Below are 130,277 nucleotides of genomic sequence, written 5' to 3' on the forward strand. Positions count from 1 at the left end.
ACTTTAAACAGTCTTTGAACTCTGTCGGATCATTGTCTCTTTGGCATTTTGACATTGTGAAGGATCAAAGCAGCCTGTATAAGAGAATAAGCGGAAATGATCCTCACAGAAAAAGCCAAGATCAGCACATTCATCCCAAAATTCCAACTTGCCAAAAGAAATAGAGCCCAAGAGTCAAAAGGTAAAGGTGAGGCTTTTTTTATAAGTAACATGTGGCCTAATCGTCCTATGTGGCTTATTCTCAAAGTCTCGCAGACTGAATGCAACAGCTGTGACGGTGCTGCTGGTGGCTGCTTGCTATTGGGGTCGGTATGGTCCGTTGGGACAGCGGCTCGGATTTGACATCAGTCCAAGACCACGCAGTTCAAGCAAACGCAGACTGAAGCAACGTTTGTCGCTCCCAAGCTGTGTGAAAACGGACCACAATAACATTGACACTTTATTAATACAATACGTAATCGCCGCCTGTCTAGACGGAGCAACAAATGGGCCAAGTTCTAACCCAACATTTCCACAATATCAGACCCGTAATATATATATTTTTTAACTCCTCGCACCAGATGGTTTTGTGCTGCACAAGTGATGTCAAGTATGTGAAATCGCATCCATTAATTGAGCATGCTTCACTCCAAACTGTTTATGCAATGCTCCCAAGTGAGCTTAGCCCATCTCTGGCTGATATTAGCACCAGTTCAAAAGCATGGTGTGAATATGTTGCTTCTACATCGGTGGGTCTCTGCGGGCACTGTTGTCAGCGGCCGTGGCCCACACCGACTGACCTGCTTTCAGGAAAGAACTCTCAAGGCAAAGGCAAACATGCATCTGCTTTCACAGCACTGAGTGTGAAATAACACGAACTGATGGGAACCCCCCCTTACCCTGTTGTTATCCGAACACTACACAATGAATAACCGTCCATCCTTTTTTTTTTTCTCTTATACTCATTAGTGTTGAGGGTGAGCTGGAAATCTATCCCAGCTGACATTTGGTGTCGATTTTACAATAGCAGACAACCCGAAAAAAACCATCAGAGCTGCAAACAAAGACAAGCGCCGACAATAACGTCATTGAAGAAGCAATAACTTTTTCGAAAAACACTTGCCCTAAAGTTAGCAGACCAAAACTATTTTTTTTAAATGTTTCAAACTTAAGCTGTATGTAAGAAGTACAGCACATTCATTGTTTGCTTGAATGTGATGGCAGTTGAGATGAAACATAAATGATGAAAATGAATATTGCATACTTGAATAACAGACGCATCAATACTGTAACGTAAAGTAAAGCATAATGGTGCACTGCAATATGGGGAGTTTATTTTTATTCAATAAAATACCTTGCCATTCATTGTTGAACAACAGCCTTGAAGTACACATTCAACTTCCTTTTGGATGACCGAATTCCTGAGATTCCCCCCGATATTTTATAACATGATGAATGGTTCATTCTAAGCTCTCTCAATGCAACGATACGGATAAACGCAAATGATACACCTGGAGGCTGCAAGATGTTTCCCGGAGGGGAATGAGTGAATGAATAGTGGGTGTCAACTGGAGGCTGGGACTCTTACTGCTGCAAAGGGGAGCGCGATCATATTTTACATGGATATCTCTCAGCAGGATTCTCAAGCAGTCAGCAGCACAATGCTCACGATTTACAGGACTGGGATTTGCTGTGGATTAATACATGATATTTAAACTTGTACGTTGTTACCACGTAGTCTGCGACGGATGTTAGGAGCTGGGTGACAATATTCATTTGCACCCTTCTTTTTCTCAGGCATATGTGTGAGATTGTATGTTTACTCTGTCGAACAGGTCGCGGCAAGAGTGCGTGGTGTGGCGTGGCACCTCAAGACGCACTCCCACTTTCCATTTGTTTGTTGCCTTTTGCGTGTCTGTGTGTGCGCATGTTGAGGCGGGTATCCAAACATGGCCTGTTTACCTGCAGAAAGCAGTCAGAAGTGTGTCTAAGTGTGTGTGTGTGTGTGTGTGTGTGTGTGTGTGTGTGTGTGTGTGTGTGTGTGTGTGTGTGTGTGTGTGTGTGTGCGTGTGCGTGTGCGTGAGTCAGTCGGGGAGGCCTGAGGCTAGACAGCAGCACAACAAAACAAGAGCTGCTGTCACTTTGACAAATAAGTACGAAAAAACAAAAACCCCATCAACAAATGTTTTTTTTTGTTTTTTATCATGTGAAACAAACCATAGGCACGAAGACAATATATGACCTCATTTGCAAAGAGTATATTTCTAGTTGGTTGCATTTTTTTATTCATTTTTTTGGTAGTGGAGCAGACAATGGAAAGGAAAAAAATGTCAGGAATTTCTTCGCTTTTCATGTTGTCACTTGGCAGGCGAGGCTTTTCCAGACAGTCCAAGATGTAAAGCAGGGCTTCGATTTGTTGCCAGCGAGTCTTTCCTCTCCACACACAAACATGGGCCCCCAAACGAGGTTTCAGGCTACATAGGAGCCAAAAAAGCGCAGACGGACAAGCGGAAGTCTCCTATTAAGCTTCCCCTTTGCCCCCTCGACACACACAGGTAGGAAGAGAGCATGCACAAGTGCAAGAAAGCATCGTCCAGTGGAAGAGGTCCATTTGAGTGGGGTGAAAGGTTGACACTTCACGGACAAGCTCATGCTTCACTGAGATAGGAAATAGGGGGGGTGTGGAGAGGAGACAAAAATGGAATCAACAAAGTTCTTAAGTGGAGGAAAAAAGAAATCACAGAATCAAATGAAAGCTGCGTTTCACCTCTTGTTTGCGTTCCTGCGCTCACCAAAACATTCAGCACTTTTTTGCTCATTTTGAATGATTGAGGACGAAAGCAAAAACGTTCAAATGAGATTTTATATATATTTACAGCCATATTTTCACCTTTAATGCACACTAATTTTGTTATCTTTATGTCTATTCTACATTATAAACATGTACAAATTATAAGTGGCGGTTGCCAGGGTGCCCCCTTAAATCTGTGCCTGCCTCCTGTCTACCACATTGGGTAGATAATACACATTGCCTTGATAAGGTTTGTGTTATATTGCATCACTGCCATGAGTGTAGCACATATCAACTTAAACGTTTTGTGAGGACGAAGAGGGGCACTAGGTTCAACCAGTAAAATAATTAGAATAAATAAGTCATTACAGTGAAGCAATGTAGATAACAGTGTGTGTGTGTGTGTGTGTGTGCGCGCACACACTTGTATGCTTGCGGGCGCATGTTTAAAACTGATCCCCTGCTGCCTTAATGGTAGCCTAAGACTTTTGTACAATGTTGTACTGCACTCTATACCGTACACTGCTATATGGTGTGTGTGTGTGTGTGCGTGTCTGTCCATGCACACGTGTGTGCATGCACTGGGTCATCGGTAATCTGTACATTTTTTGTCAATTCAGCATTTTTTTTTAATGTTCATTGAAAAGACTCGATTCAAATATTATTCCCAGATGCCACTATGACCTCTCATCACTAATTGAAACTGTCCAATTTAAAATTTGGCAACCTTAACCGGGATCAGTTCCCCCTTAATCTCTCATTCACAGTCACCGTGTGATGGACAATTTTATCAGTCCATGTTGTAGGTTGCCTTTGGCCCCAAGTCAGACTGGATGGGCTGCAGCGAAGATAAATGGTATAGGAGAGTGAACGGGTGGGTCTTTCGTTGAGGTCGGGATGCACTGTTGAGCCAGATCACCTCCATGAGAAGCTTCTATGCTGGGCTCTGGAGTCAACTCACCACAAACCCCGCCCCATCCTATATGGAGTATGTATGGTTCCCACAGTGACAGAATGAGGCCAGCAGTCGACACAAAAACACAGCATTGCCGCCCACATGCTCCGAGTCTGGTTCTGCTCCAAGTTCCTTCCAGTTAGGCCCGCCCCCGTTCACCTATAGGTCGAGACTGTCCTGGCTAGATTTGTGCCCCGGGCCAACTATACCTTGTCTTCACTTCAACCTCCAACACACAACCCCCCCTCCCCCACTCTTCACCGACAAAAAAAAAAAAAAAAAAGAAAACCCTGCCACTAACACTGCAGTATAGTATGATATATACTAGTTAATTTAATGCAATCTTGAATACAAAACCAAAACTAGAACAAAGAAAAAAAGGGATTAATCCAGTAAATAAATGACAATTGCTTCCATCTGACTCATTCCTGGGAAAAGCAAAGTCAGCAGGTACTTCATTTGGTCTTCTACAAAACAGCAGTGTCTAAATTCTGTCTGGCAGAACTGAAGTTAAGTTAGCACGATCAGCAGACAGACGCTCGTTCTCAGACTTGGTGGGATTTCTAACTGAGGCATTTCGAAAAGACAAAATGGCATAGGCATTAGTATGTGTATTCGCGGTATTTATGGTGTTTTAGGCAGGGATACAATACAATACAATACAATACATGCTGATTTATATAGCGCTTTCACAACAGCGGCAGCTGTAACAAAGCGCTTTACAAAACAGTTAACATAAGGTAAAATAATAAACACAACACATAACATAAAACATGGACAGTCGTCCAGTCCTAACCACTTTTCCGTCACACGCTTTGTTGTTTGAAGCGGTTTGAGATGAAAGAGGAGAGAATCAAAGTGTCCTTTAACCAGTGGATCAGAGACGTCATGCTCAAAATGTGCACACGTCGGCTACAAGCTAAGTTTCAAAGTCAACAAGAAGCTGTAGCATCCATTGACGAAAAAAGAGATTGGTTCACTTCTCCTGTCCCATGGAAATCCATTTCAATTCCAAGCGGCGACTCACGGTTCCAAATACACATCGGCGCTCTTCGTCAACGCTCCTCTCTCCTCATCCTCAACTTCAGCGGCCATCCATCCAGCCGCACCAACGCCAACTGTCCAACAGCGCTGACATAGCCACTGAACAAATCGGGGTTGTGAAAAATGCTGCCCATTACTGGCGCAAAAAACACAAGCGCCCCAGGTCTGTCCAGCACCGACAGTCAATGGCGCCGACATTCCTCCCAATCAAAATCTGTGCTGGTACAGGCGTGCTGCCGAGAAGGCGCAACCACCAAGCACAGATACTGCTCCTTTGACGAATGTCGTGGCCAAAAAGCGCTGAAAACAGTCCATATCAGGTCCACACAATGAAACAACAAACAACATGTGACAAAACAAAAGACAAAAACAGCAAAAAAGAACAAAAAAGCAAGGTGAGTCTTTAAATTACTTATGTGTTAGGGGTGTGTTCGGAAATAACCGAGCGTGCGCTGGTTCAGTGAGACCGTCTAGAAATTTAGAGTGCTGCTCATTTTGTCGTTTGGCTATTCAATGTGACAAAATGATTGACGGTGAACAATCGCTCTTTGCAGGGGTTGGGGACCAAATTCTGAAACTCAGACATAATTAGTAAAAACATGCAAGTACTTGATGTCCCCGTTTATATAACACCATCCTGTATACCATTTTAGATTTTTTTTCACAGTGGATTGTTCAATATGATCATAAATTTTGGACTGATTGATGACGAGAACAGTCGCTGATGGTGTTGGGGTACGCTGGCCTGGCTTGGGATCGGTTTGCACTCAGTGGCTGTGTGAACTGCGGTTTGTCTCTATATGTGCTCTGCGACTGACTGGCAACCAGTTCAGTGTGTAGTCTGCCTTCTGCCCAAAGTCAACTGGGATAGGCTCCAGCAACCCTCCATGACCCTGTTCAGGATGAGCGGTGTTGAAAATGGATGAATGGTTGGATGGACTACAAAAACTTTTTGGTTTTATTTCCTTATGAGCACTAACTTAAATGACAAATATGGTTAATTGCCCATGAAGTACTACTTTTTTTTTTTAGGATAAACAATCCCCCCCCCCCCCCCGCCCCAAAAAAAAAGAAATTATGGCAACACGACACCAATGGTCCCAATCACAAGATGAAGATATATATTAAAAAATCATTTTATGAATAAAGGCTTTTTTGGGGGTGTTTTATTCAGTGTATGCAAAATAAGCAAGTATCACGTTCCTCGCCAAATTTTTATAATAAAGGGAAAAGTTGATTTTTTATTTTATTTTCCTGTTGTACGCACATCGAGAAGCACAGGGAATTCCTTCAATGACATGCTTAGCAAAACAGACATGGGTGGTCCTTGCCTGCCATTACAATATCCCTGCAGGCAAGGAAGCAAACACAAAGAGCACCATGGGAAACCTTCCTTGATGGCAGAAATCACGAAGGTGCTGTCAGACTGGCAGAAGTCAAGTCATGGACTGGTGAACTTGCCATGACTTCCAGTAAATATTAGAGGAAAACACACAGTGCGATGTGCATCTTCCAGCTTGAAATCAAACTGACCGGGAACCATGTTACATGATGAAATTGAAAAGGAAATTAAAATGTCCCTGTAAACTCCCTGGAGCATGTGTGAACTGATGTTCAACTATCCATTCATTTTCTGGTCCATGGGGAGTGCTGGAGCCTATCCAAGCCGCCTGTGGGCAGTAGGCGCGGGACACCCTGAATTGGTTGACAGTCAATCACAGAGCACACAGAGATGAACAACAATCGACGCTCACATTCACACCCGTTTTTGGCCCATAGCACTTTTGTGACATTTGTGCTAATACCACTTCTCAAAGTGTCCCTCCCCCCCTTTGCAACTACAATCGATAAAATTTGCACAGAAAGTATATTCACAAAATGATCTTTGATGCCTCTTGGGAGAACACGCAGTTGGTGAGAATCTGAAGAAAGCAGTATTATCCTGGGGTACATTTTTGTAGTGCTTTCAGTCATCTTCAGTCAGATCACTGTGACTATTTTCCAAAATATTGTCATGTACTGTATGTACTTTTCAAACACATTGCCATTGTTACTACTAACCCCACAATAAAAGTACAGTCATTCATCGGCCAAGCTGCACTTAGGAGTGATGCTTGTTTAGCCGCTAAAAGCACTGCGATTGAGGCAAGCCGCCCTATTTCCTCCAATGTCAATACAAACGTGTTTGAAGTGAGATGAATGGGACAAGAACCATAAACAATTCTTATCTCTCCGTCCAATACCCCCACCGTGACCTCTTCCTGCATTCAGCTGCTTGCTCTTCTGCTCGGCCTCGCCCACACGGCAACCACTGTGCGCATTGTTCACTCGATAAGGAACACCAAGAATGGCCACACTTACACAAAGCACAAATTTTATCTGTCAAAAGCGCTGAAACCGCTGTAGCCCGTTTTTCTCCGAACCGCACTCTTCTCGTGAGAGTGCCATACTTTTATTTTCAACGTTCGTTGTGGAGTAATGTAGAGACGTACTGTATACCGTCATTACAGGTATTCAATCGGAAGTCAAATTGGACTATGGAATCTTTATCCTTTTCCAGGCTATGCTCATCTCAATCCTTTTTTTTCTTTAAGGAGATGTTGATGAATGTCATGAAAGAGTGAATTATTAGGTGTTTGAGCTTTTAAGCAATGCTTTTCAATAACAAGTGAAATGTGAAATTCATTTATTTCTTCCCTCACACCATCATTTTTAATAAACAGGCACCGGGTTGCAGAAAAGTAGCCCCTGAAACCATGAACCCCTCCCCCAGACAAATCCCCAAAGGTTTCTCTCTTTTTTTTATACACAGAAGACCACAAGATTGCCACTTCTAAAGGGACAGACTGGATACCAAACCTCATTCGGTTTTTGGAAGGCATTTTTTTATGGGCATGCAGAATGTTTAGTTGGGTTGTTTTTGCGACTGGTGGGCCATTTCTGGTCAGCCCGGATTCATATTATTATTTTGCCTCCCTTCTCACCCTGTTTTTACTTCATTGAATCTTTCATTTATTTTAGTCCACTCTGCAATACTTTTCTACTGGTTGACGCTCTTAGACAATTGACTCTTTTTACATTTCCCATTTGTTAATTGTGGTGTGAATGCCTGTCACTGAGCGTCTTGTTTAGGTGCAAATGCTGCTTGCTTTCTGATGTACTTTTTGTTTTGACAGCGATATTTTCACCTACTGACATAAACGTAATTCAAACTGGCCTTTTTTGCTCATTCGTCATTTTTCTTTTAATTTTTCCAAACTTCCAAACATTCTCATTCAATCTTTTGTGATGTCCCACCCTTTGGCAACCTCATCTGGGATCACTTGCCCTTCGATCTACCTCTTTATGTACCCATCCCATAAATGTGGAAAAAAACAACAACAACAAAAACCTCAAGAGTTTGGCCTAAAAAAAATTCAATGGACAAATCAGTGCAGCCAAGCATATCAGTAGATAAAAAGCCCGGCATACTGTATGTCTGGTGCTTACACATTAAACAAAATCAATTTTCATGTTTAACTATCGATTGTTCACATGAAGCTATGAGGAAGTGAAATGACACGTTGGGTGTAGTGGAGGAGCTGTTGACAACATGCACGGACGACAGCTGGGAGCACACCGGAGGTTGTACGAACTTCATTACTTTGTGCACATTCATTTTGGGAATTACACGTTTGAAATACAGCAATAAAGTTGATGTAAGTTAATGCCATTCAGAAGAATCTTTCTCCAAAGACTTATAACCATGAACAACATCAAAATATATGAATTATTTTATCACACTTTAGTGAGCATGGACCACAGTTTATAAACATGGGGGGAACACATTCCTGGACCTCGACTTCTATTGCGATCAGCAAGATTTAATAGTTGGTTGCTTGGTCTATACTCCACCCCCCAACAAAGTTTGTGGTTGGTAGTTTTTCTGTAATCCTGCTGACACAGTAGCGGTTAAGCCAAAGCGGAAACATTTTATCTGTCAATTCTGACGTGTTTGCAGCTTCTGTCTGTACAACTTGTTCACCAAAAAAAAAAAAAAAAAAAAAATAGGACGGGGTGTACAATAGCCAGCAACAAAATTCTGACCACTTTTACAATGTAATCCAATCCAATACAGGAGCTGCACCAAATATTCTGCCGCTGCAAAAGTAATGTTGGATTTTTTTTTAATTATTATTTTGAATGAGTCAGCGAGGTATTCATTAAACAATATGTTGAGAATTGTGGTTATACTATAATTTGCATTGATTTCGAACTGTACAACATCATAAAAGCGCTTCTTTATCCCTGCACTCTTTTTATAGTGCAGTAGCTTCATAGCACAGCGACAACCAGATGCTAATCATGCTGCCGTCAGTGTCAGGAGTAGGAGGTGATACATTTACTCATTTTCACCAACCTGAAAAAAGAATGAATGAAATACTGAGGTGAGTCAAAATTGTTGAAAAAAATTCTCATAAAGAGCTAAATTCATCATATTCGTTGCAAAAGGAAACATCAGCAATGATCTCTGCTGTAATGTCAAACAAAAAGTCAACCCTCTTCAAGTGGGGCTTGTGTATTTCTCTCCCGGTTTGCAGCGTGGAAGGTCTCTTCCATCCATTAAAACCAGCTGCAGAGAAACAATTTGAATTATGGATTCAACACTCAGGTCTGGACTCTCCCAGTGTGAGCCATCAAAAACAGTCTCATAATCCGAGAGCAGAGGCGTACAGCTGCATATGCATGCCGAGGCTGTCAGCTAACAAGTGTCCAGCGTTGACGTGTACATTGTGTGAAAAGCAAAGTGGAGAATGTTCACCTATCTGCGAGATGTTGAGAATGATTGCCTGGGAGTCTGATGAAGAGCGTTGGATGTGTGGAAACCACAGTTGATGTCGTTGCCGACTCAAAACAACCTTCCTGGCTGCCAGCCCCTGCCGTCCTCTCTGCGGTTTGTTTACATTGAGAGTCAGTACAGACAGCGCATGTGTGCCTCAAAAGTAATAATAGTAACAATCTGCTTGTCTCATTCACATTTCTGCTTGCAAATACATCTCTAACAACAAACGTGTCTGGAAAGGTGAGCACGATAGTCCAATATGAAGCACTGAAAATGAATTATCAGCAGCAACTTGGCTTTCTCCCTCAGCATGCGTCTTGTGGGGACCTCAAAGTGCTCAAGAACTTCCAATCCAGATTGCAGAACTCCTCAATCAACTCCTACATAACGGAGGTAGACTCGTGGCCAAGTGAAAAGTGTTCGTTCCGCAATATCTCATTCACAATCCATTATGGAAAAGGTCAAAGGTTTTAGTAACACTCTATTAACTAAAGGAACTGGGTGAAAACAGGAGGCCATTGGCAAGTCATGATAATACTCCTCCTGGTTTCTTTTAATGAAAAGCAGTGCTATATGAATGTAGATAAATCTGGATTTGAGTTTAAAAAAAAACAATACATAAATATACAGTACAATTTTTCATAGAATCAGAATCATCTTTATTGGCCAAGTATGTAGAACACACAAGGAATTTGTCTCCGGTAAAACACTTCCTGCAAAAGAAATGTCTTGGTTATTGTGTTTTGTTATATATTTTTTATAGTTGATTGTGTTGACGTTGTTTCTGTCTTTTGTTGTACAGAATGCGTCAATGTTGCTAATTAGAAAAAAAAAAACGGATTGGTTTCATGGTGAAAATAATTGACATGTGCAAGTAAGTACCTACAAAATATAACGTGTATTATATAGACATGTTGAATCATATATACGTATAATATTATGATTTTTTCATTGGATGAAACAAATATCTATATATATATTGCGCGTCGTCCCGCACGCGGTCTGTCCTTCCGTCTGTCCCTTTTCAAAACGTACCTACTTCACCGCGTCGCTGCGCGCCGCCACTGCGCCGCCACTGCGCCGCCACTGCGCCGCCACTGCGCCGCTCAGGCAGTGGCTCACTATGATCGCGCGGGCATCTTAGCGAAAAAATGTTGTCTACCCACAAGCATTGCAATAAAATTGTTAGTTATTTAGTAGAGCTAAACATCTCTTTATTTTCGCGATAAGCAATGAACAAAAAGTTGAACCAAGCAACAACACTTTTGTGGGCCGAAGGCCCACCTTACCAGCCTTCCGCAGGAACTAGCTGATGAGCCGCCCGGAGGGCGGCGAACCAGCTAGTATTTTATAAGAACTAATAGAAAAAGTTGAGGGGTTGACATGCCAAAAGTGTTTCAATTAATGAAAAATGAATAACGCTCAATTATGCTGCAGATTTCCATACACATCTTTACGGTCATTTTAGCCCTCCCTTTCATCGTTCGTTCACATTGAAACTGCAATTGGGCCACCCACAGACACGCCCACTACACCCACAAACACGCACCATGTGTATGCCAGCATCTTTTGGGTAATCTGTAGCAGATCTCCGCTTTAATTCCCTGAATGCCTCGGGATCAACATGCTGGTCACTTTCGGGTACACGTGATGGTCCCAAAATACATCTGACACCCTCTCAGTCACTTCCTGAAGCAAATAACAAACAATAACGCATGGGAGGGAATAGGAAGCCCGGTAAAAGGTTGGGTGCCATTCGGCACACATGTAATGAGAAGTGAACAAACATCACGCATGATTTCCTGGCAATCGCGTGTTCATCACCATGGAGAGCTGCTGGACCATCACACACACAATCAAACACAGCAAGCACACAGTCGCCTTCACACAGCCAGGCTCTTATTTTCCTTCTGATTTCCTTTTTGGCAGAGCTGCTGTTTGTAAGAGCACCAACAGAGAGGCCAAACATGATGTGGAGAGAAGCGGCAACAGGCATTCGATTCTTTCTAGGTGCGTGTGTGAAACATTTACTCATTCGGCAAGAAGTGAATGCACGGCCTTCCCACCCACCTCCACCCATTCCTGAAATACAAAGGCAGTTGGCTTACACACACACACACACACACACACACACACACACGAAAAGTATCTGAACTGATCCTTCCAGTACCCTATTAACAATTATTGCATGTTTTTGTTTCTCTGGAACACCGCACTCAGCTCCTGTATACTAACTAGCTTACTAGCTTTGTTATTGGCAGCTAAAAATGACAAATGTAAAACATGCAAACAGCTAATATTTTGAATCATGAAGAATATTTGCAAACGTGATCCAATAGAATGGTTCAGTGCGACTTATAATTGTCGATAACGCATGTTTTTTTCAAAGACAGCAATGTGAAAAGCACAAATCCATTGTATTGTTGAGTCGCATGTTTTTCTTTCCAAACAGTGTTTTGATTGTTGCAACTATGCATCTTTGTTGTTGTTACATCGTTATCTTGACTGCATGGTTCTTACTATTTTTTTATTCATTTTTATTAGAATTATATATATATATATATATATATATATATATATATATATATATATATATATATATATATATATATATATATATATATATATATATATATATATATATATATATATATATTCGTATATAATATCCTTTTGGTACATTAACAATTGCAACCAAATGAATATTTTAGACGTGGAGCTATAAAGAAATGGCAGACAATGAATTTGTACCAGACATATTATTGTAAAATGACTTTTTAGTTGCTGGTCAACAAGTCGTTGGATCTCAGGAGTGCCGGGCCACACATCAAGTCCAAAATTAAACAACCAGGTAAATCTTCAGTTAATTGCCTGGTTCTCAAAATGCACCTGTAAGCAACATGTAAGTGCCTACATAACCATTGCGCCACACCCACCACATCAGCACACTACTCCCATGATATGATCTAGACCAGGGGTGTCAAACTCATTTTTGTCGCGGGCCACATTGTACTTACGGTTTCCCTTGGAGGGCCGTTATGAATTTTGGGAAACCATCTAAATGTTTAATCCCCTCCACATAATACATACACAGCGCACAACAATTTGATGAATAACTAGTTTTAAAATCAAAAGTCAAGAATAATGACTGTTATTTTGGATGACATATGACAATTTGAAATTTTGGTTCAGACTTTAGCAAGCATCATGGAACTTGACATCCGTGATTTGCTTTCACGGGCCGCATAAATTGATGTGGTGGGCCAGATCTGGCCCCCGAGCCTTGACTTTGACACCTGTGTCCTAGACTCCGTGACAATCGGTCTTCTACTACAGTAGTCAGGTTATATTTTGTAATTGTATTTGGTGATGTAGCAGTGTATCAGGGGTCTAAGAATACTGCATCACTGATAAAGGTTTTCCCCTAGGTGTAGTTGGGTGCCCACCGATTAGCTCCGCCCCGCGCTTATCCTCAGTTAGGTTAGAATACAGAACATTGGTTGGAAATATCTTGTTTAGTGCATGTATTGCTGCCTTTGCAAGTAGAAATACTTTCGTTACCTTTTCAGGCGCTCAATTATTTCCTCACTGCGTGGGAAAACATTTATTTTATGCAAACAGACGGATGGGCAAACGGTGACGTTGCACTTGACTTGAACAGAGAAAGAACATGCTGCAACACGCTCACTCTGATGGCCACGCGTGGAAGTGATCATCGCACAGGACACACGCGCACATGCCCGTGCCGCGCGCGCCCGCACCCACGGTGACGCGCACTCCTCTAGCGGAGTGTGAGCGGTGACGAGCCGCACAGAGGAGCTTTCCTCCAGACCTGCGTCAGACGCACGTCTACTTTGTGATTTTGTGTCGAACGATACGTCTGACATTTCCTTAAATGTCGACGTAATTTTTGCACGGTTGAGCATTTTAGCGGACGGCTTTCTTGACTACTAAGCGCTGCAGGTAAGAGTTCATCTTCTTAACTTTTGAGAGAATAAGTAAACGTCTAATTTAACTTCTCATCTTCTTCCAGGAGTCCCCCTTGGAAGAAACTGGCCGCGGATTAGTACATTTCGACGAGACAAGGAGGGGAATAACTTTTTTCCCCCCTTAAGTGCGACTTTGCGTCTTTTCTCGCCTGCAATCGTCCCCAGAAATGGTGGGGCAGCTCCACTTGCAAGCGATGGATGAAAGTCTCAAAGGAAAGAACCGGGAAGGGCTGCTTGACAGCCCGGACTCGGGGCTGCCTCCCAGCCCCAGTCCGCCCTTCTGCTCCCTCTCTCCCACTCTCATCGAGCCGCGCTCCGGCAGCTGCACGACACCCGTGGAGAGCAAGCAGCAAGCGGCCTGGAAGAAGGACGCCAATCGGGAGGGCAAACTGGTAAGATACAGCAATCATCATCTGCTTATAGTAGCGCGGAGCCGTCGCGGCAAGCAAAGCATCGTCTGACCTACATTTCCAACTTAATTGTTCCATGAAATTCGCAATTCGTTGCTTTTTTCCCCTTTGGGTGCACTGTTTCCAGCAGCTACGTGCATGCTCTATGGAGAGAATTATACATACATACATACATACATACATACATACATACATACATACATACATACATACATACATACATACATACATACATACATACATACATACATACATATGGGTGAAAGTACGGTCCAGGTGTATGACTTGAGAGACCAAAAATAAACTTGTTCAAAAGCAGGTAAAAATTATATACTGTATGCTTTAAATCAAGCCTTCCTGCAGTGTGCTATGAATAAATAGACTTCACTTAGCCCTTTGTTTGCAAGAGATTGTTGTATGACGTGGTCAACTCCATTGTTTCATAGTGGAGCACTTGGTACCCGAGCACCAAGCACTGAGCACTCAAGTAACACAAATCTTTTTAATTCAATTATATTAACACTTGAAGAGATTCGGTACCTTCATACAAAGATATTCAGTTGAAAAACTGGTTCAAACCACTAATTGTATGTAGAAAATTAAGCGGTCATGTTCACCTTGTTAGTTTTGAGGTATGATAGGCACCATAGATCAGCATTCGTAACGGCATCAGCGGACATGCATGCTTTTTCAATTCTGCATACTCATGATGAGGGCTACAACAAGAAAATATGTGGTAGTAGCGTGAAATAGTGTATCGATTTATTGCATCACTAATAAAACTTGACACCACACTCTACACATCTTGATTTTAAGTCTTAAAAAAAACGTATTTAAAAAAAACTAACATGGGAATTTTTATGGAACAATTGAACTTTGGCTGCCGCTGCTCAACCCGTATTTTTTTGTGTTTTTTGTTATTGTAAAGTGTCCTTGGGTGTCTTGAAAGGCGCTTATAAATAAAATGTATTATTATTATTATTAATATATTTGTTCTGGTGTAAAGTATACATTGCATTATAGTAGTAAATCATGGGAGCCCCCTCATGGACACATAAGGAAACAAACAACTTTTTTTCTGGCAACCCATTATCTCACGATGGACAGCACTGGACTTGATTAAAGGGTACTTATTGCTTTGACGTTCTGTCATTTTATTGGTAACAACTGTTTTCGCAAGTGTTATATTTTAAGGGTACAAAGAGCACTTAATTAAATGTGTCTGTTGGCATGTCATGAAGAGGAAGCGGCCGTGATGGCTACTTTACAATACATTCACACACAAGCAACATTTGATGATTGATTTTATCTCTGCAGTGTGTTTGTAATATTGTCAACTGTGTAACCCGGCGATTGATTGGAAAGCGAAGAAAATATTGACTCTCAAAGTGGGACAGCGTTCGAGCATCCAGTCGGATCATACTTTCAAAGTACCTTCCAAATATGTATACATTTGTCCAATCAGATTTCAGGATCTATGTGCTGCCATGTTAATCCAGTGTGCCCAGGGCCTTCAGAATCAAGAGTGCTGGCCAATGAAACAAACTACCGGTATATAAGCGACAAGGAGCACTCGGATACATTTCCAATTTGCGCACGCCGGCCCTTGATTAAGTCAGCATTTTAGCATCATCTGGTTGGTCAGTCAGAGCAAAACGTATTGTATTGCATCCATCCATTATCCGAACCGCTTGTCCTCATGAGGGTTGCAGGTGTGCTGTAGCCAACCCAGCTGTCTTTGGGCAGTAGGCGGGGTGCACTGCGATTTATATAGTATTGATGGTTTGTATAATAGCGTGGATGAGATCCATAATGTGACCATCTTTGATTGTCCAGTCAGAAACAGATCTGAAAGCTCTCTCCCCCCTGACACGTCCCCCCTTCTCCTCATGTTGAAGATGCCAGTGGCTCAGGAATCCTTCGAAGTTAAATGCCTGCATGACTTACTGCATCTGACTTTACTGGCTTTATGGGGGATCCAAAGTGGGACTCAGTAACCCCCCACAGTTTCATAGGGTGCTGTATCAGTTACAGAAAGTGTAGCCATTGTTGCCTCCTGTCTTTTGGTGGCCACAAGCAAGACTTACTGGCAATTGGTCAGGCCTGGCTTTATTAGTTTGGCTCCCAGTCTTGGTGCATAAATAACTGTTGTTATATCAGAACATTTGCTTGCCCTACTGCAGAATGCCTGGGTTCAACTGTCACTCAAACATTTCATTTACTGTGAATGTTTGGTGGACTACACCCTGGACTGGTCACCAGTTATTCGCAGGACACACAATGGCCACCTGTTGCCTGAAGTCAGCTGGGTACACGTGATATAGAAAATGGATGGATGTAATTGTGGGCGGAACATGGTTGACTGGTTAGCACGTCAGCCTCACAAGATGGAGGTGCTGGGTTCGATTCCGGCTGTGGCCTCCCTGTGTGGAGTTTGCATGTTTTCCCCATGCTTGTGTGGGTTTTCTCCGGGTCCTCCGGTTTCCTCCCTCATTCCAAAAACATGCATTGCAGGCTGATTGAAGACTCCAAATTGTCCCTAGTTGTGAGTGCGGATGGTTGTTTGTTTCTGTATGCCCTGCGATTGGCTACCGGTTCAGGGTGTCCCCCGCCTACTGCCCGAGGACAGCTGGGATAGACTCCAGCACCCGCCGCGACCCTAGTGAGGATAAAGTGGTTCGGAAAATGAATGAATGAATGAAATACATAATGTTGGGCGTACAACTCATGTCAACCATATCAACAACACAATTTTCTCAAAAAGACCCAAGTGCCGACGGTCAAGTGTTAATCAGATTGATCTGATGGGGTTATATTTGCATTGTATCTCTGGCTTGATATGCTGTACTGTATTAACCAGTACCATCGTAAGTCCTCAATTATTTTTTATTAAAGGGGGGCGGACATTTCAGCACACACGCCAACAGTCAAGGTAACAAACAGCTAAGGATGATCTGCAAATTTGAAAATGTGGATCACATTTTCATAGACAGCAGCCCTGCTATGCGGTACAAGTGCTGACATACCCCAATTTTTAAATCAGTACTATTCTGCAGACTAGTCTCCACCATGCTGGGCATTCCAGCGCAGCAGGAGGGGTGTCCTTGGAGATGTGCCCGGCAGAGTGATAGTTTGGTGGCAGAACGTCAGTCTAAAATTCCGTCTGCTCACACCACATCTAAATACTTGCGCAGCTGGTCTAGTGTGAGTTTGGAGTATTTGTTTGGGTCACAGACAGACAGATTCTGAGCTGCGCCGACAAGTGAGGTGGATGGTAGATGTATTTCATTGATAAATACATGAACAGCAGTGGAATACAAATAAGTCACTTCGATAGGCCATGATTGAAGTTGGCTGTGACCACTCCCACAGCGCCGCAGCTCTCCCTCACAGATCCGCCGACCTGCGCTCATCTGCAAAAATACCACCGTTGAGTCTAACCTGTCTCTGCGCAGACATATTCCATGCGCTGTGCCAGATTTATGCTGGTCACGAAAATTGAGTCCGAGATGTTTTGCCTCGCGCAGCGCAGTGTTCTCCATTTATTACTTTGAACGTCTGTCATACAGCTGAGCAGTCTGGGTTCAAGTCTCGCGAGCCTTCTTTGCCATTGGGTTTCTTCCAAGTAATCTGTTTTACTAATTAAAATCTTATCCCAGCTGACTTTGTTCAAGAGGCGGTGTGGACCCTGCATTGGTCACCAGCCAATCACGGTACACAGAACAAGCAAGTGCATTTACATCTAAAAACAATCTACAGTCTTCTTAATTTAAGATGCATGTTTTTGCATGTGGAAGGAAGATGGAGCACCTGGGGAAAACCCACACAACAGAGATTATGCAAACTCCAGAAGAAAATCGAGATTATGAATGTTCAATTATTTCCGTTATTTCATAGCCCTCTGAATAGGGATACGTCACTCAGCATGGAAGGATTACTCGCCATGTACTCAATCATTTTTTTGAAGCACACAGCACAAAAACAATTTCACACATCTGACAAAAGCAAAGCGGACACAAACATCGCTTACCATTGAAGCCATGCTGACGACGAAGTGAAGTGAGTGACGTTCCTACTGAAACACTGCGATGGTGTTTTTTTACTATCAATTGAACGGTCACCTGTCAGTGGCAGCCCCGCCCCTCTTAAAGCCCCAGGTAAATGCAACAACGAATCCCCCCCCCCCCCCCCAACAATTTTTGAAATACATACGAATGTGACGTTACACAATATATTAGAATTCCTGTCATGGTTGATTGATATTGAAACTATGGCGTAACTCGAGTAGCCCGTGGGCCTCTTCACAATGTCAATCATATGAAAATGTAAACACATAGATTCATTAAAAAAAATAAGTGTGGCATTGATATTAATCTGCTGCCTAATTATTGAGTGAAAGTATTATCATGATTTTTTGTCTTACATAAATAAATATTATTCATGACATAAGGTCATGAAATGTAACTTGAGCAAATGTGTTATTTCAGAAATGTGTATTAAACTGGAAGCACTTCACATTAATCAGTAGCCAAGACGTAGCTCTCAGTTTCAAAAAGTGAGTGACCCTGCTGTGATGTATTCATTTCACAACCGACGCTGTGTGCCTTTCACAAAAGCAGCCTATGGCATGGTATATTTTAAGTAAAGCAGCATTGATAAAGCTAAAGCTTTGACACAGTGCATCCCATTACTACTTCACTGAAGTGGTTCAACTGGTCTGGGTGGAAATTGAAGCTTCTCCAGCTAACTTAGCTTGGCATAGCTTGCCGCCTGTTTCTCTTATCAACACATTGTTTAAAAGTGATGGAGTGTGTATGAAAAATAAACGTCCAGTGCCAGCGCCCCATCGGTGCAGCCACTAACGGCTGTGAGGAGGGGCACTTGTAGCAAAACAGAAATGTTATTTGCAGAAACTGCTTATCACTGTGGGACATTTTCCTCTAGTCCCCCCACCCCAAAACAACCCAGCATTCGTCAACTGGGGAATGTGCAGGTCCGGGAGTTTTCGATTAAGTAATCGATAGGATAATCGATTCAAAAAGATTAGAGCAGCCGACTTGATAAGACCTATAGCGTTATTGTGTATTGTTTTTGCAGCAAACCAGCCCAACATTCTAATCCCCCTTTTTTTTCTTGTGTGAGACACAGCCTGACATATTTGATCAAAAATCAATTCCAGGTCACTCCCAGTATCTGAAAGTCTGAAGAACATGTCTGTGCAGGTTGAAGTGGCCTTTGAAAGGTCTAATGGAGGCCTCAGAAATGATGTTCTACATCCTGGGAGTGTTTTGACATTAGCCTGAGATACGCCCCGCACACAGAGATCCACTAATCCGCTGGAGGTTCAAACTTGTTGAATGTCTCTGCTTTGTGGTTTCCATTTCTAAGCGGATTCCTGCTCATTTCTTGTATCCACTTTAAAAGTGTGAACAGAATGAAAGTTTTCTATCAGAAAATATTCCCTTCTATCAGGGCCCAAGTGCATGTCTTGCAGCACAATCAGGGGGAGCCTTATGTACACGAGTGCCCATGTCCCCCTAACCCCCTTTCCAAATCTATTTTGGAGTTGTTTTTGTATGCCACCTAAGAACAATTGCCAAGCTCTATTTTAAGGCGCGGGGGCTTGTTAGAGGCTGTTGCATAAGTGTTTGGTGACCCCTCATTTCTAAATGCAACACAGCTAAAATGCTCAGACAGCCTGTCTGTCTGTCTGCCTGCACACCACTGACAGGGATGCGACATGCTTGTGTCCCAGCTGTTGTCCACACAAATGTCTCGAGGCTCCAGGTGGGAAATGTTTGAGTTGGCTTTTCGACTCGGCAGCTCGCCGTTGTTCTTTGGACATTGCGGCTTTTGTCAGCGGCACGCTGTTTTCCTGGGCATGAATGTGCTTCTTCCAAGATGGCTTGATCCTTTGTGTGCATACTGCGGCTTCTTCCTGGAGGCCTCCTAACCTCCAGTCAAGTGTTTACTTTGCACAAAATGGAGAGCACACACACAGTAGTACAGTGAAGCCCCCATTTATCAAAGAGAATATGTTCCAGACCCACCGGCCATTGGGGAAATTCTACCAGATAGAGACCATGTCAAAATAACTTGGTAGTTTTATCCCTCCCACATGTTTTAAACACATTCAAATGTACTCAAGCACATGTTCAGGTATTCCTTTGGGCCTGTTTTCACTCACAAACTGTCAAGAAATAGACGATCACTGGATTATACTCTAACACTCCCAAGTTATCCAAATAGGAAGCAAAGGAAATTCACTCGAAGCTGTTCATTTTTCACTCCCATTTGAAGTTTACTGTAACACTGATGCAAACATCACTCATTTGAAAACTAAAATGTTCAAACAAACAATTATAATTTTCCAATAAGAAAATGTTATTACATTTACATAATGCAGAATGCCGTAGATGTGCTAACAGAAATTAGCATAGTTGTTACGGTAATTTTCACCTTAAATGGACTTCTATTTTTTTACAACTTGTAGCAGCATTGCACAGAGTACACAATATTACACAAAATGGCATGTATTCTCTCTGCTGTGTGGAAGCACTGTTACGAATGATTGTGGACCTTCTCTGCCTCTTCTTGCGGTCAATTATGCTGTGTCTGTTCTGTTCATGGTTAATCTCTGGCCGCCCCCACATCGAGGGCAAGATTTTGAGTTTTCTGCCATTTTCACATCAGAGGTAGTCGTTGCTTATCATACTATCCACAGTCACAGTGTGTTAATATTATATACACACTCATAATGGAATCAAACAAACTTAATGACAAAGTAATATTTAGAATTGTGAATAAGTTGTGTTTGGCCACAGCAAGTCAAGTCAACAAGTCAACAGTATTTCTAGAGCACTTTCAAACAGCCATCGCTGCATACAAAGTGCTGTACATGGAGCAATTTAACATACACAATAAACAGTAAGACGAAATGGTAATAAAGGCGGTAGAAATCACCAAACAGTAAAACCAAGAACAAATCTAAGTCATGCTGAGTCGAACGCCAAAGAATACAAGTGAGTTTTGAGGAGGGCTTTAAAGATGGGCAGCGAGGAGGCTTGCCGAATGTTCAGTGGGAAGTCATTCCAGAGAGAGGGACCAGCAACAGAAATGGCTCGATCCCCTCTGAGCCTCAGTTTAGTTCTTGGTACTTATAACAAAGACTGGTCCACAGACCTGAGGCGCCGGGCAGGTGTGTAGGGGCGGATGAGCTCAGAGAGGTAAGGTGGCGCGAGATTATTCAGAGATTTGAAAACTAAGAGGAGGATCTTGAAAATAACTAAAATTAATGGGAAGACAGTAAAGGTATGCCAGAGTAGGAGTTATGTGCTTCCTCTTACGAGTACCAGTCAAGAGGCGAGCAGCGGCATTCTGGACCAGCTGAAGGCGCTTAATGGAGGACTGGCTGACTCCAAAGTACAGCAATCGAGCCGGGATGTGACAAAGGCATGGATTACTGTCTCAAAGTGTTCATGTGAGAGGAAAGGTTTTATTTTGGCCAGCTGTCTAAGGACAGCACTAAAAACATCCTGGGTGCATCCTTTCATTAGACCTCAGTGCTACTTGACATGTTGTGGCACAACTACACGAAAGCCGCACAACTTGAAATTCAGACGTGTATCCTGAAAAAACATTCACAAGAAAAATAGTCATCATCATTTAAAAATCTGCGATGTAGTAGATGTGTGAACATTGTACCTCAACAAAGTAGAGGATCCGCTGAAGCTGTAATGATGATGATGGTTCAGTCGTTAAAATTCAAAGAAGTGTGCACATGAACATGGAACACAGCTGCTGGTTCCAAACATTCAGATCGCAGAGGAAAGACGAGCCAGATACACTGATCTGCCGTGCCCTTGGCCTCTTCTCGCCCATTCCCCGTCCTGGCATGCGCGCTTAAGTGTGTCCAAGCCGCAGCATGTGACCGGCTCCCACTGTAATGTGAGAGGAGCGCGGGAGCCGGGGCCCGGGCAACCGCTCGCTTCACATGGTCCGACCGGGTTCACATGCAAAGGCGGCCATCGATCACAAGTTTGGCTGCAGCATCTGGAACGGCGCAGTTTGCAAGTGGAGTCAAAAAACGGTCCATATTTGACAGTTCAAGCGGTAACGGTTGTCAGTCCATGCATGTGTGTGTGTGTGTATATATATATATATATATATATATATATATATATATATACATATATTTTTTTTTTGGAGAGCCATCTCTTGCAAAGGTCACCCGTGAGAAATATATGCAAGGATAGACCATGTAAGGATTGAAAGCGAAATATTTTTGAGCAAGTGCATTATTTCAAACTGAGCTTGGGTACCAGATAGAATGAGAACTGCTGTTAATTAAAACAGATCATTGACAAAAATCATCACAGCAACAACTCGATGACAAAGATAAATGATGGTTTTAAATTCCTCCTGCATTCGCTCACATCCTACTACGCACCAAGCGGCCACCTGTTTTCAGTTTTTCTCCAGTTCCTGTCCTTTGGTTGTTGACTTTCTAACTCACACTTGTTTGGCATACGTACCTACCATAATATCTACCGTTTTGGTGGCTTTAGGAGGATGATATTTGGAGCTTTGTGGTTTCCATTTTAGCGTCGGACAAGTGTTTTCGCAATATTCATTGAAAAGAAAACAAGAAAGAAGATGTTGAATGCAATAGAATCCAAGATCAGGCAGAGTTGAATACTCTGAATACAAAAAATAAAAAACCCCTGCACCGTGAGGCGAACGTGCTAACCAGTTGATTTCCGTTTTGGAATATTTCCAAAATTCCTCATCTTAGCTTCCCATGGAAATTTACTGGAGATGTTCCACCCTTTTCCAACTCTAATGAAACATTAACATGGTGGGAACTGCGGTGGTTTTAATTCAGGTTTTTGTTGGATCTGCTCAAGCCCCCCCAAGCATGCTGAGCTCTTTGTTTAACGACATGTTAGCAGCACTCGGATCCGCTCAAAAGGCTTCCTGGTTGTGATACCGAATCTTTCCTCTTCCCAGCTGCCTTACCTGCTGCTCAACAACACAGGAACAGACCCCAGGACTCGCATGTATCCTGTCTTCTATGGGGAGAGCATCGAGGTTGACCCAAAGCCAGAGAAACAAGTCAAGTAAGCAGCGTATACATGAAAAGATGACATGTCATAAACTTCCCGTACTCAAGCGTAGCGTCTCTTGCAGGTGCACTTCAGCGGTCCGGTACGATTCGGACAAGCATTACCAAGACCAAGTGTACTGCATCACCGTCCCCACGGCGACTTCGTACAGCGAAACGGTGGTGGCGGTGCCCAACTGCACCTGGAGGAGCTACAAATCCCAAGTGTACCTGGAGCCGCGGCAGAAGCCCATCAACTACCAGAGCACCACCATCGTGTACCCCAAACACGCCAAGAACATTTACCGCACCACGCTCACCTACAAGGCTGCGGCTGCACGTCGCTGGTTCGTCTCCAGAGTGCGGCTGGAGTCCAGCGACGATTCAAGTCCCTGTATCATCTACACAGAGGACTTGTAAGCCCGCACACGAGCTAGTTGTTGTTTTTTGTTAATTATTATTTTTTTAGGACTTGAGGACAACAGATAGAGGGGCAACACAAGATAACGGAAAGCTTCACCCTATTTTTTTGTTCATCTCGTCTCACCCCGGAGGAAATCTTTCAACTTTGTACTGGCGCCCTTTTTAAAAAGGCTCCCGTTGTACCTCATTGGCTTGATGTCTTACTATCTAAAGAAAACTAGAGCTGACAAAAAAAAAACTGCGCTCCTGCAGGATGGACCTCAATGAAAAGAATCTTTCGAGTGTGGAGAAAAAATTCACAATGAAGAGCTGAGGATTGAATCATGCAAGATGGTGCAGCCTTTCAAATTACAGCTCCATTGCACTTGTTCCTGGATATGAAAAGCATCGTGTGTGTGTGTGTGTGTGAGTGTGCGCGCACGCGTGTGCGTGTGTGTTTGAACTATTGGACCAAAGTCAGTCAACAGCCACACAAGCTGCACATGGGTTTACCACACCATTTCCTCACTGTATTTATAACTGACTCAATTGTACCACGGCAACCTATTTATTCACTTCCAATTATACACTGGAGTATTAGTGCCACAATGCAAAAGTAAAAAAAACACACAACACGACGATCCCACTAGAATAAAGTATTTTCACAACACCCTTGTGAGCATTTAAATGAGTCTGAGAGAACCACAGTGACTGAAATCTCTTATTGAGATGGATTGATGAGCTATGGGGTGTTTTCAAGAACTATTTCATATTAATTATCCATGATTATATGCCGGGTCTGTCGAGAGAAACTGGTTGCCGTTTGTGTTGAACCTTCAATTTTATTTTATTGCCATAACAGCGTGGTCTAATATTCCTTTGTACATTAAGCTAGCTTCAGGAAATGACAGATTTAGAGAGCTTTAACAAATGTGTTTTTTGTTCGAATGATGAAGGTAAACTGAAAGTGAGAAGATCGGGTTGGACTCCGGGTGGACACAAATGTTTGGCATGTTGTCGACAAATCTTTTCACAGTTTCAACCATGGTGAATAGCTTCATTTGATACAAATGGGTAATGTAATAACAAAATAGTTTTTTTCCTCTTCTAATTTGCTAGCAGACCAATTCACTTAGAGCTTGATTCACGAAAATGTTCTCGTGCAAAAAAATGGGTGCAGACTTCAAACAAACGGGCAAAGTTTATTTTGTACACTGTGGAAGAAGTACCGGTACATGAAAATAGATGCGTTTACTATGCTGCAATGTGAGACTGTCTATTAAATCTGAGATGATTTGTGATGGTTGCGTTTGTATCTAGCTACCATCTGAAAGGCAGGTGCAAATCTGCGTGCAACATTGCTAGCGTAGAACAAAATAGGTAGCAGGTGGAACATCTAGGAGCAAAAAGTGACATTGAGAAAAGCAATTCTGGAGCTTGTGAATGAATTAAGGCATGAGTGGAGTCACAGCAAAGAGTTGTGCCACACCACTCGGACGAAACTCGTTGTGCCTGCACATTGACAGCTGATGCTGGCCTCTCCCAGTTTGCTGTCCTAAATTTGAAATGTTATGTAGGACGGACAGATGCATAGAATTCACAGCGTGTGCAATCAGTTGGAGTAAGTGGAAATGCAATTTTTTGGCCGGCTAATTACGATTTTCATAAATCAGGCTCCAAAGGGCAAAGCCAAAAATTCAGAGTCAAGAGCTTTTAACACATCTCATATTGTGGATCTGAAAGTCAAAACCGCTTGACTGAAATCGGATTTGTTTGCAATCACTGGGTGGAAGAGATTGAAATCAGCTAATCTTCCATTTCATTTTACAAATGTGTACACAACTGAGTTTTAGACCTCGATCCGTCAGTTTAGCTGCGTGAAAAAAAAAAGCCTGCAGTTGTGTGGAAGCCGTACGAGTGGTGCATGCCATGACTAACCGAGGGAACAGTATGTTGCGATCAAAGAGATGGCAGTTTCATCAGTTACCCTGACTCCCAAATGGAGCTGCGGAAATGAGTGTCGAGTCAGGTGTCGATGGTCAGTGAAGTGTCAGGAGAATGATGAGAAGAGCTGGTTAGATGTGAACTTGTCAAGTATTTTGTTGCTTTCATGTGAGTTCAAGTCTGTGTTTTCCCAACACTTGAGTTTGTTATTAATGTAAAATAGTTTCCTGATGTATATGTGGACTTGAGGCACTTCATAATTCTCTTTATATTTTTGTACGTCAGCTTTTGTTTCTGTTCTGATCTAATTTAAAGATGTATATTGTCATGGAAATAAAAAAAATATCAATACTTTGGACTAAGGGTCATTTACTTTGGGATTTTGGAAAAATCAATCTTTAACTGGCAAAACAACATACGGAGTTTCTTTCCAGACTGCTCTGCAGTTATGCACTTTGTTATAAATACTAATAGAAAGAATTGTACGTGTGCTCATCAACATGGTGCGATTCCCATTTTTTAAAATGACAAGTAATTGAAAAGTGAGGGCGTGCAAAATTATTCATCCCTTTTCTCCGATTTCAGCCACCTGTGTACAGGAATTCCCTGATAATTTCTGAATTATGCAATGTTGACCTCAATGACTAATCATGATCAAAAGACTCCACCTGTGTGTAACCAGTAATCTAGTCTCAGTATAAATGCGCCTGGCTCCAGAATGGTCTCAAGAGGTCTGTCAAAAGAAAATTGGGAGCAAACAGCATCATGAAGACCAAGGACCGCACAGGATAGAGTTGGGAGATGTTTAAAGCAGGACTAGGATATTAAAGGAGGGGAAAAAAACAACAAAAACTTGTCAAGCAAAGAGGTGGGGGGGGGGGGCACATGAAAAGCACTATATAGTTTTGGGAGAGGCAGTCTGTTGGTCTCGGTTGAAAAGAACATTAAAGCCCGAACCTCAATCACAATTAGTATGAGCCAGGACATGTTAGCCAGGCCTAACATTTTGCAGACTCTGTCCCAAGGGTAGAATCTCTCGGGAGTCTCAAACAATCACCTGCCAGTGACAAGGTCGAAACATGCAAATGTAGACTTATGACCCCACCTACTGGCACATGGACGTCAATTGCAGCACGACTGTCCACTTCACACTTCCTGTTAATAAAGTCATTCTGAGACCGAATGGCAATAAGCTTTTTATTTAAACATTAAGGCAGTGTCTTATTTGTTTTCCATTTGTACACTGCTATCCACAAAGCTTGCTGGTGGGCATGTAGAATTTATCCATGTGTTTTTTTGTTGGTTTTTTTTTGTAAGAACAACCTAGAAGCAAGCCACATAAATATTTACATCTATTTAGTTTTATATACAATCCTTGCTATTATACAGTGGGATATAATTACATTAAAAACGTTATAAACAAAATGTTTGAACAATGTTATTATTTCCCCATTGCCCCCGGCCCTCCCTCGCTCCCTCCAGGGACCGCATCAGGTATTTTGAGATGTAAGGAGACGGTGGGTGGACAAAACTGTGTGAGCAAAGGCAAAATGATGCATGTTAAAATTCAATTTAGTACTGTATAGGCTCTAAAATCAATGGATTAGTCCGTCATCTGTTTAAAGCAACAGCTAGATATGGCTTAGTCTGTTTATGGTCACATTCTTAAACATCATCGATGGATTCATGACAAAAACGCGGATGGAGATATACTGTACAATATCTGGCGAAATGACAAAGTCCACTTGTCTTCGCCTGGGGACAAAACACTCCAATTCCACCTAGGAGATGGCTGAGATGAGCATTGTGCAGACGTGACATGCTTCAGCATCCACAGGCAGGATGGAGGAGGGAGAGGAGGTAGTCCTAGAACAAGTCAACAGGTGGATGTCGCTGTGCTCAAATAAACTACAAGATGGAGGAAACTCCGGACTCGCAGATGATGGCATCCAACATTGGACACTTGACACAGAATGGATCAACTTGACAATTTTTTTGTTTGTTTGTTTTGAAATCCTTTCCCATTATTTCTCTTGAACCCAACCAAATGCAGGCGCAGTGAAGTAGACTGTCACAAGTAGCCGCCAGGGGGAAAAAAACATTGAATGCAGGACTGATTGCTTCTGTGTGTGGTTTCAAAGCTCGGCGGGTCTCATGTGTCACTGACAGACGCGCAGACAAAGACATTTCATTTGCTTCTCTGTTAGTACAATTTCCAGCATGGACAATAGGACCCCTGGCAAGGGAAGGGGGGAAACCCCCCCCCCCCCAAAAAAAAAGAAAACCAATTGTGCGTCACTTGGTAACTTCAGTACTGTGCGTGTAAAATAAATGGCACTTACCACTAAGAATATATTATAATGTACAAAAGACAAGAAGCCAAGGGTCTTCCTCTATGCAGTACACGGTTAATGGTCAAACTGTCAATAAAAGCTCCAAGATGAGATTCTGGCAGGTCAGCTGAAGACGATGCAAAGGACTGAGGTACGCCTTGTCAATGTGAAGGACCAGCTCGACTTCTCCTTCACTCACGTGATTGTCGCTTGTGTTATTGGAAATGACTGGTGGTGAGTTCGACAGGACGGGGAGACCTTCCACCACGGGCTGCCATGCTATTCTCAGGTCCATTTTGTCACCGGATTCTCCACTATGCCCTTCTGGACAGGCCGACAACTAAGTGCTTAATATCCCCAAAAACAGTTCAATCAACACAGATGCGGTTAATATAAAAACAGCGAGAAAGTATCCATTGTCTGAGTGCCATCGGGTGGCTAATTGTCTCACGGGACACCTGACAGCAGCAGGCCTCAGCTCTTCCTCTGGACCCTCGCCAATGCATGATGACATCAGCAACAGACAGCATGTTTACCCTGTAAACCAATGATATGACCCTCCTGTGCTCAAATCCCTCCCAACCCTAAAAGCATTTGTCACTGCATATCCATTACCACACATACAGTATAACCATAGAACGTTCACCATTAAAACATACTTTGCGTTTGCGATCGCTTTCCAACCAGAAGGCTGCATTGAGTGACTTAAAAGATGAAACAAGAAAAAAAAGAACATTTTGTCCCATCACTTGCATGCACTTGTGCATTTGCAGCAGTGTAGACACCGTAAATAAATGTAAGATGAGTCTCTTGCTAGATGGACTGCTGCGCTTAAGGCAGGCGCAGCAGCCACCACACTTGGGAACCAACCGAAGTCGTCAAGAATCCCATCCATCAAAGAAAGCGTAAGCACTTGAGTGCGATGAATGTTGACGCGCCCAAATTGATAAGGCCGGTGAGGAGATGCCAACACGGTGTGAAAAAAGGGAGAAGTTGTTCAGATCTTCCTGGAGTGAGCATGTGGACCGAAGAAGGAAATGCAGAGTGGAATGGTGCGGGATGTTTCGCTGATGTGCACCTGCGTGTATGGTGGCATTGTGGCTCACTCGCTGTCAGACAGGGACTCGTACTGAGACATGAGTAGCGGCTTGGGCTCCTCCTCCCAGGTGCGGCCCTGTCCCTGACCGGGCACGTGGCCGACTGGCTGCCCGGACGAAGGGGAGGGAACTGAAACCGTCCCGCTGGGGAAACGCATGATCAACGGGTTGCACGGGAAGGGAGTTGGCGTTGAACCTGAAAGAAGCACAAGAGGGTGTGTGTTGGACAATCTACAGTGAACCCACAATTTTTTTGTCACTTGGCATTTGTGAATTCACCTAATTGCTAATGTATTGTACTTTTATCATCCTGTTTTTTGTTGCCGTTTTGTGCTCATGCTGAAACATTAAACGATGACTTCGGCACTGTCTTGTGGTATTGTGAGACCAAGGAACGACATTGCAGTGAATTGAGGACTTTCACTGAGATAAAAGTTGTACTTTGCCACCATTTTTATGGCATCTCTCGGCAATTCTAATCCTTTTTGGAGGGGCATCAATTACCTGTGGAGGAAGGTCTATCCTCCCAGACTCGGTTGGTCAGTGGTGTTCTTCTGTTACAATCTCCTTCTGAGTGAACTGAGGACACTGACGATGGCCTTTCACCCCCTGACAGGCCGGGTCCCGGAGACTTGGCCTTGCGCCCATTAGAACGACCACTAGACTTTGAGGGCTTCCCACCACCTACAAAAAGACGACGGAGCTTGAATCTGCGACAGCATTTCAAGCCATACCAGATGCCGCTAAGCTTTAGCACACTTATTTTGCATGGTGTTCTTCGGCGACCCGTTTCAGGTCCTGCCGCTTATTCCAAAAACATGCACCTTGGATTAATTGCAGATTGCAAATTGTCCATCAGTATGAATGAAAGTGTGAATGGTTGCTTGTCTATATGCTTTGTGATGCTGTGGCGACCACCGACCAGTCCTGGATCTACCTAGCCCGGGGGTCGGCAACACGTGGCTCCAGAGCCACATGTGGCTCTTTACCGACATCTAGTGGCTCCCCGGAGCTTTATAAATAATGTTTGAAAATGGAAAAAGATTTTGATAGTCGGCTAATGTAGCTCAAATAGATATAGATACATGTTGCAGCTCCAAAAAAGGAGAGCTGTGGTGTTGATTTTTTTAAAAGGTACGCTTTAGGCTTTTAACAGTCTCAACAAACACAGACACATCTGCGTCCGACTCCGTGCCATCTCTTTTCTCGTTTGACTCGAGAGGCGTTCAAATACAGCCACCGAAAAACGGAAATTAACGATCACTTCATTGACACTAAGAAAAGCGCAAATAATGCACCAAAACAAAAAATCAAGTGAGGAAATTACAAAATAAATTCTATGGAAGCGTTTGTGAACACACAACAGAGGAATGAATAACAAACAATTCTGAGACAGTCCAGTCTCCTACATGCATAAAGCATGTGTTACATTCATTGTGTTTTATAGAAGGATTTTATTTTTTTGCAGCTGCAGACATATTTTTTGTCCTTTATGGCTCTTTCAACATTTTGGGTTTCCGACCCCTAACCTAGCCTTTTGCCTCTTGACGTGTTGCTTAGTATGAAATGAAACAAAGTATTATTCGCTTTTTGTAAGTGTGTGTGTTTAATACAACTTTTGACGTGCGCGGGCAGTCTGCTTGGTCAGTGCTATGCCCCCAAAAATTCGTAGATGATCGCAATGCATTTGCCATCAAACCACGTCAAGTCTACTGTAACTTTTTCTCTGTGTACTGTACTCAGATATCTAACAACAACAAACCTCCCTTATCATTTTTGTCTTGCTCTATGGCGAAAGCACAACATAAAAACATCGCCAAATACCATGCTATGTATAGTGTAAACACAGTAGCGCCACTGCTGTGGATTTATACACACTGCCAGCAACATTTTTTTTTCTTCCAAACTGAAGGGAACATCGCTCTGTCAGGGCAATAATGCAGTCGGTACTGCAAATTTCAAGGCGCATTTAATGTAAACTTTAAGATGCCATTGCCTGCCTATCAGTTGATGGGTTTTCAACATGTGCCCTTCTCTCCCCCGGTATGCGTCTTAAGTGAGTTTTCACTTTGGACAATGTATAAGACATACTTATGTTTGAGATGATGCTAAGCGCATTTTGTACATTCTAAACCGTAAACTTGTTCGGATCGCTGACCAGGTTTTGATGTGGTTTGTTCATGTTTGGAGAAACTCATCACCTTGTGAGAAACTGTCATCACTTCGTCCATCAGTTCCGCTCAGAGAGACGGGCAGAGCCGACGTGAGTGGGTTAGCAGCACTGGCTGGGGAGCGTTCCTCAGGCTGATCATTGTATTTTCCCATGAGTGCCTTTCTTATAATGGCCTCTAGACCTATGGAGCTGCCAGGTGTCTCTGGAGTTGGGTGGCTGCGGACACTCACAGATCCTGTTCAAGAGAGGGAATGGACCATTCAAAATGTGTGTGTGTGTTTGTGTGTGTGTTTGTGTGTGTGTTTTTTTTTTTTTTTAATCAAATCAGACACCCAAACACAACATTCAATTTAAACAGTGAACATTTGATTAGAGAAGATGTTGACTCATGAAAATTGTATTCCTGAAACGTATTGGATGAAGAGAAAGTAAGCAACGGGATGAAGTAAACTGGAAAGTAAACCGAAATGCTGACAACCAACATGGCATGTAGAGGTGTCAATAGGGAAAAAGTGACCTGCTGTTGTAGATGCTGGCATGTTGAAGATTTCTGTTCCAGGCTGACCTGCATCTGAAATTGTAAGTATGCACACTTAGAAATTGTTATCAGGCTGCAAAAGTAATCATGCCCGAGTTAAATACTCACTGAAATCACTCTCATTTCCCACTACAGTCATCTTCTTGATCATCTCCTGCTTCTTTGATTTCACAATAGCGGAGGTGTTCTCAGTCAGCTTGCTGAAAAAAGCTGGAGGCTGAGAGGCGTTAGGAGGCGAACGGGAACTCATTCTGTGGGATGGAAAAGTGCTTGGTCAACAGAAGGCAGAGCGGAAACAGCTAGAGTACTTTGGAGCTAACCGCGCTGCATAACATGGAGGAGAACTGACGAGCCTACGCTCAGGAAGTCTGGGGCTCATCAAACACTCAAAGGAAATATATAACTCTCACTTATGTGGGAAATAGATCCATTGCAACAAAGTCTTACGCTTGCTCTCCTTGTTCATTAGGATAGGACACTCCTCCCTGGATTTCAGGCTCAGAATTGGCTCCGGCAGGAGATACCGGTTCAATACAGTCATTAGAAACACTGATCGGAGAAGACTTGGATTGAGGAGGAGACCTGCAGAGCACACACACATGAGTGACCTTTTCTCCCTTCACATACCCTCATGTGTCGATGAAACACGAGTAGTTGGAGCCTATTAATACATCTATGAGATGTCAGAAATAAAACGGAGTCATGCAGGCTTTCCTTGCACAACCGCAGACAGTTGATCATGCCTGCTCCTGCATTGTAATGACTCTTACCGGTCTCTGTTACGATCTCCCCCAAGGCCCTCAGGATAGCGGGTCACTTGGGCAGACTCTTGGGATGTGGGCTGGGGCTGTGAGGCACTGAGAGGACGGGTCAAGTCCAGGATGGGTGAGCCATGATAACTTTGTTGATGCTGCTGCTGAGTCTGCCTTGTGTAATCTTTCGTTATCACCTCCTGTTGCCATAAAAAGGTATCGACATTATGTGGTCACAGTCTGCACTCAAGACGATACAGACAGTTATGAAAATGTTAGGGTGTGGACTTACACTGATGTGCTGAGCCAGGGTGACCACCCTTTGGCTTCCTTTGACACAGGGAGAAGGCGGCTTCTGACCTGGGGACAGCCTCTCATCAGATGGAGGACGGTACAGAATATGTGAATCCATCTTCTGTGGAGCTGGCAGTTAAAAACAAACACAGTGAGGTCATTAAAACACACACACACACATCCACATAAGTAATGTGCTTTGTGTCCAATCAAAGACAACAAATGTGCTAATGAAACATGCAGGATTAAGAACGAGTCCACCCCTCACCATCTTTGGTGGATGTAACATTTAACAATGTCACATGCCATAGAATGTCTGATCAGGAAAGTGTATTGTCCTTCATTATCCCTTCTTTTGCGCAACAATAATACAGTGTTAAAATACTAAAACATCTTGTCAGGCAAGCTTTCGATTAAAATCCAAAGTAGTTGGGACATTTTCTTACTTTTGACAAGAACTTATATGTCGAAATGAATTTTCAACTGATCCAAATAGAATTTGACGAATGAAACACGTACTGGATGAATACTGTAGATGATGTCCAACCAATAAGTAGCTTTTCCAAGCAGATCATCATAAAGAAATTATTCATGAAGCCATAAAATGCATCTCCCCAACAGTGTAAATGTAAGGAGATGATGATGCAAGCTGTTCGCGGGGGATAGCAATGATTGCATGGAATCCCTCAGAGGAGACATGCTCCAAAGGCACAGTTGTTTTGGCATCTATTTGCGGATTAACGAATGACAAAAATGTATTGAAACAACAGCTTAAAACAGCCTCCCTTTCTCCCTCTAGACTTTCCTACTTGTTATTGAATGCCAATTAACAGTACCAGAAACACCAATGATGTTGATGTTAATGTGGATTTATTTTGAGCAGTCTTAATAAAAGCAGCAATTGCGCTTCGCGCTTTCAGGTTGTACAGATGTTGTAATAGTGATTTTAATATGTATGGGTATCTATAAGGGAAGACCTTTTTTCATTTCCGTTAAAAAAAAAAATTCTGGAGCAGAACAGCTGCTTAAGCTATTAAATGAAAAGGTCAGAGAAGCTTAATATGCATAATCTTAGTGTCAAAAGGAAAATCTTAAGAGTAGTAGTTCAGTTAAAGTAATGCCATGAACAAGTAACTCAACCGCTCTATTTAGACTGAAACGCAATAGGAAGAGCACACTTAAGATGGAAAACACGTTTGAAGAATTTGGATCAACTAAGCATTTGATGTGGGTGTGTGTTTCGGGCAAGGAGTGGGGGCCGGCGCAGAGGGATAGCTTCAGAGTAAATTATGATGCCAAAACAAGAAGCATGCAAAGACTTAGAGGGCAGGAATCAGTAGTACCCCATCTCCCTCTGAGAAGCCTCGAGCTGCTCGAGTCACATACCACGTGTAACAACAGAAGTCTGTCTGGTGGTTGGCACAGCTTTCAGCACACGGCCTTTCTTATGTAACTGTTACTCTGACTTGGAGTAACAGCATTTGATGATCGTGCCACGTTAATAGGGCTCTTTAGTCACCCGATACATGCATCTAGCGAAATACGGTTGTTCTGAACCTACAGGATATCTGAGACAAACAATCCCAATCGTGCTGAAATTTCAATTTCATTTTAGTCGTGCCCGTTACCCACTTCTAAACAACGATGCTTCAAGTGAGTGGCCAAAAGGGAGGGAGGAGGGGTACCTACGTGTGAAATTTCCGACAAATCTTTGATGTAAAGACAATGAAGTGATTTTCTGACTTGATGTCTGATTAGCAATCACGATTTGAAGCCGACACCTTAAAGGACACCTGGGATATTGCTCTTCCACAGTGAATATAAAATGCCTGAAATTGAGATTGCATCAGTTCTCAATCAGACTCTTCATTTCATTTTAGCCAGTGAGGTGGAATCTGGGTATGCAAGAGTTTTTTTCCAGAGGGCACCCTTGGTGGTCTTTAAGTTTAGAAACATTTTATTTTGAAGAATATCGTATAACAATTAAAAGAACAAAAATGTAAATGAATAGGGCTGATTTGATAATGCCAACCACCACAGCGTGCAAGAGGCCACAGACTGACGGGGGCGTGTCTGGGTGATAACAGGACCCTAGGATCAACAGCATCTTACCATCAGTGGCACTGCTGGCAACAAGCGAGCCCGTCTCTGGCATCCCCGTTTCACAAGAAATTTGACGCATAATAATCGCATTTATGAAGTTGGCCGCAGTCATGGTGGTCTTACCGAGTGCTCTGAGTTCTTGTTCCTGAATGGACATCGGTTTGTTTTGAGTCTTTTCCCTACTAGGCGTACCACTTTCCCCACGGCCGGGAGGGTTATCCAACTGCAGGTGTGGTGGTCGTCCGGAAATCGAGGAATAAGGACCTGGATATAATCCTCCCTGGCTGGGGTTGGAAAGCTTGGGGTCTGACTTGCTAGCGGGCCCATGCTGGTCTTGGACTTGCTTCGGTAATCCCCTGTTTTTGCCATCACGACTCTGTTCTTTGCCGATGCTCGAGTCCAGTGCAGCATAGGCCTCAGGGGGCAAGCCAGTCCTTTGAAGATGACTATGGTAACCTTGGTAGCGGGAAGCTCCTGAGGGTATGGATCTGATGAGGGGGAGATGCATGTGTGCATTTAATTCACTCTTAAAACTGATTCCATGCTGGTTTGAAACGCCGAAACACTCTTCGGCATTTACCGTAACACGGAGGAACTGGAGTGTTCGGCAGAGACATTCTTGCTTCCGGTATTGTGCAGGACGCTTGGCCTTTGCTGCACATTGTCTTGGGTGCGAGGGGACACTGGGGAATGCTGGTGGCTGTATGGCTGGGAAGAAGGTCTCACACCGCTACTGCTTGCTAAGCTGTGTTCCGTACCTGAGGCACAGACAGACACACATTCACAAATATATTCCCCCCCTCCCCCCGGACTTTGATGGATAATACAAAGTCACAGTGTGCTCCACACACCTGGTCGCCAAATGGGGGCATGCTCCACGTTTGCTCCACCCTTTTCTCTATCCCGTTCTCTGTCCCTGTCTCGATCCCTCTCTCGTTCTCGTTCCCGTTCCCGTTCACGCTCGCGCTCTCTCTCCCGCTCCCGGTCTCTCTCCCGCTCCCTGTCTCTGTCACGATCACGTTCTCTTTCACGCTCCCGTTCTGAAGAGGAAGCTGCGCCTTGCATCTTATTCATGTGCGAGGAGCCAACTTTGTAGAAACAGACAGACACAGTAATTATTATATCATTAATGATTACTTGTATGACTGGTAACAATTACTGGTATGACTGGTCATACCGGGTGAGATTGGGGGAGTGGTGTAAGGCCTGCCGGGGAAGGTGGTGCTTCCCCCTGGGATGTAGGTGATACGATCCATTGGCGAGCTGGCTGTCCCTGCAGAGGGAGGGACCAGGACAGGTAAGTGCGGCACCTGAGATAGATCAATGATTCCTATAATAGAGGGGGGAAAGAAGAGGAGAGCGAAAAAAAGTTTTAAGGGCAAACAGCCATGCGATGGTTTAAAGCAGGCGCTTCCAACTCATTTTAATCATTGGCTAAATCAGCATTCCGACTGCACTGAGAAGACATTGAAGATTGACTGTCATTTCACAGATCAACTTTCACTATTTCAACTTAATATTAATATCAAGCATATATTTTGCCACAGTTAAGGGAGTTCAGAACTACGATAACACAGTAGTAGAGGCTCAGACTTAAAACATTAACACAAAGAGCAGCTTTGTAAGGATTAACCCAGAAATACTGACCACCATTGTCATTCTAACGTTCTGATGATGGAATCTCTCTTTCGGTCAAACATAATAATAAGCTTTCGTTCAAACCGAACCTTGACTTGTGTACATTTGGATTTATTGGTGTAGTAGTTGGTGGAGAAGGTGCCTTCAATCCTTTAGCCAATAAACACCAACGAAGTGGTCTTACCACGAGGGGCTGCAGAGTAAGGCAGAGGAAGGGGCTGATCTCGTGGTGTAAGGCCCCTTAGCATGTCTGAGCGCTGGGCAGCCATAGCAGCTGCTGCAGGCCACTGGTGCATTTGCTGGGAAGTAATGTAGTCATTGAGCAACGTCTGACGGTTCTCGAGGGCCGCTGTGTCTGGAAAGCCCCGGATGAGGTAGGGATAGGGATGTGGGTATGCAGGGTTGGGGGCCAGATGGCGAGGCAAGTAGTAGGCTGTATTCAGGGGAGAAAAATTGGGTGATTTCGAGTATACCCACAATAAGATAATTTCAGCGTTATAATGAGAAGATTTGATGGTGTCCCATAACTCTTTCCACGATCCCCCCGCCACCCTCCTTAACTCATTCAGTCATCATCGCTGTGCAAAGCAGTCACTGTGACTGTACCTGGGTCAATGGGGATGCCGCGAGGCAAAGCTGCAGGATCAAAGGCCAAAGGAATTTGTCTGTAAACATCAGCTCCAAGCCCCTGCAACAGACGCTCATATGTCTGTTGGTCAGGAACCCCTGGGAGAGGGGATTTGGTAGAACTCATTTCCCTTGGGGTCGGTGTGGCTTTACGCTCCTGGGGTTCTTTCTTACTGCAGCCTGGAGAGAATAAAACAAAATGTACAAATAGAACAAAATGTTAAAACATCAAATGCTTCTTCATTTTGAAGACAAAAGGACAAAATTGCACTATGAATCCAAAACTTTTTGTTTTTGACTCAGCCCTGCAGAGGTAGAAGTAAGAAACATTAATGTCCTCACCATCATGTTGCCTTTGACTCGCCTCCCTTGAGAGAGGTGAGCAACGGTGTGATGGTCCAGGGTAGGGGTTTCTTAAGGTGCCTTTGTCCTCGTAGCCTACAGGGCTATGATGGGATTTAGCTCCCTGCTCTGAAGCGAGTGTCAGGGGAGAAGAGCGTGCTATTGGGCTAGCGGTGCTGACCACTGCACTCGGGCGTCCTTTGGGTGCCTCTTCATATCGTCCCCTCTCAGCCCGCATCTCCAGATGAGGGGGTGCGTTATGGTAGGAACGTGGTGAACTGGCTATGATGGAGCGAACATCATGTCGTTTACCTGAGCCAGCAGCTTCCTGCTTCATGGGTGTTCCCTGAAGAGACGTATTAACAGGAACATTCAATCAGGTATTGGAAGAAAAAAATGTTTACAAAGCACGTAGATGCATTTTAATGATATGTGTACCGGTGTTATAATGCCCTCCTTGGCTGTTTGTCTGAGCTCCTCCCTGGGAATGAGGTGGATGGAGCGTCCAGCCTCCTTTACTGTGGGCACCATAGTGTCTCTGCTCTTCATTGGGTCCGACAGCGACGGGGCCCCACGTGGCGGAGAGTTCTCTCTTTTCATTTGCTTTGCCTCCCTTCTCAAATAGCTATCCTGAGGGTCCAAATGACGTGGTATACCTGTCACCATGAGAATATCGCATTTCAAGAGAGAATATATAAATAGGGCATAGAGTACCATCATTTTACCGTCAGCTTTAGTTTAAAAAATATATATAGAAAATGAATGGGTGACACGGCCCAGACACAGTGGTTCTCTTCTTGAGATCAAACTAGCTTGGTGCTATGAATGATTGAAGTTTATGAATCAATAGTTATTTTACCTTGGGAGATGGAACCGCGGATGTGGTGAGCATCTTTATAAGGTGTGTGGTGTGGACTGTCCCTGTCATGAGGCATGGCTCGACCAATAAGACCTGAAGTTGGACAAGTGGCAAAGCGGGTTTAATACTTAGAGTGGAAACGGAAAAATCCCAGATTCAACAAGATCAGATTGAGCAGTTGTTACCTTCACAATTGGAGGCAGACAGTGAATCCCTCATTGGCAGACCTCGGGAGATGCCTCCCTCCATGACATCATAAGGACGCTTTACTCCAAGAATTTCACCAGGTTGGCTTGGCCCTCTCCCCTCATCTTTCGAGGTTTGAGAAACTGGACCTATTTGGTCCAAAGAGGAAGATGTTACAATTGCTCCCATTTTTCGTTTGCTGACTCAAAGACTGTTTCTATGAAGAGAAAAGGAATTATGTCTCTCAATCATTGTTCATAAATCTGGCCAAATCAGTGATGAAGGTTTCTCCTTTGTTGTGATAATACATTAACCTCACAGGCGAGTCATATCATGGCAAGGTTCCGATTTTGGCAGGTGTAGCTCATGCACAACAAACGTTTTTTGGTAACATTTTGAATGCACCGAGACGAAATCCTGAGCCCCATTGATGTGTCACTCATCCATAACCATCACTTCATGTTATAGCATGATAATGCACGCTGCCATGTTGCAAGGAGCAGTAATTTCCTGGAAGCTGAAAAAGTCCAGGCTTTTGCATGGTGTGCATACAAACTGGACATATCGGCCATTAAGTTTATTTGGATGCTTGGGACACAGTGATACAATGTATTCCAGTTCCTGCCAATGTCCAGCAACTTCACACAGCCTTTAAGAAAATGGACCAACATTTCACAGGTCAAAATCACCAACCTCTCGTATTTGTTCATTTTTAAGTCAGTTTCGCCAGGCAAGACAATTAAGAACAGTTTCTCATTTACAAATGCCGACCTGTTGCACACTAACATCGACCTCGACAGATTTGTGAACACTATTTCAGAGAAACAGGCTTTTTATGTACGTACAAAAAGTAGTCTTCAACTTTTGAATTCAGCATTATGAAAAATTGGAGCTGAAACTCAAGAGTCACATTGACATTTTTCTGCAGTGCACATACTGTGTTCAGTATTTAGGATATCGTTTGCACAGACATTGTTGGGTTTGTACAAGACACTCACGGTCATATGTGAGGATGTGCCCACTTATTCCCTCATAGACCACATGACCTTTCGACAAGGCGTCGTCCCGTTCCCTGTCAGCACGGCTAGCACTGTCCTCTGTGATCAGACGGGTTATAGTTCCCTTGTACAGCACATCAGCCGGTGTCCCCTGTGGACACAGTGAGAAGACTCATACTCATTATTTTACCAGGAATCAGATGGTTCAACTGATAAGGTGGAATTCAAATGTGTAATAATGATTTGGTTCAGTCGTCTGAACCTAATCTTGATTTTCATCTTGGGCTGAACGATTTAAAAAAAGAATCTAATTGCGATCCACAGCCCCTGCAATTTTGTGATTGCAATTGAATAATATGTGATGATTTTTTTCCACTCTTTGTATTTTTTGGGGGGGAAACGGCAATCGGTAGGTAAGCCTGTAATACAATAATATAAGACTTATTATACACACTGCAAATGTTGTGATCTTATGGGTTAGCTTTACACTAAAATAAAAGCAAATGAAACATGATTGAATATGAATATGAATGATAGTCTATCTTGTAGTAGTCTATCGAGTCTAGTAGTAGTAGTAACCTTACTAAACACTCAACAATTAGTGTTTTCAGCGCTCACGACAACAACTTGACAAAATTCTACCAAACAAGCGTGGCCTAAACATAAGTCAGTAAATCCTATATACAAATACATCAACAAAGCAAACAAATATGTGGCGTTGAAACGATATATAAAAATGGACAGCACCTAGTACCACTGAACTTATCGCAAAACGATATACAGTCATAAGTAAATGAAATATACATTTACATTACACTAATAATTAAATAAGACCATCAAAATGAAGCCGAATGTTGCATTCTACTACATCGCAATGTTAGTCTGAATTTTATAAATTGGTTAGCCCTATTTTCAGCCTTCATAAATCTTACTATCAACTTCAACTAACTTGGCAACATTAAGTTTTGAATGATAGAAAATAACTGATCTGCCACTAGACAACGGCTTGTGTACCGCTCACTTTTTCTTTGCTAATCTGTCTTCACAGACTGAATGAGCCAGTTGGGTATTACATTACAGTGGTTTGGTTAGAATTAATAAGTACAGACACAGCACACCATGAATTTGTTGCTAGGGAGACTAGTACCCATCAAGGGTTGTGGTTATGCCACAGCTGCTGGGAAATCCAGTTGCTGCTGCACTTATGACCTCTCTGCTGCTCTGAGAACAAACACTACGGCTGCATGTTATCGAGCTTCGGAAGGAATCGGTGTAAGGCCAATCAACTGTATTATCGGGATACAAAATGAATGTCTATGTGTTGCACCCTATAACACACACCATATAGCTTGGAGCGGATAAACGCTATTCACCACTACACATTAAACACAAACCCATGAGAGGAAAGTGGGGGCAGTATCTTGCATAGAGCACATACTGTACTACATTCTATATACAAATTTGGTAGTTTGTAATGGTTCATATTGGTTCACTTACATGTGACTTAAGCTACATTTACACTATTTTACCGATGGCAACAACAGACCGAAATATTGTGCACTGTGGAATTTTTCAAAATTCAAATTCAAGAACAGAGTATCAATAAGCTCCACCCTTAACGGTTCTGTTAAAAGTCTTAGAAAGGTTATTCAAAGTAATTGTGCATTTATTTTGGCTATATGAATGTTACTTTGCACCTTCTATCTCCAATTTCTGTCTGATCTCATTTCCAACTAGGAATAAAATTATTCTTCTCCAAAGATGGTTTTTCACATGTGGAGGCGAGCAATCTCACGCAACAGCAGCGACATGAATGAGAAGCATCTGTGAGTCCTTTCTATGCCAGTGTAGTGCCATGCGATCATCTATTATATAAAAATGTCCAAAGTGATATACTGTGCATACGTTTAAGAAAAGATTTGGGTTTAATATTCAAAGATAAAATGAAAGGGGAAAAAAAACGGTAAAAGCCAGCTTTTTTTGGGGGGGGGGGGTGATCTATCACTTTCTATATACTCATCTTATTTGAAGGACCATAGACAAAACAAGAATCTAAGATCACCTGAGTAATGGAGCCGCCTCTGAAAGAGATTGAGGAATCTGGATGCATTCTGGTCCCTGGGATGCCCTTCGTGATACTACCTCCTTGAACAGCTAAAATGTAAATCAAAAAGGTAAGACCAATCTTATTGACACAAAAAGCAGAAGAAGCAGTTTATACTTTCAATAACACAATTAAAAATTAATTGCATGAAAATATTTGAATTGTGTTCTCCTTTGCATATTTTTTACATTTGTGGCACTAAGCAGAAGAAAGGCTATTCTTTTTGCTTGCACACGCTATTTAAAGTGTGCCGTGTATGTTGTTGCATGCCATGCAGACACTATTTGTCACTGTCTGTTCACGTTCGGTGGCTTTCAGAAAAACAGGTCATAGAATTGGGCTTCTTCAGAAAGGCTGGACGATTCTTCTTCTTCTTATTATTATTATTTTTTTAATTGTCCAAAACATACCTCTTCCACCATCATGAGCTGTGCCTTGGGTCGATAGGTTGTCAGCTTGCAAGGAAGAGCTGCGGGGGGATAACTGCTCTTGCTTTACCACAGGGAATGGACCACCTATAAAACGCACAGCAATTTAGTAAAATCACAAAAAGAAAGTTGATGGTTACCTGAAAGATGGACTTCCATTTAGTCTATCCATGGACCATGGACTATCCATTTAGTCAGTGGCAAGAATAAAATCTGACTTTTATTTGATTATCCCGATTAATTCACTCACCAACTTTTCTCTGATCAATCCATGACAAACTCATTTGAGGAGAAGGCATTTTTCCATGTTCGAACCCGTGAGCTGGGCCGTGCAACTGTACAGGAGTGCCCTGGAAAAGCATTCACTTTATTAATAGTATCAGCAATAGTTGAGTAGATATTTAAAGCAGGGGTTCCCAACCGCCGGGCCGCACAGAAAGAATAAATAACTTGCATTCCTTCCGTTTTATTCATTTCAGAATCTGAAAGATGTTTTATTTTGAAAGATTACCGGATTCTGTTATATCAGTCTAAGGTATGTCACTTTTGACGCAGGTGAATGTGCGCTTCTCGGTTATGTGATGGGCTACGGCATAAAAAAACAAACGTCTTTGAAAAGATTTTTTGGGAAGGGGAAAAGGCCCAGCCAGGAAATGGAAGAGCCTACGACTTTCAAGAAAGAGAAGGCTACATTTAATAGACAGTATCAGGAGTCTTATTTCAAATACGGCTTTATTTCAACTGGAGATTTACACGCACCAAGCCTACTCTGCATAATAAGCGGCGATGGGGAGTCGTATTTTTCATGCACTTTTTATTTGCGGCGGCTTATTTTGAAGGCGCGTTTAAACATTACTGTAGCGACCAGAGAGTGTTGCGGCCAGATAGGACGTTCCTCGTGTCATGATTTGTTTATTTTTATGTTTCGAAAATAACACACTTTTCATGCAGCTCATATCATATTATATTGTTGTATCTACCCGGTCTTAATTGCTGAAAATATTGTCTGACCTGAAACCGTTCCGTGGGGCAAAAAAGGTTGGGGACCTCGAGGGCCACCATCCTGCATGTTTTAGATGCTTCCTATATGAATCATGTGTGTTGGAGAGGGGAAACTTCTAAAACAGGGAGGGTTGTGGCCCTCAAGGTGCTGTATCCTGATTAGAACCATTTCTACTTTCCAGCGCAACAAACTGTGTTGTAATATACCTGTGTGATAGAGCCCCCTGGTTTGGTTGAGGAAATGAGAGGTGGTGGTTCTGGCATAATGAGGGGTCTCACTGCTGCCTGCCTGGCACTATCCTGTTGCAAACCAGGAAGTACTGGGTGGCCCACTTGCTGGAATGCTGACAGGCAGAAGAAATTATGAAATAATGAGCAGAGAACTAGCGCAATGCAATCTAATATATAGAAAACAACGACAACATAAATTGTGCCTGAGAAGATAAAGAGGGGTCTTTACAGTTGAATTGGAGCAGGTGCTGGTCGTGACTGATCTTGGTCATGTCTCTTGGGGACATGGGAAACGGGGACAAAACTGTCCGACCCAAGTTAGTGGACCTTAGGTCATCCGGGCCCAGTGCGGGCCTCTTGACTTCACCATGTGAAGAGTAAGCCTGCGACTTTTCTACAAAAGCAAAACATATTCTCGATCATCATGCATTTCTGCTTTTTTGTTTTTAAATGCTGTTTTAAGACTTTGTCTTTTCTTAAAATCCAGGAATATACAGAACAACTACTATACAGTAGTTGTTCACAGCTGGCTTTCAAAGACATGACTGATCTGATATTCACAGCCAACAAGCTCACAGTGATCCAGTGCACGAAATAAGCCGAGAGTCCCTTCTGGGTCAAGAGGGACACAACCATTTATCAGCTCTCTCTGCCAGTGTCCCAGAAACACATGAGTACACGAGAGAACAAACTCGAGAGCAAAGACTCATGGTCAGTAGCCAACAAAGAAAAACTAATTCAAACACTATGAGTTTTTTTTTTTTTTAAATAAACTGCCAAGCATGATGTATAATTCTCGGCACACCTCAGTGTTTCCTTTTCGGACATTTAAGATCTGCCAGATTTAGGACTTAAGATCTGACAACTCCAGCATGTACCATGTAAAGAAATACAGTACAGTGCAAAAAAGTATTGTGACATGTGTGTTTCCGATCACTTCGTTCACCAAAAATCTCACGCTGCTTAACACCATAAGAAGTTAAACATTAATTATCCAGTAGGCAATAAAAGAGGCGTACCATCCTTGTCACCAGTGGACGGGCTGCGTGGGCGGATGCGAGGGCTGCTGCTATGGGGAGGCTCCCTGTCTCTTTCTGTTTGCTGGGAATAAGGCTGCTGTTTGCCTGGCTGGCCTGAAAGCTGCTGCGGTTGTTTGACCTCCTGAGACGACTCCCCATGAGCCATGGTGATCTGCTGCTGGTACAGTGCCAAAGCATGGGGGGGCAGTACTGTTTTGGTGCCCCCACTCCACTGACTGCCTTGGACTGACGCTTCTGGTATCTAGACACAGGACGAGAGGGAATTAAATGCTTTATATTATGTATGATCTCGCTAACAATGCGTAAATCCTCAATTTTTTTCAACATACAGTATGATTCGCAACTCTATGCAGTGTCTGATGACGATGATGTTCGACTACAAGCTACTTTTATCTCTACAAAGAGAGCACAAAATAGCACCTGCTCAAGGTTATGCAACTTTTCAAAATAATCAAATAAAAATTTAAGTCGTTTAAAGATACATTTTCAAGTTGATAAAAGTTAATATATTTTTGCTAGATGTTATGCACAGTTTTATGCAACCATTTTATTTGTGCATTATTAAAACTAATGATTTAGTGAGATCAATACTTTAAATATGAGATTGAAAGACTGAAGTGAAGGAAGGCCACAGGCGCGAAAGCGGAGGTTGGAGAATGGGTGACTCACAATCGATGGTATGGCAGCAGCCCGCTGTTTGAGCTGTTTCAGGTCCATGGGCTTTTGCAGAGGGGATGAGATGACCCCATCATGAGTGTAGTTCAGTAGGCTTGGACGGGGAGAAGTCATTCTTACAAAGATATTTAGAAGAATATAAAAATATTAGCGGGGTTTCCGTTTTGTCTTTGACGGATGCATATTCATAGAAAACAGTATTGCAACACAGAACTGTACCTGTATAACTAAAATATAAACTGCAGCTGCACAATTTGTATACACAGTGTTCCCTCACTACTTCATTCTAGTACGTCTTTTCATTTGTGATCATAACTACATCTATTTCAGTTTTACAGTTCTTCCAGGTTATATTGCTACTTTTCTTCCTTCTAAATTAGTCAAGTCAAGAAATGTCTGTTGTTTGATGGGAAATTTGTTTCAAATTTCACACTTGACACCCGTGCACTACTCTCAGTGAGTGTGCTCGGAGAGGCAGAGCGCACTACCTTCCCAATTATTTCAGAACACAGTCTTATTTATGTTCTTAACCAATCAGCAATTCATGCTTGAACCGTTTCCATCTAGACTGCCCGAAGCACTGGTGTCTCCAGTTGGAGTGACCAAAGCGCACACTGGAACTCAGTCTTTGGTGCACTCTCAAGAACCGAACAGCACATTCATTTGGATAACGCTCCAAGTTTCTGAATGGTCATAGTGAATTTGTGCGCGCTTGAAGCATACATCTGGGCTGCATCCCAGAATATATTATCCGTTCTCTTGTTTAAAAGAAGAATAAAAAAGATGTCAACAACAAAGAAGAAGTAGCGGTAGTCATGGCAACTACTTTTCAGTGTGCACAACATTTTAATTCAGCTGAACAGGACCTTTGGCTGGAATGTGTGTTGAACACTGATTCATGTAAGCCATTTTAAGATAAAAAGGAAAAAAAAGTTTCATCGTCCTCGTCCGCTTCTAGGGTGCAGCCCATAATCAGCAGCTTGGTATTTATTCTTCGTTTTGCATTTTAAAAGTTCAATGTATTTAGAAGAGTGTGAACTGTGTGGGGGTTCGTAACGGCTTAGTAGAAGCATAAATTCCCCTTCACCACACCACACAAAAGTCAACCTCTACTTTGCGGCTTTTGCCTATTGCTGCTACTTGTTTTTGGAATGTAACCCCTGCGATAAATGAGGGACAACTGTACTTAGTAAAAAGTGACAGAAAGACACAATTGAACAAGTGAAAACACACACACACACACACACACACACACACACACGCGTATTCTAAAAACTCGTGCATTTTCACCTGTTCTTTTCGGTGTTGTCTGACTCTTCCACTTCATCAGCACTGCAAGTGGCACTGGAGTCGCTGTCCCCATGGGAGCCTACTTTGGCCCCATGGTCCTTCTTTGAGCTCTTGGGACACGTCTTGACATCGTCAGCCTCCGCTGTAGAAGGTTTCTTGTCTGTGGCATCACCACTGGGTGATGGGTGGGTCAGCTCCTTGTTTGGCTCCCCTGTTTCGGTCTTTATCTCCTGCTTGATGGAGACTTCTGCATCTTCTTTTACGGGAGGTTTCCCATCTGCAGCCTGCTCTGCGTCTGCTCCAGCTACCTCTTTCTCCCCAGTATTACCGCCAGCCTTTGACTTATTCGAACCCTCTTCCTTGGCCTTGGTATCATCAGCTGAATGTGGTGATGGCAAACTCTCTGTGTCCGAGCTGTTGTTGGCACCACCTAGTAGAAGGCAAAGCCTTGTGAGAGAGATGCTATGATACAAAATCAAGAACACCTACACTTTTTTTCAAATTGTACCCTCAGATGGAGTTTGTCATCCACTTGAATACATAAATGCCATAGTTCAGATAGAGGCCTCAATTTTCCCCCACAGGAAAAAAAAACGCACATAGTGGTACCCATTAAAATCTATTACTGGTAGTAAGTAAGGGGTGTTCCAATCAAGGTTTTATACTATCAATTCCGATATTGATCATCCAATAGTGAGATCGGCCGAAACCGATTCCAATACCGCTCACGGGGAGTAGCTGCAAATTGATGAAGTAATGAATTAGATTAGGAAAATGAATGCAGCAAATTAGGGGAAAAAACATTCTATCCAAATGACCATATTTATTAAAAAACAGGACATAATTTCAAATTGACAGTGCATAAAACTGGTTTGAACGGTTATGTGCAGACAAGAACGGCGAGGACACTACAGTGCACACAGACAAGTCTCTGGTTGGGTGCAGGCTGTGAAGTACAACCTGCAGGTTTTTTTGTGATCAGCAATTAAAGTCATTGATCGACATATGTTGATTATGCACTGTTCCACGGAAATTGGTTAATCACAATCTGGTTGTTTGATCGGAGCACTACTACTGGTAAGTATCTTAACTGTCCATCCAACCATTTTCTAATCCTCTTATCCTCGCACGGGTCACAGGCGTGCTGAAGCCCATCCCAGCTGTCTTTGGGCAGTAGGCGTGGTACACCCTGAACTGGTTGACAGCCAATGGCATGGCACACATAGACACTCATCACAATCACACCTAAGGATGGTTTAAAGTGTTAACCTGCCATGCAAGTTTTTGGAATACGGGAGAAACAGGAGTACCCTGAGAAAACCCACACACGCAAAGATAGAACATGCAAACTCCACACAGGGCGGCCAGAGCCGGAATCGAACCCGGCACCTATCTTTTCCACTGTGAGGCATAAGTGCTAACCAGTCGCCCACCGTGCTGTTCTACCACCGTGTGTGGCAGTGTATGTCATTACTGCAAAACTTATTAACTATACAGCAGGCCTGGCATGATATAAGAAGTCTGCACATTTTGTCAGTGCAACGTGAGCAGCATGAGGCAAAAGCTGCTAACTGTTTCCACATTGACACAAAAACTGAGCATCGAGAGAACGATCTCTTGTCTTCTAATAAGAAGAGTACAGTTCCCTCGCTGGAGGACAAAAGGGGACAATTAAGCTTTATGAGGAGGATCAAAGATTTTAGTGGATTTCATGGGAGGGGTAGTGTCCAGAAAATTAAGAATGACGCAGCTCTACCCATTATTGAGCGGCAGAGGTCATAATTCAATCTAGAAAAATATACCAGTACACAGTGCCTTGAAAAAGTACCCTATCCTAGTTCTTAGTATCCCTGAATTATTTTCACAATTTGCCACCTTATAACCACAAAAAAATGTAATTGAGATTTTATGTGATCAACCAACAAAAAGTGTCATATCATTTTTTTAGCATATAAAAATTTGAAAATGTAGGATGCATTTGTATTGAGTCCCACTACATCAGTACTTTGTAGAGCCAAACATCACTGCATTTACAGCTGGCAAGTCCTTGGAGTTCATCTTTACCAGCTTTGTACATCTAGACACTGAAAATTGTGCCCGCTCTTCTGCAAAATTGCTCAAACTCAGGCAGACTGGATGGAGAGCAACCACAGATGCTCATTGGGATTTAGGTCGAGATTTTCTATCCAGTCTAAAATGTGAATATTCTTTGATCTGAACAAATCCATTGTAGCTCTGGCTTAATGTCTAGCATCAGTGTCTTGCTTCTTCCCATTAACTCTGACCAGCTTTCTGCCCCTGGATCGCCACAGCACGTTGTTGCTTGCGATATGTTTCACAGTGTGAATGAGCAGTCTTAATTAATAATAAATAAATCTTTGGCTTCATCTAGCAAAAACACCTTCTTCCGGGTGTTTACAGTGCCCTCCACATGGCTGGCATAAATGCAAAACGGGACTTTTATACCTTTCTTTGAACAATGGCTTTCTTCTTATCACGCTACCATAAAGGCCACACTTGTGGAGTGTATGATTTATAGTTGTCCAGTGGACAGACTCTCCCACCTGAGTTGTGGATTTTTAGCAGCTCCTCCAGAGTGACCATGGGCTGATTTGCTGGTGAGTGTTCTCAGCGCTTTCTCTGTCAGTGTAGGTAGGTAGCCTGTTATGTTTGCAGTGGATTGGGTGAAAGGCATAACCTAAGATTTTCAAAGCTTGACGTGTTTTTTGAATAAACTAATCCTGCTTTAAACGTCTTTAACTTTATCCCTAACCTGTTTCGTGACTTCTTGGTCTACCTGTTGCTGTTAAAATCTCAACAAAATAAATTCAAATTTAGGATTATTAGGGATTGTGACAGTGTGTCGCTTCTGGTGTCGTGGTACACTCGCCAGACTTGTGTATTGGCAGCATGGGATCGGCTCCCACTCAGGGATCGTGTGGATGTGGGTGTGAATGTTTGTTTCTACATATGCCTTGCGACTGAGTCTCACCCAGTGCAGAGTGTCTGCCTTCTGCCGGAAGTCAGATGGCATAGCTTCCAGCACCCCCAACCCCACAACCCTCTTCAGGATAAGCAGTGTTGAAAATGGATGGAAAGATTGTTAAGGTCACACAATGTAAAACAGTTCACGGGGTATGAATACTTTTTATGGCACTGTAGTATATTAAGGATAATATAATTGATTGATTGTATGAAAATAGATTGTTGATGAGTCGTACTGTATCGTGAAGCTATGAAAGTAAAATCAAATGCACTACAATACTTTGCTGCAGCCAACATAGGTGCTGCTGATTCTGTCACATCTAATTTGCTGTGACCAGGACCATGAAGTAAAATAAGGGAAGTTGAATTCAATGCGGGCCTCTGCAATGGCACAACTCCTTTGCAGAACATTGTTCAGCCACCCATCTATATTCTGTCCCCTTTGTCCTCACGAGGGCCACGGCTGAGCTGGAGCTGACTTTGGAAAAAAGTCTCTCTCCCTCTCTCCCTCTCTCCCTCTCTCTCTCCCTCTCTCTCTCTCTCCCTCTCTCTCTCTCTCTCTCGTAAAAAAGAATAATCAATGCATACTGTTAACAAGAATTTTTGTGGAATTCCCGACTCAAAACAAAAAAACAAAAAAAATATGGAATGAGCACATCAATCCATCCATCCATCTATTTTCCAAACCGCTTGATCCTCACTAGGGTCGCGGGGGGTGTTGGAGCCTATCCCAGCTGTCTTCGGGCAGTAGGCGGGGGACACCCTGAATCAGTTGCCAGCCAATTGCAGGGCACACAGAGACAAACAACCACTCACACTCACAACTAGGGACAATTTAGAGTGTTCAATCAGCCTGCCATGCATGTTTATGGAATGTGGGAGGAAACCGGAGCACCCGGAGAAAACCCACGCGGGCCCGGGGAGAACATGCAACACATGTTCTTATAAATGCCTCAGAAATCCTCCACAGCAAACACATTCACAAATAAACAATTGACTGCTGAAGTACATGACCTCTTCTACTGCCCAGATTGCTCTTTTCACCAGCAATCGTCTATTTGCACTAGTTAAGTCCAATTTTAAGGGCAAGTGTCAACATTTGAAGCATTTCAGTAATGTTGACATCTTGAAATTCCGGCCTGTACGAGCAACTGGTGGATATTTTTAACTGAAACACATCAGCCAATCGGAAAAGGGGTTGCCTGAATAGTAGATGAAACAAAAGGGTAGAGGAGAACCTTGAGAAATGATGAAGTTGGTGTTTTTGGCACAGATTTTTTAAATTGTGGATGTCACAAAAACGTTGCCCAAAAATTCTCCAAATTCTTTGTATGTTGTACTCAGTTTGAAGTGGCCATACCAACAGACTCAACGTTTTGAAAGAGTGTCATTTTGGGGAAATTGTGCCACATAGCTATCTTTAGTAGTTCTCTCAAGTCAGACTACCTTCTCCATCTTCAGGTGCCTCCTCTTCATTGCCACTAGCCCCAGAGCCTTCCAACTCTTCTTCCTCTGCAGTGAACTGGGCAGTGGTCTCTTCATTTTGAAGGGCTTTACCCCTGCGGCGAGCCTTTCGCTCCTTTTCCTATGTGAAGATCCAACACACAAAAATCAATTTCAATAACACCAAATAGGACACAACTTTGTGATTTCTGTAAAGAAATACCTTTATTATTATTTTTTTTTTGCTTACCGATTTCATTTTATGTTGCTGCAAAATCTCATCCAGTTTTTGCCTCTTCTTGTAGTTGAAATAGAAATTCTTACACTGTGACACAGTTTTTGATCCCACCATCTTGGCAATGGCAGACCAGTTCCTACCATACTGAAGAAGACCTGCAACAATGACCAAGTGAAGTTTAAATTCAGGGCAACATTCTTGCCGTCGCCCTAAATGCAGTTTAATAAAAAGTTAAATGTTGGAGTATGATAGTTAATTATCCGCAATGAGCGTTTCTTAAGAGCTGTCCTTTCTCAACTGGAGGACAACCAGGACTTGATTCGGCAGTGTCAGACACTGTGGATAAGCGGAGCATTGGCAAAACCACAGAAATGGTAAGGAGAGTCATAATATGGCAGCTCAACCACCCCTTATGTAAATGACATCACTAACGCTCCCTTCACTGAGGTCACACTGTGTCATATTCTGACTAACTTTGATGTGACCCAGTTCCAAGTAACCCTGGTCCTTTACTCAGTCAACCACATGATTGTGCCTTTCACAAGAGTTGACGTCCACCCGCCAGACAGGAGAAGGACAGAAAAAGCAGTCAAGAAATTCGCATATCACATGTGTTCAAAGATTTGTTTTAGGGAGCGGTCAGCTTGTTTGTGAAAGAAAGGGCCAACGACAGATAGTGTTGACTTCACCGTGGTGGTTCCCCTTCAGCGTGCGCTCTAAGAGGCTTAACCTACACCACCCACTTGTTTCCTGTGCCTTGCAGGGTACTCTCTGTCTGAGAACAAGCGTGAAGCCAACAAGAAGACACTCTTTGATATCAGGGTAATTTTCATACTTTAAAAACATCTCATCCACTGCACATCCAGTTACAATGCATACAATTGAAATATATACCCGTCAATCACAGTGATTTAGAGAAGTCTATGAAAATCTAATCACCTACATACAAAGCAGTGCAACATCTCGCAAGTTTCAGAACACTAGTATGTAAGAAAATAATGACAACACTGAACAAGCTACAGCAACAGTTGAAATGTCTTCATATTAAAACTGTCTGAAACCTGTTGACGGTTGAATGTGGTAAAACCATGACTGAAGACATTGCCATAAAAGCAAGAGCAATCTGTACTGTATGTTAAGATAAGTTCTCCTTCCAAAAGACAGGAAGACAACCAGTAACGCCTTGAATGACGCCTCATGCAAGTCAGTCACCATTTTAGACAACCTATGAAAGCATTCCATAATTTCTAAGTTTTAAGAAAGCAATGACTCAGACTGAAAAATAATGACAAATATCAATACCTAGGTTAATCCTTTTATCCGAGTGTACAAAGCGCATTCCCAAGTAGCTGCAGTTGACTCCAACCCTTAGAGGCCAGGGAGACACGTGGATCAAACATCGAATCAGCAGCAGCAAAACTGAAGCAGGTGGTTGCCTCGCATCCAATCAGGACCCTGAAAGGCCTTAAGCACCACCCAGAGAAGGCCAATCAATAGCTGGTGTAGCCATAACGTGGTTGTCACTGTGTCACATGCCTGTAACACCAGCCGTCGTCTTGTGGTCCTTCTGGATCACACGACCAGACTGTCTGATCTGTAGAGGCAGAGCCTGGAATGCTCTTCAACACCGAGCCTCCAAATCCGGAGCACAGATGAAAACAGCTCAATCTCTCCACTCTTACTTCCAGCTGGCTTGATACTTGAGCTGGGGTCAGGTTGACATGCTCCAAAACAGCACATGCTCTTGGTCTCTCCCCATCTCTCTGCTATTCCGTGTGCTTCAGTAATTGCAGCTTTGTTCCTCTGCTGAGTCTCTCTTCAATGGCGGCCGTCGAGGAAGACTTCCACAGGAAAGTAGCACGATGAGGCTGTCTCTGTGCTCGCTCACTCACTAGCTACTTCTCTTTCTCTCTCATCTGATCTTTCCTCGATCTCTCTCTCTTCCCCCTCCCTCTCTCTGTCAGCCTATCCCTCCCCCTACCTCACTTTGCCAGCAGGCACCATCGACCAGTGCACACACAAATGCGTGAGTACACACAAACTCGAGCCCTCTCGCTCTTTCTCCTGTTAATACTTTAACACACAGACAGAAACACACACTCGGGCAGTCCAAGTGTAAACACAGAGGGAGGAGAGAGGAAGGGAGGGAGTGAGGAGAGAGAGCGAGCGGGTGAGGGAGCGAGAGAGAGAGAGCGAGAGAGCGAGAGAGCGAGAGAGCGAGAGCGAGAGAGCGAGAGCGAGAGCGAGAGCGAGAGAGAGAGAACGGAGACTGTGCAGGGGATAAAGAAGTGGAAAGTAAGCAAAAAGAGAAAGATGTGGGGGACAGGGGAGAAAACAGAGTTGATGTTGATACCATGAGAAAGCATAAAGGCTTTCACATTTTTCCTGACTGACCTGCTTTTCATCTTGAATGTGACCTCTCCAGTCTATAATAAAACAGAGTAAGGAGGGAGAGCAAGTGGGGAGGGGGGCGGGGGGTCCCCTCACTTGCCAAATCTTCCACACCTCTTGCCAACTTGGGCTGGTGCCATCTCCCAAACCGAACACCGGACAGGGAGAGAAGCAAAGTCCGAGCAACAGTGGAAAAGAAAGATGATATGCGGTTTTCTACCTGCAGCTCCTTTATGTGGGTTCTTCCAGCAAGTGGAGCAGAGGCATTTATCCAGGTGCCTGCCTACACTCTGACAAAGCCTTACAGATTACTGCACTTACTTGAATGCTAGCCAAGAAGTGTGCACATGCAAACACACAACTTGGATCAAGATTCAAGTGATACAACCTTTACAAGACATCTAACACACCGTGCCACACAAAGAGATTGAGCTAGTGAATTTAAAAAGCAGCCAACTCTTGTCTTAACGATGAATCTTTGAGCAGGAATGAAGACGAGTTGCAATATTATCCTGGAAAGCAGGGAAAAATTGAAATGACCTGGGACATAAATGTCACTTTCTATTTGAGTAAAGGAGAAGAACACTTGAAGCGTGTGAACTTATACTAAGACTCTTGAATACAAACACGTCAAGAACCTGTCAGAGAGAGCAGTCAGCACATTGATATCGCTGGACAATACTGAATGGGGCTGTGGGAGCTGCTTTTTGTCAGGAGAAGGTCTGTTGGAATTTCTGAAAAATGTCCAGACCAGTCCTTCAGCTCTGGCTGCTATCGCTGGTGCTCAGAGGTTTCATAAGCACTTGATAGAAGCCCTGCATCCACTGAACTGCCAGGCTAATCCTTTGGGATGGAACACCCCACTAATCCCACCACAGGAGAATGGAATTGAAGACATTAAGTAGGATTACTACACAGTCCTGTGTTCAAGACAAGCAGTGCCAGATATTGAAAAATAACCCCTTAACAGACAAATTATGTACAAATAAACAACCTGATTGCTTAGGCCGATGCACATGTAGCCAAGAGGTCGCAGTGGTCATATTCGACAGGAGATAATGGCACCATTTCTACTATTATTAAAAGGAAGGATGTATTTAATTACTCAGAAGGAAAATTTAAAGTCACACAAAGCCACGCATCTGACCGAAATCCTCATTATGCATCAACATTTTTATGTATGCAACACAGATTACCCATTTCAAAAAGTAATTATGTCTAGATTAAAATACACATCATATCAGCAAACCTGTCAAACTGGTATTTCTGATCCCTGGGGAATCCCTTTCTAAGAGTATTAGAAACTAAGGAGGATCATGTACTTTGCACAACACACACAGTACAAGTGTGAAGACAGTGGGCACAGTATCAGAGACCTCTGTGAATCAGCCATGGGCTGCTAGGTAATCTTCTGTCAAGAGATAATAAAGGCAGGTTAATGACTGCAGCAATTTTGCAAAGGTTAACTAAAAGGGCCAGCCTTTACAGCCACCATGATAAGAAAGGCTGCCTTGACCCAGAGAAAGGAAATTGCTAGAAAGAGCGGCAGCCACAGTCCACACTTGAGACACACAACCGCAACTTCGAAGCATGTGGCAATTGCTGCCTCACTTACAAGAAGGCGCATCTTCATCATTTGTCTGGTGTGCTTTTAAGGCTACGCGAGGAATCTCTTCAATGAACACAAATGTTGCAAACAAAGTCATGGATGAAAGAAAGGTTTGTTGTGTGTTACCTTTTTTGGCAGTTTCCATCTCTTCTTCGGTCCAGCGGGAACTCTCATTCATTTCTAGATTGGCTGTCTCAGACACACGCACGCAAGCACGCACACACAAACGCACGCACACACATACACACACACACAAGAGCACACGCACGCACACACACACACACACACACACACACACACACACACAAACACATGAGCAAGTAAGAAGAAGTAGGGAGAGTGGGCAGTTGCAAGTGACAAAGTCAGTTAGGGAGTGACTGACAAGAGGAAAGGAAAGACAAATTAGAGAAGAAAAAAAACTATATGTGGGGGCAGGGTGTTTTTGTTGCTGGCTAAAAAAAGCACTGTTGACTAGGTCCTTCGGGACTGTTTGTTTTCGATGGCGGAAGGAGGAATTCGAAGGGGAGAAGTCAGTTAATGATTATAGACAACAACTGGCTTTTCCCTCTCTTTGCAGGTTAGTAGCCAGAATGGCCCTGGCCCTTCCCAACACATAGAAAAGTTGGAACTTGAATCTGTGAAGGACAAAGCAGCCAGCCAAGCACTGCTCTGAACATTGGGACAACGAAAATGGGAGGTTGTTGGGAGCCCATGCGGCGTAACTCACTGGGGAATTCCGCGAGCCTAAAGTTAGAGATGGCGAATGCAACATGCAAAATATACTCCACAAATATCAGCTGATAGATTTTTAAAATGTATAACCGATAGCAATATTGAAACTGTGAGTACAACTAACTGACAATGTGCAAGGACTCCGTAGGGGGACAGAGGTGGCACTTAAATAACTTGAGTGGGAAGAGGACTAAAGGGCCAACAGTGCACTCTGGTGGTATGGGACATTAAATCATTATTTGGAGTGTAAATGAGCCACTGAAAAGAGTTTTGTCATCCTGTGCAATGGATGCCAGTGAACGTTCTCAGTGGCTCAATTGACTATTGTATATGAATTTACTGATGTTGACATTCCACGTTTGGCTGTACCTTATTCTTAAGGATGTTATGGAGAAATAAGAGGCATTTTACATATATTGTAGTCAGGAAATAGACTAACATCCAACGACGAGTTGACATTGATTGTTGTCGGCGGAGAGGGGGGGGGGCTTAAACTATGAACCTCCAGTTTAAAGTTCAAAGACCTTACAGATGAGGCTGATTTGAGACTGATTTGTCATTCAACCACCAAGACTGACCGAGCTCATTGTTGACAGGCGGTGTGGTCGTCTCCTCCACCTCACTGGTCATTGAGCGGGTGATGCGGCCCTTACGGCGCCCCTGGCTGTTGGCTGTTCGTCGACCCTTGACAGCCACTGCAGGCTCTTTGTCCTCTGCATCTTCCCCAGAGGTTTCATCTCTGCAATTTAGAGATGGCATCACATTTTCAAGCAGCATTTAAAAACACATTGTCCTCCAGTATTTAATAAGCAGTCAAGGGAGGCCATGAGCTCAACGGATCATCACAATGATTGACATACAGTATGTGCTCAGTGAATTAGTCACGTTTTCAACATCTGGGGAGTTTGCCACTGTACAATGTGCTGTAGTAAACCCTTATCTGACTATGGTTTCCACGACAGGGTGTGACTTTGGATTGTAGTACAGTGCCATGAAAAACAATTTGCCCCCTTCCAATAATTCACTTTTTTTGTTGTAGTTTACCCACTTTAATGTTTGAGATCACCAAGCAAATGTAAAGATCTAAGCTAACCTAAGTAAACAGAAAATGCATTGTTAAATGGTAATTTCATTTATTTAGGGGGGAAATTATATTTAAAGCCTCCTGACCCTGCTCGACTGATAAATTATGAATTTACTAATCACATTTTCATTGACTGCACCCAATCCTGATTACCACCAGACCTGTTAAGTCAAGAAATCCCCAAAATAGAACCCTTCTACTAAAGTCAACCAAAAGTTCTCAAAAGACTGCAACAAAATGCCATGATCCAAAGAAATTCAAGAACAGATGAGAAATAAAGTAAGTGACATCTATCATTCTGGAAAGAGTTTCGATGTCTCTCCTAAAGCTTTAGGATTCCAATGAATCACGGTGAGAGACAGTACCCACTAATTGAGAAAGCCTATTTTAAGGTCTCTGTTCAACGATGAGGGAGAGACTGGGCAAAAATGGCATCCATGGCAGAGCTCCAAGGCGAAAATGACTGCTGACCAAAAAGACCACAAAGACCCGTCTTACTTTCGCAAAACACATCTGAAAGATTCCAAAGACCTTTGGGACAATACTCTATGGATGGACAAAATGAAAGTTGAACTTTTGGGAAGGTATGTCTTGTTACATGTAGCGTAGATGTAACACAGCATTTGAGAAAAAGAACATTATACCAACAGTCAAACATGGTGGTGGTAGTGTGACGGTGTGGGGATGCTTTGCTGATGGAGAATGTTTGGCCATCATTTTGTGACCTCAAGTTGAAGCGCATTTGGGTTCTGCATCCCGACAACAATGAAGAAGACATCTGCTAGTCAATTTCGGAATGGCTCAAAAAACAAAACAAAACAAAAAACCTCCAACAAAAAAGCTAACAAACAAATGAAGGTTTTGGAGCGACCGAACCAAACTTGAATTCCGAGACGTTCATACTCGAAAAAAAAAACCCTCCAGTGTTGCTGAATTAAAGCAATTCTGCAAGGAAGAGTGCGCCAAAATATCTCCACAGAGAGGTGAAAGACTGATTGCCAGTTATAGAAAAACTATTACAGTTATTTCCTCTGAGGCTGGGCAAACCAGTTTTTAGGTTCAGGGGGCAATCACTTTTTTCGCACAAGGATGTGTAAGTATGGATTATTTTTTTCCCCTCCCTTAATAATGAAAACCTTCATTCAAAAATTGCATTTTGTGTTTACTTGTAGTGCCTTTGACAAATATTTAATTTTGTTTGATTATGGGAAACAAAATGTAACATTTGAACTGACAGCAACCACCATACTGGTTTACACATGCGCAGTAGTCCAGGAAGTATTTCGTTGCATTGCTAAAATGGCTACAAAACGGATCTCTGGATGCCAAGCAGCTAAGACAAGAAGAGCTCTGACGATGGAAGAGAGAGTAAAAGTGATCAAAATGAAAGACGGAGGAAGCAAACTAAAAGACAAATGATCCAAGAAATTGATATAATTGAAAGTGAATGCTGATCGTAAATTTCACAATTTGCTTCCCTTTTTTCTCTTGGTGTACAACTGTACATTGGCTATACAGTACAGTACTGTATAGTTTTGTATAAACTGTATAAACCGAATTCAGTTTTGCTCGTTGCTGCCCGTTTTAAAAAATACGCGAGCGTGCATGCATGCTACCATATTTTTCAAGCTAGTGTACGTTGTACCATGCTTGCGTCTAATATTACAATAATATACAACGTGTCTTGTGTATGTGTTAAATACGGAAAGAACACCCATAACTGGCACTGTGACCCTTAATACGATGTGCAGTATGGTTGTGAAATTACAGGAGTGAAAAATGTGACAGAACAGAGAATGTAGTTGAACAAGTTTCAAAACTGACATATGAAATCTTTAAAAAAAATATATATATACTACACACAGAAATGTGAATGTGAATGCAAATACTGCTGTGTTACTTGATCAGGAGTTAGCACCGGAGCAAGCCAAGGCTAGATGAACACAACAAACCCTCAATTCATTTATTCTCAGCTCCATTAATGTTAACATGGGGTACAGATGCTAGTCAGCCTGCTGAACGAAGGTCGGCTCGGAATCAACTAGCTAGCTGTCTCAGGTCTAGGCAGAAAGGAGGTAATGCTTCATCAGCATCTTCAAGTGGAATACAAATGCTCACTAATGTTCAATGCATCTACAGTACAAAGTACAACCTCAGATTAGATAATAGGACGCCTGCATACACAGATCGGGTGCATTCAACTCTTGATTTCCAAGGAGAACAGAAAGAGTGGTATTCCATCTATGTTTTCTTTATATCCATTGCTGTTTGACAGTATTGCACAAAGCCATCCACCCACACATAAACAGACATAATCCGTTTACACTGTCAACAGCAAAACCACAGAACAGAAGAACTCATTGATGGTGTTTCCAAGGAAAACAGCTGTTTTAATAAGGTGAATGAATTCCAACTTGGTGTCGGTGGAAAATCTGGCTAGAGGTGAGATGTTAGTTCTTAAATTCAAAGAGCATTAGAATTTCCAGACGAATTTTCTCGCTCTAAAACACGGGTGTCAAACTCAAGGTCCGGGGGCCAAATGCGTCCGGCCAAATCATTGTACACTGTCTCAGTAACAAGTTTTTTTTGTCTCTCGAATACATAATGCCTGTACATGTATTCCCCAAGCCTGCTTCTCCAGTATCTCACTCTTTGCTGTTTGACACAGAAAGCAAGGAATGAAAGTCAATCTGAAGTAAAGATCTGAATAAATACAAAGTGTACACTACAAAGACTTGCCCTTTATAACATGACTAGCTGGTTCGCCGCCCTCCGGGCGGCTCATCAACTAGTTCCTGCGGAAGGCTGGTAAGGTGGGCCTTCAGCCCACAAAAGTGTTGTTGCTTGGTTCAACTTTTTGTTCATCTTCATTGCTTATCGCGAAAATAAAGAGATGTTTAGCTCTACTAAATAACTAACAATTTCATTGCAATGCTTGTGGGTAGACAACGTTTTTTTGCTAAGATACCCGCGCGATCGTAGTGAGCCACTGCCTGAGCGGCGCAGTGGCGGCGCGGTGAAGTAGGTACGTTTTGAAAAGGGACAGACGGAAGGACAGACCGCGTGCGGGACGACGCGCAATATATATATAGATTTCAAAAGTTTTTCAAAGACCGCAATCAAGATGACACAGCATCAAAATCCAACTGCGAACATAATTCTCTCTGATGAATTAGTGGTTTGGGCTTACTTAATTCCATCTTCCTTGTCTTCAGCCTCTGGTTTATCCTCCTCCCTCTCTCCTTCCTTGTCTTTCTCCTCCTTTTCTTTGTCTTCCTGGCTGTTTCGATTGACTTGTTGCTGCTGCTGCTGTTGCTGCTGCTGTTGCTGCTGCTGGTGCTGTTGCTGCTGCTGTTGCTGGCCATGCTACATATTATGGAACAGGAACAAGAAGGTATCCTATTACAAACATGGACCCAGATGATCTACTGATGGAGAACCAACGAGAATGAACATCAGAGTTGTCATTTTAAGCTTCTACGTACGAGTTTATTATTCAAATGGCAACTGCCCTTCCGAACAAAGCAATTTTCAAGAATCACTCATCAATGCCATTATTTAAATATTTCTAAATCATTTCAATGAACATCTTTTCTCTGGTCTCCCCGTTTTTCCCCCACACCATTCTTCGTGTTGAAATACTCTTAAACCGACCTGCTGGAAAACAACAAAGAAATAAAATATACTTTTTTGAACAGCAACAAATGACATGCAAACAGATCGATTCGACAACACTGCCCGTATCTTGTTTATATAACACAAAGTAATCTGGTTTCACAGAATTTCATGTAACTAAAAAGAATGCCCGTAAAGGCAAAACAAAACAGGATACGAAAGTTCAGAGACCGCAGAATAAACTGTTCTGCTGTATAACTTTTGGTTTTTGAGCAAACAGTACCACTTCCTCACAAATGTCTGTCTGGGCTTGAGGGTGAGAGTTCAGATGAGTACACACATCGAGGCTGACAACTCTTCTTGCACAAATGACACCTACTGCTACTTGTGGTGTATTTGACATTGCTGCCTTAGGCCATAGCAACACGTTCATTTGATGATGATGATGATGATCTCAATACACTATCTTCAATATGTGACACGGACTGACAAAACCAGTGGCAGGCTGCCAGGAAATATATGGTACGGTTGAAGAGATGATCATGAGCAGGGATGAGCAACTTTGATGAGGGGGCCAACAATGTTTCATCCATACCTAGAGGACTTTGAACATCCACCCTCCTCCATTCATAGAGAAGCTATGACTATCTTTTTAATAAAGATAGAGCAAAGATATGCTAGAAACGATTGATAATTATCAACTGAGATAAAGCACCGCACTTTCATCTACAAGTGCACAATACCTCTATTCAACTACAGGTATTAACTTTAATGAACAGAATTTCCTAATTATTTTATTTAAAGCGTAACGTGTGTTGAGGACACTAATTCTAATAAGTCATCAGCAACAGCTCTTCTAAATGCTGGATGTGTAGCTGGCTCCCTTAATATTACTGTGTTTTGAAGTCAGAGGCAATAACAACTTGACGGATCTCGGCAATTTGACCAATTTATGTATTGATACCAGACACACTGACAGCTGCGATAAACCAATAGAGCCTTGCCGGTGACAGTGTTATAACGGTTCACTTTGTACCACCCTCAAATTAAGCACATATGAACAAGTTCTGTTCTGTTCCAAGTTTCATAATCTTAAAATGTTGTGTTTCAAAAGAAAACAAGACGATTGCAACATTCATAAGGAAAGTAGAGGAGAGGTGAGCAGAGCTTATTCCTGTTTGACTTGTTTCACGAAGAAGTTCTGGCATTTTGCCTAGTACATGACTGCTACAGCCTCCGGAACTGTAATCAGCTAAAAGTAATATTATCATTGAGAGAGCATGTGTTATTTAAAGACATCCAAAGACATGATTAGATTAATACCTGGCTTCTTCCTCGCCGTCTGTAGTTTCTCCGCACTATGTTCTTATAGTTCTCATTCTTTTTGGTCAAATAATAAAAGAGCACGCATTCTGCCACCGTCTGAAAGGAAAAAAAAGTGATTTGCCAGGAAAATTTATTTCAGAGAAGAGTGGACAACTGAGTCAAACACAAAAGCCATACCTTTCTTTCTAGAAAAGATGCAATTAGACCAAAATTTTTAGGGTGTTGGATGAATCTGTGGAAGCAGAATATAAAAAATATGAACAACCTGAAGATATTTTGAATAACACTTGCATGAAGGAGTAAGCTGTGAAACCTCTAAGAGTATCACAAAACGAAACCACTAAATGAGAGGTTTGTTTCAGAAATAGAGTACAGCGCGTATTCAACTCAATCAGGTGACTCTTAATTAGATGAATTACAATATTGCATGGCTTAAAGTAAGAAAATTCCAATGCCTAAAATGTGTTCTTGACAAGTGGGGAGCTTTTACCACAAAGTTCATACATTATTCATTACATTTTATTTATTAATATACATACAGTGTGTGTGTGTGTGTGTATATATATATATATATATATATACTGTATAAAAACATGCAATGCATACGTACGTACGTATATATATCTATATATATATATATATATAGATATATATATATATATATAGATAGATAGATAGATATAGATATAGATATAGATATATATACACGTACGTATGCATTGCATGTTTTTATTGGACTTTCAGTCAGTGTTCCTGTGTGGTTGTGCCTCAAATGTCATCCCTCATTTGTCACAAAAAGGGGAAGATTCACTTCCTTTCGTACAACTACCCTACCCCTTTATCATCAATATGATAAACATTTTGAATCATCTCGTTCAATCTTGTTAACATTTAGCATAACTGAAAGTTATTGGTTTGACCACGAGTGCCCTCGGGGACACTGTTGCGCAAGACACTAAAAACCTTGTTTGCCCCTGATGTGATGGCTGGCAGTTTACACCGATCTCCGCAATCAGTTGATGAGTGTGTGAATGAGAGGCAATGCAAAACTGTCAAGAATTTGACATAAATATGCGAAATAAATGCACGCCATTTACCACCCTAACTTTACTGAAGAGTTGATCTTACTTCTCTCTGAAAGTGTCCTTCTCTTGCTCGCTCCACATGTTCATGACCTGCCGGTCCTTGTACACCTTCATGGGGTCATCCATCAATCCATTCATGTTGATGAACTTGATACGTTGCTGCTCAGCATCAAACAGCATTGGTGGGATAACTGCCAGCTGTCGCATTTGCTTCTCTGTGTTCTGATGTTCGCACGTACACACGCACACACACACGCGCACACGCACTTTAACATTCAGGAATGAGACAGACCGTTTTTGAAAGGGAAGGGAGCTAAGACTGTACTTGTGGTTGTCATGAACCAGGAGTAACATTACGGCTGTTTTAAAGCACTACAGAGGCAGGAGAGGAAGTTAAGTTTCCTCAGCAATTTCAGCTTCTGGAGACATTCCACCTCAAATGTGAACTCCACACACATTTACCTCTGACTTTCTAGTAGCTATAAAAGTGAGAAAAAAAATGCTCTAAATTGTTCTACACTGCAGGGGTGGCGATTAAAGGTCCATCTAACTGAAACTGGGGAGCATCGCAAAGTTAAAAAAAAAATCAGTAATGTAAAAACTACACAAAACGATGACAAATTTTATGTTGAAAATGGCAGCAGAGTCAGAGTCATTGGATGTGTAAGTGAACAAAACTAAAATTGCAGAACAAATGGCAGAAAGGCACTCATGTTAAGTAGGTAGCAGAGTAAGGTTTTCTGAATGAACCAGTAGGAGCAATATGGGATGAAAACAGATATGTGGTGCGTCTATTTTGTAGTATATTTACTATAAAATTTCATTTTCAGTATTTAATTTTTTTGTGCCTTTCGAGGTGATTCAGCTGTGCCAGAGGGCAGCGTCCGAGTGCCCCCTATTGATGAGTCAGTATACCAATACCAATATACTATCACATACTGAAAATAGTGTAATTCAAGGGACACAATCTTTGACAGAAAAGATTACCTCATGCTCTGATATTCCGTCAATGATCTCGGAGACTTCGTGTTCGCTGCGAGCTGCAGAAGAGCTCAATCCACCTCCTCGCTGCCCAACGCGGCTACAAATTCAAATCAAGCAAAACATCTTCCACTATTGGAGTTCTTGGAGTAATAATTGCACATACCCAACATCGAGAATAAGTCAGTTGGAGTCACCGGGATTGAATATGTGAAGCTCACCTCTGAATTCGTTCCTGCATCTCTCTCTGCTTACGAATCTCTGGGAACTGTTTCTCATAGTACTCCCGCACCTTGCTTTCCTTGGCTCGGCGCCGAGGATTGTTTTCAATGCGCTCAACCTTCTTCTCCCAGGCTTCCATCAGTTGGTCGTAACGCTGGCAGAATTTCTGCTCCTGTATTGTCACACAAAAAGGGAGGCATTTTATTTTTGCATACTAAACTGATTCTAGTATAACATTGTTATGTGTTGTATATATTTTGTGTTCCACACAACACCCATAAAAGTAAATCACACGCAAACAGACAATGAAGGAGAGAGATAGAGTAAAAAGAACCACAACCCTCTGGCCCCAAAGCCCACATCCTTTCACTGATGCTCTGATGAGGAGTTTTCTAATTTCCAAATTGTTGATCTCTTTCTACAATCTCTCTCAATCTTATTCTCACTCTCCAAAGATTCGAGCTGGCTATACAACAGAGCACTCCCCATTGATCCCTACTTCTACTTAAAGCTGTATGCAAGTTGGCTCTGTCTCACTCAGACATAAAACCAAATAACAGAAATTCAACAGATGAATTTCAAACTCCAAAAAAAAAAAGAAAAGAAAAAACACACACGAATGGTTGGATAGATATTTCTTTATAAAACCCTAATCATCCAGCAGAGCACAAAGTATCCTGAAAAAGATCACCCTGTGTGCGCTATCATCAGCCTAAAATGGCCAGTCAATCTAAGGAGCTGCTGACCTAATTTCACACTCGTCATCCCTCAGTGGCTGAGTCCCAGCAGGGTCAAAAAATACAGAGTTCTCTATACATACCCATTGCTTACGAGCATGATTTCTTCTCTTGAAGTATAAGATGAGTTTTTTCCTCATCGCCTGGTTTCTAAGAAGGATGAAAAAAAACTGGTATTAGGAAACCGGTGATGCAGAGGATTAAAAGCAAAACATAGCAATAGTAGCCCCCCCCCCCCACACACACACACACATTGTCACTTGATTTCTTACTAAATTTGTAGGATTTGGATTACCCTACAACACAAAAAGAGATGCACAAACATCTATCTATTTTTTCAAATTAATCAAATGTGTCTTGCAGTTCTTCAAACAAAGGTCAGGCACAGTAATCTCTTTAGGCAGTCGCTCAGTTTGGATCTTTCTGCTGCAAGACTGTTTTATTCCTGACACTTAATCTGTTAGTTGTAATGTCACACTCCCCGCTGATTAATGTAATCTTATTCTACGCTAGTCAATTTAACTGAGCAGTGGGTTACAGGCAAGGAATAGGGACTACGAAGAGGGTTACTAGTGATATACAAGTTTTATATCGCAACTGCAAGATGACAATATAATATGCTGAAAAAATAAGCACAGAGGACAATCTCTCCATTTCCCAACATGTCATCTGCAATACAACTGGTAAAATTCTAAAGCCCGTAACCAAAACACAAACACATACAAGCAAATACGATCACAAATTCTTTTAGGAACAGGAACAGACACAAACCGCTTGCATTAGGACTTAAAATGCGGCAATATACTTCACAGGAATAACACAGAATAGATCGGGGGTGCCCGACCGTTTTTGACCAAAATATTTTTCAAGCAACTCACATCCATCAATCAACCATTTTTTTTTTGTTGACGGGTAGGTAGGTGTTTATTCTTCCGCTATGGGTGGCGGATATGTTTAACCTGTGGACTTTTGCAGCGTCCTTGTCCTTACTTTACTCCAGGGGTGTCCAAACACGGTTCTCAAGGGCCAACTTCCTGCCTGTTTTCCATCACTCCCTGCTATAACACACCTGACTCAAATTATCAGACTCGTTATCTTGCTTCCTCAGAGCTTGATGATCAGATGATCCTTTGAATCACGTGTCTTTCAGCAGGAAGGGATGGAAAACAGGCAGGACATTGGCCCATGAGGACCGAGTTTCGACACTCCCGCTCTACTCTAAGCTTGAGCTAAATGGAATCAGGCAGGAATGTCTGGACAAAAGTTGTTGATTGCAAGACGTGTGCCGTTTCGCTCTTAAATTGTACGAATAAAGGATATCTTATCTTAACTCGATAGTCACAAGCCTCCATCATATCGCCTCCATGGCTACGAATAAAATACATTTTTTAACAAGTATCGTTCTCACAAAAGGAGTAATGAGTATGAGGAGTTATTATTAACATAGGGAAAGCCAGAGAAGCGATGCTAATTGCTAAACTAACGGAATGTCATTGTGACAGACCAGAATTAAAAATGCTTGGGTGACTGAATACATGTCACATAGGTCTCGCTGGAACCCTGCTCCAGTGGACCTTGGAAAACCAAAATAGGAGACAGGAATAGAGTTCTGGCATTTGGTACGTCAGCTGGGAGGAGTGGCTTAAAGACGAAAAGTATATCCTGATTGAGAATAAGCCAATCAAGAATGGATTGGATATAGTACCTGGATATTGAACACATTTTATATTACTAATGTGATTTGTTTTCACAATACAGCACTGAGTTTAGATTTTTTGTGAGCCTAAAAGTTACTTTACTGTACATGAAGTGCTATTTTCCTTGCTTTTAATCAATTTTATTTTGGGAAAATGAGATATACGGTGTATGAAACGTATGTCGAGCCCTGCACAGTTTTCAACCATTTCTTGTATCTTGTAAAAGCAATTTACTGACTCAGTCTGAACATGTTCAACAAGCATTAACAGACTATGCACACAATAAATGAGATGGCAGGAACGAGCATTTCTAAATCTGGTTTATATCTTGTCTTGGAAAGAGCACTTCATATTTAGCTGAATGGAGGCCCCGAGTGTTCCATTTGGAGCACCATGAAAATTCCCGCTGGGCTGCCAGAGACCGTGAGTGAGTCAAGTATAGTATCTTTATACCTCTTCATACTCTGCAAATAATTTATTCCTTTTCTGCATTTTAATGATAAACTATTGAATTGATTTGAATCCAAATTTGAAACAAAGGTTTTCTTAAAATAGAGAAACGGATTTTTACAGTCAATTTCCATCACAATCATTACTGTCAGACCATAGCAAACGACCAACATGGTTTCATAAAATTAAATCCAGACATACCCAGAATCTTGCTCAACACACATGCATAACACAAGCAGGAGCAAAAATAAAGTGAGCTGGTCTGAGCCATTAAACTCAGGGGCTAAATATTGGTCCCACTCCCACCCTGACTAACGCAATGTAAATTTGAATATGTTAAAAAGAAGAGGTCAAGTACTCACCATTTCAATTAATGGATACCAGATTTGTGCATTTTTATAATCATATATTATCATTTTATTATCATTTTGGGATGAAAAGGCAGATGCACAAGTCTTAACTTACATTTTGATGTTCTCATGGTACTGCTTGGTATCAGAAGGCTGATTGTACAGTGGCTGAAAGAAAATAGAACAGTTTCACAGTGTTCAGTTCTGCAGCAACATGGAAGCACCAGAATAAACTAGGATCGATTTGTTCCTGTGTCATAGACACATTTGAGACTTAATAATCAACAAAAAGAAGGGACAAAGCAGTACGGTAATTATTGAAAGTAACCGAGTTCAAATGCCATTTCATCATTGAGAGCCAAATTCACAATCTGTGCAAGATGGATGCAGATAGATGTTTTGACAGCTGACAATACAGCATGTAAGAGTAACAGTCTGTTAGGGGAAAAAAAGTACAATTTCCTAAACAGGAACAAGCAATATTCTTTTCCTTTTCAAATATGTCACGGAAAAGCTCGTATGGATTTGATTTTGATTTTCTTCGCCTAATGAAGCGTGAACTGCTCAACCGCTTGTGCCCTGATTGTTAGGAATGATGCAATTCAATGACATTTTCTTATGTCACTTATTTAAAAATGAAAATCAAAAGACAAAGAAAAAAAAGCCGGAAGATAATAATATGGAAACGGGAATATGACAAATATAACTCACCAGTTCTACCCTTGGTCCAAGTCCCTCCAGTATCCTGTGTGCCTCTTCTGCTTTTTTCTGGTAACAGAACAGAACCAGAAGTACTAGATTAGCCGACTGCCTGCACCTCAGTCATCACCATGACAACACAGTGAGCACGCTCACATGAACGCTTAGACTCCAGTAGAGCCGGCCGGGTGACTGGGATGCATTGATGGAGAGATGGATACATTGACTATTATTAGGGCTTTTAGCCCAAGCGGGGCCATAGTTCTCTGCCTTAGCCCATCACAACTCTTGACAGGCAAGAAAAAACAAGCAAAGGCAGCAAGCGGGGGTGGCTTGCTTTTAGAAGGGCTTTGTTGTTCTCATGGAGACATCAGATGAATGATATCAATATTAAGAAACACTACTAACAAAATGTTGAGAGACATTTGGCTTTCAGGTGAAATTAATGGAAAATGTAAAAGGTTCATGCTACAGTTATATCATATCATGAAAGTAGGACATTTAAGTGAAATTTGTCATCTTGGTCTCATGATGTGAAAATGTGAACAGCATGTTGAGGATACTTGTTTAAACACCAGCTCTAATTGAAACGGGACATTCATTGGTTGATTCAAGAACCAAACGCCTATTGTGGATCTTGTTGTTAAGCTCCTTGTGGGAGAACAGCAACTTGTGCAAAAAGTACTGAAAAAATAAACGGTTGGACATGTGCATTCAAAGCTCAGAGAATGTTACATTAACTTCACCTGCAAAGGTTTGTAATGCATTTGAGGCTTGTCCTGAAAGCCAAATATCGTTTATGTTTTGTGAGTAGTATACAACTACCGCAAATAAGTCTTCAACAAGAAATGCTTGCATGTTAGCCTCTATTATACTGAGTGTAAAAGCCAGAAATCTTCTTTCCATTTCCGGGTTTGTGCTTTCAGCTTTCACGTAATTTTATTTTTTTATTCAGCAGCCTGACAGCAGTCGGTAGGAACGAGCGGCGGCATCTCTCCTTGCAGCGCAGGTGTAACAATCTCTGGCTGAAGGAGCTACCCAGTGCTGTCAGGGCGGGCTGGAGGGGGTAGGAAGGCATCAGTTTTGCGGCAGTACAAAGTTCACATTTGGTGTATTATTAATTTGATAACTCCATTCATGTTCATGTACATTTAATAACTTGAAAAAGACAAAAACAGCAACCTACAGTGTCAATATCTCCTTTAAAGTTAGTCATGTAATGGTTGGCCAGATAGCATTTATGAAAGACTTTCAAAGTTATTTCTTTCACTCAAAACATGATGAAAATATTGTAGAATTCAAAGGTTACACACCACACTTTTACCTTCATTGTAGAGTCAAACTAAAATTAATTCCATAAGATATTTCAAATTATTATTGGCATTATAAGCAACAAGATCTTCTAAACAGGAAGCTAAAAAAAGTTACTGGCTTCCGTCTAGAATAAGGTTGAGGGAAAATTAACCTTTCATGTGTATAAAGTGCATAAATTAAAGGGAAGGTGCAGCCACTAGGTGGACTGAGAGCACAGAGATTCACACGAATATGCCATACAATGACTTACCACTGACAAAAAAAATCATTTTTGACATGTTAACTGTCCTCCTTTTGTTAAAACTAAATCAAGTAGAATGGTTGAATTCATATATTCTTACTGCCTCTTGATTTAGATGGAGAGACTGATTGTTCATTTCATCACCATCTGACTCATGCTGGCGTTCACGATATATCCAATGACCACTAAAATGAATTTAAGAAGACAGCACATGGGAACACTTTACTGTAAAGCGGGGGGGGTGTTGTTTAAAAAATCGTGTTTGTTGTAATTTTACTTTTTAGGGGAAACAATTGTTAAATGGAGATATAATGAAAAACACAACCATTACTGATGTTCATGTGAGTAAAATAAAAAGTTCATTATACATTATATAAAATTATACATTAATGGTTTGCTACTTCTAATGTGAAAACATCCCCTTTGAACAAACGCAAAGTGTTCATTGATGGGAAAGACCAGGAGGCACTGCCGTGCTGGACTGTAAGGAGTGCATAAAGACATTCTGCCTCTGTCAGTGAAATGTAGTTTCGTATATGACTTGAGAAAAAGAAAATGTTACAACAATAAAATAAATGTGAACAGAACAAGTGTTTGGTTCAAACTGTGTGTGTGTGTGTGTGTGTGTGTGTGTGCGTGTGTGTGCGTGTGTGTGCGTGCGTGCGTGCGTGCGTGCGTGCGTGCGTGCGTGCGTGCGTGCGTGCGTGTGTGTGCGTGCGTGCGTGCGTGTGTGTGTGTGTGTGTGTGTGTGTGTGTGCGTGCGTGTGTGTGTGTGTGTCCGTGCGTGCGTGCGTGCGTGCGCGCGTGCGTGTGTGTGCGCGCGCTTGTTTATTCATGCTCGTGTTTACCAACCATGTTCTGTTTGGATGGCACAATAAGGGATTATTTTTCTATCAAAGAATAATTTCACATCTATTGACCTAATTGCATTATAACAATCCATATTGGTTTGTGTATGCACACCCGCATGCATGGGCAAGTAATGACGGTGTTTATTCCACTGACCCTGTTCTCATCATAGATGATCTGCACCAAGCTGCGGTGCTTTGCCTCGCTGGGTGGAGGGGACATAGGCCGCTCAGGCTCGTGAGGTTTGGCAGCCTCCTCCTCCAGCTGTTGCTGTAACAAACACACAAAAGAGTATGACGCTTAAGAAATTCAGCAATAGAAAAACATCAAGCCTGTCATCTTTCAGGGAGCGAAAAATTCTGTTGAGAGTGTCTTTTCCATCAGTCTTCATTCAGAACTCTCGAGCAAAAACAGTACAACCTGACTTCACAGCACTGTGAGCAATAAACTCTCCAAGGCCTTGTTAATCAAATACTGTAATATCTTGTGAATAACACACACTCATATTATACCCCTTCCACTCCCCGCCCCCAATCTCAAAATTTGTACTTTGTACTCATGTATTATGTGCTCCCCTACTTTGCGGCTATACATGCTAATTTATTATCGGCATACCAATTTGATAGATTGATTTATTGTGCTCAGACAAAAAATTTTTGTGTCAAAAGAAGTTCTTTTACCTTGCTAACAGTGTTCGTTGTCAACACTCATGTCCAAAGATGCATGGATAAATCAAGCCTTTTTGGCCCTGCATGCCTATGGTGATGCTAATCTGAGAGGGTCGAAGTTGTCAGCACATTTCATGCATGCAGACACCAAGAGAACCAAAAGACCAAAGAGACCAAAGAGGAACTGGGAGTAACTTTCCACAGTTGAAAATATTTGTGGGGGCGGGGGGGCGGGCCTTTTTGTCAAATGTCATATACTGATAGCACACACTTGGTAACTGAACAAAAAAAGGAAACCTCTTTTAAGTGGGTGTTTACTCCATGTCCTTCTGTGTGGAAGAAGTATCCACCTGTCCACACCACACCTCTTCAGACCAGAATACTGTCATAAGCTTTTAAAATAGCAAGTTAACCACAACTGAGGATACAATCAAAACACATGACCCTAACAACGGGCACAATGCGCTGCTCAAAAATGGGGACTGAGCAAAACAAAAATACACAAGTTGCATTGTGCTTTGCAGCGGGTGTAAAAGAGGACCAAGTCCACTCATACCGTACATTATGTTGGCATGCCTAAGCCGATCATACTGTTTCTCCACTAAACATGGCAGACAGCCAAAAAGAAGACAGAGTGGAAGGGATGTGAGTGCTTTAGCAGTCCCAAAACCTCTGCCATAATCCAACTCCTCCCCTGGGATAAATGTTATTTATAGCTGTACGTATTTTTAACCTTCTCTTCGCCTAAATAAAAAGTGAAGACAGAAGCAGAAAGGAATGCAGCTGTCTGGAAGACTGCATGAACCTGTGACATTTTGTAAATAAATCAGCAACAAAGCTTGACTACAGAAACAACACCTCAGAAAACTACAGGATAGACAAGCCAAGGTTATTGAAGGAAAGGAAAACTATGAAATAACTAAAATATATAAATAAAAAAATGTCATTCATAAAAACAAAAATACGACAAAAAAATTAAAAAAGCAACCTAACAATAAAAGTAGTTGTATGTCCTTAACTTTACTTTCATCATTTTGAGGTTTATTTTAAATGCATTTTCTTAGGGCTATGCAATAAAAAATTCTAACACAATTTTTGTTATTTCACTCCACCATTTTAAAATTGGCATAATTGTAAAAACATGACGATTGATACTAATTTTGAGTTGTTCCGAGTTCATTCGTGAAGCCCTTTGCCATGTTCCCAGCTCAAAACTAAGTAGCGCGCACCCAATTTTCACTCAAGAGATCTAATGAAATTGTTGATTTAAATATTACAACAGTTTGATGACAATTTATAAGTTTATCACAAGTAAAATCTATGTTTGTTTATACAAAACTCCATACTTGAATTGATACATTTGCACCTTGTTTTGTTTTATAAATAACTAATTTTAGAACTTTTGTGGGCGGCACAGGTGTGACTAATTAGCACATAACGTCAGAGGTCCTGAGTTCGATTCTGGCCCCGGCCTTCCTGTGTAGAGTTTGCATGTTCTCCCCGTGCCTGTGTGGGTTTTCTCCGGGTACCCCGGTTTCCTCCCACATTCCAAAATCATGCACAAGTAGGTTCATTGGACACACTAAATTGTCCCTACAGGTGATTGTGAGTCTGAATGATTGTCTATGGGTGCCCTGCGATTGGCTGGCAACCAGTTCAGGGTGTCCCCCACCTACTGCCCGAAGATGACTGGGAGAGGCCCCAGCATGCCTGAGGATGAATTACCGGAAAGGGGATTACTGGTAGATAAATGGATGAATACATTTTGTTTGGTTTAAAAGGAACTTTTAATTACAGTGTTTCAAATAGTTTGATTTTAAATGTCTACACATTTTCTTGTTTTGTACCCCCCAAAAAATGATAGTTTGAATTGTTGTGATTTCAGTTGCTACCAAAATAATCATGATTAATATTTAAGGCTGCATGTGAATGAATGGTCAACATCAGATACGAGCATACTGTTTCATATGAAACTTAGGGCACGTCATTACATCATGTGCAAACCTGTTTTTTGCGAAGCTTGCAGATCTGCTGTTCCACCATAGTGATCTCCCTGTCAACACGGTCCATGTTCTGGATCAGTTCTTCCTTGGAAAAACGGGCTGGCACCAGATCCAAATCAGGATCCATGTGTACAGGGCTCACGGGGGAGATTGGCTCGAGCTTCCCCATGGCATTTCCACGATCCTATAAAAAGGAACAGGGTTAAATGTGAATAAGCATAGAAGTAAAAATAAATATAATCATCATCATATTTGTGTTTTTGTACAAAGAGACCTTCAGGATGGATGGCATTTGCTTTCTCCTGTGCTTATTTTCATGCATGACAAAATGGATGTTCACATAAAATGTTGGTAAATCACTGTCCCTTTGTGGTTATTTGTCTTTCCAGTCTTCATGTGCACTGTGTCAGAGCTCCCCCTTTATTTTCTTCACAAGTCTGTTATTTGTGCTGCACTTCCCCCTCTAGTCCACCATCATTTGGTGCACTTCAAGGAGTGATTGTATTTGACAGGACTTATATAATGACTTAACACTCTGCATTGCTCAGACAGTAATTACTGGCAACTCTACATATTACAGAAAACATTTTTAGCATTTTACAGGTACTTGTGATTCAAGTTCAGACTCTCTGGGTAACTTTGAAACTGGTGTCAGGAATACCACAGAATTGGCAGTTCTACAGTACAGTTTTGATCTGCAGTTTCATCCCTAGCCTTTTGGAATTTAGGTCACCCATTATTTATTAATTACTGTTTCACGGCTATAGCCTAAGAATATACTATAGTACAGTTTAGATATTATACAAAAAAACAACAACATAGAATCAGCACAAGCTACTGGAACACTTGACTGCCCAAAGACAGCTGGGATAGGCTCCAGCACACCCCTCGACCCTCGTAAGGATAAGCGGAACAGATACCGGATGGATGGATGTTTACGATGCTTACATACAACTGTGAAGAGTGAATTTGCTCAAAAAAACAACAGAAAAAAACAGTGGTAGCTGTTAATTTAAAGACAACCCTTTTGGAGTTTTTGGAAAGAAGATAAAAGAAAAAAAATTGGAACGGCTAATTGAAAGGGATCCAGCCTCCCTCTAGTATTAACAATTACATTCATGGTAATGGTGTAAAGGTGAGTTATCTATTTTCAGCAGCACAAAAAGGATTGGGGACAATTAATCTACATTACTGTACGGTAGACATACATCTTTTTTTAGTGGTGGCATGCACTCAATCATAAGCACAGTATTTGGATTATATTACCTAAAACGGGACTTATTTCAGACAGAATAACAAAAAAGTCTAATTGGAACGAGAGCCTGCACATCCTGACCACACACATTTTTAGTGTGCCTTATCTCTTTCAGAGATTCCAATGGTGATTTGACAGGATAAAAAACATGCTCCATGATTTCTTGGAAGCCTGTGCTCCCAATGTAGCACGCCTCTTTGCTCATTCACAGCGTATGAGCGGTGGATGTGTCAGAAGTCTGGATGGGAAAATACACATTAATACCGTATTTCTTTGGACTATAAGTTGCACCTGGAGTCCTTTGATTTTTCATTTAAAAGGCTCAAAAATCAATAATGTACCTTGTAATGCGGTGCTCTATATGTTTGGATGAATGTTGGCTTTTCAGTTCATCTCCTTTAATTCAAATTCCTTCCTTCTACGTTCGCGTTGTCATTCTCCTCTGCAACTAATCACTAGCAGGTGTTTATATGTTTCCATCACACCAGGTCTAAGAATGATGGCAAATGGTGTCCCACCAGCCTAATGCCAACTATTATTTGCAGGGTGTTTCCAATGTTAGCTTGGTATAACTCTGTAGTCTGTGGGACTAAGCGGTAAACATAAATTTAAATTCCTTCCGCTTCACTTTTACGATTTAATTTCATTAAATTTCATTGTAAATTTCCCCAGTGTGGGACGAATAAAGGATATCTTATCTTATTTCTTGTTGGCTGTTTTATTCTCATATGCATCTAATCGCTTCAAGGCGCCCAGAACTACTTCCTGCTTCCTTGTCTAAGTACAGTATTATGGTAAATGTCGTTTTAATAGCTTAATGGTGCAATCGGCGCAAGGCAATCTGAGTTTTTTCTGGCTGGACCGTTTTGAGGTAAATGACACAGCCAGCTTAAATACTTGATGGGACAGAGCAAAAAAACATTGGATATTGTAAGTGCATTGACCTGTTTTTAGCTAGTGAACTGTCAACCGAGATCGCATTTAGCATTAGCCAAAGTAATAACACAGCCGCTGGTCAACAGATTGAGTAGCGCCGTTCAAACTTGGTTTTCATCTGTCGGAGGATCCTCTCCTTTGTTCGAAGCAACACCCATGTAGTTGCACGGCGACCAAAACCAAGCGAGACACGCGGTGCTACCATCTGTTCTTGACCAGTCCAAAACTAGCATAATCGTGCTAAATCTATTCAATACACTAATGGCACAACTGTAAAATGTAATACACTTTTTAAAATACAAAGCTTCACAGAAAAAAACGCACCTTTTAACTCAGTGGCTCTCATGTATGAGTTAAAAACAAAACACCCTTTCATTGATATTACGCCTAATAATACGGTGCGCCTAATGGTCCGTAAAATACGGTGTATCTAAAAAGCGTGGAAGCGCAGACATTTAGAAAACTTTCACACAAACAGGAATATGGTGTTTGTTGCATTTGTTGTAGCCACTGATTATTGTAAACAATTGAAAAGTGATCAAGTTAATTTGACAGTTGTCCAATTTGTTTAATTTACAGAAGCTACTGACCTTAACAAGATCCTCAGGTCCTCCAAGAGGCAACTGTGGCCGATGAGATGAGGGTCTAATCAGAGAATCTGGCCCCATCTCCAAACGAGGCCGTTTGATCTCTCCAAACTCCATCTCTGAATGGCTACTAGGCTCCGGTAAGTAGATGTGTTCATAGCGGATATGTTGCTCTTGTCCTCTGCAACAACAAAATTGTGGAGAAATAAAAATGAAAATATCTCTAACTAAAGAATGACAAGCAAATGATGCACCACTTAAAAATGTTTATAATTCACTTGAAGACAGTTGAGTTCAAACTATAAATGTAACACAAAGTCCGATTCCTAAACAATTTATTAAAATTTCAAATTCATCTGGCATTACCCTTAAAAACAAATGATGAAGTGACTTGGACAAATTGCACCATACATGTACATACACATTTGGCAAAGACTCACCATAACTTGCCACTTGTGTGCACAACTACTGAGATGATAAGCAGGGGTGTTGCCCTCCTTGCTATCCTTAATCAAGTGGCCATCCCTTATGAATAAACATGGCATCCCTTACAGATACAAATAGCTCACTACTTAAAGTCACCGCGAAAGGAGAAGAGGAGGGTGAAAAAAAAGAAAATTTGGTGCCAAAGAGCCAATGCCTCAATTTTTGTTATAGTGAAAGTCAACCCAAAAACGTTCCTTACAATAATATGTTCGTTGCAGCCCCACTAGTCTAAACACGGAATTCTCATTAATATCACGTATGTGGAATATGAGTCAAGCAGTAAAATTCACCCAATTTTGTCTATCTCAGGGAATCACCATGTTGCCACTTGCTGCCGATTGAAAACTACATCACAGTTGCTCAGCTACATCATGGCTCAACTTCAGAAAACAGGAGTCGGGAGTTAATCCTAAACGTGGTGTTACAGAAGATGGAACATGTGTGAATTTAACTGAATTATGAAAAAAAAGTAAAGACTAAGGCTACATTCAGACTGCAGGTCTGAATTTTCAACTCAGATTTTTTAGGGTGAAATCCAATTTTGCTGCGTAATCGTTGATATATACGCAACTTGAGTCTGCCCTGTGCGTGAATCAAATGTGTCTCCAAAGTGATCCACGTGCAGAAAAAGAGACTACGTAACTCACAACGTAGTGTTTACGGAAATAAATATGGTTCAGTGCGTAGGGGCTCATCTATACAGAGGAGCGACTGAGAAGTGGGATTAAATTCAAGTCAAATTTAAAGTAAACAATGTTACTCTAAACAACTTTGCAGATTCACGGACAATTGGCAAACTCACTTGCAAGCAGTGTATAAACTGTATTTCCATTGTATTTCAAAAAAAAAAAAAAAGATTAACTCAAATCTGCCCTGTAATCAGATGCCAGAAGGGCAGTAACTTTGCTACCAATGTCAAAATGGAAATAGCTTTTGAAGAGCAGAGGGGAATACACAACCATAATTGATGGCCTCGACCCACAATGGCCTAGTGTGTGGTTTGTGTACTTACCAAGAAGCATGGATTCTCTCTGTCTAGTTGGGTGCTAGTGCGCTGGTGTAATCTGCGCTATTCTCTGCCAAAACGACAGATTACCTCTTGATATGTATACATTATGGCACTTGATATGCAAGACTGCACCCAAATTGAAAAAGGACAATTAATAAAAGATGTTTATCAGCGCTTTTTATCTAACCACTGCTGAAACAAATGCTAGTAAAATTCATCATTCATCAACATTCATCAAAACAAACCAGCCATCGTCCCTGCCACCCCCGCATTCACTCACATTCTTTTTCATCTTCATAGATGGCTGGCACTTACATAATCACACCAAGCGCGAGCCCACCCCCCACACCCCATCTCTCTGTCCCTATTTTCTTTCCTTCTCTCGTGAGCGTGCAGAATAATCTGATCCCTGGGGAGGATTTGTCTGGAGGATGAGAGAACGAGATGCGTGGAAGGATGGGGGAGGAGAGAGTGCAAAACAACACAAATATCAACACCTAACAACCAGCTCTATTAGATTCTCACTGGCTCGGCGGTGATTATGGCAAGAATAGAGATTATGTGTGTTGATAGCCGCCCCGTTATTGGGAAAACACTACATTGAGTATGTGTCTGCCAATCTATTTGCTACTCGAAAGCGGAATAGCTCCACAACTGAACAAGCCACAGAGGCTGCTTGAATGAATACATGATCAAGTTTACATGAGAGTGAGAGAAGCCTTGTTCTAAAATTCTACATATTGGAAATCTGTTGTATGTTTTGATCGAAGGCAGACGTAAAAAAATGTTATTAAACCTGAGAAAGAAAAACACTTTTTAATTACATTGCATTAATTGGGGGGGGGGTTATAATTACAAAATGCAACATTAAAGTTACAGTAAATAACTTCTGACTAGATCACTCTAGGTTAGCACGTCGGCTTCACAGTGCAGAGGTACCGGGTTCGATTCCAGCTCCGGCCTCCCTGTGTGGAGTTTGCATGTTCTCCCCGGGCCTGCGTGGGTTTTCTCCGGGTGCTCCGGTTTCCTCCCACATTCCAAAAATGTGCATGGCAGGCTGATTGAACACTCTGAATTGTCCCTAGGTGTGAGTGTGAGCGTGGATGGTTGTTTGTCTATGTGTGCCCTGCGATTGGCTGGCAACCGATTCAGGGTGTCCCCCGCCTACTGCCCGGAGACAGCTGGGATAGGCTCCAGCACCCCCCGCGACCCTAGTGAGGATCAAGCGGTACGGAAGATGAATGAATGAATAGATCACTCTACAGTTTTTTTTGTGGTTTTTTTTTTTTTTTTTGCAAACATGTCCCCACCACATTTGTGCTCAGCAAAGAAGGATAATTAGGTTATTTTTAATTTGTAATAGTCATTTGGTCGAGGTGATCTCAGACAGATGGGAAGCGACTGACACTGTTTTGCCTGATGTAAAAGAACAGCAAGCATAGTGCTGCAAGCATTATTACATTGTTGTGTTGTTTTTGTTTTTTCCGGTAATTACAGTGAATTCGGCATACAGGATTAATATATGAAGACTCCACTTGATGAAATATGTAGTTTATTAAAGAAAGACTGGGATAAAATCAATGGACATTTTAGTTCAAAAGCAAAGATGAGACAAAAACTTAATTTATGATTTCTTGGCATCAATTACCGCTCTCTCAACTAAATTGTCACGTGGTTCGCGGCAAAATAACATTGAGTCGCGAGTTCTCACGAGATTCACAGCTAAAATTACACTACGTCAGTCGGTGAAAAGTTGCTGATCAAATACTACTGTGTAAAGTAGTATTTGACCAGGTCAAATCCCCAGGACAATCCCCAGGAGAAAGAAAAGATGTGATAGATGAACACATTTTTATTACACTGAAGTGGAGAGAGAAAAAAAATAAACAAAATGTATGCTTAATTTTAGCCAAAGGGAAAGGAATGTGGGCACGATGTAGCTGAGAAAATACAACAAACCTGAAGAGATATGTTGCAGTTTACCACAAAAACATTGTGGTAAGTTTAAAAAAAAGTTTGGTGGTGGTTGTTTATCACGCAACATTAACCCAATGGCTATAAAGCTCCAATAAAAAATGTGAACAAATGTCAACAATCCCACAACAATGTCATTCAAATCTACAGGGTCTACTACTTCAGTAATGTAATGATGTAATGCATATGTCATTATAAAGTGGCATGATAAGGGGCTGGTAGTATTTGAACATGAAAACCTTACCTCTCATTTCCAGGTTGGAACTCGGAAAGCAAGGAGGGCCGACGGCGATGAGGCTGAGCCAAGTGCGAGCTGTAGTCCCTCACATGATGGGAGTGGTAGTCCACCATTCCAACTTCCTAGAGAAGGAAATGCAACAAATGCAGGAGCAGTCATAAATCATATTTTGACATAACCAGCCCTTCCTACATGTGAACACATTTTATCAGAACTGTGTATATAACCATTATGGATTAAGTGCAGGTGCAACTTTGTGGAGAGCGTTATTGTGCCTTTTATATCTGGGACATAATCTTGATAATTGCGGTGTGTGGGTGGAAACTATCCTCTCTACAAAGGCAACATGAACTTCAAACCGCTAATGAGGAAATCGAGTTGTGTGCACAATATTGTGAAGGGGAATGTTCCTAAAGAAAGTCACAAGTGAGAGTCGCTGGGGTTGTGCTCTCTCCAACGACATTGCGTGTGTCAGTCAAGCAGACAGTATCGTAAACACAATAGTCAAAGGTTCTTTCATGAGTTTTCGTTTGGAAAGTTAAGCATTGGAGGAATGCATTCAATGCATTTTGTGCCGGGCCTCTTACTGTGTGTGCCCGCTGGAGCTGCAAGGGTAAGGTGGCAGGGTTTGGCAGGTGCCGTGTGTCCATGGTCCTCCGGCCCGGTGGCACAGACTGGGGATGAGAGGACATCCTGGCACAGCCTCTTCCTCTACAGACCGGAAGTCGGTGTGGTTGCCAAGCGGATGAGTTTTATGTGCATCGTGGTTTCTTTCTCTAAGCCAGCACGCTGTAAAGGGAATTTAAAAAAAAAAACAGCCAAAATACATCAAATATGAATGGAAAGTAAATACAGTCGCTAAAACATATACACAGGATGAAAGCGAAAAATCAAAAAAATGGCAATCAGCAATTGCTGGCAATTGCAATTGCTGGCAATCAGCAATTGCTGGCGGTGAATACGGCAAAGAAAATAAGCACGTGCAAATGTACCTTAACTCAACGTAACGTGAAATTAATACATAATACTGGATGAGAATGCTTAAACAGCGATGTCAATCATTTACAACCATCAAAGAGAAATCCATCACTCATTGCTATCGAAGCCCCTCAAGCTCTTCAATGGCAAAACAATCCACTGAAGACTACAAATTCACCGCAAGATAGAGTGTGTTGAAATCCTAAAAACAGCAAGTGAATTGTTGAGTCACACTCGTATACAGCTCAGTTTAAGAATTTATCTTTTAAGATGTGACAGCAATACGTGTTCCCACTGCAACTACAAAAAAAGTAAGGTGTTATGGTTAAGGTTGTTGTGAATGCTCTGGGTTGTGTGTGCACCACAGCATCTGTGGGTGTCTAGTGATAGTGGAGAATCATTTTATGCGCTTAGAAAAATGTTGAACCCGTTGAGTGTACAATGTTGTCATGTTTTGAAGTTACATCTTCAATGTTCAAGGTTCAAGGTCATCTTTTTTGCCAAATGTGCTTTTTGTATTACATGCTGCATAGATGATATTTCTTGTTACATGCTTCGATTGACCTCGAAATACTTAAAATGTTACAGTTGTGGGTATTTTACCACCTCTATCAGTAAATTGTAATGTGCGGGTTTATAGACAGCTCATCTTCCTTCATAACTTTTCAATGGCCTAAGTGAGAGTTCATGCAACAAATCATATGTAACCCAAACAGAGTACACAGTGAAGTTAGCCAGGTTGGGATGTGGTTGATAGACGGAGTATAAACAAAATGTCAGACGGAGTTTGTCTGTGTTTAATTTAGCTATTCACACAATCCGGGGCTCTCGTTTGCAGCCAAAACGCTCATAAATGTGGCCATTTTTCAGTGTGCGCGGGTAAAAATTTCATCCGGTCACACAGGGCGAATGTATATTGTTATGCTCCTTCTGGAGTTGCCATCTATTTACAGAGCTTCAGCCAGTCTCCTCCTCTTGCAGAATCTCCTGTTCCAACGGGGGAACACGGGTCATCCAGTGTGTTCGGCAGTACACATGGAAAGAGCTCATGGATGAGCTATTCATTGGTTAGAATATAGAATACGATCAGGAATAATCACAGAGGAGGAGGGTATGCCGCTTTGAACACACCCTCGGTGATTTGTACATGAAGCAAACTCTGAATGATAATAATGACGATAAAAGATGGAGCGCAACAGCTCTGATTACAAGCTGCAATTGCAGACTGCTGAGCGCAAACAACTTCCGGTGACGTACTCACGCGCCACCGTAAATTCAAGATTTACCTGCTTTATTTTATTTATTTAGTTATTGTTTTTTGGGGTGTGGAAATGAGACCGAGGATGATTAGGGTGCAGCGCACATTAACACAAAAATATTACGAACATGTACAAAAACACACAAATGGTTGTTTTTTTTTTCTCCTCGGATCTACTTGGGACCTGTCTTAGATCTACTGGTAGATCAGGATCTACCTAATGGGCACCCCTGCGCTACATGATTGGCTGGCTGCCGCTTTTGCACGTGCAAGTGCGTACACAAACCCACGCGTGTATGCGTCACAGACTGGAGTGATAACAAGCATTTTTGCTGATTAGAAAAAAAATAATGCTCTTTCACTGATTTTTTTCCCCCTCAAACAAATGAGATACAGCATGGCTATGTTTGCTGACGTATTGTTGTCTCCATTGGAATATTATTGTTTTGTATTAAAGATTGACAGTGACTCAAGATACACATGCAAAATATTTTACTGTCAGCGGAATTTTGTCTTCAACAAGTGGCTGACAAAGCAGGTAAATGTTTTTTTTTATTTCAAAAGAATACATAATGGAAAAAAACAGTGTTGAGAACCACTGCAGGCTGTGTGCAGGCTTACCCGCACTTCAGACAAAACTCTGCTTGTGTGATGAGAATTAACAAAAGCAGTACTTTTTTTTCCACCCGTTTCTCGGCTGAGGTGTCCCTGTCTTATATTTATCATTACTACCATATGATTTGGCACCTTCTGCTGGCTCTCCTTCACCACCAAGCATCTACTTTTCTCTTCTCATTTTGTTAAAAATATATATAAATAAACCTCAGCGATAAACTGATTCCTTTTTGTCATTCCAGTCTGTGACGCATGTGTGTATGTATGGTGCACATGTATGGCAATCTTGCCATACCTGTGTACATGCTTTCACGGGATGCATGCTTTCATTTACAGTAGACTTGATTATTGTGATGTTTTTTTTTTCCTGGACTCCTTCAAAATAGCATCAAAAACCTGCAGCTCGGGTTCTGACCAGAACAAGGACATCAGATCATATTAATCCAATCTTAAAGACTTTATACTGGCTTCCAATCAGCTATAGAATAGATTTGAAAATTCTACTACTGGTCTAAAAATCGCTCAATGGTTCGGGTCCTGAATAGATTAAAGAGATGCTGATTGAATATAAGATCAGTAGGGCTCTGAGATCTGCACACCTGATGCAGCCCTTACTTCGGAGTAAACATGGTGAAGCTGCATTTTAATGTTACGCTGCAATGGATTAAGACGCCAACAGAGGTGAAATCAGCCCTGAGTGTAAATGCTTTTAATTAATTAGTACTATTTATTGGTGCCTATCGGGGCACTCAAAATTAGTACAATAAAATAACGGGGGAGAGCTGGAAGAAGTAGCTAGGGAGAGGGAAGTCTGGGCTTCCCTGCTAAAGCTGTTGCCCCCGCGACCCGGCCCCGGATAAGCGATAGAAGATGGATGGATGGAAAATAACAGAACATAAAATATAAATTCAAATGGAAAATGATACGGGCAATTTTTTAAAGTGAATAAGCAATCCGAAATAGGTGTGTTTTGAGAAAAGTTTTAAAGGGGGATAGTGAGTCTGTGTTGCAAAGGTCAGGTGATAAGTTCCAAAGATGTGGGGCACAGCGGCTGAAGGCTCTGTTCCCGACCGTGGTCAGACAGGCAAAAGGAACGGAAAGGTAGAGGGAGGGCAAAGATCTGACGGTGAAGCAATGTGAATTAGTTCAGAGAGATAAAGCCGCGATATGGAGAGATATGGCCCTTGGAGGTACAGATCAGAACAGTAATCCCTCGTTTATCGCGGTTAATGGGGACCAAAACCACCCGCGATCAACAAAAATCCACGAAGTAGCGACCATTTAACATATAAAAGGTTAAAAAAATAATAATTTTAAAAATATATGTTTTTAATGAATATGTTTGAAAAAATCCACGATGCACTGAATCCGCGATAAACGAACCGCGAAATAGCAAGGGATCACTGTATTTTGTATTCAATGCCGTTCCGGACAGGGAGCCAGTGGAGTTGGTGTAAGACTGGTGTGATGTGTTGGGTGAAGGGGGTCCTTGTGACAATGCGAGGATCAGTGTTCTGGAAAGTTGTAATTTGTGTGTAACTCCGGGTTACAAATCTTGCTGTTTACATTAGATTAAGCTCCTCTCAACATTTTTTTGAGCAAACCTTTCATTTACAGTTTTCTGTTAATGTGTTTTAATGCTGTCAGTGTGCATTCTTTTAATAGTTTTATGAATGTTGTTAACTGTTGTGTTTGTGAATGCTTGTAGGTGTTGTGTCTTTGGCTGTGTGAAGCACAGTGAGTTGCCTTGTGTATGAAATGTGCTATATAAATAAAGCTGCCAAGTGCGCCATATAAATAAAGCCGCCTTGCGTTGCCTTGCCTGTGCGGAAGCTGCAGCCAGCTGCGGCGTCTAACTCAAATACAAAGGGTGTGCTCGGAGAGGCATGCTCCCCTCTTATTTCCGAACTGTAATGTCTGATGCACTGGCACCCCTTGTCCCCATGTTGCTTTCAACCACAATGTCTTCATTCTCAACACACAGAATGATGTCCGATGTCCGAAGCCTGCACACTTATAGTGGTTGATTATTATGCTAGGCAGGCGGTAAAGAGTTGGTTTTTCGAAGCGAAGCGGGTGAGCAAGCCATACTCTAAGAACTGGCCCCTTGAACAAAACAATGTTGACAAAAAAAGCTTTTTTTCTATTGTGGCTTCTTTTATTAATGTTCTATCAACTAAGTGACCTGGTTTGTCAGCCACTGCTTGTGGGAGACAAACTTCTTGTGACAGTAAAAAATTTTGCAAATATACTGTATCTTGAGTCATTGTCAATCTTTGTCATATGAGACAACGGTATGGCAACTAAAACAATACTGAACATCAGCAAATATGGTCACGATGTACCTCTCCAAAAAAGGGTGTGAGCAAATCCCTGTGCGATGCGACCAACTAAAAAAAGTTAGCCACTCCTGTGCTGCGGTGCAAAAGTTAGTGGACAGCCATGCGATAGAGATGGAAGCCCGGTGTAAAAATTTGAAAATAAATGTGCGCCCCCATGGAAAAAGGTAATCGTTTCTATTTTGACTCATGGGGTAAGCACTTCGCCAAGCCAACAAATATTGTCAATTGTCAATTAGCATACAGATCCGTATGTGGTGCATGCTGATGGCACATTGCAAATCACATAACCACATTTTGTGGTTATGTCATGCGAAACGTACAGTTTGTGTTTTTCAAGAATATTTTATTAACACGAAACACATTATTTGAGGCCCAGCAAAAAATAAAATAAAAGTTAAAAAAAAAGTTGATATGAACCAACCTACATTTGATGCATGTTGAGCTAAAGACATTTGCCAGAAAAGGACAAAAACACATATGGAAGTCACAAGAGCTGCAGAGGGCAACAAACCTGAATCAAGAAAGGGGACCAGCATAATGAAAGCGCTTTGACATTAAATGTGAGGCGAATGGGGCCTTCCAGACAAGAGGCTAAACACATGCACTGGCTCTGCTACAAACACCCACAGGCGAGCCCCTGGCTCAAAGCCAACAGTGGGGATGAACTCAGTCACCTCACTCTCTCACACCAGCACACTTTACTTAGCCAATTTTAGGAGCTCTGTACCGAATGGAGTGGGCTTTGGCCTTCAGTAGTCAATACCTCATCGCGACCTTCCCAATGATTTGTCGAATGGCTGAGGAAATACTAGCAAGGAAGCACAGCAGAAGCAGGAGCTAAGGTCTTGGTTTCACCAATTTTACATAAGAACAGTGTGGCCTCTTGTTGACACTTCAAAAAACGTTCCAAAAAAGCTTTCAAGGTAAACATGTGCTCGGCAGAGGTTGAAAAAATTACATCCAAACGAGGGATGGATGATTAATTGAAATTTAAATTGTCATTTCAATTTTGGCTTCTCTCGCATAATCGAAGAAAAAACAATAGCATGTAGAACGGCGCAGTGTGTATCCGAGTGCCCTGAATGCACGATGTTGCTTGCGTAGGAGCATTTTCTTTAATCAATCAAGACATAAACATTATTTTTTTCTGCCTCTTATTTAGATTGACATCAACATGTTGCTTCTGTTTAAATTTCCATCCATTTTCTGATTCATTGAACGTCATACGGTTCACGGGGCGTACTGGAGCCTATCCAAGCTTTCTTCGGGCAGTAGAAGAAAGCACACCCTGAATTGGTTGCCAGTCAAATAGTACAAACAACCTACACCAATCAGAGTTAAAATGATAAATACTAAACATTAAATATAATGATAAATCAGAACTAAGTTGATAAATAGAGAAAGGTATTGCAATATCCATTATGAATACAAGAGAAAATTGACACAAGAGTGCCAGGGTGAGGATGTATATAATCCCGATACAAACCAAAAGTTGTGAAAATATCACGGTTAAGGGTAAAGTATGAGCCTTAATGGAGACTTCTTATTACTTTTTCTTTTCTGATTGATATAAAAATGATTTAGTAGATATAAACACATAACGGGGTAGGACTAGATAAGTTTTTTTACTTCATCCTACTCCCTTGAACATAATAACTGTGTTGAATGAAGACTGATTTCTTTCTTTTACTTTTTTATCTACCTTATTTTCTGTCAAATTACTGTATATGTTTTATGTTCAATAAACAAACCAAACCAAACCAAACCAAACAACCATCCGCGCTCACACTCACATCACTAGGGCTGTTTCATGTCACTTCAAAACAAAGTAAGAAACATAAGAAGTCATAGTGTGTTGTTGTTCTTTTTTGATTGATTAACTGAAAATATATCCTGTTATATCGTGATATAAAATGGCCTATATGGTGATTGGCGATATGTGGGGGGAAAGCCTATCACTAGAATATAGAATTTATAGTTCTATTCTATTTTACACCATGTTGTATTTTGTTTTTTGCGGGCGAGTACCGGTCAGAATGGCAGTAAGAGCCACACGCAAATGTGCCCAGGAAAAGGTTTTGCCTGTGCACAGTGCTCTCCCTTGGCGCTGCAGCAGAACCTAAATTCTTTAGAGCAACAACGACAAACGATGGGAACACTCAGGGTAATCTAGAATATGCTTCTAAAATAGCTTTTGTCTGACTTGCCTGATAAAAAGCCTTCTCAATGAACGGTATCGTCAGAGCGTAAAGGTTAGCAATAGACAGGTTAGCAATTGTGACGTGTCTTCACATAGAAGTTTAACAAGTGTAAATTATTTGGTGACAAATTTCATGCGCAGCACAAGCAGACAGATGGACACAATGTGGTCAAATAAAAACAATGTGAGAATATCATTGCGGTCTGTTGGGCCTAGCGGTATTACAACACTGCTAGCTTCCAAAGGGGCCACAAAGGAGCAGCGAGAAAGCAAGGAAGTTTCTGTGTGTATCTGTTAACTGCATTGGGCATATAATGACCGCACCTAGACCATAATCATTGCCTTCGTGGCACCAAATAAACTATAAGCCCTGCTAATTTCCAAGCTAACGTAGCTAGCGATTTAACACTGCAGTTAAGTGCTTGGGTAATATTTCTACTTTTAATATTTAATTAATATTTCACTTTTCTAAGACATCTTTCTGGAACTGTGTTTATTAGAGCATAGAAAGCTTTGCACAGCAAAATAGCAGGCAAATTAATAAATGCCTGGACTCTAGAGAGAAAATCGACTCACAAAACTAAACCCTAAACCAGAAAAGGATTACTGTCCGCTACGGCCTATGCCAGCCAGAAGTTGTGGCCTGTAATGTTACAAATATATTAATATACAGTAAGTAGTTTTATATATATAATATATATATATATAGAAAAGAGAGAGAGAGAGAGAGAGAGAGAGAGAATTGTTTTCAATTCAAATTTACTATAACATATTTATTATTTGTAATGTTTGTTTTCACAAGTGTTGATTTTGACTTTCGATGTCTGTAAAATAAATGTTTTCAAAATTACATTTCAGTCAGTTAATCTAACCTTGTTTTGATTTAGATTAAAAAAAGAAGACGATAGGCGATGTTGATGGCACTTGAACACAACTTTTACCTCATTACTTTTATCCAAAATAATTCTGCATCTAGGGGTGTACAGTATTATAAGTAGCTGTAGAGACCTCAGAGTACAGCACTTGAATCACGATCAGGTCAGCCCAGCCGGCCTGTTGATTGTGTGCCTACTAAAAGAAAAAAAAGCTGCAAAAATCTATAGTGCTGAGCTGCTGCACGATCACTCACCGCCATTGTGTTGTAGACACCAGAATCAATAAATCACATAATGCCAACGATCCAAGCATAAAAAACAATGTTCATTAATGCTCAATGACAACTTACTCATGCCCATCCCTGCAGGAGACAAAATCCAACGGTAACAGAGTACAAACATTTCTATCACTGGGGTCATTTTCTATACTTAACTACAGAATACAGTTCTCGTTTAATTCTGGCATTGAGTCAGTAAAATTTAGTTACAATATAACCAAATATCTGCTGCATATGGCTATTTGTGCCACAGTGATGCACAAAATTGCATGCCTCCTTTGACACGTCTGAGCCTCTCATGACATGGTGTGAAAGCATGCTGACGTTTGCGGCCTGAAGTTCTGAGAGCTTCCCTTGCATATTCGGCATTGTTATGAAAGCCCACCTGCAATTCAAGCTTCCCATGTCAAGTAGCAGGAAATGAAACTGAGGGGTGCACTTGTCTTCTGGGCTGACCTAGTTCTCCTTCATGCTACTTAATTATTCAGGAGCTTTGAAATGTTCTTCCGTGTGAAAGCATGCAACGCGAGTGGCTGTTTGCCGCTCCTGACAGCAACCTCACAGTAATTCTATTTAAGCATAAGAGGCTTCGACTAGTGTGTGCAATACCTTTGAAGGGCTGGATTGACACTACTCACAAGTTCCCAATCAGAATTTACTATCGCTAAATCACAGTATGTGTATTCCAATTGACACATAGTTGATATGGCTGTGTTTCCATTCGCAAAACACGTGAAACAGGCCCAAATCCTAAATAACATAACTCCATATGTGGCAACCCGAAGCAATTACAACAAAGAAAAAAGCAGTAATAAATACAAACTGCAAATATGAAACATTACAAATCATGCGAATGGCTCACTGTGGCGAACACTGATGGGACAAGCCAAAAGGGCACAAGAACGTAGCGAGCATGGTGTGACTCTTTCCTGTTGATTTAATTGAGGGCAAGCTGTACACATACATTATTCAACTGGGTGCAATCCACAGTTATTGTCCTTTACTTGTACAGTGTAACCTCGATTAAATGAACTAATCGGAGGACAGGGGTTGTCCGTTACAGCAGATTGTCCATTAAAATTCTGTGGCCTGAAAACATCCACTGCAGTACAAAATTATTGTCAATAATTATGAAAAAAAGCTTCACGCTAAAGATTGGCCAGATCGAGCTTTGTTTGTTCATTTCATTTTGCACCTCCGTTAAGATTGGATTCCATAAATAAGGGCTTGACAAAAAAACAACTGTATACTGTACCAAACATGCTTTTGGGAGACGAGGACACACACTTATTAGACAAGAGCTTGTTCCAGTAAACGGGCATAGATATGAATATGCAGAAATTACACACACACTTTGAACTGTGTGGTGAAGCTATTCTAATGTCCATGCATTCAATTAGCCTTGATGAGAAAGCTGGCCCTGCTAACATGGCCGCCACATAGGCAAGCCTGTGAGCCTGCTGTATATCTGTGACAAGAGCAGCACAACCCTGAATTATGTGTACCAGTTTGTCTGCTGATTGAGCCAGAGCGACAGTAAACAACAACGGCCAATTCGGAAACTAACAGACGACTGTAAAAAGGGGTTTTTGAGCAGATTGGACACTATTTTTGGTCTGTTAAATCCAGCGTCAGTTGGTTCCGAGTGCGATAAATCAAGGTTCTACTGTATAGTTTACTACAAATCTGTACCATATATAAGACCTTGGCAGTAGATTACATTTACAACGTATGCCGTTTTGGGTTGTTTGAGCAGATGCTGGTGTGTATGTCACTGAGCCGACTATTTTGATGATGACAAGCTTGCATTGACCAGGTAATCACGGGGACATATCCAATACGTATCAGATTTTTACCCAGATTTGGAAGAGGCCTGATGATATCCAATTCCCTGCTTTTTTTCCCCCTCATGCGATGCCATGACACTACGCGTATGTGGTAATAAAAGGTATACTCACTAGAAAGTATGAATTTGCCTGAGGTTTGGACCCTACTCTGGATTGCGGTAACACACATTCATTCCGTTTTTTTTTTATCTCCCTAAATGCTCAGTGTGACAGAATGGGCCCAACAAAAAGTGGAAAAATACCTCAGTGAAATAATGTATGTTTACAATAGCCGCTATTATTTTTTGTTCTTGAAAAACAAAAACATTTTGGTAACATTTGGATCCTTCCCATTTTGTTTGTGAAATCACAAACACTTACTTATTACACCACTTTCCACAGTTCGTATGGGGGAATGCTAGCCAACGTAACTAAACGTGAAGCAAAGCTGCATGGGCAAAATTTTGTTTTGCATCCATCGTCAACATAGCATGACTCATTAATCATCACCTCGATAGCAGAGGAAAAGCTACACTTCTGTAGGTATTGTTATCACGAAGGGAGGATGAGAAGTAAGGAGAAAGATGCAAAGCCACGCTAACTGCTAGGCTATTGAGAGTTAGTCTCAAAATACCAAAATAAGTGGTTGTGTGATCCAGTAAAGTGGCCACAAAGGTCCGACTAACGCCGTGTTTTAGTGGAGAGTTGCCAACATTGAACAGGAAAATAGCAGGCAACTTAATAAGTGACTGGAGAGAAAATAATACAGAGCAAAGGTTCACGGCTACGGAGGACCGGAAATGAAGTAGATCACCAGAGTGCATCAGCCGAGAACTTTGCATCGTTTCAGCAGCAATTGTGGATATCGGAATTAGAAAAATAACATGCCAGAGAAGACGTGCACAAGAGTACATTGAAAAAATATTGACCATGCATAAACTTGTCAGTCTGTTGTTATTTGAGTGATGAGTGTTAATTTTGACATTTCATAACTGGTTTGTGTAATTCATAGACACAGATATTTGAATGAATATAGAAAAATGAATTTTAAAAAACAGATGCACTGTTTATTTAAAAAAGGCATACCCAGCTGCGGGTGTAGGTACCAGATCCACTCGGGTCGGTCAGATCAGCTCGGGGCGCGGGCTGCGCCTTTTGATGGCGTCATGCTACAGTAACTCCAGATGGACAAACGACATTAGACCCCATTGTGCGTCAGTCAGCATCTGCTCATGTTTTCTTTTATTCGCATTTGTTAGCTCAATTCACATCGAGGTTTGAACATTTTTACAATTCAAATGCAGGGAATTACAATTAACCTTTTTTTTTTTTTTTAGATATTTGTCATTTTCTTTAATTACAAAAGATGTACTCAGGTCAGTTCTCTATTAATAGATTTTTTTAAATTTACAATTGAAGCAAACATTTTTTGCTCTTATTACACTTTTCATATCCAGTATTGGTAATCCATTTATCCATCCATCCATCCCTTCATCATTAGCCCAATTATCAATTAGAATTCAACTACCAAATACGATTTGTTGTTAGACAACCCAAATATACTTCAATATATAAAATACATGGTCTTAATAATAGTGGGAAGCCATATTGACAATCTAAGCTTTATCGAGGACCACAAAATATACAGAACGTTCATTACGTCAACCAGAGGAGTGGCCTATAAGCTTAAAAGTCTATGAATATAAAGTGGGAAAATGTATCATGCATCAGTAATGTTATTTGTTTGTTTTCCCCACACAATCCTAAGTTTTGACTTACACTTTTGAGTTCTGCACATTGCAACAGAGCTTTTTCTTTCCAAATCAATCAATTTAACTTTGCTTCATTTCACTTGTACTATATAATAAAATCCTTGCTTCGGGTCTCTGGGATTAGTAGTTTGTCAAAGAAGTCATTGATTCGCAAAACTGCTCCACAAAGAAAAAAAAACATTTTCGAGCCTTGAAATAGGGCCACATAATAACAACACCAAAAAAATAATAATAATTTTCTGTGTCCCTTGAATCACGCAATAGACATCCAGTTCTATTCACACGTATCTTGATTTATTTGGAGCTTTAAATTTTAGAATACCCATAAAACAAAGCGGAAGGATGTGAAGACAGGACTAAAGTGGTTCATCAAAAGCATCATAACCGGCAATTACTATGTGCTTCGCTTTCACTGTTACAGTACATGTCACTAACATTTTCCACAGCAAAGTCATCACCCTTAAGGTGTATGTCCTGGACGGCCCTTAAACACATGCCTTGCACAATATAACAAGTAACTCATGCTGTAATATGCATTTTAAGCAGAAAAGACTGGCTAATCAAATGAGATAAATATATCACAATTGCTACCCACAACTGGACCCCAATGAGAGTCATAATATGCATCTGTGTTGCGCAACAGAGTCAAGTGAATCACTTACCACAGAGCCATTTCTAATCCCTGCTTATGCGGTCTCTGCCTCTCCTAAAAAGGGGTGACTGCTTTTAACTGCAACTGAAATTCGCAGGCCAGAACATTACAATAGAAAGCTCTGTGTGAAAGACAAACACAATGCCACTGTAATCTGGGCCTCACGTAACCGTTGAATCATGGTGAAATCTTCTAACTCCCTTCGCTTGAACAAATACGCTATTTTTAGTTAAGAGTTCATGATGAAAAAATAAGATTTGCTTGTTGTATCGTATTGTATAGCATTGTATTAATCCACCACCTCACCGTGCCCGCGATAACCAGGTAATGCCAATGAAACATGAGTAGTCTGTGGGCCTTTTTTTAAAATGATCTTGTCAGTGATGGGACCATGTGATTTTCTAGGAATGTTGTAAATGTGATCAGTGGAAAAAGTAAACACTTGAAGAGATTTATAGAAATAATGTGTTACATATTGGCATGTATCCGTTTCTAAACTTGCAAAACGATGATTAAGAATTGTTATTGTTTATTTGTAATAATACAATTTCATTATAGGTCATTTGAGCAAATGTGTTATTTTAGAAGTATTTTCCAAACTGTTAAGCCTTCACATTAACCAGTAACAACGAAGTAGCTCTCAGTTTAAGTTTGTAAGTTTAGCGGCCACTGCAAGTAGACATTTCTTTGTTTTTTTTTCCATTAAAAATGTCCTCATCAGTCAAAGATAAAAAAATATTTGATCTCCAAAAAAATAAAAAATAAAAATTGACAATTTCGTGCACTCTTTTTTTCTCCTCAATAGAATGCTGAGGGATCAGATCGAGAGTCGGTATCGGCTTGTCCCAGTCAATCAGGTGACTGGGACATCTCTAAATACGACACCATTCTGACACCATTCTGAGTTACTTTTCAATTACTGCCACTTCTGTCCTGCCTGGAAGAAATCAAAACCTGGATGGCACAGAATTTCTTGAAATTCAACGAAAAGAAGACAGAGGTGATATTGTTTGGTCCCAGTGGCCCTTGTACATTCCATCCTGTACACTTGGGCCCCCTGTCTCCTTATCTTAAATCAACAGTCTCAAACTTGGGCCTTAAACTGGACAGTGATTTCAAACTCGATCGGCAAATTGGTGCCGTTGTTAAATCCAGCTTCTTTCACCTTAGACAGCTGGCGAAAATAAAACCTCTCCTCTCACATGAACACTTTGAGACAGTAATTCATGCCTTTGTCACATCCCGGCTCGATTACTGCAATGCCCTTTACTTTGGAGTCAGTCAGTCCTCCATTAAGCGCCTTCAGCTGGTCCAAAATGCCGCTGCTCGCCTCTTGACTGGTACTCGTAAGAGGAAGCACATAACTCCTACTCTGGCATACCTTTACTGTCTTCCCATTAATTTTAGTTATTTTCAAGATCCTCCTCTTTGTTTTCAAATCTCTGAATAATCTCGCGCCACCTTACCTCTCTGAGCTCATCCGCCCCTACATACCTGCCCGGCGCCTCAGGTCTGTGGACCAGACATTATTAGAAGTACAAAGAACTAAACTGAGGCTCAGAGGGGATCGAGCCTTTTCTGTTGCTGGTCCGTCTCTCTGGAATGACCTCCCACTGAACATTCGGCAAGCCTCCTCGCTGCCCATCTTCAAAGCCCTCCTCAAAACTCACTTGTATTCTTTGGCATTCGACTCAGCATGACTTAGATTTGTTCTTGGTTTTACTGTTGGGTGCTTTCTACCGCCTTTATTACCGATTTGTCTTACTGTTTATTGTGCATGTTAAATTACTCCATGTACAGCACTTTGTATGCAGCGATGGCTGTTTGAAAGTGCTCTATAAATACTGTTGACTTGACTTGACTTGACAAAATAGTTGGTATCAAGAATAAAGAATATTATGGAGAAACACTGACGGCGTTAGCCAGGAAGTTAAAGTTTGTGTCGATGGCGAATGAATCTTGACCTGAAGCATGCTGCCAAACTATTTACAAAGTGGCTTAAGGATTAAAAAAAAAAGTCAAAGTTTTGGAGTGGCCATCACAAAGCCCTGATCTCAATCCTAGTGAAAATGGATGACGTGAAAAGGCATGTGGGAAGAAATTTCATCTGTGCTGTATGTTGTTGCACATACAGTACATTTAACAATAAAGTACATCCAATCCAATCCAATGTGCGAGCAAGGCGGCCTACAGTCTTGGCTCAATTACACCAGTTCTGTCAGGAGGAATGGGCCTAAATACTTGCCAACTCTTGTGAGAAACATGTGGGCGGATATCGTTGGCAACGTTGCATAATTTGGGGAAATCAAGAAAAAAATGTTGAGAACACAAGTGGGTATTTTTTTATTAAGGTCTTTTTGCTTTCACTTCTTCACCCAAGCGGTTTAAGTTGTTGTTAACAATATCAATTAAAAATACCCATTTGTGTTCAAAACATTGTGTTTTTTTTCTTGTTTTCCAAAAATATTGAAAAATCACTGCGGCAATAGATGCTTCATGGCTGACGATATACATAACTTAACCCAAGTCAGAAAATTTAAAGCCAGTGGTACCAAATACTAATGAAATTGATGCTAACTTCTGACTTTGAATAAAATCATGAAAAAATGTCATTAAAATAATTATGATTTCATTATTCTGGAATTTAGCAAATAGAAATAATAAAGGTAATCTTAATTGACCTACAAAAGGATACACAATACAATACATGCTGATTTATATAGCGCTTTCACAACAGCGGCAGCTGTAAAAATTGAGTTTAATTTTTATGTAGTTAACATAAACTTGAAGTTTCAAGGAATAATTTCATTATACTGTATTATGGTATGAAAGATGTTTTTATACTGAGAATATATGTAATTTATGAATGAAATAAATACCTTCCTTCAAATAATTCATATTCACACATATATGCTGCAAATACATAAACACTGCTAAGATAACACAACTAAAAGGCACAGATTTTTCACGACCTGCAAAAAAGAAGTTACGTTGATCGAGTTAGATTGCAACTTTCTTCTGTCTTCATTTTAAGAGAATGTCACTTTCTTTTGTTGTCTTTCTAGATATATGCCAAAGTTGTATGTCCACCAATAATACAGTATAAGATCGCTGTATAATTTATTTTTCCCACACTTTACTTTATTCTGCCACGCAGGCGTTCCGACTCACAATTTCACATGTACTAACACAGGGGTGTCAAACTCATTTTTGTCGTGGGCCACTTCGGAATTACATCTTCTCTCGGAGGGCCGTTACGACAGTGAAACCAAATAAATATTTAATCATCACATCGCATTATTACTTTTACACAAAAAAAACTACAAAACGATAGCTCACTAGCTTTGAAATCAGTCAATAAATGAACACAATTATTGTTCAAGTGAGTGAAAACAGGGCCACAAAGTTATTTCAAAATGTCACAGTTATTTATTACATATGACAATTTGATATAGATCTAAGCAAGGTTCATGGAAGTTGACACATATGATTTGCTTTCATGGGTCACATAAAATGATGTGGCGGCTCGGATCTGCCCCGCGGGCCTTGACTTTGACAACGAATGCGTTTTTTATTTTTATTTTTTCTTGAGGTCGGGCAGCTATCTCGCTGTATTCAACTGGAAGATTTATTTATTTTTTGTCTATATGTGAAAGCTTCTGTGCATTTTTAATGAGCTGTACTTGCCATATTATGCAACCACAATTTATATTTTGAATGGCCCCAAAAGCAGTGGCCGAGAATGGCCATTTCTAAAATGTTATGACAGACTGCAAGTGTGAAAAGTGCAGCACAAACTAGCACTGTTCAGTGATCCCCGCCCACATCCCGTTGCATGCCTGTTATAATGGAAACGCAACGGAGTGGTGTGGCGCCAGGGAATAGCGGAGTGGTGTGGTGTGATTTGAGGCCAATGGAAAAGAGGCATAAGTCACTCTCGAATATAAATTGCACCAAGAAGAACCAAAAAAAGGGCAAATAATAGGCTTCACGTGATCACGGTTTTGGGGCCAATGGAGAAAAAATTTTAGATGATGTAATATGTCAATTGAAATAATTCATTTACAAATATTTTTAAAAATGCTATTTTATCTAAAAGGAGCCTATTGCAACTGACTTTGGGCGAAAGTCGAATAACACCTTGAACTGGTCGACAGTCAGTCACAGGCCCCATTTGGAGACAAACAACCATTCACACCCACATCCACACCGTCACTGAGTAGGAACCGATGTCCACATACACAAGTCAGTCTTTGCCCTATACATACACATACACATACATACTGTATACATATAAAAGGTTTTCCCTGCGTTCAAAAGTGGCGGTCGCCTCCAGCTAATTTTGTGAAGACTGCCCCTAGCCAGACCGATTGATATCGCTCAACATAGTGTCAAGTTCCAGCTGTGCTGATTGAGCAATCGATGCCCCTCTGTGGCAGCAACATATTTTAACTGCATTTGCAGCATTGCGCCACTATGAAGGCGCTACAGTAAACAGCTGTGCACAGGAAAGACCTGAAGCAGCTACCGAAGAAGAAACAGATCGAATCATGTTTTTCCCCACTAAGTCGGTGCTATCGAAGTCCTGCTTTTCCCTTGGAGATTTCATAAACAGGTAAATATTGGCAGGTTGCCTTTTTTTTTGCCTCCAGGCATTTGTTGTGTTTATTGTCAAAGTAAAGTTTATCATTTTTTGCATTGCAGATATGGAAGGGAAAATCAGCCACTCATGGGGAAGAAAGCCAAGTCCGAGTGAAACACAGCAGAGAAATTTACACAACTGGCAGTTACTGTAATAATTCATGGAGGTGACAACATGTGGAAATTTGGTCTCAAACACTGGTGATAGTGAGGACCGCTGTGCAGGACAGGACACGTAGCCAAGGCGAGGCTACATAAATCAGTTTCCAATTAGGAGCAGAACAACGCAAAGCCAACATATACGTGATCGAAACTTTTTTCATTCCTCCTTCCATATCGTCTTAAAAACACACGAGCCAGTGGCTTTGACAAGCAGTGGCTAAATGAATTTTCCTGGCTCAGGCAAGCACTGTTATGTATGCCAAAAGCACTGTGCCCAAACACAGCAGGCAATCACTTGTGAGACAGCCATCAACCAACTACAGGCTGGACACATTAAAAAGACATGAGGTGACACCCATCCACAAAGCAGCAGAAGAGAGGTACAAGTATATTAATGATGGTAGTACCTAAAAAACTCAACTAATAAAGTTACAAAAACTAAAATATAGATAATATACATTTTTGAAAATAGTTTTTTTTTTTTTTTAATGGAGGAAACTGCAGCGTGCTACTGCAGTGCAGGTGGACATGGGCCACAGTGCGCTTGAAAGTTGCTTCAAAATAATCTGTCTCAAACTCAAGTGGCTCCACCACACAAGATATGAGTCCACCACTCTCCTAGGCAAGTTTTGATAAATGACTGCGTTAACATAATAGTCATATTCTTATTGGAACTCTTCACTTAAAGTATGTTTTCTGTAAAAGAAAGTGAGTCCGTTGAATTTACAGAATACATGCACGTCATGGCGCATGGTCAGGATGATATCACGTCTGCCTTAATTGGAGCCAGGAAAAAACCTGCATGCATACATGCAAACATACATTTGTATAGACAGACAGACAGATGGACTCAAAATCATGTTGAGTAAATTGAGAAAATGCAGATTAAAGGACGTTATGATTTGCCCATATTACATGTAAGCCATGAAGTGCAATGCGTACGCCTAAGTATGCATTTTGGTAAACTTATAAATGTTCAAGTGTGTTCAACACATATGAATTAATGTTTTGGCTAAATATTTGTAGTGTGTAGACTTTCCATTGTAGTCATATGGCACAATGACAGTACTGTCAACTGAAATAAAATGGTATGCAAATCAACGCTTCAGCACAAATAATAAGTCTCTATATTATGTCTAACGACTTTTTCCTTCATCATTAATTGCTACCTTGTTACACAGAGAAAACTGAACTCATCTTTGAAAGATCAAGCATCATTGATTTTTATCAATTCTGAGTTAATCTCTTCCATCCTCCCATGAATTTAAATTACTTTCAAACATAATCTAAACAATAATGGTCATTAATTTGGTGTTCAACTACTCAGCACGACTGCTGGAAATAGTAATTCTGAAGATAAACATGAGATTGGCTTTTATGAGCAATACGTTACGATGATATACAATGGAAGCGCACAGTCAGTCTTCTAATAGAGGACTGCTTTATTGTACAAATCACGAGATAGCAATAAATCGACGCGGAATTGTTATGGGTTCCCTTAAAAGTTACAGAATCACGTTCAAATCACACGTAACAGGCTTGTCATCGACGACACAACAATAATTACGTCACACGAGATGAAAACTCTGTACTCCGTGTATGAATCAAGTCATTGTGTTACGTAAATAGTATTTACGCTGCTAATACACTATCACATCTAATTTATTAATGTGTCAAACGAAACATTCAACACAACGTTGGTTTATTTGTAAACTGGAACGTTTATGTTTCCGATTATGTTTCGGGGCACGTTATCACTAATACAAAACACATAGTATATTGCAAAGCAGTGTTTACACACGCAAACCGGCCGCTAGTTCGTGCATTCAGTAGTTATGAGCAGGCTAGCAAAGTTAGATGAGCAACACAATTGTAAAGACGCCAAGTAAAGGGTCGACATAGTTTAAAATGTGCCTCTCCTTGAGGTATGATGTGTGCTGCGGTGATTTCAAATCGGACACATGGTTGTATAACGTATTTAGTGGGATAAAGTTGGCGTACGCCAGCCACTCCGCGGCTGTGACAGCTAGCTTGGTACGCTAGCACATTTAGCCATTAGCAAGCTTAGCCTAGCCATGTAGCACGTGTTTGTGAATTATAAAATAATCAACTTGCTCTGACAATGGCCGGCTAACTGAGAATGCCGCGGTGACGCTCGAAAGCCGATCGACGCGACGCCTCCTCGCCCTTAATCGTTCGATCAAACGAATTGCTGCGATGTTTGCGTAACGTGGAAAGCCCAATAATGCTATGTAGGTTTCTCCCCAAAAGAATGGCTAGACCCTTTCGTCCACCAACACAAGAGACAGACCACCCCCAAAACCTATGGACACAGAGCAATGGAGGCTAACTAACCTCTGCGGCGGAGTAAACGGGGACCATTCGGTGGCGTTGTAGCACAGTCAGCGAACGTCCCTATCCGCGTCAAAGAGGTCCGGTGACGCTTTTACCGAGCTTCTCGCTTCGATGGCGCGCGTCTCCCGTGAATTACTCCACACCAAAGAATAGTTTTCCTTGTCATTTGTTCCGCTGAAGGTTGAGCTCAATCGTGCCTGGTCCTGCACAATGCGCTGATCTGCTGCTCCCTGCGGCCGACACACCACGGAGGGACTGAACCACCTCCCTCTCTCCCTTTCTCTCGCTCGCCCTCTCAATAAAGCTGCATGCGCTCTCTTCCCTCCTCCGGGCAAAATTTGATGGCGAGTGATGATGTCCTCATGTCACTCGTCATTATAGTTCCACTTGCATGTGCACTTAAATGGTCCCGTTTGAATGTTTATTCAGACAGTCACAAACTCACACGTTGACGAACACGAACACGCTGATAATTATCAAGTCACGAGTCTTGAACTCATCTTTAGCCTTCAAACAATTAATTGATCATATTGTTTCCAGTTTGCTGTCACGGTGACTGAGTCGCAGTGTAACAGTACACTTCTCGCACTACCAAAGTAGAGTACATTGTGTGGTGTTTTGTTTGTAGATATAATTCAGTTGTTCCCAAGGGCGCAGTGGCATACAGTACTTTGCCGTGAAAAATCATCAGAATACAATATCACTTCATTTGCCTAAAAATGAGATATTAATTACAAATATATCTGTGCCTGTGTCTCTGCCAGTGGCGTCTGCTCTTCCATTGCTTTTCCATGTAATGGTATAAGATAAACCTATATCCCTTCATACTGTCCACCGGAATAATTAATGGGCTCCTATGAGTGCAAGCCCAGATTTCACACAGAAAAAGTCAAGTAAACATGAGAGCATCATTTGTCCAGGATTCATACTTGCGGTTACAATTGGCGTTGTTAGGCCTATTTTAGGTAAACCGAAGCATCTCAAAAATCTTCTTACGCCTTCCACCGCAAATAATTTGGTTGTACTAAAATCTGAATCACCTCAAATTACTTCATTATAAAGTATCCGTAAAAATACTTAAGTCAATATTCAACTAACCTACCGCGATTCATGTAAGTACAGTATATCTAAAATCTGTGAGTTCCCTTTACGCCCTCATGTTTTCTGTGTATGTTGCACATACAGCACATTTGGCAATAAAGTTGCACTTGACTTGACTTGACTTGATGTAAGATGGACAGCGCTTTTCTGTCATTATGACTTCAAGTAATATGTGCCCCTGCTAGGTTAAAGTTCACACTGTAGGTCTTGATGCTCAATTAGGATTTTTTGGGGGGGTGAAACCCAATTTTTTCTTCTGTAAGACTTCACATTACATATCAAATGCAAGTCTGCTGCGTGAACATATGCGTCCCTGACGTGACCCGCATGCGCTTAAGAAGAGACCGTGTAACTCCCAACGGAGTGTTTACAGAAGTAAATGCGGTAAAGCGTGTAGGGACTACGAACAAAGGCGGGGCTCATCTTTTTCTCATCTCATATCTATGGAGGAGTGATGCGAGAGGAGGTATAAATAATTTGGGCAAATGAGGGGAGGTGTTTCGATCTGGTAACGCAACAATGAAACCAAACAATATAAAAGCAAATACACCTTTATAAAACATAATAATACATACATATATATACACATGCACACACGCACACACACACACACACACACCCGCACGCATGCACAGTACATACATACATTGGGTAATGTATGTCGGAATACGCCAACCTACTCTTGCAGTAGTACATTTAGAATCCTAGTAAAAAGACTTCTTGGCCATAATTTTAGAGCAATTACCGGGTAAATAAAATTCAGTACGTACGATGGTTACTGAATGTGACAAAAAATGCTTGGCAGAGAAAATGTATGCTTGCGAGACGATCAATAAAACAGGTTGACATCATTTACTCTGACAATTTGTGACCCAGTCTTTGGTCCACCCCCTGTGTATTTACTCTCACAACAGACTGAACGTGAGATTCCAAAAGGAGGTTCAACACAGGCTCTTCTAGGGCAGGCCAGGGAGCATACATCGGTGATGCTTGACGCCCACTGAGAAGTACAAGCTAAGACTACAGCGACTTAACATTGAAGGATGTATGTTGGAGATCAGAGCAGCACACGCTGTGTACATAGCTGATGAGTGTGCTCAAGCCGATGTCCTATTAAATGGTGCGAAACCACGCTGGGTCACACTCCAAAGAACATCACATAGACTAGGTACTGGCATTTCCAAAACGATGACATTAGAGGGGCTGAATGAAGTTGACATTTTTCTCTTTTGTGTTTGTGTTTATAACTGTGACCAACTGGCTGAGCAATGAAACGCTGACACATTTCCGACAGGTCATATATCTTGACCTAAATTTTGGTGCAGCAGACCTGACGGTGATGTCAGGGATTGTTTTTCTTTCCTGTGTTTTTCTTACTGCTTTGTGGTTAGGGAGACCCCCTCTAACCATCAGTTCATCCGCCTTCTCTTCATCCAGCCGGCTCAACGCGGCAAAAACAACAGTTCATTTCGTCCGGGCTTCCCGGGCCTGAGCTTATGTCACAATAATCTATCCCACATTGCTGCAATGGCCAATTTGTCAATTCGCTGATAAGACACAAATGTCTCACTCCATGTTTCACTGGAGTCTTGTGTTAAAAATAAAAAGGCGCCTGTGAGCATTCTACGGCAGTGTCGAAGCAGTCAACAGAGATTTCAAAGTCTGCCAGTTGATATGTGTATTGCTCACACTCATTATGGCTCTGACAAGGGAGAAAGAAAAGCAGAAAATCTCTCTGAACAGACAGATGGCTGGAGGGAACATCCTAATCAAAACAGGAATCTTAAAAGGGTGACGCAGATTAACATAGCCTATGTGAGTGATTGGCTTTGATTACGAATTAAATTGTGCCCAATTCCGTCACATCTTTGCCATGGTCACACGACATACACGTGACTGATGAGAGCTAAATTGTACATTCAATGCTGCCGTTTTGTTCATGGCAGGTTTTGGTGCAATTTCAGTGAAGTGGATTTACAGTAAAATCCAAAATCGACATTTTTTTTAATCTTGTACATTCATAGCACAACTAACACTCCGGTCTAGGATCTTGGTGTTAGATTGAAAGTGTTAGAGCCTAACTGGAACAATATATCATTTATAATACTGGTTTAATTACGTGCCAAGTTCATTCTCTGGCCCTGCTGTATAATTTAGCTGCTATATAACTCACTCTCCCGACACTGGCATTTATTACTGTCAAAAGCAGGGTTGAGTCAATAAGATTAGTTTATATATCAGATGCGGTGAGAGGGATGCAAGTAATATCAATTGGGTCAAGGTTTCCTGTGCAAAGTCAGGGCCGCGATACATTCGCAAGCACTGGACATCATCTCACAACCACCTTACCTCAAAAAAGACAGCTCTGAGAACAGTGAATGAGGGATCTCACTGAAAGTCAAACAACGGCCTGCATTGCTGGAATTCCGGCTTAACTTCCTGAGTCTGTCTGCACCTGGCTAGCAGCCAGTATTGTGCTATTCCGTCACTTTTTCCCCCCTTCCTTTTATTGGAATCATATGCAGACTATCTTTTGTTGCTGAGACGCTAAGAACATAATACATCGAAGAGTTATGTTTTTAATCATTCACGAACCCAGTACTTATTCATCAGCGGTGCCTCTTGGAGTCTTTTTTTTTTAATGTGCATGTAATGTGATCTTGTAGATCATTTCAAACAATTTTCAGAGTCATTCAATATTCATCAAAATTACTTATCTTATTTTATGTGTGAGAATTAGGAGAGGCAAGGATTTAGGCTAACACGATTGTATGTCAAAAATATTTTGCAAACTCCCTTCGCTTCTTCTTCGATTTGTTTTGATCACCATTGACAGAACCATTTCTCAGTTGAACTCACAAAAGGACAATAGTTTGATTCTGACATTGGATTTAATGGGAAAGTTTGCTTTACACGAATGAATCATTCATTTATATTATTCACCTATTATTTTTGTCAAAACTCTCAGTCCAACCTGACAGTCGTACATGAGTGAAATGATTTGCAAAAAAATGAGCGCCCTCTTGTACCCCAAATTAGGTTTTTAAGAAACCACCGCGCCCGAGGAACAACAACTGGTCAGAGACGGAGGGTGTGGCTCACTCTGTGTCAATCATTCTTGTGCACTCGAGGGCACACATACAACGGGCACACCCCAGCCTCATGCTGTAACGCAGTTACCCGTTGGGCATGAGGAGCTTTGCTTAAACTATAGCGTATTATTCACTTCCATTTCACAACAAAAGTTAAAAAGAAGGAATGTGACAGATCTTGAGACAAAGCAAGTTTAAATTTACAGTAGGCGATGCCTTTCAGGTGCGTATGAGTTACAGGCAACTAAGAGAAATCAGAAATGTTGAATTAGCAACATTTCTACTCGACACGTTTATCACCTCCTTTTGGATTTGAATTACAGTAATTGTACATCCCTCCCTCCCCCCCAAAAAACAAAAAACCTTCAGCTGTGGCTAACGATTTGCACAAAGTGCATGTTATACACAATGCATGTCTCTTGCACGTCAGTGAGGCTTGTGGCTTTGGTCAGAGAGTCGAGTTGAGGCAGGATTCGTTGAAGTGTGGCGATATTCATATCTTGCTAGCAGTTTTACAACTGCAAACTCCCCCTTTCGGCAACAAGATCAGACGGCAAAAAAGTCATTACTGCAGCAATGCTCTGGCCCTAATGTAGCACAAACACTTTGACTCAGTGATAGCCATTCTCAACATCCACACAGAGCAGAGCAATGTTCGGGTCATATGTAGCACGGTCATTCAATAACTACAAGAAATAAGGAATTTTCAATTTGAAAATAGTCCCGCCACCATGGCTTTCTCGCCACATTCCCAGATTCGCGTCGGTGGATGCGGTGGACATGACAAACACATTCACAACATCCAAGTGAGCCCCTGCGATGAAACTGGCAGCATCAAAGCATCACTCGCGCGCAGTTGACCATCTGTTCGCTTGCATGGTTCATGGACCTTGTTTGGACGTGTTTCAGCCAGATTGTCATGACATCCATGTTCGTCATTGGGTGAACACACACGCAGGCGCACACACACACACACACACGCACACGCACACAAAAGAACACATTGCTGCCTTTTTCTGTAATGGGGAAAACATGCCCCGAGAGGATGATTCACTGCATGTGTCCTGAAAAAATAAGATGCAGGGACATGACAAGGCATACATCAACATAACGGATGGAAGTGACACTTCTCAGAATAATACAAATGTTTACCATCCTAGGTCATTTGACTCTATGTTTCTTACACATGTGATGTGATACGTATTCACCTTGTTCCAGGCGAATGGAAAATGTACACGGACAGAGACACTCTATGCACAATTGACAGGAGTGACATTTGATCTCAAGTGATACAAAAGTTCACTTAATCTTCCTTTCAAAGAAAGACAAATTCCTTTCTCTTTCTGCCACAGGTGAAGTGGTTTTGGCTGTAATTTCAGGCCCGCTGCCCAGAGCAAAAGTCCAGAGGTGACTTGTCTTTGCTCACCCAGCACAAATATGGCTGGGTGAGCTGTGCTTGGTGGACCTGCAGCGCTGCAAATAAGCCAGATGCCGAGGCAGCACTATGTTTTTTGTAGTCAGGCGTGCGTTGTAAAAATTGGCATGTCTTCATTGTCGTGCTGGGGCTCACATAGGTGCACAAATGAGGTTGAAGGCAGTTTGGTTTCCAAGTGCCCACTTGGCAGAAGCCTATTTTACATCATCGAGTGGAGATCTCTCGCAGCTCCTTATATGTACTTTGCGCACGTCAATCTCCTGCATGGATGCATGGCGAGTACTTTATGCTTCCGCAATGTAGACCACACACTTCACCTGAGCTGAATTTAAAGCTGTTTCGATTGGCTGGGAATCAAGGTGACTGTGTTTAGTCCCACAACGGCGCAAACGACCATTTCTACCTGCACCCGACTACAAAAATGCCCCAAGAAACAAAAACCTCCCTCCATAGAGTCCGACTGCACTTTGCGCTTGACTTGCAGTGGGCACAAAAATAGGGTCCTATGTGTTTCACACCTTCAGAGATAAACAGTCCAGTCAAGGTCTTTGTCCACCGCATCACCAGAGGCTCTCAGGGGTGAGACAGGCTTAAGACTGGGAGCTCTGGGAATGGGAATGACTGCATTCGGCTTGTGATAACACTATACATGTGATGAAACCGAAGAATAGTGACATTTTAAAGGGGAGGTCACGAAGAGAGGGGGTTCAGAAGAGTGCAAACCCACCATAAATAAAGCTAATGAAATGGCATTTGAGTCGAGAGCGAGGTGGGATGGCTGGTTGAGTCTTACCCACTCTGATTTATCCTCTGTGTCCCTGGGAGCACAGCGGGTACATCCATTACCTCACTTCATCAATAACATCCCATGGACAGGGCCAAAGGCCTGCTTTCAGCACCGACACCCACCCAAGGGACCAGCTCAGAAGACTTTCTTGACAGGGGGAGGGGAAGCTGGTGTAATGTAGTCCAACACAGAAAGTGCAACGCAAAAATGTCTCAGCTGGGGCGAGGGGTGGGGGATGGGTTACTTTACAGGAGCTATGCAGCTCCACAGCCAGACCAAAACACTCTCATAACATGCATACATATTTTACGAACCGCGGACATGGATATGGCTTATTATCAAACACCTCCTCTATGAGGACAGTGCACGATTAAGCCGACAGTATATTCTTCGAGTGAGATGTCAAGCAAGTTCTGCAGTGGAAGGAACATGAAACATGTGACAAAGACAACGCACGCTTGAAGTCTCTTGCTGCCGAAATGAGGTGAAACGTCACCAGAGCTTTATGGTTTGTGCTTAACAGCGCAGAGATAAGAATAGTGGAACAGGAGACGCTGTCATTCAAGTCATCTCTGTCAGACACCTCCCTCTGTGATTGTGTGCGCATTTAAGCCTGATCTTTCAATCCACTTTCTTGCAGGGAGATCACACGGAAGTGTCCGTGTTTGTGTCAAAGCTGAGCTAGCCATCCCTGTGGGACGGGCTTTTCAGCTGCACAGCTAAAAGCAGGAAGCTCACGGCTCAATTGCTCCCAAAAAGACACACAATCACATCCTTGTCAATCGCACATTTTCCACGCATTACTTAGCTATCAACAAACCACATGTTAGACTTTGATCATGTTGAGGATATCACTGAGTGTGTGTCAAGATTTGTCTGTGAAGATGTGCCTTGAGATGTCTAAAACAAGTAAAGCAAGATGTTTTAGAAGATGCAGTGGAATAACATTTCAAATACCTCCCCCAAAAGAGAACTGTCAACAAACATTAGATCAAAATGCTAAGCTCTGTATTTGTGTTTATTCATCCAATGACAATTTGACGAACAGCCTTTGTGGCAATAAACAGCATTCACTCTGACACGAATGAGGCAGTCTATGGTCATGAATAACCTTTATCAGAATCGCCTTTATTGTTATTGTATAGCATACAACGAAATTTGGGTCCCACTCCTTAGTGCATTTCGTAAAAAAAAAAGAAAATAGAATAAAATAACGGTATAATAAAAACAAAACTTGACTGGAAATTTCAACACAAACATTTCTGTTAACTCCTGCATCAAAAAACATTCTGACATTCCAAAACAATTATAACGTAAGGCGACAACGGTACAACAAACTTAATTTAGTCAGAAATGTGCAATTAAATTGCATTAATGACACTGCGAGAGGACAGAACAGTACATATTTTTTTCTGATGGATGGGAGGAATGCATTGCAATGATTAAATATATCCAGCAGTCACAACTTTGACATGTTCTCTCTTTTTTTCAATGCTTCTCAATTAGCACATACACCATTCATTGTTTCATCGAAATACGTTTGGCGTTTTTGCAGAAACCTTTTCGTTTTGGGTCAAGGTGATACATAATTGAATCTCTCTTTCCAGAGCTTGGTATCTACTATATTCAGCTCTGTAGTGTCAGAGCATTGGAAGTTTAGTTTAAGTCCTTATCAGTTGAAACCTTCTGCAGACAGATGCCGTGTTTAAGCTCAGTGTGGAACAAAGCACAGGCGGGCTTTGCCCCAACATTGAACTTATACACTTGAACAAAACATTTCACCACATACACTTTGAGAGGTGCACTTATTTTCATGGTCACATCTCCAGCTGCCGGGAAGTCTCTCTCAATAGAATTCTCATTTTTAAACATTCAAGACAAACCGCCGTCCCTGACTCAACAGACACGCACCCCTTTACTGTGCTCTCATTCCGAATGAAAATAAATCATATCTTCTTTTGTGATTCGCACGTGAGTCATTTAATTAGGGACGTTGTTGGGAAAAGAACATATGTAAAAGCGCTGGAACATCAGCTGAAGCCATTTTTAGTGAAAATGCCTTTTTAAATAGTTGCATCATTGTCTTCGGCCAGTGGACATATTTGACACATTTTGAACTGTGTTTCTGAATATAGCGGAAATGCTCCACTTGGAGGAATGAGCAGTAACCAGTAAAATTGTTGGACACAAGACTTCTAGGTTTTCATGAAATTCCCGCATAGGCCTAAGGCAAGGGTGAGGATGGTGGTTGTGTGATGAGGGGGCAATTAAGGGGGGCATCAAGGAATTCGATCTAGTAATGTGGCATACCAATCAACAGCAATATTATCCATGTCACTTGGTTATTGATCTTCCTTTCGCCTATCTTAGTTACATTATCGAAGACATCCAGTATACTATAGACCCCAATCTCACTCTGAATGGCCATTTTTATCTCCAGAGTGAAAACATAGCCCCCTCCAAAAATACATGAATAAATAAATAATATAATATCAGTACTTTGTGACCGTATGGAAAGTTTGTTCAACTTCCACTTGACAAGCATTTGCGTGTTCCTATTCTCTTTATGCCTTTATACCTTTATACCTTTATACCTGCCCGGTGCCTCAGGTCTGTGGACCAGTCTTTGTTAGAAGTACCAAGAACTAAACTGAGGCTCAGAGGGGATCGAGCCTTTTCTGTTGCTGGTCCCTCTCTCTGGAATGACCTCCCACTGAACATTCGGCAAGCATCCTCGCTGTCCATCTTTAAAGCCTTCCTCAAAACTCACTTGTATTCTTTGGCGTTTGACTCAGCATGACTTAGATTTGTTCTTGATTTTACTGCTTGGTGCTTTCTACCGCCTTTATTACCGATTTGTCTTACTGTTTATTGTAAGCAGTCTTTGTATGCAGCGATGGCTGTTTGAAAGTGCTCTATAAATACTGTTGACTTGACTTGACTTGACTATGTTGTTGAAGTCAACAGCAGAATGTCTAAGGCAGGTGTCACCAACATTTTTGAGGGTGAGAGCAACTTCATGTGTACCGATTGTGTGAAGGGCTACCAAATTGATACACGTCTGAAATAACATATTTGTCCAAAATACCTTCAATAATATGAGGATGGGTTATTTTTAATACTTGATTATTTAAATTGTCAGACTTTGATCGTGTTTCGAAATGTCTCACAGTACTGCCAATGTTTGCATTTTTAAATCATAATTTCTACTAGCAAATCACAATGTCCAGGCACTGGCGGGCTACTCAAGTGGTCTTCACGGGCTACCTGGTGCCCGCGGGCACCATGTTGGTGACCACTGGTCTAAGGTGATCTAGTCAAGTTCGAGACGTGAAGAGAGATATTTCCCATATAGTTTCCTTTTCACTGTCATCGAAAACACAGACAAAGAAATGTGCTGCTGCATTTTCTGAGGGTGACATCTCAGATCATTTGGTTGCATCTGTCTGTCTTTGCGGCTACCAAGGTCAAAAAGGCACACAGCCCTGGCCGGGAGGGAGGGAAAGTCCATCAAAAAAAAAAAGCACTGAAACAGCGTCTGTGTCCTGGAAAGTGTTGATGCAGTAATACTGACTCACTCTGATGAGAATAAAAGCAACCCTGCAAGTATCGATGCAGATTCCGAGTTTTACCATTCGCAGTGTTTCTGCCTGATCTGGCCTCCTCAAGCACAAAGGCGTGTTCAGAAAACGATCTATGTGAGACAGCTCATTATTCTGTAAAAACAGATTTATGGGTTGGACGCCTTACAGGTAACGTGAGCGCAATCAATGTTTTGACAGTGACACGCAAAGCCGTCTTTTTTTTTGGCAACACAGATCAGAAGGATTCTATTGTGACAGACACCATTGTGAGGCAGTAAAGGAAAAGGCTCAGTGGTAAGAAACTAACAGGGGAAGAATTTCACTTGAGACTGCCAAAGCTAGTGAGTCACATCCGATCTGAGAGATCCTGGTCAGATGTGGGAGAGTGGGAGTTGCGGGGGCTGTACAAATATGATCTCGAGGCACACATCCAGCCTGCAAGCGTTCGTGAATGCCAAGAAATGAATGCGTCCACCTTGGAAGGTCCTCAAGGTTTTTCACCGAGAATGTCATGAGTTGTTAGTAAGACGGGTGTCTCATTTGCCAGTATGGACAGTATGGAGAATCTGAGTGTACTGAGGTGTACACTAGTTTGTACACAACGGAAGGCCGAGTAGGCCTACACGGGATATGATCAAATACAAATGACGTGACAATTATAACACAACGGATCCCTTGAGACCAGATTCGAGGATGGCACCAACAAAAGCTTTTCATTTAGGCTGGCTGTTAGTCAAAGTAGTGATGATGACATTGTCACATTCATGTGCAGCGGGAGTTCTTGGCAGAAGAAGGCAGGCTTTCATATAGTTTATCACAGAAATGACAACACCGAGTTAGTCATAGACTACGAATGCCATGTCAATCGAATCTGCCCTTGATCAAACCAATCAACTTGCAAATTCCTCCTCCCATGGCCAGCGAGCTAACGCTAACATCAGCACTTTGTTGACCTCCGTTTGGTTGCTCTGAGCAAAACCTATTGGAGCTGACTTTGACGCACAAAAAAGAACAGTGGGAGCAATCAACACACATTAATACGTTTGATGATGAGCATTTCTGGTGTGTATGATGTATTTTATTATACCTATAATCTTTTGTTTACGTTATGAAATAGACGAAATAGTCAACTGCTCCTGATGATGTGTACGGCACGCTGGCAAGGTGTTTCTATTTGTATTGTGTTGTTGGACACTGTGAATGGTTTCTTTAACTGTGAGGTGATAGTGGTGGTCTTTAGAGATGGATTCATTCCACTCCAATCTACACTGAAAACCATAAGGATTGGCCAGACATATTATTGACACAATTTCACCCTATTCTGATATATATATATTTTTTTAAATCAGTGTTTATGCTTGATCCTTTGTCTCTCGTCCGTCTACAAAACAGTCGCCATTTCTGTTTGGGTCTGCCCACATCCTGAGAATGGTCTGTGTCCAGCCAGGTGGCACTAATGTGTCCATTCTACTATGTTTCCTTCCAGGGGTTGGGAGTGCTGGGTGATTAACACACAGGATGTGACCTTTAATCCACTTGCTGCTCCTCGCCACATTCATCTCCCCACCTCCAGCGTTCAGCCCTGATAACAGCATGTTAATTAATGATGTGCCTTTGACGTAGTGTTAAACCGCATTAGGAATTTTGACAGCAAATGATGGCTATTTTTTTTCTGTTTGGCTATAATCACATTTTATAGCCTTTCGGATAATAGACAGAATATTTTTGTGATTTAGAATTGACATCACTATTGCACATATTTGATCACATCTCGCATCAAATGTTTACGTGTGTGCGCTATTCCCTGTTGCTGATGTTGGAGTCAGGAATATCTGCTGAAGCTTGATACTGTTTCCAGGGTGATTCAAGGTTAAATGGAAGAGATGTGAAGGTTTAAATGGATGCCACACAATTCTCCCGCGTCAATGTATCAGAATTAGAGCATGGTTGTGTCCATTGTGAATAAGTGTGCAGTCAGCGATGGCCGTCATCGTCATGCAAAGGTAGCTTGTCAATGAAATATAGAATTATACACATTTGTGGTGCAATATTACGCTGACTGAATATTTTCTTGACAAGCATGTTGTCAAGAAAATGTGAACCCCTGACGACTCTGAAAGCCCACGTTTCTTTAAAATCGTGATTCAATTGTGTGGCTTTTACAAACGCTGCAATAGGGCTCAGTGTTGCCTTAACGCTTGCTGCAAACTTTCACAAGTCCATGATACACATGTTGCCGAAAGAAGGTTTCCGATCAATCTGTCTAATGCATCCCAAAATACTGTCTTAAAAGCTAAAGAGGTTTATGGGACCACATCGACAAATGGAACTGGAGGACAGTCATTTGTTTGGAACAAAAATAAATAGGCTGTTATAGCTTTATCACTTCTACTAAGGAAAGTAAAACGACTCACATGGATGGGCTTCAGGGTTGAAGAAAACGGCGCTTGGAAGGTAACGGCATCAGATCTCAGCTCACAAAATTGTGAGTCAAACTCGCCGTGTCTCCTAGGCCTCTCGGCAGTGTGAAAGAAGACCAACACTGACTGAGTTTGATGTATAATCCTCATTAGGAAATTCTTAGCAATGCTTCTTGTCAGCCTGCAGGAGGTTTGTGTGAGGGTGAATGAAAGAAAATGAAACAAACAGATCGCTCACAGAGTGCCGAATCAGCTTAAAAACACAAATCGATAAGTTGAAGAATGAAGAGGCACATAATGCACCGTTTGCGTTTTTGTCAATTTGACTTGCCAAGATCTGTTTCTGTCTTTCACTGGCTGATGGGATTTTACAGTGATTGGCTATGCAGGCAGTTAATTCCTAATTAGAGCATGACTGCTGACTGCAACAACTCCGTTGCCATAAATTGACATTGTTTCCAGGCTGAGTACACACCGGTGCTCTTTGACAAAGATGCAGGGCTCACTCGATGATTTATACAGCACGTTGAAAGGTTTTGCATTGCAGTGTGCCTGAATCATGATGTTTACGTTAATTAATTCAGACAGTCTAAAATCCAAGGTTAACATTGTTGAAAAAAATATGATGGCCCATGATCAATTATATTCACCTTGAAGGAACACACACACACACACACACACACACACACACACACACACACGCAGACACTCACACTCACACGCAAAACTAAAGTAAATATTTGATTTCCATACATCAGCTGGAAACAATCATGACTCAAAAATGCTCTGCGTGCCAGATGTGAGGGGATATTTCATTTCTTAGTCTAGATCCAATTCTAGAGGACAGAACGAATGCAATGTCCCAGAGAAAACTGTCACACCGATTTATAATGTTTTACAGAAGTCACGGGTTTACTAGTTCATTCAAATAATGACGAGAAATATGTCTTCACTTTTCTCTGGCCTCAACGTGTACCAAATGCCAATAATCAACTAATCTAGCCAAATTTTACCACTGCACAAATCTGTCCATGTACTGGTATTTATTTTTCAAATGGTTGAAGCGATGCGAGGGAACATAGATTTGATCATAACTGAAATATGTCCCTGTCATAATGGAAAGATAAATAATAAAGATATAGTCAAACACTGCATTGCAGAGGCACATAATAAAGCAGGGCATCCTATATTGTGTATTATTTTATTTTTGTTAGTGTGGTTTTAATTATGTGACGTGAATGAAAGATTATAAAAGGGAAATAGTTAAACTATGACAAATGCTACACCAGTAAAGTTGAATGAGTTCTTCCCCCGTCCTCTTGAGCACTCCACCTCTTCCTCCTCTAAGCGGCTTCCAATGTAAGGCAAGAGATCCCCATTGCCTCACGACGGTGTGCGTGTGCGCGTGTGAATGTGCGTGTGAGATTTATGTGTCTTTTCCAGACTCGGTGGGAGCTGGGAACATAGAGCCTCTACCCCCACCCTCCCCCCACTTACTCAACAAAGCACTCTGAAAATGTGTGTGAGAGGTTTTGGGGGATGTTCCCCCGAGAGGCAAATAGAATTAAGCAGCCAACTGGAGTCACTGAAACTATGCTGGTACTCCACCGACTTAGAGGAGAAGCACACAACTGAGCCTCTCAGGGTTCCTTCTAGCAAGAGCCTATTTTTCTGCATAAGCTGCCGCATGCCCTTATAGCTGTAACCACAGTAATACAATTCACTTGCAATTGTGTTTTTATGTGAGGGGCCACTTTTTACGAGGCAGGGTTCACCGGGCACAATTATAACTGCCCGATATACAAAACAATACATCTTTAAAAAAGAAAAATTGACAAATGCTAGTCAGACTCAAAAACACAGGGCGGAAGGGTCCTTACATGCCCCTGGATAGCGGGGACAAGTATAAGAACTCAGACATATGAGTAAGATATCACTACACTCAAAAGGTATTGCTCGCAAACCAGTCATTTAAAGCTTCCAGGTTTACATTTGCTTTGTTACACGGTAAATCCTCCATTTTATACCACCTATCCTGGTTCTGGATTACAGCTGAGCTGGAGCGTACCCAGATGACTTTTGGTCAAAGGCATGCTACACCTTCCACTGGTCACCAGTCAATCACAGGGAATATGACAAACAACCATGGCCATTTTCAATTTTTCTATTCATCTAAGATGCATGTTTTCGGAATGCGGGAGGACTCCGGTGAACCTGGAGAAAACACACACGACGACTCACGGAGTAGCCCGAGCTGAGATTACACTCAGTGAAAGTGCAAACATTCTCTACTTGTATTTTCCATCTACAGTACTCTAAATGAAGTTGTCTGTGAAAATTGTGTTGGTCCTTTTTTTTTTGTTCTGCTCAAGATAACACTGGTGAGCTCATTTTAATCAAACATGGCTTTATGTGTCCCTAAACGTATTTTTCACAACTTTAGACTTACTTTAGAACACATTAGTTCGTGAGATATTTTCATATTTTGTTTTTAAATTTGACCTGTAAAAGCTTGCGCTGTACTGTTGTCATTTATAGTTGTAACGATTCAGAAAAAAATATTCCGCATGTTGCTGAACCTAATGCTTGCCGGTAATTAATAAATATTACTAAATGTAGTGATATATTTTCAAATCATATTATTGTTATTATAATATCATTAAGAAAACCTGAAGTGACGATAAACAAAGGCAGATTTGAAATCAACGTGGAAAAAAAAGTAGAAATGGAAAAAAAGCTGTTGCTGCTTAAACACATTTGAAAGTGCTATGGATAAGCAATGAATGAAGCAACCACACACACACACACACACACACACACACACACACACACGCACATGCACACACACACACAAACGCACACGCACACGCACACACAGATGATCAGTTCTTCAGGCATTTATGTCACACATTTATTCTGGTGAGACGACTTGCAGGCTGGAATCCAGAAGGACATATCAAGTTGCCTATCAACACTTCCATGTGGGCAGTGTGAGCCTCAAGTTAGAGGACAGCATGCACACTCCACTTGGGTCTCAGGCAGTAAACGATTGTTTCAGAGAGGCTGCTGCTCGTTATCGACGCGCTTACAGGCTGCACGGTGCAGCAACTCTTGCGGAGCAGCAGCTGCCTCGCAAAAGCCATGGGTGATGGAGAATCTTACGGATCAACTGTAGCGGCATACCGTGCACAGTAACGCAGCGTGGAGCACAATGCATCACTTTGTATCGATCCCACCACAGCACGCAGTGGCATTTTACATGCTGTTTTATGTATGTGCAATGATGAGCGCTGTAATGAATGATTGTGGCACCAAGATTGAGCAAGATTGCCTTCATGCACCAGATGCTCAGCTCTACTGCAGTGCTTTGCATTGAATAATAATGTCATTAAGTAAATCATTTTTTCTAAGCACGCGTGATACTAAATGTGGCAAACCTACTCACATTTTACGTGAGTACACTGTACACATTTTTCACTGTATGTATATGAGTAGAAGTACAGATACTCTGGTAGTGTAATAGTAGATGTACTGATTCAATTACTTTACTCAGGTTAGAAGAAAAAAGTTCACACACTGGAATATACCCAGGTGCAAAAGTAAATGTTCATTTCTGTTGTCAATTTTGTACAAAAGCCTTTGATTGGCGCTATTAACCCTGAATTCTTAATTGATTGTGAATCCATGTTGAATTGAACAATATGGGTCTAGAAGTGTGCATGGGTGGAGTTTTCCGTCTTTTGGTATTGTCCAAGTCGGTAGAAATGGGAATAAAGGGGCATGTGCGCCGTTGTGGGATGGAAGGAGCCAATTTCGGTCTAATCAAAGTGTCTACTCTCCTTTTAATTAAATTCAGGGGGATAGAAATATACATTGCAGTAGCAGAAATTTAATCGCTGGGGTCCATGTAAACTGTGTTTCTACAGGTACACTGCAATATCTGGACTTGTGTGACACAAGCAATTGGTGACTACCTTGCAAATCCGATCATATGTGTGAGCTGGAATGCGCCTACCAGTTGCCTGGTAAGAAACTGAAGCTACCCTCGGTGTAGCAGAATGCCCAGAGAGATGCAATGCAGTCCCAAACACAGTAGACTAGACTTGCCGCAGCACCAAAATGAAGACGCACCAATTTTGATGCCGAGTGCGGAAACCCCTGTCTACGAAGCGTCCCGTGGCTCGACAGACATTTAAATAAACGAACGTTTCCTCTAATGCTTTACTTGTGTAAGCTTTTGTTAAATTGTTAATTATTATCATTTTATATTCATACATTATATTCTTTTATGTTAGTTACCTTAATTATACTCTGTTTAATACGTCCTGAAATATTGTCAGGTTACTTACATGTGATTGGAGAAGAAAAACAGGAAGGCGGGTCGTTACCGGAAGGGGGAGTGTTGGTTGGAGCGTTAGCGGGGAGCGGTTGAGAAGAGAAAAAAAAATAAAAAGAGAAAGAGCTGTGTTGAAACGAAGTCGTCCTCTCCTTTTTGCCCATTCTAAATGTCTTTGGAAAGACTGGACTGGAAACAAAATAATTTTTAGGTGGGCTTTATTCCCGACTGAACAATTAAAAATTGTTCAGCATTAAGATGAAAAACTGAGATGTTAACTGAATTTTAAAAGAGGTCGAAAAGGGATCTAAGAGATCAAAGAAAATCATTTAACAGATTACAGACAATTACGCCACAATAGACAACAGCAGTGGCTTGCTTAATAGGAAAACAGAAATAAAAATACATTATTTACAAGCCACAATACTTCTTAGTGCAGAACAAATAATCATTACAACCCAATGTTTTGAGATGCAGCCACACTTACACTTCCGGTGTGTTGGGTGTGTACAAAGCACGTGGTCAAACACAAATGATCTCCCCTCTTAAGAACAGATAACACAGTTCATATAATTTACAGTAAAAACATTTACATCTTATAACATTGCGAACACTTACGCTGTACAGCTGTTCACACGACTCACTAGTGGTAGATTCCAAACTCCAACCCAAACCACTCCAGATATTGTGCTCTACAAATACCATTCAACTAATTAATCATCTGTCCAAAATTAACACCTAACATGCGTCATGGTAAACTAGTTACCAATTACCTGAATATCGTCAGGGTTACGAGGACGATCATGGGTGTATCAAGTTGGGACAAGCAGTGGGGACAGTTCAGCGACTACCCTCCTTTACGTGCATGTCACCCTTTCTGGTCTGATTCTCACACGCTGCATATGTTCCCGCGTGTTTTGATCTAGTGTGGCTCTTAAAGTGACAGTGCTACGTTTGTTAAACAAGGAAGCCTTCACTACAAGCATCTAAGTAAGGTTCACCTGGTTACATTAATGTAGAGCAATCCATCTAAAACCTGCGAACCCCTCAACTTACACTTGTTATCATGCTAAAAACAGCCACGGGACGCTTCGTAGTCTTCGGTAGTTAGCTCTCGAAGGCTAAAAACCTTACGCTAACTGGAGCGCTAATGAGAGCTACCTTTAATTACCTTTAATTAGATGTTATTAGTAATAATATGCTTTTAAGTGAATTCTCACACAAATGAAATAACAAGGTAGGAAACACATTTCAATAGACAACACTTTCTCTCTCAGAGAGAGAGGGAGAAATTCAAGTGTTGACATTTACAAATCATCACATTTACAATGTTCCGAGGAAGTCACAATGTCCCATTACTGGTAAGGTATTTCAAAAATACCCCTGTAAACTACTCACGAGGTCCTTGGGGGTGAACATGTTAGTGATGCCTGGTATACAGCAAATGAAGCAAGGAGTGTCAACAGCACGCATGTCAGTCTGGTGGTTCACTGCTTCACTGGTTCACTTCAGCACTTAAAGTACACCAGCTTGCCATGAATTTTGGTACCGGTATGTTTGCCTGTTTGCCTTTTGGCTTTGGCATGATACATTCCAAAACCATGCATGGCAGGTTAATGGAACACTCTAAATTGTCCAAAGGTGTGATTGTGAGTGTGAATGGTTGTTCCTCTCTGTGTGTCCTGCGATTGGCCAGCAATCGGTTCTGGGTGTACCCCGCCTACTGCCCGAAGACATCTGGGATAGGCTCCAGCACACCCTTGTGAGTATAAGCGGATCAGAAGATGGATGGATGTCAAGATAGCAGTAGGTGCATTCCATTGTCGAGGTGCACTTAATGGGAAGTTTAATGGGAAAATGTTTCCAATCTTATGAAACCCAGGACAACGGCAGTTTAGAGGGATTGGACTAGAAATAACGTTCATTTTTGATGACACTATCAGGGATGTATCTAACGACATATAATTGTGGTTATGATCTTACATTTGATACTATTGAAGCTTAGCAATGACAAGATTGAAGACTGAAATAAATATGACCATCGTTAGATTATGATGGTGGCACTTGGTAATGTGATCAAAACCACACAAAATACAGTTAAATTGTTGCGCTGAGAGTTGATGACAAAACCAGCATCAATGTGCACTGACATACTGTAATGTACAGTAAATTTGGAGACCCTTCACTTACTGCATACTGCAGTCAAATGGGCTCAAGATTTCAGCATACTGGAGGGTACATGCTGAGAGGGAGAGGGGAGGACGACGACGGAGAGCCGTCAGTGGGGGCGGATCAGGACAAGATCAATGGGTGTGATGAGGAGTGCAGGAGGCGGCAGGGGCCAATAAATAACATCCTACTGAAAGAGCCCCCGCCCAGACCCTCCTCTCGAGTCCCCCCTCACGGCCCAGCCGACTGGGCCCCTTTAGATTATCGGCCTCCATGTGGGGGGCGGAGAGTGAGGTGTGGGGGGTCGGAAGACCATGGTGCACAATACGCGTCTCATATGGGATCCTCACTCACCTCCTGCTTCCATTTGTTGCACATTCATCTTTCAACATGTGTGCGAGTTTGTTTAGGGGGTGGGGACTCCGTGGATGTGGGGGAGGGAGAGGCTCACTTGCAAGAGGATTGAGGCGGATTTGAGTGTAAATGGTGGATCCTTTGTTTTTTTTGTACGCATACATCTTCTGGATAGCCGTTACCCTCCCACTATATTCTGTCATGTCACAAAGATGGTGGTTCAAACATTAGCCACATTGACTTGTACACCAAGGCTAGAAGAGGAAACATACATACTTGCTTAGAGTCAGTGGCAACAACAGCTTTGCCTGAGAGACTCTGACAAGGATTTTTGTCGCGCTAATGTATTAGCCTATATGAATGACACACTCCCACACCCTTTTCTCTCTTTGTAGTGTAATACAACTCTGCACAGAAATCTGCTGCTATGAAAGCTCTTGTCGACAATGCCAGAAATGATGTAACATATGCTTACTTTTGAATGGTGCATTGTATTCAAATGTGCTTAAAATATTTTGAATTGTGGAGTAATGAGATGGCCAGTAGTTATATCCTATTCATGTCTTTTTACCTGTAAATCTCATCTGAACAACACGATACAGTATGTTAATGGTTGAATCTTTTTGAGGTGTCTGTTGTCCAGCATAAATGAGTAGCCACCATATATAGCATGTGTGCTGTATTGTGTTGGTGACCTTGGGTACACCACTCATACACTGTACAACACTGGTGTCAAAGTCAAGGCCCGGGGGCCAGATCTGGCCCGCCAGATCATTTTACGTGGCATGCGTAAACAAATCAAGCATGTCAAGTTCTATGACGCTTGGTAAAATCTAAACCAAAATATCAAATTATCATATGTAATCCACAATAACAGTCACTATTCTTGACTTCTGATTTTATAACTAGTTATCCATCAATTTGTTGTGTGATGTGTATGTAATATGTGAACGTGATTAAACATTTATACGGTTTAGCAAAATTCATAACGGCCCTCCAAGAGAAACCGTAACTACATGTGGCCCGCGACAAGAATTGGTTTGACACCCCTACTGTACACTAATCACAAGCCTCCTGATATTTTTCTTTGTCATGTGTGGGTCTCTTAAATTTCAAAATTGAAACCCAACAAACCCATTAGGACCCTGGTGCAATACGGTTTCCCAAAAATTTGTTTGTTTTTTTTTTAATATTTTCAATGGCCCCAATAATCCTCCAAAGTAAGATGATGTCTTTCAAGATGCACAAAATAAAAAAACATTATTGTACATACAGCATTGACTTGACAGAGCTTCTTTCCAAGTTAATGTCTGCTTTGGGATAAATTTCCTCCGATTGAAGCGTACAGTGTGACAGGTGTCGTTATTATTCAATGAAAAAGTCTGGAACATCATTTGAGCTAACACCTTTGGAATTGTGTATTTACGTTTTGCTCATCATTTTATTCACTGTTTTCGCAATCATAACATACAGCTAGTGCAGTCACAAGGAGGCTTGTCATTGTCTTACACCCCCGTGATATCGCATGCTCGTCACAGCAGTTGAGCTGTAGTCAAACGTGTAAGTGGATGCAACGGTCGGATGATGAAAAAAAATGTATTTGAACATTCAAATGCCAGCTGTCAGTCACAATAAAATAGATACAAACGGGTTATTGGTGGAAGTTCAGACATCTGCCAAAAGTCAGAATCTGTCGGTGGTTGTGGCCACAGCAGGTTGTTAGCAGAGATGATGTGGGGGAGGGCGGGGACTTTAGTGTCTGCCAAAATTCTTAAGTGAAGGCAGCAGCTACAAATGAGTACCAGATGTTCTTGTCTGAGATTTACCTGCGTGCCAGAACAATCAGTCTGGACTTTGCAGGCACGAGTTGCGACCTCCACGAAACGATGTCAGCAGAGTTTTCCCGGCAGAATTTTTCAGATGTAAGCAGGAAGGAAAAGTCGCAAAGGGTACAAATGATGGGAAATTGACTTTACAATACAATACAATATGTTTGATATAAATCCAAAGCTACAATACAAAACATGAAGTTGGACAATCGCATATTTCATTCATCTGTCTCTATCTCAAAATGTGCCCTAGAGTTTCTTTGCCTGTAAAACGATCAGCTTAGCTGGAAGAAGATGCAGAGCTTTATTCAAGCAACTACGCTGTCTGAAACATGACCATGCAGAGGCACTAACATGCAGAGAGACAGCCATGCAGAAACACTGAATTTCCCCCACAGATGTGACACAGCGGCTATCAAGTTAAAGCCAAAAGTTAAGCACAGCTGCAATGAGTGTTGCTGTTTGCACAAAGGAAAACATGAGCTAAGAGTGTTAGTTTCTGATAAACTTTGCTTACACTGTCAAAAAATGTTTCTGGAAAGTGGAAAATATTAAACATGACAATCATGTAAAATGAACGGGATTATTCAAGGCAGAAAAGGAATTCTAAGAAAAAGGTACCATACCTTCACTACCTATTTAATATCAGTAACATGCACTAGAAAACTTTGGTAAAATATTCGTACATGAAAAAAACCCCAACACCTACAGAATAAAAGTATATTGTAAAGAAACAAAACAGAATCTACTCCATAGATTATAGAGTCACATTTTGCAGGCAATTTAATTGGATAGATGTTAAGCACATGTATTTTGGGTAAAGAGTCCGTAAATTAAAATGCTATGAAGTACTTTTGTAAAATGAATAAAGTTTAGATCACATTTCTGGTTATATCCATTTATTTACTGGAATATAATCATGCAATAATCAATAAGGGGTCGGCTCTCAAGGCCTGTTCTGGTTGCCTCCAGCAACATGTCCACTATAGTCTTAACTATTACTACTGTTGCTCTCTCTGTCTGGAATGCTCAGAACTAGTTCACCTAGCTATTTCCTTCTCTTCGACTTCACATTCTATGAGTGGGGCGTAACTACTAAGAACATTAAACATAATGCCCTTGATTTCAAGCTTTGGTCTTCACAAACTCTTCCTGCAGGACAGGGGTCATGAACGTGGTGCCCGCGGGCACCAGGTAGCCTGTGAGGACCAGATAAGTAGCTTGTGGGGCCGTTCGAAAAATAGCTCATCAGTGGTAGGACATTATGATTTTCTATGAATGTTATAAAAATGATCATTTAAAATGCAAACGTGGGCAGAAATCTATGAAAATAATGAAAGTAATGCCTATAATATTCATGTATTCTTATTATTGTGAGACATTAACATGGCCAGTATCTGAAAATGAATATCAGTGGTTATCAAAAATAACTATACTAATATTATTCCAGATAATTTGAGCAAAATATATTAATTTAGATATGCAGCCCTTTGCACTAATGAGTACAAAAGAAGGAGCTTTCACTCTCACAAAGGTTGGTGACCCCTGTAGGAAAATCCAGACTCCATTTCTATTCCTCACTACAACATAGTAAAATAATTTTAACTCTGCTACCGGTACATAAACACAGGATGGGCTCTATTTTCGTGCCCAGCGTTAAGTTGAGCATAAAGCTCAGTCTAACTATTGCGAATGTGTGGAGTTACAACAGTTACAAAGGGATGTTTGCGCTGTTGTGGGAGTTAACACAGACATCTTGCTTCCCAGCCATTCCGTTTAAATTCAGGAGAGGCACGTGGTCTACATGGCGGAAGCATAAACTGACTCACTGGAGTCCATGCAGGAAATCGATGCACGCAATGTACCTTTGTAAGGAACTGCAAAAAGATCTCCACTTGCGGATGACGTAAAGTTGGCCGCTGAGAGAAGGCCATTTGGAGACCTCCTTCCACAGCTGATCATGCTCCAGTGCGTGAAAACGCCCCTGTCATCCACAGGAGAGATTTTAAAAAATATATGTTAAATATGTAAATATAAAAAAATGCGTTCAATGAATTGACTCCCACAATGAGTCACAGGGTTCAATGCACTCTGTTGTGATTTTTATCAGTCAAGTATGATTTCAACTACCACACACACATAAGCGGAGCTTAAAATTTCAGTGCCAACGCCAATTCACCAAAGTCGCATTCTACCGCCTGCCCCACAACTTATATCTGCTTTTAGCCGGTCAAATGTTTGACCAACTGTCTGCCACCAAATTGTCAGGTGTGCCAGGAACATGTAAAAGAAAACGTCCTCAGTGCACCAGAACGCCCAGCATGGAGCGGCAAGGTCTGCCAAATTCCCAAACCCGGTAAAGCACCTGCATAAAATCAGGATATGCCAGTTTTTTTACGTCATAGTCCCAACTTTTTAAGTCACTCCTTTTGTTTTCTGCCAGTGGACATGATATTCTTCTCTCCTTTGTCTGAGGTTAAGGGTGCCAATGGCGGTCGATCTTAACTCAGGCTGCGACCAATCTCGTATGAAATCCTGGGGATAAACGCTCATAATTGTTTCGGAAGGTGTAATGCTGGATGCCTTTCCTGACACGAAGCTAATCAGTTACACAGGTTTGAGACCAGCCAACAGTTTGCACTGGCCTGTCCCCATTAGTTGAGTTCTGCATACCTCAAATAGGTGGTGGTGGGGGGGGGGGGTGAAAGTACATGTCACCTTTCTGCCAGATTTTGCATTTGGAAGCAGCAAATGCTCCACTTTGAAAGCTTGCCTGCCATGTCTACTTGAGACACCGACACCGTTTAAGAACCTCAAAGTTTCAACAAGATGGCTTCATAAGACAGACTTGATTTCCATGAGGGTGCTGAAATTTTTTCTAAACTCTAATAAAACACCACACGGTAGTGCAAATTTCAGCACCTTCATGCCTTCATGTCAAGAATTTTCTCTGTATTTACACTGCAGATTTGTAGAACTCAACCACCCCTTGCTGCTGAAATATCATATCCTTCAAAAATTTCCCATTGCGTGGGCAAATAAGAGCGGCCGGCTGTTTGTTGGACAAATACATCTATTGATTAGTGTGCTCAATAGAAAACACGACACCCTGCATCATGGCGGCTGGGTTTCAAATTCAATGATCATTACTTTTGATCTATGACATCAGCTATGTGCATTGATCTGCCCAGACAGCATGATTTATGACACAACGTATGAAGAAAGGGTAAAAAATAGATCCCATTTCACTTTCCACTTGCAGTCATCCATTTTCAGGGCTGCATGGAAATGTACTTGAAAGTATCTCAATTGTAGAGCCTGCGTCTCCTCCCAATCAACTACGTGCCTGTGGCCTGCTCACTCTTATTCAAGCAGCCTTTAAGAGCCAGCTGCTGCATAGCATCCAGCAGTGGGCTCACACCTTATTTCTGCGGGATTGTGCAAGGTCCATTTCCCTGATGGAAAACACAGATGAAGTTTGGATGTGTGTGTATATAATCCATCCAAAATGGTTCTGTGCACTGTGGATTTGTAAAAGGGGGAAACACAAAGGGGAAAAAAATGTGTCACATAACACAGTGCAGATGCTCCAAGCATTCACGCCTCCTCAAATACCCTGTCATTTTTTTATATCCTTGTCTATATTTATTACTGAGTACATGCAGTACTACATGCTGCCTCCCTGCAAAGCCTGTAGAAATCTTTTTTTTTCTCAAACCCGCCACTAATGTTGAATAAAACAAGCGCAATCCAGAGAGAATGTACAGCCCAGCCACCTTCTCCACCACTGTCTTGTTCGAGGTTGCAGGGAAGCTGAAGCCTATCCCGGCTTGCTCACGGTGAGAGGCGGGGGCTACACCCTGGATGGCATCACCTGTCAATGGCATGACTGCCAGAAGGTGAAGATGGAGGAGATTCAGATGACAGGCCAGCGCTCCAAGTAAGGTGGAGGTTATCCAGGACATGTTTGGAGGTGGCTCACACTGACCCAAACATGCTTATCATCGGCTCCCTCAGTCAGAAGCCTGGTCAAATCTAGCTGGGAGCATATACAGGCATTCATCGCTCAAACTCAAATCAAACCAAGATTTTGGGCGTAAACACCGGCGCATGTTCATTTTTGTGCCGGGGCAAGTTTGGTTGAGCATTTGGGGGAATTTTGCATACCACACTGTGCCAATGAAAGACCCCAGGGGGACCCATCAATTTGGTTGACAGGAAGTCGACGAAACTAGTTGTCGCGCAGGTGGTGTAACCCGATTTTGGTGGATTTGATTGAAGCGCGGTTAACAGATTCTGCACTTCGATGATATGTGCAGTGGATCTCATCGTATTTCATTCAGAAATATGACAAGAGCATACATCAAACCCTTGAATCTTTGGTGAAATACATGAATTGCGCCCATCTATGAAAATACCAGAAGAAAGAAAACCCCACCCATTTAGACTGCAATTTGTACTAGATTTGCATTGGGCATGAAAATAGGGAATATTTCATTCATGGAGATCTGGTATGTGATTATGTCTACCACATTGAATTATGAGTCATTAGCATGGAGTTTAACGCAGGTTGTAGGTGGAGAGAAAGTCTGGCTTGCGATTGCAGACAGATCGGACACACCGCAATGCCCTTTATGGTTCACAGCCAGCCGCTGGGGAACTGCATTGCATAAGAAGCTTGTGTCGAAGATGAAAGGAACCATAGTGCGCAAATACATTTGGCCTGGAGAGGAGAAAGAGGAGACGAGCCTGTGGAGATGGAGAATGATTCACAGGGTGGGAGGGGGGGGGAGAAAAAAAGAGTGGGTGTATGGGAACAGTGGGAGATTTACACTGCGGTGAATGACAATTGCTGTCAAAGTGTTGAGGGAAGTGAAATGTCACAGCTTTTTTTTTTGCATGTTGATCATTTACGTGTCAAACACACACACACACACACACTCTCTCTCTCTCTCTCTCTCTTTCTCTCTCTCTCTCTCTCTCTCTCTCTTTCTCTTGCTCAGTGTACTTGTGTGAAATCAGCCAGCAGAGCTGTGACTCATCAGTTTGAGTAATACACCGTCTGTAACGTTCTACAATTATACAAACAGAAATTGCTTGTCTCAAAAGAACAAGAGAATCAAATCACGACAAATACCAGCCGAGAATAATTAAACACTGTGCAAGTAAGCTTCGCGTCATTAAAAGTACAGTGTTAAAAGGCAGTTACTGTTCGAAAGGTTTACAATGTTGATGTTGGTTGTTATTTTCCACGTATTTAGTGTTTCTATATGAAGAGCAGAGTTACGCCATCATATTTGCGTCCTATGAGAAGCGCGCGATGCATTTTAGGTTCACTACCTGTCGCACAGCAGTCATTAGTCAGTCTGGACAATTACAGCGCCATTATAGGATGTTTTCAGTTCTGCAGTAATTGTGTGAGTCTCTGAACCACAAACCACATACACACACTCACACACACACACCACATCCTTTTATCATTGCAACCTGTGGCTGTTTGCGTGTACACCTGCAATTGCGCAACTGTGCCGTTCCGTTTGTGTCTGCAGTGGGATTAAAGCTGCCAAACCACATCTTCACTTTCTCATTGTGTTCCGACAGAAACCAGACTGCACCTATGCAGTCCGATCTCCAAAAGTTACAAACAAGAGTTATAAACATTTAAAAGCAAAGTCAGGAAGTAAACGGTAGCTTAGGATACAAATACTAAAACAGTGCAAGAATAACATGATTTAAAAAATACTTTGTTGGACCGCGATCAAATGTATCAGGAAAAATGTGGGAAAATCATGTGGATTCAAAAGCATTTATACTCGACCATGACTTCACTTTTTTGGTCATCTTTTTTCATTCGTGTGCAGCATAACAGTTAAATGCTGCATCGCCATATTTGCTTTGAACATTGAAGTCCTTTTTTTTTTTAAATACCCCAGGCAAAGTGGATGGAAGATAATACGGGACATTCTCGGAGCTGTAGCTCATGAAATGAATGAATACAATTTTAGATGATTGTATTATTATTATTATTATTATATTATTATTATACTGAAAAAGGTTCTCAATCTCACCTCTTCCCATCATTTTTACTTTCGCCCATATTTCAAAAGTATATTTCACATTCTATTTCTCCCACATTTAACGTTTGGTTCATTGAAGGCTTTAAATTGTCAATAGTTGTGAATTTGAGCGATAACTGTTGTCTCCTGTGACTGATTAGCGACAAATCCAAAACTGTGACACTTAACTACTCATTGCAACAATAGAACATGAAATGTAAAAGCCAAAAAGCAGCAGTGCACATATCCACACGTACACAAAAGTTCACTCGCTGCCAACACTCTTGGCTACGACTTGCACCCTAATTAACACCCTATACCAAGATGTCCCTGGAAGTTGTCAGATGTTTTACTTACTGAGCAATTATGTAAATACAGAAAAGAATGAAAGCGAATGGTTTTACTCAGCTGCAATCAGAGATCGCTTGGGCTTTGTTATCCAGAAAAACATGCAACGCCATGGTTATGTCTGAAACTCTGGTGCTGTACAGAACTACGTTTAATGGCTCAGTTGAGGCAAGTGGCTCATAACCGGGGCCCATTTATTTCCGTCTAACATTTGGACTCGATGGCTGTTTCCTGCCTGACTGCCTTGTATGGTGGGTTGCTCATTCATAGGGGTGTGCATCTCTCCGATAAAAATTGATTCAAGACATATCTTCATAGATAGGGTGCAATGCGATTCAAGAATGGGTTATTTTAAAGTGGAATGAAACGATTTGCTTTGATTCAGTGGGATTATGTTTTGATTCATGATTTGGTACGGCTCAGTTTCAGACTGGATTTTGCATTCAGTTTCTTGTCTTTGTTTTAAAATATGGAATATCTTTCATGGAGAGTATTTCTACACACACGCACACACACACACACGCACACGCACACGCTCACACACAGTGCTACTCATTGCAATGATGTCATCGGGACCCAAAAAGATCTTATCTCAATGCTTCCAGTTTCATCAGCATCTCAAGCTCATTAAACACGCTTCCAACCCTGCGATTTGTAACAAAGGGGGTCACAGGTGGTGGCCATTGCAACCTTTCATCTTAAATGGTTTGTGTTTCTCTCTTGAGCCTTATTGGCAGCTGTGTGATCTGTGATCAGGGAATGGTGGACCATTCCAGTCATTATGATCAAGAGCAAGGTGTGGTCCCACCTGGCTGACAGCTCCTCCTTCCTCCTTCATCTCGCATCAAATGCCCTTAATTTCCTGGTCCCTGCATGCATCTGTTACTTTCGGCGTGTTTCTAAGGCAACACGGAGACAATCTCTTTGTGCTCATGTCAGCACGCATAATGACATCATCCGTGGTTTAAGAGCCTTTCAATTATTTTGCCTGAGTAGCGATGGGAAAAGCTCCGCGGTGAAACCACAGCCGTCATTTAACTCCCATGATGACAGTTGTCACATGAGCTTTAGAAATCTTCCTGGAGGGTAAACAGCTCAGATGGAGGGAAAGGACATAAAAGACACTCTTGGCGTCTTTGCATATTTCTTTCAATGGAAATGTCAAATCCCTTTTAGTGCCTGGATTTGAGGGTTCAATTCATGTCTGGCTGTCGAGTGTAAAGTTTAATATCAGGTTAATGGCAGGAAAGAGATGGCATGTTTACACAAGTGGTCCTGTGTTTCCTGTGGGCCTTTCAACAGACACACACACACGCACACACACACACACGCACGCACACAAATGCACACACGCACACACACATATGCACACACACACACACACACAATGACACCAAGTGGGAGGTGTGATGCCATCGACTTGTTTGAAATGTGCTCTGATTGGTCCACTCTCCATAATCACATCACGGCAGCTCAAATCTTTTGAGGTCTGCCAGCTGTTCCGTTCGACAGCTTTAATATTTTCAAATGTGACATCCGTCTTTTACATGCAAATCATTAACCGCACGATGCTGTCACTGCACACACGTGCATGTGTGTTTGATGGCCTTATATCTACATCTTCACAACTTGTGATAACTGGGTGCATTTTCCACTTCCAAGCATTTGAATCTGTTCTAATGGATAATCAACGCAGTGTTTAATGTGTACTTACTTGAACCATTGTCACTGATCTTTATTCCACAGCACCCGACACTTTAAAGCGCTCAAGGACTTCTGTATAATTGCACACTTACATTTGCTCTACAAATACTGCTGCTGGTCACTTTGAAATGGTTCAACGATTTTCTGCACCAACTGTACAAATGTTATAGGAATTTATTCTACCACTGATCACCTTAGCTCTGCTTGATACTTTGCACATTGTTTCACAGCCGTCATTGGGTGATACCACCGCACAACGGTACCCTGACATTACGGAATGTCTTTCCATACTTATTGTCATGTCCTTTTATCGTTGTTGTTTGTTATTGATGCTACTCGTGTAGCCTGTACTACCGGAGACAAATTCCTTGTGTGTTCTACATACTTGGCCAATAAAGATGATTCTGATTTAAGTGAGCAACTTTAGTTTGTTAACAGAGTTTCTTATTATCATGCACAAAGGCATATGCTGCAATGGTGAAAAACATGCTCATCTGTTTCAGAAGGGTTGTATCAAGCAAAGAAAAAAGCACTATGAACGATGCAGATGGCTGAATCTACTAAAATTGGCTTCAGAGCTGTCCAAGGCATTAGAATCGGAATAGTTGTGAGTCATCGTGTTTTCCAGGAAATGATGTGATTGGAAAACAACCAAAGTGCAAGTAATATTTTCCCACACACGATGTGAAAAGAGCTCAAGGAATTGTTACCGAACAGCTGCATGAGCTTAAGCGGGAGGGGAAATCATATGGTGAATAGGGGGACATTTTATTTTGCGGGGAGCCATTAAGTTGGGACTCTGGAATAATACATTTCTTTTTTTAATCAGAAAACAGCAGGCTTCACGCTGTTTATTGGCATTTTCAAATTAGTTTACTGTCAAACTGGAGGAACCAGCTTTGACCGTCTGTTTATGAGTGGGCATCCTCTTCCGGCTCACCTCCCGTGTCTCGGTTTCATTTCGTGGGGAGTGTGACCCGGATACTGAGTGCGAGTGCACAGAAGTGGGGGTTGAGTGCTGAGGAGCAGACGGGAAATTTCAATGAGCTGGAAAATCCACATCACGAGAAAGCCTTCTTAGCGGAGCATGGATGAACCCGATACAATACCTCCCTCCTGTGGACATTTCAAAAGCAAGCGACAACGTTTGCACCGAGAGTGAAACAAGGCCTGGGGAGAGCTTCACATTTTACCGTGATAAAAAGAAAAACGTGCAAGCGCTAACACACGCAATAATTACATACATAAATAATAATACACAGTATAAACGCCGCGGCAGGTTGAGCGAGTGGTTAGCGCATTGGCCTCACAGTGCAGAGGTGGACGGTTCGATTCCGGCTCCGGCCTTTCCTGCGTGGCGTTTTCATGTTCTCCCCGTGCCGGCATAGGTTTCCTCCAAGTACTCCTGTTACCTTCCACATTACAAAAATATGCATGGCAGGTTAATGGAACACTCTAAACATATAATTAACATTAAATATTACGTATTTGTGGTGAATTCAATTAAACATGTTGCAAACCATTGTATTGTTTGTATTTATGTTTAACACAACATTCCACCTTCAATAGATTTGGGTTTGCAGTATTACCGGTTTTATCATTATCACTGATGGGGAACATCCGTCTCATTGTTGTAGTGATATACATTAACATTTATTTATATTTTTTAAATAAGAAAACAGGGCTTCTATAGCTCAAAAATTTGACGCGATTGAGAAAAATAGATCAGTTTTGGATTCCACAACCAAACATGAG

At 41.7% G+C, this 130,277-nt stretch overlaps 2 protein-coding genes across 4 annotated transcripts; one reads left to right on the forward strand and one right to left on the reverse strand.

The window, feature by feature from the left end:
• Positions 1–13,326: 13,326 nt before the first annotated feature.
• On the forward strand, positions 13,327–24,125 carry rflna (refilin A). Its single transcript, XM_052068049.1, has 4 exons — positions 13,327–13,554; positions 13,625–13,972; positions 23,000–23,109; positions 23,180–24,125. Exons 2-4 carry the CDS (start codon positions 13,748–13,750, stop codon positions 23,511–23,513), a joined length of 669 nt encoding a protein of 222 aa, XP_051924009.1. The 5' UTR covers positions 13,327–13,554; positions 13,625–13,747; the 3' UTR covers positions 23,514–24,125.
• A 912-nt stretch (positions 24,126–25,037) lies between these two features.
• ncor2 (nuclear receptor corepressor 2) lies at positions 25,038–99,596 on the reverse strand. Of its 3 annotated transcripts, none has more exons than XM_052067980.1 (46): positions 99,308–99,596; positions 79,941–80,142; positions 79,360–79,475; positions 75,650–75,827; positions 72,870–73,052; positions 70,354–70,467; positions 67,806–67,862; positions 67,210–67,262; positions 64,681–64,747; positions 63,860–64,032; positions 63,645–63,738; positions 62,701–62,879; positions 61,750–61,804; positions 61,570–61,668; positions 59,822–59,997; positions 56,126–56,286; positions 54,942–55,004; positions 50,828–50,970; positions 50,581–50,719; positions 46,150–46,579; positions 44,854–44,974; positions 44,164–44,425; positions 43,374–43,538; positions 43,121–43,257; positions 42,162–42,261; positions 41,894–41,998; positions 41,442–41,533; positions 39,380–39,530; positions 38,381–38,530; positions 38,196–38,288; positions 37,775–37,992; positions 37,337–37,682; positions 36,974–37,174; positions 36,552–36,800; positions 35,907–36,002; positions 35,581–35,817; positions 35,310–35,487; positions 34,739–35,217; positions 32,625–32,755; positions 32,351–32,532; positions 32,028–32,162; positions 31,689–31,831; positions 31,560–31,613; positions 31,071–31,277; positions 29,374–29,553; positions 25,038–29,065 (listed from the first exon to the last, which is right to left on the reverse strand). In XM_052067980.1, the coding sequence occupies exons 2-46, from the start codon at positions 80,043–80,045 to the stop codon at positions 28,875–28,877; spliced, it is 7,188 nt and encodes a 2,395-aa protein (XP_051923940.1). In that variant the 5' UTR covers positions 80,046–80,142; positions 99,308–99,596; the 3' UTR covers positions 25,038–28,874. The 3 variants fall into 3 exon arrangements, with proteins under 3 accessions (XP_051923940.1, XP_051923939.1, XP_051923941.1); XM_052067979.1 differs by having other exon boundaries at positions 35,907–36,059; XM_052067981.1 differs by having other exon boundaries at positions 34,853–35,217; positions 35,907–36,059; positions 99,308–99,595.
• Between the last annotated feature and the right edge of the window lie 30,681 nt (positions 99,597–130,277).

Source organism: Hippocampus zosterae, chromosome 6 (genome assembly GCF_025434085.1).
Source record: "Hippocampus zosterae strain Florida chromosome 6, ASM2543408v3, whole genome shotgun sequence".
Taxonomy (NCBI): Eukaryota; Metazoa; Chordata; class Actinopteri; order Syngnathiformes; family Syngnathidae; genus Hippocampus; species Hippocampus zosterae.

What these genes read in the sequence shown, in the direction of transcription:
- ncor2 (XM_052067979.1), bottom strand. Translation starts at nt 80,045, where the DNA reads ATGTCCTCTCATCCCCAGTCTGTGCCACCGGGCCGGAGGACCATGGAC. An exon ending in GGCACCTGAAGATGGAGAAG is followed by an intron (nt 46,580 to 50,580) that starts GTAGTCTGACTT and finishes GCCTTCTACTAG; the next exon opens with GTGGTGCCAACAACAGCTCG. An exon ending in GCACATCCTCACATATGACC is followed by an intron (nt 38,531 to 39,379) that starts GTGAGTGTCTTG and finishes TGGACCAAATAG; the next exon opens with GTCCAGTTTCTCAAACCTCG.
- rflna (XM_052068049.1), top strand. Translation starts at nt 13,748, where the DNA reads ATGGTGGGGCAGCTCCACTTGCAAGCGATGGATGAAAGTCTCAAAGGA. An exon ending in CCAATCGGGAGGGCAAACTG is followed by an intron (nt 13,973 to 22,999) that starts GTAAGATACAGC and finishes TCCTCTTCCCAG; the next exon opens with CTGCCTTACCTGCTGCTCAA. An exon ending in AAGCCAGAGAAACAAGTCAA is followed by an intron (nt 23,110 to 23,179) that starts GTAAGCAGCGTA and finishes CGTCTCTTGCAG; the next exon opens with GTGCACTTCAGCGGTCCGGT.